This window comes from Podarcis pityusensis, assembly GCF_964106645.2.
Source record: "Podarcis pityusensis genome assembly, chromosome: 2".
Taxonomy (NCBI): Eukaryota; Metazoa; Chordata; class Lepidosauria; order Squamata; family Lacertidae; genus Podarcis; species Podarcis pityusensis.
In genome coordinates, this window is record NC_138029.1 from 79,545,273 (window position 1) to 79,659,706 (window position 114,434).

Sequence of the window (114,434 nt, forward strand, 5' to 3'; positions counted from 1 at the left end):
ACAGTGGCTTGCAGAGGCTGCATGACACCAGCAAATGTAACTGGATCCCAAGTCCCTGAGTGCCAGGAATTGTGGCCTCGACAGCATGCTGCTGCTGAGGGCACCAACTTGAAAGCACTGGGAAAAACAAAAGCATTGACAACCTCCATTTTACATCAAGGCCTAGAGAGAAAGAGATCAGGATCAGAAGAGAGAAAATATCTCTAGATGAAAGAGTGACCTTAGGATTTGCTGGTGGAAGAGAGAAAAAGGGTTCCAGCAGGAGAGCAATCCATGTATGCTGAGTATTGGAACTTGCACACACTTTTATTTGTTGCTATAATTTTAATGTGGTTACTTTCCTTTACTTCTCTTTTAAATCTTGGAATTTTGATATGGTATTCCACTGATTTTATGTAAACCACCTTGGAATGTATACACCTTAAAAGGCAAACTAGAAATGGGTTTATTTTACCAGACCAGCAGGAATGAAGTTGCAGAAAAAGGACTCTGCAAGTCTCCTAATCATGGCATCTTTAGAAGATGGGGGTGACACAGAGGCTGTGAGGTTGCCAGAGCTTCACATCCATCAACTGCCTGAAAGGACAATGGAATAAAGCAGTTTGGAGGATACATAGCAGGGTGGGGAGTCTATTTAACCCCAAGGGTCACATTTCCTTCTGGACAACCTTCCAAGGGCCACATGCAAATTTTATAATTGGAAATTTTACCTTGATTCAGTAGGCTAGCTTCTAGGAATAGTCACATGCCCCTTTCTGTTCTCCATCCAGGCAAGCAAAAGCCATGCTCAGAGTTCAAGGGCACTTTCCAGCTAGTCAAAAACATCCAGAGTGCAAAGCAGGGGCAAGGATGGGTGTGGCCTGCAGTTCTGAGGGCCAGACAGGCCTGGAAGAGGGCTGCATTTGGCCCTCAGAACCTGAGGTTCCTCATCCCTGGCAAGGCAGTTAAAAGCAATTCAAGGTTGCTTTTTCATTATCACTAGTTCAGGGCAGCAATGATCAGATGAACAGAGAGATACCAGGATGTAGGACTTGCAGCGGACCAGAGCAAGTCTGACTGCATCCATGTGGTATGCTGAGATCAATTGTGCAGATATAAGGCAACATTGCTACCCAATCTGGCACAGAAAGAACTCCAAAATCAAACCAGAATACCTTGAAAAGCATTTTAACATTCATCTGGTAGCATAACAAAACAGGTGTATATACATTTTAATAAGCATGGTGCCAGCTAGTAATTCATCTTAGACATAGTTCTCCTGGATAGGTATAGTGGGCAGTAGCTCACTGTTGCAGTTTCTCCTACCTGAGGAAATGTAGCTGATGCAAACATAGCTGGAGATGTGTCTTTCCACCTTATCAATGGCCATGAACAAAAGAGGTCTGCCAGGTAGTGCCAAATTTAGGGGCAAGGTCAAATTCTGTTCACCCAGCAACACTCATCAGGAGATCATGGTAGAAAGAGTTCCACCAAATCTTAAAGCACCACTGACAGGAAAGGCTGTGGTCTGTGATTTCCTATGGATTCTGTGATCTTTCGATTCCTCCGGTCCTACTCCATCATTTCCTTTTCTTGTGGTGACCTATGCTCTTGGCAAACAGGTCATCTGAACTACTCACCAAAAGCAAAACCAGGCATTTTGCTCACCACCACAAACCTTCCAGATGTGAACAGGCCAAGCACACCAGTGGGTGACCCAACCTTGTGTATTCTGCTTGTGGTGAGTGATTCAGATGACCACAAGCAGAAGAAAAGAAGAAGCAGATGGTGTGAATTGGCCCTAATTCTTTGGGAGTTAAGCAAACCCTTCTTTAAATGTTTTGGCTGACATTATCTCTTTTCCGCCAAATGCAATCCCATTTAGAAGCCAAAGAAGGAAAACAGAAAGGCTGCTTGAGCTTCTGGTGTTATATGTCATCCCGAGCCAGAGACCTATGCACAGAGCTCCCTCATCCAGAATAGCTCCTCATTAATTTCAACGAAAGGAGCCATGCAGAGGGATTAGTCCACATGGATTTCTGGATCAAAATGATAAAGGCTGTATACACACAGAAGACAGAATCAGGATGACTGTAACAGATTGGAGAACTAGGCCCAAGCTAACAAAATGAATTTCAATATGGACAAATGGTTCTACGCTTGGGCAAGGAAGAACCAGCTGCACAAATATAAGAGGCGGAACACATGGCTTGCCAGCAGTACATGTGAAAAGGATCTAGGGATCTTAGTAGTGTGATGCAACAGCAAAAAAAGCTATTGCTACTCTAGGCTGTATCAACAGAACTATAGTGTCCAGATCATGAGAAGTAATAGTACTGCTCTATTCTGCCTTGGTCAGACCACACTTGGAATATTGTGCCCAGTTCTGGGTGCCACAATTTAAGAAGGATATTGACATGCTGGAATGTGCTCAGAGGAGGGCAACCAAGATGACCAAGGGTCTGGAAAACAAGCCTTATGAGAAACAGTTGAGGGAGTCAGGTTTGTTTAGCCTCAAAAAGAGGAGATATGATAGCCATATTCTAATATCTAAAGGGCTTTCACACGGAGGATATAACAAGCTTGTTTTCTCCTGCTCTGGAGGCTAGGGCCTGAACCAAGGCATACAAGTTACAAGAAAGGAGATTCCAACTAAACATCAGGAATAATTTTCTGACAGTAAGAGCTGTTTGACACTGGGACAGAGATTGGATGGCCATCTGTCATGTATGCTTTAGTTGAGATTCCTACATTGCAGGGGGTTGGACCAGATGACCCTGTTGGGATACTGCCAGGGAGATAAAGTCCATCATGGCCCCCAAGCCGGCTGCCAGACAATCCATCAACCTCCCGTAGTCACGCAGTATCAGCAATTAGCTACATGAGCTCCAGAACATTCTAGAGCCGATGCACACTCTTTATCAGCAGATAATGCACAGCAGAAGTCGCACTCAGGAGAGCATTATTTACAAGTTTATTCAGCGTTGATCAGAACACAGAAAAACATGACTGCCTGCTTTAGTGTCTACGACACAGAGAGAGAAAACGAAAGCAACAGAAAACATAAACATCCTGTGAACAGGAAATACGCAGACTCTGTGACTCACAGCCTGCTCCCTTTTAAGGTGGAACGGAAATATCCTAACAGACCCTTGGGGTCCCTTCCAACTATAATGCTATGATTCTATGATCAAGGGAGACCATGCACTTGTTTTTTCTATGTAGTCCATACACAATCTAAATCTATTGCATATTTTTTGCACTTCTTGAGAAACTGGTTTCATTCTGAAAATAAAAGCTCATTGCAGATTGATTCTGCGTTACCCTTAGTTGTGATTCCTGTATTCCAAGGGGCTGGATTAGATGACCCTTGGTGTCCCTTCCAACTCGATGATTCTATGTGTGTGTCCATCTGAAAACAGATGTAGGTGGTCCCAGAAATGGGGGGCAGGGAGGAGTCCACACCTGCCCAATGACATTGTGGGTGGCCGTAGACCAAGACTACAATCACCACTTCCTTCTTAATTCACTTGTGACATGTGCCAGGAGGCAAAAGGCATGGATAACCTCATCAAGGGAAAGGTTTTCAAATGTGTTATCAAGTAACTACACTCACCCTTGTGGATGAATCTATATTGAAAGCAGCATGCTGAGGACAAGCACAAATGATTCCAGACTGAGAAAAACTACATTTTTTGCTACAAATGGGTTAGTGTGTATGCAGCCAAAATATGACTTCTAAAATGAACGATTCATTACACCTCTGCTCATAAATATCACAGTGTGGTAAATTGATGAGTGAAGCGGACACCCACAAAGCCTGTAAACACTGGATATGTAAATATTTATAATTATAGTGAATCTTGCTCACTGGTGTAAACACCAGCTCTACTGCTATATGGCAAAGTACAAGTATGTTTTCTTTAAGGCCCCCATTTCTATGGGCTGTGTTATCTCTTCCAATAAACAGTGCCTTGCAACTAATCTCTGTGAAAGATTGTTTCCCACACTGTCAACTCTCCTACATTTGTAAACAGATGCAAAGTTTTCCCCATAATGACTGTGCTCCTCTGTGGGCAGTGCTAAAAGTAAGAAATGGGAATTAGATGTTTTTAGGTAAAAGTGAAATCATTATTAGGATGACAAGAGTGTTGGCTGGATAGCCTCAGTGAAAAACGCATAGGAAACGTGACCCAGGTTATACCTTTGATTAGGCTGGCTGTGTTGGTAGAAGAGGACAGGGCAGGGCGAGCTTTCACGTTGGAGAGATCTCTCCTATTTTAAAAGCTGTCATCCGAGATGCTTTATCCCTTCTCCGTTTAACGGCTAGACTCGCAGGCTCCAATCTAGATATAGTTTCACATAAATGCAGTCTGAGACAGTGGTTAAGAATGCGTATTCTTATTTATTTATAATATTTGTATTCTGCATTTTCAGGTTCAAGACAGTTTACATAAAAACACAGTAACATTTAGAGCTATCTTTAAAACAATAAGCAATTAGAACATTAGAACAAAATAATCCAGCTCAGTAACTGAAACATAGTAATGCAGAAAACCCCCACTACCAGTCTACAAAAGCCACCTAGAATAACTACAGCCCTTTTCAAAGGTCACAAAGGGCATCTGCACTATACATTGAAACAAGTATCATACCACTTTAAACAGACATGGCTTGCCTCTAAGAACCCTGAGAACTTCTTATTCAGGTTCAGACAGCTTTTTCCAGCAACCAGAGCCTCATGATGTACATGAGCGAGAACTGCTAGGTAAGCTTGAGCATCTCTGTCTGCCTAAATCAGAATGGCTCTCAAGCCACAGCCAACAGGTCTGTTGCATTTTTTCTTGCAGTGTAGTCCAATCCAATGCATGCTTACACAGAAGTCCATTCCACAGAGCTTAGTCATGCAGGGGTCAGCAAACTTTTTCAGCAGGGGACCGGTCCACTGTCCCTCAGACCTTGGTGGGGGGGGCGGACTATATTTTGGGGGGGAAATGTGGAAGACACAAGAGCTACCCACACTGGAGGAATGGCAGATGAAACTGATGGACTATATGGAACTGGCGGAAATGACTGGTAGAATCCGTGACCAGGGAGAAGAGTCGGTGGAAGAAGATTGGAAGAAATTTAAAGATTATCTACAGAAACATTGCAAAATTAAAGAATGTTAGAGTGATGATGGATTGAAATTAAGTGGTTTCTAGCTGCACAGGCGTTAAAGTTATATATAGACTAAGATTAAGGATTAGGCATAAAAAGGTTAAAAGAACGGAAAACTGGCTATTAATAGATAAGAATTTAATGTTATACCATATTAAGATTAAGGATTGGGATTAAAAAAGAGGGAAAGAAATTGCTGGACAAACAAATTGAACTGGAATACAAAAGAGGGAGGTATGAGGAGGTCCAGAAAATAAGTAAATTTAAAAGTGGTGATGAAAAGATGGTATTGTTTTTAACTGTTTTTTCTTCTGTTTTGTTTTTTGTATTTTGTATTGCGTATTTTTGTATTGTGTATTTTTCTTTTTACTTTTAATTATTTTTTATTGATATGTTTTTTTTAGTGGAAACTTTAATAAATATCATTTAAAATATATATATATATATATTTTGGGGGAAATGAACAATTTCCTATGCCCCACAAATAACCCAGAGATGCATTTTAAATAAAAGGACACATTCTGCTCATGTAAAAAAAAATCCTGTCCGTGGGCAGGATTTAGAAGGTGATTGGGCCGGATCCGGCCCCCAGGCCTTAGTTTGCCTACCCATGGCTTAGTGGGTCTGTACTACATTCAAAGGACTACAGCATAGGTCTTATTTTGGACCATGGGCATGTAATTCAGTGTAGCCACTGTGAGCCGTAGGCCGAGAAGCCTTTGGTTCAAATTTTGCTCGGTAGCCTTAAGCAAGCCACACTTTCTCAGTCTGACCTGTCAATTTGTGTTCTATAGAGATAATAATACCGCCCTAAAGGGCTGTTGTAAGGATTTAGGGCAAAGAGCTTTCAGCACTGATAACGCACTAGCTAACTGCTTAGTACGGTCATCTTATTCCAGATGTGGACATCCTTTGGCAGACTATAAGCAGCAAGTAAGGCAGAGGTGCAGATGAGTGTCAAAGAGTAAGGAAACTCAGGGCATCTGCTTTTCCCAACCCGAAGGTTGCCAAAAGAACAAGCACAGAAGCAGCTTTGCTCACATTCCTGGTACTGGGACAATTATATGCAATCCTGCTTTTATCTGTGCCTGCAAAAGTTTTGGGGCACGCACACTGTTTTGTTCCCAATCCATGCATGCGTCATAACTTTCTGCTACAGTTCTGAAACTTTTTATACCACAAATGTTTCAGTTTATTTCTGATCCTGCTTTTGCTGGCCTAAAGGGCTAGAGTGCCCCCAGAAATAAATACTTAATGCAATTACTGTACATTGAGGAAGCGTTGCAGAAAAATAAAGCGGATTGATGTGTGGACAGCGGTATAAATTCACAACTAAGGCATCATTATTGCGTCAGTGACATGTTGCAGAATGCACACATACCTGAACAACAAAAGTGTGTCGGGGCCTCAAGTGTGTTTGCATGTCATGATTAGATCTGCTGTTGGTCCCCATCAGAAACTAAGCCTAATTAAACCTATCCATGTGGGGCAGATCTACATCGGACGTCTAAATCACTCCATGACTTCCCCCAAAGAATCCTGGGAACTATAGTTTCTCCCCAGACCTACAATTCCTAGCACCCTTAGCAAACTATAGTTCCCAAGACTCTTTGCGGGAAGTCATATGTGTGTGGAATGTACTTGAAACATACGGTGTGGATCTGTTGCTTGCATTTTATTTTACTTTGATTTTGATTTGATTTGATTCTGTGAACTGCCCTGAGACCTGCGGGTATAGGGCAGTATAGAAATCCAATAAATAAGTAAATAATAACAATAAATTCACCCACCTCTGTCTCACTCTAAATGTAAATTGCAGGATTCTTGGGGAGGGAACCTTTCCTTTGCTTACGTTACTTATAAAGTGCCATGTATTCAGGTGGCACTTAATCCATTATAATAACAGGTTCCCTCACTAATCAAACCCAACAGATGAGTCAAAAAGGTACTTCTTAAATGTTTTGACAGAATTTATTTCTATATTATTGCTTCTATATGGCTTTTTATGCCAATAGTGGTCCCAAATAATTTTCTAGCCCAATTAAACAATACCAATACTACAGTACATTTTTTGAAAATGTGCTTTTTAAGAATTAAGCACACTTTTAAAAACAGCTTAAATAAAACAGCAGCTGACAACAACACTAAGAACAGAGCTAATTTAACCAGCACCTCCAGTGACCTGGGAGAACAAGAATGTCTTAATTTGGTGAAGGAAGGCCGTCAAGGATGGGGTCATCATTGCCTTCAGGGGAAAGGAGTTGCACAGCCTGAGTGCAATTACCAAGAATTTAGTGGACATTACTGTTCCTGAAGTAAGTACTGTATGGCTTAAGTTGTTTAACATTTGATAGGTCAAAACAAGGACCATGAGTCATGCCCAGAAAACCAGTGCAAATGCTGGAGCATTGCTAGTATGACGTGTTCTTGGTAGCCCATCCTCATCAGGAGGCAGGTTGCTCCATTCTGTCCTCAGTGAAGCTTCTGAGCAACTTGTGTAGAGGCCATTACACTTGTCTGTTTTGAGGTTATAAAAGCATGAATCATTTTGCCAGGTCTGTAATGTCAAAAGAGGCCACAACCTTCTTGCCAGATGAAGTTGATGAAATATACTTCCAGACACCTACGTATCATCACTAAAATATGGGCCTGTGTTACTCCTGAAAGTGGATTTACTAGCTGTTTGCCTTTGGCTCAGCTGCTCTGACGTCATAAAGGGCCCTGCAAGCCTGGAGCCATGCAGTTGCTCACATAGGGTTGATGTGGGAAAACTCAGGTCCATGAGCAGTTTATGTAAAATTAGAATTATTGCTGACATACTATAAGCTTTCCGTTGTGGGTGTGTACATTAGTTGTGTTGTTCTGAGCCTTTTGAGGAATACCAAACAGCACTTTTTGCCTAAGATAAGATGGTTTCTCCTTGGGAAATCTATCATCACAAGCACCGTTGATAATCTGGTGGGACATTTATTGCAGCTTTGTCACTTGCTGACAGGTTTTTGTTTAAATGCCATAGGTACACTTTGTACTTCCTTATATGAAATTACACAACTGAAAGAAAATGAACAGCATCTGCTAAACAATTCCAACTGGTTTGGTGATCAGCAAGAGGATGATATATGCAAAGAGCTGTTTACTACAATAATACCAGGGGTCTACATGCAGCATTCCCATCTATTGACATTCATCTCTTTCGTGATCTTTTCCTGACACTCTCCTTAATCAAAATAAAAAAAAATCCTTCCAGTAGCACCTTTAAGACCAACTAAGTTAGTTCTTGGTATGAGCTTTCGTGTGCAAGCACACTTCTTCAGATAGAAGTGTGCTTGCACACGAAAGCTCATACCAAGAACTAACTTAGTTGGTCTTAAAGGTGCTACTGGAAGGATTTTTTTTATTTTGACTATGGCAGACCAACATGGCTACCTATCTGTCTCCTTAATCAGTGCACTTTCCTTGTTATCCTCCACCCTCTGGCACAGTACAAATTGTCTTCATCCTTCTGCCTCATTGCACAAAGCTAGCATGAGGTAGTTTGCTCATTTCAAACAAGGGACGAGTAGGGTTGGAGTACATCCAGGCACAAAACAAAATGTAAGTGGCAGCCCTGTGAACTCAGTGGAACTTATTTCTCAGTGGGCAAGTTCTAGGACTGAGCTGTAAGGTCAATAGCACAATATTGTTAAGGGCACAATAAAAGAAGATGCAGTGACTAGGAAAAGAGTAGGAATATAGTGCAGGGATGATACGCTCCTTCCCTCAATGTGGACAGTATCCCTTGTGCATGGCTTGTAAATCTTTATGTCACCAATATGGACAGATAACCCACTGATATTTTATCTGCATGGATGCCATGCAACTTTCAATGTGTTGAGATGCTCTAAATCAGGTGTGTGTGGGGACCTGTGGTCCTCCACATGTTAGAATCTAAATCCCACTATCATTGACCATTAGCATTGCTGGCTGGGGCTGACAGAGTCCCACAACATCTGGGGAGCCCTGCTTCAAGTGAAAATGAAACAAGTCTGCCTTGTTTGTTCTTTCTGGGTTTATTGAAAATGAGCAAGGAGAAATTGAATCTACAGTAATCTGATTTACAGACCATGGTACTAAGGGATAAGTGGATGTTTTGCCTTCTAAGTCCAAGTTTAGATTACACCATGAGAATGGTGTAACTGTCTTCCTGAGCTAGAACTAAAGCACTTCAGCATTGCTGTGTGCCTATCAGTAGTAGGGCTGTTATTCAGTTAAAGAAACTGTACGTGACTTACAGAGTAATTCATGTATTAAACTGGCATTATATGCATAAAACCAATAATTTCAATGGGAACATGCTTTCTTTATCTTCAGCCGATTAATCTGTACAATTATTAAAGTTATATTTAAGTATTAAAGGAAACATCAACATACATGTTTTAAAACCGGGAAAAGATTTTCAACGCCCCCTCTTTATGTGTATTTAATATGCGGAAAGGACAACAGACCTACTCAGTCAGAATCACACGCACAGCTCAAAGCCCTTGTCGTATGACCTTTCTTGTGATAGCACTTGGGACTCCTTGAGTCTTCCCTAGCCAGAACTCTCCAGCTCAGCAAGGCAATATTATGAAGAGCGTGGGGTCCCACTGTCCGGGTCTGGGTTGAGAATGTATGCCAGCTGGGCACAGGGCAGAGAGCAAATTTGGCAAGTCAGTGGTGGTATTGGATTTCTCTGCCAAGGTGCATGCATGTCACCGCCAGGAAGAGACAAGAGGACTCTCTTGTTTTAACATGAGTTGAGACACATGCGCAATAGCACTAGGAATATTAGGGGTGGGGGCTATCTCAACATCCCAGTGTTGACATTTGGGAGAGGCTGGGGGGGCGGGTTGGACCTGTGCCTTAGCAAGAGTGATGATGAACAAGCACTAGCAATGAGGAGGGCAAGGGGGCAAGGAGCTGTCTAGGGGTGCTTTTGTCAACAAGCTCTAGGCTCTTGCTGTCAGCTTGAGATGAAGGGCACATGCAACAGTACCAAGAAGAAATGTGGGGGAGGGAGAAATACATATCCTGTTGCACAATAGGATGTATGTGCAATGGTAATAGTAACACTGCATCAAGTGCAGCCCAGCTGTGCTTACTTCCTATCAGAATTTTTTACTCTGGATATCAGAAATACAAGTACAGTAGGAAAATCTGTCACTAGAGATCCACAAGCTATGCATCTCTCAACCAGATCTAATAAGGAGGCGGACCCTCATGATTTTTTACCTCCATGTTGGTGCAAAGCATTGAATCGCAGCATTTTAACAACACAAAGGTATTTAACTGATGAATCAGTCGGATTAATTGACTAACTGTTGTGGCCCTATATCATTTTAGATGATTAAGAAAGGGGGAGGGCAGCATGGATAGCCCAATGGCAGGGGGAGTCTGCCCTGATGAATTTCCTAGGACAACTCTTTAGGGCCACATCTATACCATACATTTTATACCACTTAAACAGTTGACTTCACCCAGATTTCTGGGAAATGTATCAATCCAAAAAGGTGCTAAAAGCCCCAATTAATGTCAAATGTTTACCAATACTTCCACCTCTGCAAGAAAAAAAGCAGCTTAGTTTATCTGATGTGCACCTATGGTTTAGTTAAAGATAGGGAAACTACAATTCCAAGTCATTAGCACCAAGCTGATAGAAGACCTTGAGCAATGACACCAAGCTTACATAATTTATGTTCCCCACTACTTCCTGGTTCCCTCAGTTCCATCCATCAACACATCACTTTTCATCTTTTGCTATTCCTCTCCCTGTGTGCTACATGATACCTCTTCTTCTGTTTGGAAGTGTAATATCTGGAGTCCACATCCTTCCAATTCGAATTCCAATTTCAATTCCTGTTGAAAGTGTTGATTGATTTATTTTTTGCACTATATGGCTATTCATTTGGTGCATAAGGTCCCCCCAGCAGTGATCAATAATTTGAAAAGTTTGCATTGAACTTTGAATTGTTAGCTGAATGAGTCCATCAATGAAAATGACTTTTTTAAAGCTGTTCTGTAGATTAGCTTGCTGATTGTTTTGCTTCCTTGTCACTGCTTAGCTTGCCCATGAGATCCTGATTATACCACACATTCATATGTGGGCTAGACAAAGAGCTAATGCAGTGTGTTGTTTGAAGGCTAAAAAGAGCATCTAGATTGTGAATGGTTTTGCTCAACTCCAAAGATTTTAGGTTTCATTCTCTATATATAGCTTAGAAGCATGTGGCTCTCAGATAATGATAGCAACATAAAGCCCATATTAATTATAGTATATTACATCTGAAACTCCAGGGGATTATGAGGACTGTAAATACCTCTTACACTTAAAAAAACCCACCTTCTACTTTTAACAGTCTTAATGATTTTCTGTAAGTGCCTACGGCTACAGTCTTGCTCACAGCTATGGCATGCAAGAACACTTCATCCACTACAAGCATGTGCTGGCAAAATATTGCTATATGTTTGGTGGGGAGATCTTCCCTAAACCCAAGAAATTAACGAATGTCAGAATCTAACTAATATTTGGGATATGAAGGGGAAATGCAAGCTACAGAATTGTGCCCAACAAGGAATCCCTGAGCTGGCTCATGCAAACGAGCTTTGCCAGGCTAGTTAAGTGCTGAGCCGTTAAGAAACACGTGTTGATGGTGATACACCCACTTTTGGCACGCAGCCCCTGGAGAGTTTTCAAAGGGTACATGCAGCCCTTGCAGGGGAAATGATCAGCTACCCTTGCTATATTGCAGTCATACGTTTCATGTGCATATATTGTCTAGTCTAAACTGACTAGCAGAGTCTCCCCAGAGTTTCAGTAGGAAAGGGCCAGTCCTGTCATTAGATAGAGTGAGGGAATCTCCTCAGACGTCAGATATTTTGAGGAAATGTCTGTGGCTCCTGGCTGTTCCTCCTGAACCTGCCGGCTGTACCAAGGCCTTTTGCATCTGGGCCTAAATATGGCAAATAAATAAATAAATAAATAAATAAATAAATGCTAAGCATGCCTGAGATGTGGATTTGTCTAAGTGCTACCAGTGTGATCAAGACTGATGACTTCCCAGTGCACTGACATTGTTCTATGCCAGTGGTTCCCAAGTGGTGGTACGCGGACTCCGTGGCACCCTTCACATAACAAAATCTATCAAAAATTTCAAAAGTCCATAGCTTGGGCTTTGGAAAAGCAGGGCGTCTACAGTACTTAGCTAATTGGTAACCACTGCACTATTCAGTTCTTGGTTAAAGGTTTCCTAAAGACATATCCCTTATTGTCCCCTGCCTCTCAGCTTTTTGGCAGTATATGTACACCTATGCCAACAAAGTTGTTTTTCACCAAAAAGAGTTTTTTAAATGTAAGACTTCCAGAAATTAATGAAGACCATGGTCTCATCCACACTTACATTTGCTTCACACTTTCTAGGGCCAGGACTGGGCTTTCCAGGTCTGTGTCCAAGCGGTGGTTTTTTTTTGGGGGGGGGGGTCCAGTGCTTTCCCACTAAGACATGGACCTGGAAAGCCCAGACCCATGCCTACAAATGTGGGAGAAAAGGAAGTGTGGGTGGGCCCCATTTCTCAGTATATTTGTTGCCACCTTTTACACATACATATTTGTACTTTGATTTCAGAACTGTATGGAGCATCCCATATTCAGATTCTACACTGGCTTTATTGTACTGCATAATATTAGTTCAATCTTTTCCCCTACCCTCTGAGATCACGCACCCTGGAATGTTATGGTGAAGGCGTGGGGAGAAATAAATACATAAATAGTAATGCTGAATTTGTTCATGGAGAATAATAATAATTAAAAAAAATCAGCTCAGGGCCTAATTTTGCCAAGGCCATGATAGCAACTGATGAGCAGTATGATCTCTGCATTACCAACCCACTCCTGCCTTCATAAAATATACTCATGTGACATCTTCAATCAGGATTCATTACACTAATTATAAGGCAATAAATGTGAACTTGTTATATTTGCTGTGGGTGACTCAAACTATCATTCCTCAAGGCACCATTTTGCTATGAGGTAAATTATTTTCCTCAGTATTTGACCCTGTAGTATTGTGACCCTGAGAAAACACACACTTTCCTTCACGTTCATTGTGAAGGGAAGTACAGTTGCAGAAGTGGTTACAGAAGTAGTTATTCTCTGAAGAGTGTGGGCCTCCCTTCTCTGGCACCGCAATACAGCACACATTTCCTTTGATTATTATTTTAAGCAGTGAATAAGAGCCCTACTCCTTTGCAGCCCTTGGCCTCTCCAGGTAGGGCGGAGAGAGAGGGGCCCCTGGCTGAAACCCTGCAGTCACTGCAGATCAACATGGACAATACTGAGCTAGATGGACCAATGTTTGGCCTCAGTGTGCTGGGCAGCTTCCTACATTCTTAACATTACCCACCCGCTTCTCTGCAGGCATTGTCAGCCCAAACACAACCGTAGCACAAAAAACTGGCCTTTTGGGTCATTAGGAAAGTCCCTAGCTGTAGCTTTTTTCTTTCTTTCTTTTTTTACCTAAAGGGCACTTGGGAAATCCCTCATTTAAATTTCAAGCGTTTGGCAGGTTTCTCATTCCATTATCCATTGTTCAGCACAGTCTCAATTTATCTGACATGGCATTCCAGGGAGGTTAAGTGGATGTCAGTTTTCTTTAAGGGCACAGTCAGGTATTTTAAAAGACAGGGAATTAATTGAGTCAGTGGAGAAAGCTACATGAGGTGATTTGATGGCCCCTTTCCAGAACAAATATAAATGATTCATTGACATTACCTTCCTATTTTCGGCTATTTTCAGAAGGAATCTAAGTTCTTGACGGCAGGTGTCTCTCTCTCTCTCTCTCTCTCTTTCTCTTATGTAACTCAGTATCTGCATACAAAGTAAAACAAGCCAAGCTAGTTTGCATACTCTGCTGCTCCTTTGGCCTGCCTGTAACAGGGCCAAGCGTGCACTGCTGACTCAGTACTGGTGCAGCAGCAGCACTTAAGCTACAATTTACATTTGGTTCCATTTCATATGAACCTCTCTCTTTCTTTCTGGCACCCTGTGCTAATCTGTGTATTTCTCAAACTAGGCAGGCCCTGCAGAAGGAGGACTGAAGAACTCTTGGCTTGCAGCAGATTCAAATCTGTCTGTGGGGAAAATAAAATATGTGTCCACCATTTTCTTCTAGAGCTGCAGCGCTGGAGAGATTTGAAATGTACCTTTCTTTCCTAATAGCAATTAACAATAATGCACTGAGCTGTGCCTGCAAGGAAATGCATTCTACACCCAACCTATCTCATCTCTGATGTCTGGCAAGGGAGCAGCTCATCACCTCAGGGAAAGCCTTCAAAATGTGGTTTGGTTGTATAAAGTAATTTAAACTAGTTGCAACCCCCCTTCCTTTTGAAGTGGTACAGTCCTGTACCATGTCCCTGAGTGATGGAACGAGCTCCTGCTCATTTTGGATGGAGCAAACCATTTTTAAGAAGCTAGATAGTATGCAGAGTAGTCTCTAGATTTAGCAGCAAAACAGGTTAGGGTCTCTAATCTTGCCTCAAGCTCAGCTCAGCAAGCTAATTGTCTAGATTTGAAATTAGGGGAAAGACTTGCTGCAGATAGTAATAACTGATCTTCATATAGTATGTTCTGTCTGGAGCTTTCCGGATGTTAAAGTTATATTACTTTGGCTATATAACACTCAAAGTTACTTCAGTTTTTCATAGGCATTCACTATATCACTTTTTGTGTGTTAAATAAAGCAGTAGCCTTGGGAAATAAGAATTGGTGCTGGGCACCAATGTGGCCTTTCCTTGCAATGCCTGCCTGAAAAAACAACAACAGTGGAATGTAAACTTATTAATTCCAATATGTGCATCTTCTGTTCAAACCTGTTTAGAATATAATGCCCTCCTTCCTTTCCAAAAAAATTTAAACCTAGTTGGCCTCAAGCTAAATTCCCTTCTCCAGAGAGTTTACCGTGTATATTTTGACAGAGGAAAAGGTGGAATGGGCAATTTCAAGACAGAGGGCAGATTTACATTCTTCTTTCTGCAGTAAATCATAGCTACATTGGGCACACACCCGACAAAATCAAGCCTTAGTGAAGTCCCACAGATTTTAAAGACAGACACCTAAAGCAATGGTAGTCCCCACATTCCCCTTGCCTTTTTGCCCATTATACATGGTAAACTCTCTGGAGCAGGGAATCTATTTTTTCCTTTTTGATATTCTGCGCCATTTTGATAATGATTGTTATGTGCTGTCTTAATTATCTTAATGCATAAGGATGATAGGTAATCAAATTGTTTTTGGAATACTCCTTTTGGGGGTTCCACAGCCATCAATTTTGCACCCCCTGAATGGGATCATGCGAAGACCTGAAGCATGTGACTCCCCCGCCAATCCTGGGAATTGTAGTTTGTTAAGGGCGTTAGGTCTGTGAGAGATAAGCTACACTGCCTGGGATTCTTTGGCAGAAGCCATGTGCTTTAAACATTTGGTGCAGATGTGGCTGGATTTCTGGAAGCACATTTTCCCCATTACTTCACAGCTTGCAGAAGGATTCCGGGCACAATTCAAGATGAAAATTCAAAAGATTGCTCACAATAAATATTTTGTATTTATCTGTCTGTCTGAAAAGATAGGGTGTCAATTTATTTTTTGTCTGCTTTCTCTTCATTTCTTTGTACTGCCTTCTCTTATAAATCAAACCTTAGAGATGTCACAAAAACTTAGCACTAGGAAAAAGATTTAAGGTCTATTACTACAACATGTTGCTGGCTCCCTCTTGTGGCCAAAGCACACTCTCAGCTTTTAACGAAAAACTTGTCCAGAAGTTCATGACCTCTTCCTGGCGGGAGGCGGGGAGAATTCTATGCCAGGAAAAATCCCTCAAGGCAGGCTGTTCTCCAGCACCTTTTACTTTGTGATATAGATGGTTCAGCCACTGAAACACTTGTCTGCAAGCACTCTGTGAGGTAGTTTAAGCTAAAAGATAAATGGCATTTGAAAAGCCACTTGGAGACATTAACGGGACAACAGAAGTTTCAAAGGGGAGTCTCCCATGTTCATCCTCACTATTCCCTGTTCCACAGTGACTCTTAGAATAGCACTCACTGAAAAACACATGCCCAAACCAAAGATAGCCTTATGCTTGATTCATCCTAACAGGTCATGAATAAGAGATGTAACACATCCATTCACACTAATAGCATGAGGTCTCTAATATGTGTATGAGTACTAACTGCTCATTCTTTACCCAAAGAAGAAAACTGCATTGATGTAAATGTTTTGGTTTCTATTTCTTACTGTCATGGGGGCCAAACATGTGAGGGGAACATTTATAGTATAGCCTTATGCCTGCCATCTCAGAACCAAGTCCCACTGAGTTCAATGGGTCTTACTCCCGGGTAAACAGACACAGGATTGAAACCTTAATTTCATATGTTTTATCCAATTTTCTCTCCCAGTACTAAAGTGGAAAGCGTCAAGACTGCCCATTATTAGTGGACAGTTCAAGGGTGCTTTAGAACAGATTGTATTAATTCTGAGGCCAATTTTATCCACATAAGCCCCATTTTAAAATACCGAGCAAAGAGGAAATAAGCTTCTAAAACCAGTGATACTTCCCTGCATTTTCCCTGTGGTGCTTATTTTTGCACAGCCCTCCATCAACAATGAGCCTTTCCGCAGACAGTGTATCCAATATTCCTGCAATGCCACCTCAGACATAGCTGGAAAGTAAACCCTTTCCCATTCTCTCACCCTTGCAGCTGGAACATTCTGACATTTTGGAAACATAAAACTGCCCCAGTCAGGAGCGTATTTAGGTTTACACACTTCTTCCCTGGCCCTTCCCTTTCAATTTTGGTGTGTCACACCTGCATCAAGGTGTCACTAGCCTAGGTTTGCAAAGCTGCTTGCACCCATGCCTGCAAACAGGTTTGGTGCCAACTACGTTTAACAAAAATGCTGGTACACTTCAAACAGAACTGTAATTAGCTGCAAAACCAAAAAGGGGAGGATACTATCCTGAGAGGAGAGTGGAGGAAAACCTCAAGCTTTGCACTGCAGGGTGTTCCTGATTACCTAACCATGGTTTGGAGATCAGGCAACAGCATTTACATCTGCACCATGCCTAACCTGCCTCTTCACTTGGAATCTAGTGCAATGGCATCAGGCTTTCCCAGGAAAACTGTCCTAGAATCCAAATTGTGATCAATCTCTTAGACATGGGATGCAGAAAAGGTGGATATAGTAAATCCCTGCTCAGTTACAAAGCTCATTGGGTGACTCTGGCAAGTATTCTCTCTCACTGGATTACTCCATGTACACCACCAAGGGCTTCTTGGAACAAGGATAGGATTCCAGTTTAATAAATATTAATAAACAAACTCATGGTCATTTCTAGGACAATCTCCAGAGTTACTGATACATACCTACAGGCCGCCTGCCACAACTGACTTAGCAGAGACCAATGGCAGTGCAACAGACATGAAGGCCAGAAGCTGAAATAGTATTAACTTGTAATCAGATCTGCAGGAATGCCACCCATCCTATCCCACACGTCAGGGGAAACTTCTAAGGCGGACCTTGTGCATTCTGTATTTCATACTACACTGAGCCACAGTCCCGTCATTCCCATATGGCTCAGCCTTGTAATTGTTCAGATATAGAACAGTGGCAGCTCTGTAAGTGACCGCCCTTGGAAGCACAATGTCCAAAATCATTGCTCATGCCAAAGCATCCAACATTTTTGAACGTAATACAGAAAGCCTGATGCTGTTGAGCAACCAGAATCTCAAAGTAAAGGTGACTATTTTGCTTCATATTTTTTTTTAAAAAGAAATATATGAAAACATTGTACTAGACGCAGAGATTAGAAACTAGCCTAGCTAGACAGTGCTGTCTCTTTATCTTAGGGCTGCTTCTCACATTACTGTTTAATGTCATGTTTTTAAAGCTCCCCTTTCTCTTGAAAGGATATGCAAGGTGTCCTGAAAGAATTAGCTGTGGTATCTGCAAGTGGACTACTGACCTCCAGTTCTATTCAGTCCATGCATCCCATGGGAAGGCAGTCACCTTTGTCATTCTAAGTCATAGATATATATTTATATTTGCCTCAAATATACTACACACACAGACACAGACACAGACACAGACACACACACACACACAAGTGACTCACTGGAGTCAGCTCCTGCTTTTTAAATTGTAACACAAGAAAGCTGCAGTCAGTAGCCTGAGTTAAAGGGCTCATCCACACTGTCATTTAATGTGGATGGCAAGCTTCCCGTACCATCATTAACTCTTAAATTTCCATATGACATTCTCCTCCAAATCATTGCTTTCCCACACTTTCCCCTTCCTCAGTCCAGATTTTCTCGTACCAGGGATACCTCCAACAGGAGGGGTATGAGTAATATGGATTGAGAGAGAAGGAAGTATGAGAAGGCAGTGATTTGGAGGAAACCTGCAGATAATTGAGGTAGAGGTAATTTACTGTTCACATTAACTCAATGCAATGCTTTTTTCTTAAAAAAAAATGTTTAGGAGTACTCTCATTTTGACTCAAGAAAATCACCATTTTATAGTTCAAATCAGGAAAAATAAATACAGTAAATGGACAAAAGTACAAAGATTCACAAAATGTTTAGGGGTATGCGTACCACAGCGTACCCCCCAGAAAAAGGCACTGACTCAATGTATGGCTGAGCCCAAAGTTTATCCTTGGTATTGCAGAGAAACACAACAGCAAAAGGGAATGGGGTATATAAAGCAGAAAATGATGTGTTTCTCTCAGGGCAAGGCATGAGGCAAGGTAAGGCGACCACTTCAGGTGGCAAGATCCACTAGGAGCAGCAGATCCCAATGTTGATGTTTCTTCCCCATTGTTCCTGATGCAGATCAACCCTCTTCCCTGGTGGGGAGGGGGCATGATTTGCGAATCTGCCTCAGGTGTATTGGGCTGACCCTGGTTTCTCTCTTATAACCTTTGCAAAACAATGCAAAGAGAAAGGGGAAATAGCCACTGAGAAGTAGCTGCATGTCTTTCTAAACTAAAGTGTTAATCAATGGTCCTATAGCTTTCTAGGCTTCCAAGCAGAGGGTGTGCATGAAGAATATGACCATGCATTTTAATCAAGAATATTACCATCCATGCTTTGATCTTGAAGTATAAGTGTCGGTTGAAGGAGCACCCTGAAAACCTTTTGTGTAAGCATGCTATTGTGCTTCATTTGCTTGTATGGTAAATGCCTATTCTACTCTTCATCTCACAGAGGCCTGCTCCTTTATGAATTCACATGTACCACCAAACTACACACTAGAAAAGAGGAACTAGGCATTAAAGGTGCAGCTATTGTTTTAAAGCCTTTCCCAGTCCCAGGTTATGGGCTGAGCAAAATGCATCTCATAAGTCCTTATTTAGACACAGCATTGCTATACAAAGCCAAGTTTACAGCTCTATAGCCATGTTTAAGCAAAGGTCAGTCAATTACCGTAATTTCAATGATTATTTCAGGTAAGTGGGCTTAAGACTGCAACAGGACTTGAGTAAACTCAAAGGGATTCTATCTTGCTTCCGGACTGCCTGTTTGATTAGCATTTGGACTGAGTTGTTTGTGGAGAGATTACACGACTGTCATCTATTTAATGAGCATTCATCCTATTTGTTTGTGGGGTGGTGAAACAACCTTCTGCCAAGCATTATCCCACACATTCCAGTGCATTTTCTCATCACTTTCTTTATTGCAAGAAGTCTGATCTTTTAGGGAAGCAGGTTTGTTTTGCAAGAGCTCAGAATCAGCTTCCATTGTGCAGGCTGACTTTGGTGGGATGTGACTGAATAGAGCTTCCTTGGTGGGGGGAGCACCATTCTGTGGTTTGCCACAGAGGCCCTGCCTGCAATTGTTGAATTCCAACTCCATTGGCCCCAGGCAAATGTCCAATGGTCAAGGATTATGGAATTGTAGTCCAACATTGGGAGCGCTATAGGTTCCCTAACCCTGAGGTACAGGGGTGTACCTAGGAGTTGGCTAGGTTGGCCCCTGCCAAGGGCACAGGCTGGTTTGGGGGAGGCGACAAAATCATGCCTCTCCACTCTGGCTTGGAGTGGCTATGAGCCCACCAACTGCGCAAGGTGCACACGCTCCTCTGGTGCCTCGGTGGGGGAATCCTGTCACTGGTGTGGGCTGTCACAAGTAACAGGGGGCACCAATACACCTCCTTGGCAAGTGCACAAGAGAGCCTTGGTATTCCTCTGCTAATGTAAAGGCTGTATTTCTCATTGCAGTTTAAAGGTTACACCCATACCTGAAAGTGTGTTCTGTTGCAGTGTGTGAAGCATAGTATACACAGTTTATATACACTGCCTTCGCAGCAATGGCGCCCTCTCTGTGGAACGCCCTCCCATCAGATGCCAAGGAGATAAAGAATTACACAACTTTTAGAAGACAACCGAAGGCAGTCCTGTATCGGGAAGTTTTTAATGTTTTACTATGTTGTTTATATGTGCTGTAAGGCACCCAGAGTGGCTGGGGAAGCCCAACCAGATGGGTGGGGTATAAATAATAAAATTATTAGTGATCTTGTTGTTATTAATTGTGACAAAAGTCATGCAAATGACAAAGCTCCAGAAAAGGAGGGGCATATGTGAGGCATGCTTGAGAGACACTGAAAGGACAAGTTTGCTGTTACCTGAGACACTGATTTGCTCTGCGTCACTACCCTTTATAAAAAATATGGCAAGTGAGCTACAACGTGCAACAACATGTCCTTTTGAAATGCTGACTACCCTTTGCATTCCACCTGAGATATGTGACATCTTAATTTTATAGCAGATGCTGGCAGATATAGCATGAAGTTCTGTTCTTCCAAGTTGATAAGCTGTTGGGCAGTGTTCAGCTTCAAGGTGGGATGTGCACCCCTTTCCACTCCACTTGTCTGATCCACTGGGAACTTCGAGAGAAAATGCTGAGTAATGTCAATATGATTCAGAGTGGAAGTTACTTTCACATTAAAGTAACGCAGCATTCTGTTTTCACTACAGACTGTTTACATGATTTGCGCTACTTCAAAAAATGCTGGTTCTAAAACTTAATTTATTGTTTGTTTGTAGGGGAGGGGTGAAAGGAAGGAGTCAACATATGTCCATGCTCAGAGGTTTACTAAACCCATTGGATTGGTTGTCTTTAAATGGCTTGCATTAAATATGCTTGGCAGGGTCCCATTTAAGCTGCTAATAGAGGCAGAACTCTGTACTCAAATAGCTTTACATCACACCACACATTCCCTGTAAGACACCCCTTGTGATTCCCGTTGTGCTCTTTTCTATAAGATTTCCTGAGAGTGTACAGCAGGGGAAGGGGGGCAAAGTACACATTGGAAGCTGCATCCATTTAAAGCCCCAACAGCAGCTACTTTTTGTAAAGAATAGCAGTTTGGGAAGTGGAACATTTGGGGTGGAGAAGTGCCAGTAGTGGAAAGTGCTTAATTCTTTCCTTCAAAATGTGTAAACATGCAAGGGTAAACATGCATCAGGAACCTTGGGGGAGGAAGCAATTTTGAGTGGGAAAATGCTTGCAAGAGAAGAATTAAGCATCTACTTCCTCACCCCTTCTTTGCTCAGAATTGCTCCCTCCTAAAGAGCCTATTCCTTAATTATAATAAAAATAAAAGAGGCCATTGTTACTCACAGTTGTGTGATTTGATCCAGTAATGCCCCCAAAGCTCTAGTATAGGGGTGAGAACCTTTCTCAGTCTGAGAGCCACATTCTTACATAAGCAGCGTTCCAGGGGCCACATGCGAGTAGTGGGTGTAGCAAAAGTAACCACTGTCCATCTAGGCAAACAAACTTAATTACACTTCAACCAGACATTTCAGCAAGGTAAAATATTGCAGAAGGGCAGAGAACAGGGGCGTTGAGGGGTGTGGCCTGGGCCATTTTGAGGGCCTATGGACGGAGACCTATGGAGAGCTCCATTTGTCCCGAGCCTGAGGTTTCCCACCCATGCCATATGCTTATCAAGTTTCTACATTTCTACCTTTCATCAGGGCTGACTCAACAAAGCTGATGCCTCCTGGATTATTACTCATGGAGGGTGTGACCCCTAATTCCATAACCCCAACTCTGCATAGCTGGTGACCTACTTATGGAATTGATCTCATAATCCCTGGCTTCCTGACCTTCTATTGACAGCATTCCTTGTAATAATAATTGCTGAGGTCAGACAGTCTGATTCAAGTATCATCTTTTCTGTTTTAAGAACAAGGCAGTGGCTCCTAGCAAGAGAAGTCCCCCTCCCAAGGAGCCCATTTGCCATCACCCACCAGAACAAAAGGGAACAGGTAAGATTTGCTACAGTTGTAGAGTCTTCAATACTTGCTGACTTTCTACCTCTTGGCTTCTGCTTTCTAATCTCATGAGACTTATGGCTAGTTGGTTCCCAAATTACTTTTGCTCACTTGCTCAGAAAGTGAATGCTGGGACCTGAAAAGAAACAGGTCAGGCGGTTCAGTGATAGCAGCTTCTGCAAAATCAACTGATTTTGTTGGAAGAACACATTTCTTCTTGTTCATCCTGACAATCCTGTTTAGACAAAAACAAACCCTTTCCCTTTTTACTGTTTTGCTCTGTGTTGTACAGTGTCTGGCTAGCCCACACCTCTTTATTAACTGACAGTCTGTGAATATGAGTGCCAGGTGGGGAGAAAGGAAATTGGAAGAACTTTTGGCAGAAGTGGATTTAAAAACATACACAATATTATTTGGACAAGCTGGTAGGTATTTTGAACTTTCTGTACTTTGTCACTTTGGGCAAATGTCCAGGTCAGGAATTCAGACATTAAGCAAGAAAGTCACTCAAGAGATCTGTGACAGGTTTATATATATTGTTCTATTTATCAAAATTTATATACCACTTGATTGTTTTAAAACCTCTAAGCAGTTTACAATAAATATTTAAAATATCAATAAAAATTGTTTAAAATAATTAAAAATAACTGAAATGAACAGTAAGAACATTTAAAACACATTGACATGTACATGTCTGGATAGACTTTCCTAAACAAAAATGTTTTAAGCAGCCACCAAAGAAATTAGTCCCCGTGAACAATGCTGGATCAGCACTGGTAGATCTGAACTTACATCTAAATTCTCATTTCTCTTACATCCCTTCCTGCAATTTCACCGCTTTGTCATAAAGAAGCACAGAGGAAAAGTGTCTGTTGCCAGCTTTGTCATAAGGAATGGCTTTAATTGTAGGGTGGAGAAGCTTAAGGTACCTTCCCATGCTTGTGTAATTGGAACAGCTGTATCAGCAGCTGTGTGGCGTATGCAAAGACAGATGCGTACCTTCCCATTTTAGTTTCATTCGATATCTTGTCTTGGACAACTTAGTTGTGATTAATGTCATAAGAGATGAATGCTTAAAGTTTCCCACCCCAAATGCTATTGTTTTATTTTGATGGTTTTTATGTAAATCACTCCCAAGATTTCTAACATATTCTGTGGTACAATTTCATAGGCAGAAAGCATATAATCAAACTGCAGCAGCCTTATTCTCCTATTTTATTTCTTAAAAACTACTTTGTGAGTAGGTGGTTTATAGAGCAGCATAGGAGAAAATGGTTGGGGTGTTTATGGCTTTATCCAATTCTCTACTCTAAATGCCCCAAACTACTTTCCACCCTTTGTTTGCTATCATAAATGTGCTTTTAAAATCCAACAGGAGTAAAAGCAGCAGGCCGGGTTGCAGGCAGGGTTGGAACAAAGAAGCAGTAGTACCTCCCCCTACTTCTTGGCTCAAAATCCACCCTTTTAGAAGTGCTTTTACCTGGGAAAATACAAGGACTATGGGATCCTGTGGCCATGGGTCACAAGTGTGTAAGCAGCTCCCAAGCTGTCTGTTGTTTCACCACTTGTCCTTTATTTCAGCCCTTTTATTTTGCACTTAATTTGTACCATCATATGTCGGCAGCCATGCATCTTAATCATTTTTCCAATTGCAGCACAAGCTATGCACCCAACCACACACGACATGTGCTAATTAAGAAAAAATTAAGACAGGCAAACTGGCCTAGTTTAATATTTCAGTGGGCTCCATTCAGTTTCCTCTCGGTAGTTTTTGTTTGTGTACAGATGTACAGGATTCAACATGTTTTCTTTTCTTTTCCTATGGAGCGAACCAGCTTTTCCTGCCTTCTCAACACACGTATTTATCATCTTATTGAATGCTGATCTTAGTCATCTATCTTCTGTCACCAAATCATCAGGCAGGCCCTTTGACTTGTTTATTTTGTAAAGTGTAGCATGAAGTATATTCATTAAACATTGGTTTGTGGCTTTAAAAAGAGAGGGGGGAATACATTTTCAAAGGGTTGCAAAACAACTCCAAAATTGGAGGGAGAGAATGGCTGGTTCTTGTGGCATCACAAACCTATTAAGTCTTGTGCACAGCTGACTTCTGCTGCAAACTGGCAGGACTGGTATTCCCTGAGTTCAGCCATGGGATGGGGAACGTGAATGAACCAAATATGTTTCTTAAGTGGCTCCACTGCTAAAACAATGCATATTAGCATTAATCCTTTGCCTTATTTATTTAATATCAAAGTATTTAGGAACATAGGAAGCTGTCTTACTAGCTGGCAGGCCTCTCTGTTGTTTCAGGGTTTCAGGCAGGGCTCTCTCCCAGTCCTATCTGGATATGACAAGGACTGATCCTGGGACCTTCTACGTACAAAGCAGATGCTCTATCACTGAGCTACAGCCCTTCTGTATTATACCTTTCCTTTTTGACTGGGAAAAAAAATCAAGATCACTAATACAAGGGGCCTTACTGCTTCTCTCTCTCTTGGTGTTGTCTTCAAAGTGGCTAGTCCCTGACAGAGTATATAAACTTTTAGAGCATGCGCCCTTAAGAAACAGTGGACATGCAAACACTTCACACTGACTGAATGTGCCAATGCCATCTAGCATTATTTTTCTCCATACAGTCATGCAAAATGTCTGAGAAACCACAACACACTGGACCTTCTCAGAGAACACTATTCTGACCATAAAGGGCCAAGTATGACTATTTTCCAAAGCACTAGATCCAAAAGCATAAAAACATTTCAAGTGCAAATTGTCCCTCTCAGTTGCTTTCCCCCTCATTGGGGGGAGTAGGGAATACAGGAAGGGAATTCTATCAGAAAAATGGAGTAAAGATACACACAACCCTTTCCCCACTGCTTCTCTGCTACATATCACCCCCTCCTAAAGTTGTCTGTTACACGCACTTATATGCAATGCGTAGTTAAGCCTCCAAAAATAAATATAAACTTGGGTTTGTTAATGGTTTTTTGACAGTTGCTCATACAGCAAACAATGCATCTAACAGCAATACTCCAGCAAACTTCCTGCTCCTCCTCACCCATCAAAACATAACCCACCCTTCTTCCTTAAAGAAACAAAAATAGAAATGGAAAATTAAAAATACTATTAATAATAGCAACAGAAATATTTCTCTGTGTCCCATGCATACAATAATATATATATCTAGAATTATGTAATTGAAGTGGCCATCCTTCTGCATTTTACCAGATGGGACCCTTTTATGAGCAACCAGCTGCAGGAGATCATACTACAATACTTGGTGCCACTCTAAATTTTCAGTGCCTCAAGATTATTCTTTTAGCTAAATAATTCCCTCTGCCAGTCCCCATTTATTTTATACATAGACAGCTATTGCATTTACACCAGTAATTTCTAAAGACGCAGTCAAAACTAAACTTACTGCATTCTAGTTTGAACCACTTTCCAAAAACTGACAAAGTTTTTGTCTGGGCTTTGCCAAAGCAAATGAATTAAATCTGCTTGCTCCAACTCACACCTCCAGCACCTATCATTGGTTTGAATGCCCACATGCTTAGACCATGCCAACATCCAATTAACCTTCTGCAAAACATTTTGCTCCATTAAATTTAGGCAAAGATCCTAAGGAAAACTTTATATTATGTAAAGCTGACCTCCAACATGCTAGCTGAAATTTATTTTTGAGCTCCATATTTCATTTAAATCTATCTGATCTAAATTAGAGATTAACCTGTTGTGCATCACAGAATACAAACTTTTGCTGGATCTCTTAAAGACCACCACTGCATGTGCTTAAACTGCATATGTAACCCACTGCTGTATACTGCATTAAGAAGGCTACACATGTGCAGTGGGAGAGGCCACCATTATGGACTAGTGCATTACCTCAGAACAGTTTGATGCTTGTTGTTTGCTTTTTGTTAAGCTGTGAATTCTTGAAAACAGGTTCCTTGTTTGTTGATGTTCTTTATGTTATGAAGGACTGATAGTTTTAGCTTCTGAGTGCGAACCCCTCCAGCCAGCATTAAGACCAAGCTCAGAAAAAGGGTTTTGTGGTGACACAACCGGAAAGACAGAATTTTGGGAGGGCAGTGCTGAGTTCTATTAATTTCATACCATTTATGTAAATTGTATCATTTATGTAAAATCCTTATTAATGTACTACAGTATTGTTTGATGTTTGAGAGCTTTATGACCAGCTGTCACCCTGTTGCAGACAGTGACCCAGCAGAGGACCTGGTAGAGGCAGTGACTATAAAAGTCCTTCAGGAACCTCTGTACCTTAGCTGCATAGTAACAGGTTCTTTCAGAGGTCATTTATGCTCAGCTTCCTTTGCTTCTGATCTGTTTTGTTGACTCTGGATCCCATCTCCATACTTATTCATCAAGTATGTGGGGTAAAATACTTTCACATGATTGAACATATCATAGTTGTAATATGGAACGACATGTATGCCCCAGATTGATTATAATGCCAAAAGCCCTAGACTCAAGTGGTCCTGCTTTGGCTCCAATCTGGTTGGCACAGAGGCAAAAAAGTTGCTGAGGTTGGAGAGATGGTGGTCACCTGGAAGGGGGACTAAGGGACTGTACAGTACTGCTCTACCGTTCTTGTGAGAAGAGGCTGTCCATGAGGCATTGGGGTCCTGAGCAGGCATAAGACGTTACAGGTCAACTTAACACTTTGAATTGAGCCAGGCGAAAAATTGGCAGCTCTTTCAGTTGTGCCAGAATTTGAATTCTATGTTCAGACTGCCCTGTGCCGGTCAACAATCTGGCTACCAAATTCTGCAGCTGCTGCAGTTTCTAAACCATCTTTGAAGGCAGCTAAGGTATAACAAAGTGCATTAATCCAACCTAGAGGTTACCAGAGCATAGACTGGACTTCTCCACGACCCTTCCCTCTGCAGGGAGGTGGGACTGATTCAGATGATATGCCCCTGCTACTTAATGGACCCAAATGATTTCCAGAGAGTGGTAGGAGATATTTTACCCCATGTTGATGGCCTTTCAGCTGATTCCCTGGTGATCCGCTGGAATGCGGAGTTAACCAGGGCTATCGACTGTCTGGCTCCGAAGCGCCCTCTCCAATTGCATGGAGTCTGGACAGCCCTGTGGTTTTCCCTGGAGCTGAGGGCAGTGAAACAATCGTTGAAATGACTAGAGCGCCGGTAGTTAATTTTATTGTTATTTTTAGATTTTAAAAAATTTATTGACTTTTCCCAGTATGTATTTGAAAAATGGTACATTTTAAAATACAAAAACAAGGTTTGAAATAAATATTATGTAATTAAAGTTCTTCTAACCCAAATTATAGATAATATTCACTTAACTTTTTAATCCACTACTCACTTCTAGAGACCTCTACTTTTTAAAACTCCCAGCTATGCACCCTTTTCTGATTCTGCTACTAACCCTCTGCTTGTGATTTCTCATGCTCCTAAAATGAGACCAGGACTATTTTTAGTATATAAAAGTATGCAAAGCACTACAGCTCCTCAGCTACGCTGATGGAGCTAAATTGTCTTTATATTTTTATTCAAATGTATGTGGAAATTTAGTAACATGAGGTTTAACTAATTTATTTATTGATAATCTATTTGAGTAAATCTTTCTTATAGTGGTATAGTGGTATCATTTGTCTGCCCAAATGTCATCCACCTGACTCACTCCCTAAAACTGCATACTATCCTTATATAGAATTCAACAGATAAGTATAATTGCACTGAAGAGGGCTTTTAAAAAAACAACCAAAAAAACAACCAAACCCCACAACACTATCCTTTACAAAATGCTTTAAATCTTTCTGCACTTTCAGAGAATCACTAGGGCAATAAGGGAACCCTAAAGTGCTGATTAGCTGCTGCTCCTGAGCCACATTTTTGCTTTCCTAAGAATTTGCTGAAACATACACCATGTGTTGTCATCCCCCAAACTTGTGTCCTTTCTGCACTTATCTGCACAGCAAAGCCAGAATCATTGGCAACCCTATTCACATGCAAGGGGTTGTGAAATACATGTACTGTACTTCTGGTTGTGTGCAAGTTTTTGCTGTAGCCAATAGAATTGACAAGCCCTCGCCTCTATCTGAAACCACTCTCAAGTTCAGCTGGTTGATTGGCTGCTGCAAAAATATCCCAAACTCTGCTGGCTGCTCTTAAGATTCTCCCTTATCCATCCACAGGATAGTCTAGGATTGCAGCCTAAAAGTGTTACAAATGTTACTCACTTGTTCCACTCAGTCCACATGCCTTTCCAAAAAAAGGAAATACGAGATGATAAGCTGTAGTGGCAAAGCTAACAAGACATTGCCTAACTGCTGTTTCATATATTATCTGGCAGAAGATCTTGGCTTTGTCAACAAGTGTTCACTGGACGTGGGAGTCTCAGCCAGTTGCCGTTTCTCACTGGTGAAATTAATTTCACGATGCTGTTTGCGAACGCGAGCTGGCGACATTCGCACGTTACACTGTGGAACCCAATCCTTTGCCTTTTCTATATTTTGTTATTAAAAATTGTATACCGCCCGTCAACTACCGATCTAGGGCGGTTCACTAAGGCCCACTAGGCTTCCCTGCCGATAAAATGTGTGCAGGAATGCAGCCTTCAGGCATCCTGAGGGGAAATTTAAAAGTAACGCGGAAAACTATGGATGCCGCTCCTGGTGTATTTTTGTACGCTGCGACATTTTTCAACAACCCCGTGGAACGCCTGCCGCAGCCCTCAGAAGTGCGACGCCGCACTAAGACGGCGAGGCGCCGCCTTTCCCAATTCAGGTGCGACAACAGGGCTGCCGGCGAGCAAGCGAGCAAGCGCCTCCCGCGGAAAAGCCGAAAGGCCGAGAAAGGCAGCGAGCGGGAAAAGCGCCTCTCCTCGCGCTCTCCCCTCCCGCCCACTCCCTTTCTTCGTCCCTCCCCTCGGCTCACGCTAGGAGAATGAACGTAGGAGATTCCGGTAGGCGGACTCCTCCCCCCTTTCCACGGTGCTGATTGGCCCCTTCCAGCCCTGTCGTCGATAGGCCACGCGGAAGAATCGGCGGGCGGCCATTGGCCGGGGTGATCGGAATTAGGGAGCCGTGCGCACATCAGCAGGGAGGGTGCGCGGGGTCGTGTGCAAACCGCGTGTGGCGCAGCCAGCAGGGACTCAACGGCAGCGGGTGGAAGAGAGAGAGAGAGGCCAAGTCAAGTCGCGCGCACGCGGAGCAGCGGAGAGGGGGGGCAGGAGAGCAGGAGCGGGGAGAGTCCATCGCCGCGCGGGGGAGGTCCAGCTTCAACCGACGACAGAACCGAAAATCGAGAGAGAGGTAACCCTCGGCGAGGTAGGCCGACGGGGTTGGCGTAGTTTGAGGTGGGGATTGAGTGAGGAGAAAAGCTCTGGGCGGGGTGAGGGAAGGAGGGCGCTGGCTCGTTCCGGCCTACTGCGCGGGAAAAGAAAAAAAACACCGTACTCGGCCGCGGTTGTTTCTGAGGAAGACGGAAAGAAGGGCTCGCTGAGGGCGCTCTGTGGTCGACCCCCTCGCGGGAGGGCTGAGGCGGTTGCAGGTAGGTGGGCTCCTCATTCCCGCCTTCTGGGCCGGGAAGGAGACGGGGGCCACCTCCCGCGCTCGGGAGGGAGACGGGACGGGCGGGTCCTGCCCGTCACGAGAAGCGCTCGTTTGGTCTGGGCCCTGTTCAGGCCCTGCGCGCCTGCGCGTGAGATTTCAAACGGGCCGCGAGGGTTGGAGTTGGACGCGGACACATCATGAGGCGGAGGGAGAAGAGGCCTTCGCTCAGCACGCGAGGCTGCTCTCTCTTCTCCCCCACCCTCACGGCCGCTCCCCATAACAGTGTCGTCGTGGGAGTGTGTCCTCGTGGGGAGGCTCGGGACCTCAAAGCGAGGCGTTCCGCCTGGGGCCGCCCTCTAGCTAGTTCGGGAAAGGTGCTCGTCTCCGATGGCGTCGCCGCCGCCGCCGCCTTCCCCGCGCGTCCTCCACGTGTTCGGCTGAGTAACTCGCAAGAGGAGCCAGCTAGTTAGCCGATCCATTGTAATTCACGGCCGTGTCTGTGACGCTCGAAGATGGCGTGTGCTGCTGTCCGCCCATTGGTGAGTGTGGCGCGCTCCTCGGTCGGGGAAAGGCGGCGCGCCCGACCCTCAGTTGGGAAACAAGCCCCGCTGGCTCCAGTGGGACTTGATCTCAAGCAAGGCGGGTGTGCTTGCAGCCTTGAGACGTGTGTGAACCGCTGATCATTCTGCGAAAGTGTGATGCACTGCTAGGTGCTTTAAGTAACACGGGCGACAAGCACGGTGCTTGGAGGACTTGACAGTGTAAAATCCAGTGGAGACAGCCAAGGACTTTATTGTAGTATTCTGTATCACTTGAGTACTATTTAAAGGAATAGGCTGAGGAAGAGTTCAAATGAGCCAAGCAGTCTGTGTTCTGATGGAGAGGTCAGTTACTAAGGAACAATCTGGGAGGAAGAAGCCTGAAAAAGCAGGTGACTTAAAAAGTGGCACCAGAGCATTATTAACCAGAACTACTTCTAAAGTACATAGAAATCTTGCACGTTGTTGATTCTGTTGCTACTTTTTGGGCAAATCATAACTAAATACCAAATTCCCAGTTGAATCCTGGCTGAAGCACGATTGTGAATTTTGTGTAACAGATGCTCTTCACTACTTGGTAACTGCAGGTCCTCTGAAAGTAAGGCAGTGGCATACTTGTGTATGTCCTGATCTGGTCGCTTTATAGTGCTCAAGGAAGTTTATATTGATGCAGGTCTCAGTTGCTTATGCTACTATGATTTCATTTGCATTTAAAATGTTCTAGGATTATTAAGTGTTTGTAGCAGGTTCATACTGTTGCCCTTTAGGAATTTAACATATGTTTACTTTGTCATTTAAAGCATTTTTATGCTGCCTCATAGAAAAATTATCTGGGTGACTTAAATTGCTTAAATAAGAGAAAAATTGTATACAAATAAGGCATAGAATCATGAAATCAAAGACAATGTAAATATAACAAGTTATTGCACCCCCAAAACTAAAACAGATATAAAAACAGATGCCCAAGCTACATAATTTATTTAAAAGCCTTGCCTAGTTGGAGTGTCCCTTTGGCTGAACTGTTAAAGCTAACTATTAAATAAATATACTTGTCTGAGCTCCTAAGCCAGTGGTGGCCAAACTTTTTCCAAAGAGGGCCAGATTTGATGAAGTGGAGGGCCAACCAAAGTTGTTGAGCTTTTTTAAGGATTTTACCCCAGGAAATAAACTGCCACAGGGGCCGGATTAAACCGACTGGCGGGCCAGATTAGGTCCCCGAAACAGACTTTGGACATGCGTGTCCTAAGCTGTGCTGGGTCTTGGCCTTTTCAATGGCAGCTATTAACTTACAGAACTGAAAAATCTGGGCAAAGTCTACTGTGATAAATGTGGGACAAAAGGTGGAAAATAATTGCTTCATAGTGACAATAAAGATTTCATCAGAAAGGTATCAAATTGTGTTTATAATCATTTTCTGGTAAATTTCTCTTCATTGCCTTCACACTGCATTTCAGAAGCATTCTGAGTGCCTCTCACCATAGTGCGAGTTGGAAATCTGATCCTATCTATTTCCCATGTTATCCCTGAGTATTAGAGAACTTGAGCATATTCCTATAATGTAGGCGTAGTTCACCTAAAGGCTGCATGGGTGGTTGGTGAACAGTTAAGCCACTTGCCATTGGATATGGCCAAACGCAGTGTAGGGCTGGGCTATTATCATACACTTCACTATTTCTTGATTGTGATGGGGAGAAAGGCATCTTCCATTTCCTACTAGTGCTCTCTGCCATTTACAAGGAGTAGAAGGCACATGAAGATGATGCTTCCCATCACAATTGAGCTTACTCCAAGGCAGCAAAATTTGATGGTGATCAGGAAATGTTGGGGGCAGGTGCCTTGGGCACCTGTGATCATTGTTAGAAACTCAGATGTGTAAGCTATGTGCCAAATGGCTCCTTAAATTATGGTTACAGTCGCCAAAACGGAATTCCTAGTTACCATTTTGGGGCCAGACTGCTCTAAAGTCATATTTTTAAATACAGCATTTGGTTCCTGAAATTCATTCTGATTCTGCAGATAAAATATAACAGATAGAATTCTACAGCATGTGTTGCTGGTGTGTGAAAACAAAGATCCAAGGATCCCCAGGCATGCAACTCCAGATGGTGGAGGTGTCATGCGTCATCCTAGTGCCTGGGCATCTTCACATGGTCGCAAGTGGCTGATAACCAGGTGCAAAATGCGCCTGATGATTTCAAACATTGCCTCTGATGGATCACATTGTAGGTTTGTGAGGGCTGCATGTGGGACATGACTCATGAACTGCCCAAGTGCTATACTGTACTGAGTTATTTCTTATTTAGCAACAGGCAGTAGTTTTACAAGGCACAAAATTTATCTGCTATTAATAGTTCATGGATATAAGCTTTTTCTAACACAGAGATGGGTGTCTATATTATTATACTGTGCACCTGTTTGCCTTCTCTGGAGTCATTGAAATGGTGCAGGAAGGGGAGATTTATCTTGAAAGTAGAGAGAAGAAAAAGTAATAGGATATACTTGGAAGGAAGTGACATAACGCATCAGAGATTTTTACCTCATGTAGTTCCTGGGGGGGAGATTATGTGTTGGAAAAATAGTCATGGGGATGGACTATACCTAAATGGAGCAGAGGGAAGATGAATGAACTAGAATGAATGAAAGGATAAGAAGGTATAGGAAGAGGTTTATGCGAAAGGCCAAATGAGGCAGTATGTGGGAAGAATTGTGGCTTGAGAGGAGAACTGGTGGAAGAGGAACAAAGGAGACAAAAGATAAGTCAGAGCCAGTATAGAGTGGGGAAGAGACACTAGTTGGTGCTGACAGCAGCCTATGTCATATTTCAATACACACTCTCACAGGATGCCTGCTGAAAGATGGACATCTGTACCCCTGAGTTCCAGCAAGAATGTGCCAAATAACTTAATAGAAAGGAGCTGACTCTTAAAATGTGACAGGAAGGGCTTAGGTGCTAGTTTTTTATTCATATGAATTGTATTGGCTATTCAACCCTGTTCACATGCTGCTCACATTGGTAGCAGATAAAGATCTTATTGGGTGGAGAAGAACCAGCTACATCTCCTGAGCTCTTGGGAATAAAGGGAAGGGTGGAGAACTGTTACATTGCTTGGACTCCTTGTATGGAAGATGAGATAATGCCAAAAGAATGATGGTATGTAAATGTAAATAATGAAATTAGTACATGAGCAAAGTCAGATAAAGGAAAGTGAGGTTCACAACAGTAATTTGTAACAGGTAGAGTTGGATGTTATCCTCCATGTTAGGTTTAGAGTATAGCCATTGGACTTAATATGCTGTATTATTAGAAATTTTGGGTTAAGTTGTGTCAATACTGTGAAAAATGAAAGCAGTTTACATTTGAACAGTATTTATAGGTAGTTTACAAGGTGGCATCAAGCACTTCAGCTCTTGTAAATGTTATTATATAAATACATTATTCTAACAACATTTCCCCTCTTTCTTAGGAAACCTAATTGCAGCAATGAGCAGCAACGAGTGCTTCAAATGTGGGCGTACTGGCCATTGGGCTCGGGAGTGCCCTACTGGAATGGGTCGCGGGCGTGGAATGCGAAGCCGTGGCAGAGGTATTTTCCCACCCCCAAAGCATATTGTACAAATTGAAAGTAAACATTAGTTAGTCTCTTTTAACAACTCATTTGGTAGCCTAGCCACAGCTGCTAGGAATTAAATGTAGGTGAATAAGTAGGTATGTGGAGGGAGGGACTGATCACCTAGTCCTTTAGGTTTTGAAAAGAGCCACAGAGGAAGAAAAGTTTTCCTCCAACACAATAGCGGAAATGCAATGGAAGGGGCGAGCAGAGTCATTCCTTCTCTGCCAGTATCTCTGGGAGATGTCATGATTGGTTTGGTTTGGTTTTTTAACTGACTGACTGGTTTTTTTGTGGGCTTATTTACACAGCTGCTTTAATATTGTTCCTATTTACAGTGCAATAGAGTGAGCAAAAATAAATTGGTATGCTCTTTTTTGTCCCATTATGTGGTTTAACTATGGTACATGTAGTACCACTACTGAATTGTTAAATGGCTTTATCTTTCTAAATAGGCTTCCAGTTTATGTCATCATCACTCCCAGACATCTGTTATCGCTGTGGTGAATCTGGTCATCTTGCCAAGGATTGTGATCTTCAGGAGGATGGTAAGTATTTCTAAAGTTTGGATGGGGAGAAACATTGCCAGTTAATTATGGGACGTAACACAATGTTAAGCACATATTCTGCAACTCTCTCCAGGTTTTATAGTCTTGTTTGTCTCCTTTTTCTTATTGTGGAAGCCTGCTATAACTGCGGTAGAGGTGGCCATATTGCTAAGGACTGCAAAGAGCCCAAGAGAGAGAGAGAGCAGTGCTGCTACAACTGTGGCAAACCTGGCCACTTGGCTCGCGACTGTGACCATGCAGATGAGCAGAAGTGCTATTCTTGTGGGGAATTTGGACACATCCAAAAGGACTGCACCAAAGTGAAATGCTATAGGTAAATCAACAAATGTGAATATTAATCCCATTATGCTGACCTTTAGGTCTCTTATAAACAAATTGTGTATTTACAATAAAATATATGGGGTTAGTTAACATTTGGATTATTTTTTTTGCAACGGTTTCTACCGTAATAAAATTTGTTTATTGATTTTCTTTCTGTGTCCCATTAAATTATTTTGTGCTCTTACCATAGAACTCGTGATTTGTAACTTCTCAAGTTGCTAATACCTCATTGCTCACTTGGGTAAACTCCAAAATTTTTAGGGTCAACTAGGTTTCAGTAAGGGTATGACTGTACAAGTGTAGAATGAGTTTATTTTGTGAAGAAGCTGAAAACATGGGACATAGGAATCATGTCTGCAATGTCCCGAATACTATACAGTAGTGTTTCTATGGATGTACTTTGTGTGTGGGACTGAAGTTCTGTCCTGTCTGATTGCAGGTGTGGTGAAACTGGCCATGTAGCCATCAACTGCAGCAAGACTAGCGAAGTCAACTGCTATCGTTGTGGCGAGTCAGGACACCTTGCACGGGAATGCACAATTGAGGCTACAGCTTAACTGTTTTCCTTTGTCGCCCCTCCTTTTTCTGATTGATGGTTGTATTATTTTTCTCTGAATCCTCTTCACTGGCCAAAGGTTGGCAGATAGAGGCTATTCCCAGGCCAGTGAGCTTTACTTGCCGTGTAAAAGGAGGAAAGGGGTGGAAAAATCGACTTTCTGCATTTAACTACAAAAATGTTTATGTTTAGTTTGGTAGAGGTGTTATGTATAATGCTTTGTTAAAGAACCCCCTTTCCGTGCCACTGGTGAATAGGGATGGATGAGTGGAAAGAGTTAAGTCAGACCAGCAAAGCCTCCCTGGGTTCCATGGAAGTGATCATATGCAGGAGGAAAACAAACGAAGTGTCTGAACTTCCACAGTAACTAATTACAATAATGGCCTTGGATTATCTGACCTCAATAACTGTTATAACACCGAGTATCTGTATCAGGCCTTACCTAGAGCGTATAGCTAAGTGGGATAAACAAAACAATGCACATGCCTGTTAATGGCCACGAGAGTGAGGGAGAAATCGAGAACTGAAGTAACAGTAATACAATAAGTGAATGTCTAATATGAGATAACAAGGTAATGGGAAACATTAAATATTTCAAATTAAATCAAACCCAGAACATCAGTGCTTTAGAGCATACACAATTTGGAGCTATTCAGGACTTGCAAAGAAATGCATTTTCACAGAAATCAAGATGTTATTTTTGTATACTATATCACTTAGACAACTGTTGAGTTTCATTTGCTTGTAATCAGTTTTTAAAGTCAGATGGTAAAAGCAATTGAAGTCCTAGAATATAGAAATGTAATTTTAAACTATCAATAAAGCTGGAGGAGGAAGGGGAGTTTGGCTGAAGTTTTTTGTTTGGGGTTTATTTTTCAGATACATAGTACAAATTAACATTACAGAGGCAAATGTGGAAGAATAAAAGCTGAACATTGACTATTGTACCACAACTGTATTATACAAAGTTAATTGCTGTATCATTTAAACTGTAGAATTGTCAAATACATCACTTCAGCAGCAATATTTGCATTCTTTTTTCTCTGCATAGATTGACAAACCGCAGAATGACCAGTCATTAGGAAAATTATTTTATATATAGTATTCCTAAAGATACTGTCCAAGAACACAATTATATATCTTGTGTTAAAATCCTGTAGTCTTTCAAATTTCACATTAGGAAAACTACATTATGGACAAAGTACATTTTGTGGTGGAGAAAGAAGTATGTGAAGAGTACATTTCATTCAAGTAATCACATGGAACTAGCAGTGAAGGGACAAACTTGTAGGTGTGTGCCCCACCCTCGCATTTACCTGTGGTACCAAAGGTGGCTTATATCAAACCAATAAATGCTGTCAGCTGATATTGCAGTCAAACAGGCCTGCATGGAATTTCTAAATACTCCCAACAGCAGCAATTAGTGCTAGAAAGCATGTCTAATAATATGTATTGAGACAATGACATCTAAAATAAGAGGAATAAAATTTCATCATGTGGAAATTTCATCATGTGGAAAACTGCTCCTTGTGTGACCAGCTCTTCCTTGGGAGAAAAATGGAGCAAGAAGGAGCCTATCTTTGGCCATTGTCAGTATGAACTAGGAGGAGAGGGAAGTAAGTATGTGCACCTTCACCCCCTGATTTTGCAGGTACTTGATGCTTTACTGCTGGAAAGTGACCTAGTAGGAAGTTGAAAGGGACCCATGCTCTGGTTAAATGATTTACCAAGCAATTGATGTTTATGTTAAGTCTTTATTCTATCCAATTACCCATCACATTAAAAGTTTCCACTAACTTGGGAGAAAAAAATTATGCAATTCTTCAGCCTTTATATTAGAAAAAATCACTTAACTGGCATGTTATTCAAGACCATGTTACTAGTAAGGGAGACAAGAATGTAGGCTGTAGTTGAGGTTGACTAAAGATAGAAGTAGATTCTCTTCTTGCCTGCTGGGGAGAAGATGCATGGATATTCAAACAGCAAAATATCTGGTAACAAGACTGCTTGATCTATATCCCTTAAAGCTTATTGCTAGAACCAGGTCTCTGCCAATGACAACTTCTTGGAAGTCATTTCAGCTCTGAAACGTCAACTGGATTTCAGCTATGTGGAGGCTAATGAGACTTGGTAAAATTTGGTCAGTGCACCCTAAGAGTTTCCCAGCACTGGGAAAAGGAAGATTCTGCATGGCCAATAGTATTCTGTGACAAATACAAAAAATGGTCTGCTATAAACAAGCAAAGTACCATACGTGTGAGACCCTCTTAACCAACGTCCCATTAATTTTGTTTTTCTTTGGTGCAATACAGTGGAAAGAGCCTAGCAAAGTATTTTTTTTCAGTTCCAATATAACACAATCATTAGGTGAATGAGTAATGCAGGTCTGATGTGTTCTCTGAATACAGATTTCTTTTGCCATAAAAATTGGTTGGTACACACATTTTGATACTGAATGCACAGGTAGGGTAATGCTCAAATGACAAACCTTCAAAAGAAGTTCGTGATTTCAGTCTTACGTAGAATTAATATAGCATACTAATAACCTTAACTGGGTGATAGCCAGTGTTAGACTAGAAACTCGGAAAAGTGAACTTGTCCATTAATTTCAGTGGGTGTACTAAGGGCTGGATTTCATTTGATGTGGCCCCTAGTTTTGAAATGCTGTTGAGCTAGGCCCAGGACATTATTTCACAAAAGCTGGAATTTCTGACAATCCAGTAAAAATATTCAAAAAACCTGGATAACAAAAAGGGATATAGAACGTGTCCCTTCTGTTCACTCACCCAACCTCCCTTCATACTAAGAAGAGAGTTACAACCTTGGTTTTACAGCTCAAGATGCATAGCACTACGTTCAGGTCAAAGTAATTCAGGAGCAAAGATTCACATCGCTGTTGGATGAAGAAAGTTCACATTTACAGCTTGCATGAAGAACTTTGTTACCGGCTTTGTATAGTTCTGTGTACATGCCTGTCATAGAGCTGACATGGGGAACCTTTTTCAGACATTACATCACATTACCATCTGGGGCCAAACGCTCCAATGAAGGGTAGGGCTTGTGCGAGAGGGTATTGAAGGCTTCATTAGGAGAAATTCTCAATACCATCTTCCTCCTGGGTTTTTGGCCAGGCATTGCCTACATCGTTAGTGAATGCGAAGTTTCTAAGGATACTCTTTCTCAGTGTTGTGTTCCTGTGCAATCACAGAAAATACAGCTTTGTATACAACCTTGCTGAACTGTTCATGGTAGGTTAGTATTTCTGTACTACAAATATCCTAAGATTTCTAGTTGGGTAAACATTTGTATGCTTGCTGTAATTCCCTGACACTGGAGCTGCATATTTATGCCTGGAAATAAGTGCCATTGAGCACCATGAGATAACATTGCATAGTAAACAGATTTGGGCTTATGCCTTTTAACGTCAGTAATAATTTTATCCTTGGGAATTACCCTTCAGCCTTAATTCCTTTGTTAGAAAACTTACTTTCCCAAGCAATACAGCTGCCAATTCATTATGCTTGCTGCTATACACTAGCAGCATACTGTTACAGCGGGTTACATTCTCGGTTCTTGTGTAACATTTCTCACAGAAATGTATAGTACGCTAACATGTCTCAAAATGATTTCCCCTCATTTTCAATTACATATACCAGCTTGACTATAAAATGTGAACCTAAGGATGAGTTCACATTGATATGCTCCTAGCACTGTATGCACGACCAATAGTATGGTCTTAATTTACTTACGGAAGTTCTTGAGCAAGTTGGTTCAGGAATTGGTGGGGCCAGGACCCATACCTCACCTAAGGTGGGTCACACATGTGCCACTAAAACCTCATACTTGGGTCCCAGAGGTTGAGGACTACTGCTGTAACATGTCATATCCTCTTATATAACTTGCCCCCTTTCTTAATCCTCCATCCTTCTGCATGTATTGCATGGGCCTATGGAGAATCTACTGCTTCTCATTCTGCAGATAAAACAGGGAGGAATAATTATAGCTTATACCTCACTGTGTGGCAGTGCAAACAGTACATTACTGTTAAAAGCGCCATGTAGAAAGTACTGTGATTGACTTAGTATGCCGTAAACAATGACTTATCCATCATGACACCCATTCAGTGCTTTGAGATACTGTGTTTATTGAATGGTATTTCACAGTGCTTGCAAGTTAAACACTGCTACGAAAGCTAGCATTGTTCTTACGTGGTTTTGCTTCTACTCATTTATGCGTATGGTTATCACTGATGTTAAACTTTTCCTATGATCCATCATAATTTACTTGAAAATTATAATGCATTGGTAGAAAGATTGAATTTGTATGAGGAATTAGCTCCTTCAGAGTAATTTGTGAACAGGAAAAATGATAGAATTAGTAGAGATTTGTTGTTTCCTATGGTTTATTGAACCTTGAGCCATCAGAACCTTTCTGTTCTCCATGAACCTTTAGCATGGAATATCTCCACACAGAACAAGTAGCACTACATTGGCTGCCATTCACATTTATCATCCTTTGGTTTCACAGTGTTTAAGAGGATGGAGAGGGTAATTTATAGGTAGGAAATCACATGTCCAGTCATAAGCTAGCCAGAATCTCAGCTCCAGATACAACATGTTAGACCATCAGAAGCAGTAAAGATTACTGATGCTTACATAGTTGGGGTGTATGGAGTGTTAGGGGAGAGGTAGTACTTCTGGTGGGGGACATGCTGTGCTTCTGGGGTAGTTGTCCACCTTTGGTCCCCACCCTGCACCCAGCTCTCACCTGTGACTCCTAAAAGCTGTTGGTGTGTGACAGCGGTCCAGGAATGGCTTTGACTGGCCGGCTAAATCAGGTGAGGGTAGCCAATGTGTCTTCCCTGCATGCAAAGAGACCAATAGTGGGGCCAACGATTAAGAAAATGGTTTCTGCACATGATGTAGAGGGAAGTGAGGGGCAGATGGAGCTCATCAACCTGGGAAGGTAGACCACCTGGGAGAAGGAAAACTGATCCCAAACCTCCACTGCCTCGCAGGATATTTCGGGGGATTAGAAGACTAAGGAGTAAACCCTACAGAAGGATTTGTCCTCTCCCAGACCTGTAGTTATAGCATGCATCCATCAGATGGCAGAAGTAAATGCTTTTTGAGTTTGTCAATAGCAAAATAACTTCTAGCACCTTTGAAACTTAAAACAATAGTAAATAAGTTCTCTCTGTGGTTTTAGGGGAGGGAGGCAAGAAACACCAGCACCCCCACCCTATTGAGCTTATCATTCTTTGATTAACATTAAATTTCAGTTAACTATACAGCAGTTTGTTTTAGGTGTTCAAAGAACAAATATATTGGTAATTGTTACAATTGTATGACGTCATAGGCCTCTATTCCTACCTCTGTATTGCAGAGGAAGGGGATGCTGATGACTGAATCTGGAAAATGAAGTTATCTCAAGGTCCTCCAGTGAATCCCTAGCTCAATATATATTCTACTTTTGTTCTTTCCGCGACTCCAAGTGTACTGCTGACACTTACATTTGGATTTTATGGACGCGACAACAATCTGAGACTCCTATTTCAATTGTGGATTGAAACTATGTTCCTATTGTTACTGGTGTCTAGGCAATTCAGTCTCAAGCTTAGTACTGGGCTTTATTCAGAGTAAAATATGTTTATAATTAGGCTGATAGTTGAATGTCATTGAAGATATTGCATGTGAAGGTAAAGCTGCAATATTTTATCCAGAGCAGGACAGGCAAAATTTTCACATTTGCCTTTTGTGGGGAGGCTGAAATCTTTAATATCCGCCCATACTTACTGTATATTTGCATAACTTCTAGTGTGATCTCAGACAAACCTACCATAGGAAAGATGCATCCTGATTGCTAGTGAGAGAGGAAGGGCAAACTACATGGATTCCAAAGACTAGAACAAAAGACAGAAGCAGACAAGAGGAAAACAACTCTTTAGGGCCACAGGAATTCCCTGGTGTTCAAAAAAACCACTTACCAATCATCTGACATCATTCATTGGCTAAAAACAGTGACGGGAGCCTGGCGTGCTCTGGTCCATGGGGTCACGAAGAGTTGGACACGACTAAACGAATAAACAACAACAAGTGACGGGAGCAGTCAGGCTGGCTCATTTCATAGAAATCACTTAGGTGGGTACCTGCCAATTTTGCTTCATAACATTGTTTCTAGGGGGGCTTGAGACTGACTTTAAAGAAAGCTCAGAGATTGGGCCCTCTGCCTGGGGGGACTAACTTTGCAAGTGTCATTGTGCTCATAGGCACCAGATTAGCAACGCTTGGACTAGCATATACTGGGCCAGAGAAGGGCTGCTAACTAAGCAGTCTTTTAATATCAATAGAAGAAGGTGCACATTTGACACCTCCCTGTCAGAAGAACGGAATGTTTTCTATGTAGGTGCATGGGCTGGGCAGTAGGTGTGCCTGCTGAATATCTGCTTGTCACATAGGCTTTGGAAACACAGAACCTCTCCTCACCCCCGTTGTGCCAAATAATTATGCCTCAGCGGCTTGGTTTTGCAATTGTGGAGAGCAGCCACGGTGCTTTTCAATGCACTGCAACTAGGACTTTACTCTCTGTGTGCTTTAAAAAAAGAAAGACGTCCAGGCTTCCTCAACCTCGGCCCTCCAGCTGTTTTGAGACTACAATTCCCATCATCCCTGACCACTGGTCCTGCTAGCTAAGGATCATGGGAGTTGTAGGCCAAAAAAACATCTAGAGGTCTGAGGTTGAGGAAGCCTGACGTAGACAAAAGGTCAAATTCAACAAAGCGCCGTTTCTCATCTCTGCATCTCCATCGGCTGAACGTCCTCTGATTACAAGGGGGGCACGTAACAAAAAGTCGCTCCTTTTCAGTGCTCTTCTATGACACACCGAGCAAGCTCGGTCTTCCCTGGCCCGTGTTTTCCCTCGCGAGGGCTGCCTGCGATTGGGGCTCAGGGTCTCCCTGGGTCCGCTGCTGCTAGGAGAGCAAACAGAAGTCAAAATTAAGCAGCATTAAAAGCCCTGCTGCGGGGTGGGGAATCAAGCGCTTTTGCAGCAGAAACTGCAAAAGGCGGTATACAAATTCAATAAGCACTGTGAACTTTCTTGCACCGTTTCCCGCTTAGCTGTTGCCTCATCAATTTCTCCCATCGCTTCTTGCCCCGCATGAAAAGCACCCTGAGACCTAGAGCCGGAAGTTGCTGCGATTGCAGCCGCCCCCGCGCTCGCTTTAAGGCCAGCCTCTTCCGGGGCGGTGTCCCCTGCGCGCGTGCGCCTGCACCGCGTTGCCGCCAAGGAGCCGTTTCCGCCTCGGGCCCCGCGATCGGCGTAGCTTTACGTTTCTGCGGATCTTCCGCCATGGTGAGTGAATGGGCGGGCGCGCTCTCGTGTTTTTATTCGCGCGCGCCCTCCCCCGGCGCCTCAGCCAAGTCGGTGCTTTTCTGGGCATCCTCCGGGGGCTTCATTCCCATTTCCTCTATTTCTCTTTACTTATTTCACAACAGTAGCTTGTCATGTCCCCTTTTTTTGCTGCATTATTTCGGTGTTGTTGTTTTTTTAAAAAAAAAAACTGCTGCAAGCTGGCCTGAGCGCTACAAATACAGTGCAAGGGTGGGATATAAACATTTTCAATAGACAAAAATTGCTGTAAGACCATTTTATAGCCCTGGAAATGATGCTGAACCTGTTGAATTTCTGCCTCTCCTGTGTATTTGCTGTACTGCTTGTTTTGGAATGTTAAAACGGCTAAACACGTTGCATACATAAATAAATGCACGCAGCAGTCTCTTTTATATTTCCCCATAGCTGTCCTCTCTTGGCTCTGGGTAACTTCACACCATCAATTCTGCTTCATTCCTCTCTATAGTGACATTCAAACCCATCATGACCAAACGAGTTCTTCAGAAGCAACAGACAGCAGGGTTGTACTGGTGTGGCTAAAAATTGAGGGTGGTATCTGTACAGTGGTATCTCGGGTTACAGATGCTTCAGGTTACAGACTCCGTAACCCAGAAATAGTAGCTCGGGTTAAGAACTTTGCTTCAGGATGAGAACAGAAATCATGCTCTGGTGGCACGGCAGTAACAGGAGGCCCCATTAGCTAAAGTGGCGCTTCAGGTTAGGAACAGTTTCAGGTTAAGAACTGGCCTCCGGAACGAATTAAGTATGTAACCAGAGGTACCACTGTATTCAACTTGTGAGCAACATGTTTTATAGTGGGAAATGCATAAATGTCCATATTCTTCAACTGCTTAATTAACTTTAATGGTCGAACAATTTCTACCCTGTGTCTCAGCTTCATATATGGTGGAAACATTAATACCTCCTCATTTTTTATATATTCCAAAACAGTTGATTGGCTCTTTTTTTCTTTTTGAAGACCTTGGCTGGGACTTGGTTACTGATGCAAAAAAAGTCCTCACCCTCAAGTGAATGGTAACATGGTCCCATTCACGTCTCACAAGCAAATTCTGGCTATGAGTTGGGATTTGTTGAGAATGAAACCAGCTGTGGTCCCTGGTTCAGATGTAATAAAAAGCCAGAGATGGCAGTTGTTTCTCCCAGTGCAAGTGAGAAGGAGCAAATTATTCCTTTTAGAAACATTCACAGTGATCTATTAGCTATAGTTCATCACAATGTGTGGGCGGCATTATCAAGGGTTGTCTAATTCTGTATAATATATATCAATGTGGCTTAGATGCTGCTGCACTATAAAGTTTATATGTAATAATAAGGCTCTATGAGAAATCTGACCCTTTTACCATCTTGATTGGCCAGGTTTCTATAGTTATCTTTCCATAATATTCTCTAGACTTATGTTTTACTGGTATTCAATTCTCAAATAAAGCCTATTCTCCCACTCTCTCATTTTAGGCTCGAAATGCAGAAAAGGCCATGTAAGTAGTCTGAATATTGATATTTTGTCACTGAGAATATTTTCAGCATATTCTAACAGTTAAACTGCCTTCTGCCTTTGATCCATAACCATTTAAGAAACGTTACTTTGCAATTCTACAGTTTACAATATGTTAATCTTGGTATTCTCTGCCTGTGCTTATTAGTTACATTTTGGAGATGGTGTTTCAGACTGTGACAAAGTATTCCTAAAAGACACAATTTTAATATTTTCTCCATTTCTTTATAAGGCTTATGTTTGGTTCTTCCCATGCTAAATCGTATAAATGTATGACACATAAGTTATGAGTATTATGATTTCATATTTTCTGTTTGACGTGGAACTTTCTTCCTTTTAGGACGGCCTTGGCGAGATTTCGCCAAGCTCAGCTGGAAGAAGGAAAAGTTAAGGTAAGCCAGAAAACCAGTTTGGCTTCTGAGGAGGAAGATTTATGGAGCAGTTTCTAATAATGTAGGGGTAGATCAGAGTTTCTCAGACCACTGAAAGTCATATGCAACCATAGCAGGCAAACTTTTCTAAAACATTGGAACGGATGCATTAATACATGACTGTTGACCTGGTCATATGTTTCTGCTTATCTTTCATTATTCCGCAAAGGAAACTGGAAGTGAGTCTCCAAACTTTTGCCTCCTTGATAATTGTCTTACTAGAGAATCAACTGAGCATTTTGTTCTTGGCGTGATTATGAACTCGAGTCTTCCACATGATACCATGCTGTACCAATGGACAGCCATGTGATGTTTCATTTTAACTTTTACAAATCAATGCCTTTTCTATCTTGTAAAACAATAGAGCTGTTACATTTTGTTTTATGTTTGTGTATTGTTGCACTCACAAGCTGAGGACAGGTTGCGGCATAAAACAAATATAAAAAATAACAACCTGTCCTGCTAAAAGTTACAAAGGGAGTGATGGGGCAAAGGAAGGTTAACTTTAGGAAAGGCAGGAAAACATGAGTGTAATCCTCTACCAAAATCTGTAAGGAAGATTCATTCATCTTCTGTAGCCCTGTTTTTCCCCCTTTAGATTTTAAAACAGTGATTCCCTTCCCTGTCCCATTCTCATTGAGGTGGATCCAGAGTGTCTATTCCATGAATGGAAAGGCTCCTCTCTTCTCCAATAGACATCAAACCAGTTAGAGGAAAGGGGAAGAGGTGATTATTGGTAATTTCCACCCCTCCTTCACCCTGCAAGCTCCCTTTGCCATCTTCCCCCACTGTTCTGGGGAGTCCAATTGTCTGGAGCATTTTGGGGGCAGGGAAGGGTATGGGGAGGAAGGAGAGCTGCCCAGAATTGCTTCTTCCACTTGTACTTGCAGAAGTGTCCAGTTAGCAGAGTTCCACTGCAGGCAAGGCAGTCCAGTTCCACCTAAATATTAAATACTTGTTCAACTGTCAAATGTCCCCAATGGCGTCTGAAGTTTGGTTGTCCAGACAAAAACTACAGGGTAGCAGTGGTGGCACCTTATCTATAAAGCAGCCTTTGGCATCTGTTCTGACAAGAGAAAGTATTAAGGTAATAGCAGCAGTACAAAATTAATGGCTGCCTCTATTGTGACAGAAGGGCAGACATGATTATAGTGGGGAAAGGGGTAAATATTTTTGACCCAAGAACTCACTGTCTGATATTTTGTTAGCCTACATTAAACCTGTAAGCTAGGGATAGTATAAAGTGTTAATCATACTTGTAATAGTTGGATATCACATAGGAAAGGTTTTACTTTATGTTAAAGCTCATAAAACAACTTGTAAAAAAATGTAACTGCCGCTAATGCCAGCAATTTCAAGAATTATGATTTAAAAAAAAACCAAAAACCCATGCAAACTGCTTAGGGAGCAGATTTTTGTGGGAAAGCAGTGTGAAACCGAAAACTTATGTATTTTTTAATTTTCAAAATAACAGCTAGAAAGTCAAGGTGGCTTCCAGAATCTGAGTGTGAGAACATGGAATGATCTGGCCCCCACCCTTGGGGTTGAAAGAGGAGGGAGAGAAGCTTTAATCCCAAGAGAGATATTTGGAATAAGCGCCCCAAAAATGTTGTTGGACCCTAAAGCAGTCTTATTTAAGACTTGCCCTGTATCTAAGAGATATTTGCTACCTTATATTTGGTCAACAGCAGCTTGACCAGAAAAGGGTTTCCAGTATTCCTGAAAGCTTTGACTCGCAAAAGGAAATTAATTTCAGAAATCCAGAGCAGCCACTGGTAGTGCCGCACTGTGTCCAGGTTGGTTGTATGTGGTGCGCAAAAGGAGGATCCAATATTCTAATGGCAGTGTGAGGCAAAGGAAATTAGACTCTTACTTTGTGCATACTTGGAACTATTACAGAGATGTGGAAAGTATCAGGAATGAAATGTTGAGAGTTGCATTGGCTGTATGTGCAGACAGTGAAAATACAGAAAGTACACAAATCTGAAGATACCATAATCATTATATTTCTTTGTTTCAAACAGGAGCGAAGGCCTTTTCTTGCTTCAGAATGTAATGAACTGCCAAAAGCTGAGAAATGGAGGCGGCAGGTATTTGCTGTTGTGGATTCTGAATAACAATCCTCTAAGTATATAAACGAACCTCTGATAACATAGTTCCAACTTCTGTCCATTTATTGAAAGACAGTTGTACCTTGGATCTCAAATGCCTTGGCTCCCGAACAAATCAGCTCCTGAATGATCAAAACCCAGAAGGGAGCGTTCTGGTTTTTGAACGTTCTTTTGGAAGGCGAACGTTCGGGGCTTCTGATTGGCTGCAGGAGCTTCCTGTAGCCAATCAGAAGCTGTGCTTTGCTTTCTGAACGTTTTGGAAGGCGAACGGACTTCCGGAACGGATTCTGTTTGACTTGGAAGGTACGACTGTGCTCATGTATTTCTCTGCTCTGTCACAGATGAGGAGATGGTAAATGAAAAAGATGCAACAGTGGACAGGCCTGCAGGAATTGGTCTGCACATGCTGATAGCAGCAACAGGTGGGTGGGGAGCTGTGGCAAGGAGGAGCATGCTCTGTTCCTCCTCCCAGTCTGCCACCGAAGGCAAGGGGCTCACTTTGGCTAGTGGCAGGGCTAGGCCTATGCACACCATGGCATCATTGTGTTAAACTACAAACCAGCTGCTGTAGTTTAACAAAACAGTTCCAAAGTTTTAAATCTATGAATTGTCAAAATTGGTTGTCTGCGAAACCGTTTCTAGGTCATGGGAGAGAAAATGTTGGAAATGCTCTTTTTGAATAATGATTGCATGATGCAGTACCTTAAACAAAGAGCTTTAAAATTATTATTCATTAAACAAAAACTTTTTAAAGGTATTGCGTCATACAGCCTCTAAAATAGATGCTGCTGATTTGTTTGAGGAAAAAAGTAATTGTCGTATAATGTCTCTTTTTAAACAGATTATTGGTGAAATTTCCAAGAAAGTGGCACAAATTCAAAATGGTAAGTTCCTAATGCAGGGGTGGTGTTAATATTCCTAATGGAGGGGCAGGGTTAATATCCTTATGAGCCTGCAGATTGTACTTTTCACTAGGATTTATTACACTTGAGACTTCTTTTTATCTCTGACCCTGAAGAGCTGCCACTGCTCTGAGGTCTAGGCTTGTGATAGTGAACTGATAAAAGGAGCTACTGCTCTGGAGTCTGCTTTTGTTGGAAAGGATGCTGTGATATCTGAATTGTGAATCTGGTATTCAACAAGCCTATCTAGCCAAGCTAGTCTTGGGTCAACCTTCTTGATCCTGATGTGCTTTGAGTCTTTGGAATAATAACTGGCTCTGGTGCTTTTGATATCCACACATTAAAAATTACTTTAATAAGAAGCCTGCTATAAAAGTTGTCTAAAAGCAGAGGGACTGATGTCTTCATGTGACAGAGAGAAATAAAGCAATATGAATGAGCAGTATTCTACAGCAGTGCTACTCAAAGTGATGGTCCATGGATCGGTGCTGGTTCATGAGCCATCAGCTGTTACTCTGCAGCAACTCCACCTCAATCCAGGTTGGATAGGACACTTCAGGGATCAAATATGGCCCTGCTCCCTGCCTAGCACATTGCGGGGTGGAAAGAAATTGCCAGTCTACCACATCAGATAGTTTGAAAAACACTGTCCTACAGTAGCTGGAAAAATTCAGAATAGAGAATGTATATCAATGACTAAAACAGCTATTTCCCCCCCATTTCCTTTAAAAAAGCTGGCTTAGGTGAATTCAGAATTCGTGACTTGAATGATGAAATTAACAAACTCCTAAGAGAAAAGGGGCACTGGGAAGTCCGGATAAAGGAGCTGGGAGGACCCGATTATGCAGTAAGTATATAAAAATTATTAGATCCATATGTAGGAAAGTGCAAACACAATACAAATTTATCTGTTATAATTTGATAAATAATAACCACTGGCTGGTTCTTATCATTGGGAATCTCAGGTGAGATACCCACACAGTGGCTCTCAATACCATTCACCACACGGAAGCAGAGAAGGGTTCAGATAGTATACTGTTGCAGAAGATAAGGCTCAGTAAAACAGTTCTGGGCATGGATAGATACAGCTTGTGGGCTTTTCCAGATACAGATACCTACAAGTACAAGGTATCTCTGTTGCTTTAAATAAGTTCAGCAATTCAAGACATAACACTGAACAAGTAACTTGACTAACAGACAGACAGACAGATAAACTACAGAGTAACAGACTACTGAGTTGACATATTAATCACAGATATAGTCTGAGCACTGGCCCATTACCATAGCAACTACGTTGGCTGACCTTGTGATTAGCTCATCATCGGGTGATTTACACTCATGAAGGAAATTTACCCAGTTATTCCAAGACTTGTGTAAGTGGATATCCACATAGGTAACTCAATAATTCAAATGTATTGTTGGGTCTTCCATGTTATAAATAGTTTGTGTGAAGTTCTCCAAATTTGACCATGCCAATCTGGGTCTGCCCAAACCACATGAAACTCTGCCTGTACTCACAAGTTCTGTCTAATTAGCCACACAAGAGGAAATACTAAGCATTGTGGCTTTTACCCCTTTCTTCCCCCTCAAGAGAATTGGTCCCAAAATGCTTGATCATGAAGGGAAAGAAGTTCCAGGAAACAGGGGTTACAAATATTTTGGAGCTGCTAAAGATTTGCCTGGGGTCAGAGAGCTTTTCGAAAAAGAACGTAAGTATTTTTGTGCATGTGGCATACGCATTCGAGAAATTAAATCTTTTTATATATACTTTTCAAATTTATACATTTCATTAATTTTACAATCATTTTAACATTTCAAAGTCTGACTTCCTTCCCCCTCTTTCTGTGGTTCCTTAAATTTATTTTTTAATATCTTCTGCATATCCAAATTCATTTAATTTGCTCATTAAATTATCTACTTTAAATATACAGTCATACCTCGGGTTAAATATGCTTTGAGTTGAGCACGTTCAAGTTGCGCTCCTCGGCAACCCGGAAGTAACGGAGCGCGTTACTTCTGGGTTTTACCGCTTGTGCATGCGCAGACGCTCAAAATGACGTCACGCACATGCGCAGAAGTGGCGAAAAGCGACGCGTGCGTGCGCAGATGCGCTGTCGCTAGTTACGTTTACCTCTAGATGCGAACGGGGCTCCGGAACGGATCCTGTTCATATCTAGAGGTACCACTGTATACTCTTATGAAACTGCAGGTTATTACAATAATCCTGCCAATGTTTTTATCTGTTAATATTCAATAAACCATTTCCATTCTTTTATAAAAAGTTTGTTATCTTGATTTCTTACTCTTCTGGTAAGTTTAGCCATTTCTGCATATTCCATAAGTTTTTGTATCCATTCTTCCTTTGCTGGGACTTCTGCTTCTTTCCATTTTGGGGCGAGTAGCATTCTTGCTGCTATAGTCACATACATAAATAAATTTCTATACAATTTAGGTAGTTCTGTCCCTATAATTCCCACAAGAAAAGCTTCTGGGTTGTTGTTTTTTTACAAAGGTTATTTTAAACATCATTTTCAATTCATTATATATTATGAATAGAGAAATTAAATCTAGTATAAAATTTCACAGAGTAGGACACGTTTTCCTGTAAGATGTGTTGGGAGTTATTTTCCTGTAGTTTCCCCTCAGTTTAATGCAAATGGTAAGAGGAGGAGAAAATACATATGCAACTGATTGCCCTGCTCAATTATTGCAGTGCAATTGCTACTGTTTATTTTTTGTTTAAAATTTACTGTATTAATTTAGAAACATTGATGGAATAGGCCCTGGCATCTCCAGGTAGGGCTGGAATTTCCTATTTTTACAGTCATTGCTGGCATGTTTCCTATGGATGTCTTACCCAGTGGTTTGAATATACTGTAGGTGTCCTTGGCTATTTGGTTGAATCTCAATGACTAGCTAGTCATAGCAGGTAAAGCTATGTGCTTCCATTTTCTCTTACTTGGGTGGAGAGTGACTTTGCATTTGTTCCTTCAGCCCTTCCTCCTCCCAGGAAGACACGAGCTGAACTCATGAAGGCTATTGATGCAGAATACTATGGCTACAGAGATGAGGATGATGGTGTCCTGGAACCGTTGGAGCAGGAACATGAAAGGAAAGGTATGCATGGTCAACCTCGGATCAGTTGTTGCTTTGCTTAGTGTCTTTTACAGGAGACCCTACTTCTAGTTACCTGTAAGACAAAGAAGTACAGTGGTACCTTGGTTCTCAAACGCCAAAAACCCAGAAGTGTTCTGGTTTTTTAACGTTTTCCAGAAGCCAAACATCCAATGCGGTTGTCAGCTATCGTTTCCAGGGCACCTTCACCAATCAGAAGCTGCGCCTTGGTTTTTGAACATTTCAGAAAGTCAGTCAGACTTCTGGAACGGATTAAGTTTGGCACTTTTGTTTTTGTGACTGTGTGGAACCCAATCCAGCTACTGACTGACTGACTGACTGATTGATTGATTGATTGATTGTGTGACTGTGGAAATAGATAAATGACTATCATCAGCGCAGGTAAGAATTTTCCCCCCCTAATAATCTTCAATACTGTCTTATTTATTTTATACTACAGTACATTGATTATTGCTTTCATTTTATGGATCAGTGGTCTTGTTAGATGGTAAAATTCACATTAATTTGCTGTTTTAGTGGTTGTTTTTAAAAGTCTGTAACGGATTAATCCATTTTTGCATTACTTTCTATGGGAAAGCGCACCTTGGTTTTGGAACGGACTTCCAGAACAGATTAAGTTTGAGAACCAAGGTACCACTATAAAACAGTTCAGTTCTTTTCAAAGGATCTTATTTCTGCTTCTTATTTAAGAAACGGTCGTGGGCATGTCGTTGAGGACACATCTTCCATTTTGGCATATGCTGTGTATTAAATACTTCAGTAGTGTTGCTTCTGTCTCTCCATGTGGATTCTTACATCACAGGAGTGTGGCTGTTTGTCTGTCTTGCCCTGTACTGACTGCTCTGAATGGCAGGGTCTGAGGCACAGTCTTTTCCATCATGGGCTACTTGATTTCATCCCCTCCCCACCCTTAGAAAAATAATAATTAGATGCCAGGGATCTATGACTGTGTGACCTTCTGCATGTGTTACTAAGGTATGTCCCCTTCCCCAAATTAAGATTCTGTTAATATCTGTTGACTGAATATTTGCAGATCAATTTATAAGCCAGATTTAATCAAGCTTGTGTTTACTTGTTGTTCACGTTACCCACTTTTTTATACTGGATAAAATAACCTGTAGTAAGCTTTTGATATGACCTTTATATTGCCCTAAAGTCAAATGCCAGATGCTATTATTTTACAAATTTTGTCTGACAATTCAACTAATTTTTTTGGCGCTTGCTAACAACATTCCTGTTTAAACAAGCCTGCGCAGGTGCTTAGAAAGCTGAGGTAATTTTAATCTGTTTTACTGTTTTAACTTGTATGTTTTAAAACAGGGTTGTGATTCCTCCCCCCTTGATTTCACAGTTTTATCTTTTGTAAACCGGTTTGAGGGTTTTTGTTTTTTTGCATAAAGCGGTATATAAATTATTAAATAAAAAAATATGAGTTAATCAGTATTGGAGCTTTTCTGCTACAGAACTGCAGTTTTTTTTTCCTCCTAAAAGGCAGTCAGATGTCCGTACTAGTGATATTGGTCTTGTTTTATTCAGAAAATACATCTGAAATTTATCTGTTCCCTCATCTGGATCTGCTTCCTTGGCAATTCACTCCAATAAATAGATCTCCGGTTATGCTGATGATAATCACATGGGGACAGAGGAAATTAATTCAAGTCTTTTGGAAAGAAATCAGCCTCAAGAAAATTAGATGAGCTACTAGAAGGAAATAACTAAGCTGCTGCTGTTGATTATGTCAAAGCATTATAAGTTGACATGAACTATCCCCCAACAGAGTTGCCTTCTTAGCACCATTTTGGTACTTTTAAGTAAGATAAATCTTCTGCTGTTTTGCTTATTGAGTTCAGAAGATTGGTTATTGCCTTCTGAAAAATGAATACGCTAGTAATTTTACTTAGATTGTTTTATCAGAAGCATTTCATTTACATACTACATTACCTGGGGTTTGAGGTTTGAAGGCTGTACATTATGAGACTCTGGCTTGCTATGCTCTGTAGACCTTACTGTGGGGAAGAGCTGTACATCTCTACAGAAATTAGCAGAACTTCTTGAATTACTGCTACATATCTAAGAGTATAAAATTCAACACACCTGTTCAACTAATGACAAACTGGCGTATAAGTAGCACATGGTTCTGAAAGTAGCATTCATCAGTTCTCCACAGTAAGTTCATGCCTTTCCCAAGTGTGCTTTGATCCTGCACCATGGCTGTATCAACCTTCCTTTCATTTCCTGAGACTAAGCCCTAGTGTTCAGCTAAGTATCATTCTCATTTCACAATTTTGAGTCTTGCTGTACTCTTCTCATTTCAGCCTGTTACTGTATCAAATGATGATACAAGCTGTCTGTACTTATGAATATTTACTCGGAAGTAAGTTCCATTGATCCCAATGACACTTACCTCCAAGTTAATTTGCATATGTTTGTGAACTCAATTTGGTATTAGTAAACCCATTGTGTTTTCCAGTAACCTCTTCACTTTTTTTCTAGACGCTTGCATTGTTTGTACAGAAGGCATATAGAACAACAGGTGTGGTTCAAGTGTTTTTTTTAATTACATACATAAATTTTAAGATACCTATATTATTCTATTTCTCCTTTCTAACTATGGTCCCTGGTTTTGAAGTGTCTTTGTATAGTTTGCTTGAAATATTTATTTTGCCAAAGGCAGAAATGATGATCCAGAAAGTATGAACATTTTACTTCAGCTAAAGGAGAGAACAGTGAATTGTGACATGTTTGAACAGGTCTCTTTTAGGCAGTTCTGAAAAGCTAGATTTGGCAGCAAGTTCTGGAACACCCAGTTCTGGAGCTATATAGCAAAGTTTGGCAAGCTGGAAAAGACTCTCTTAAATATGCAGGGGCTGGCTTTTGGTAGCTTGTTTCCACAGCACTGATTTCTAGTTTTTCTCTGCCTTTTACTCTGCCATGGTGCTCCAACAATGGTCTCAAGCTTGCTTGTTGCCTAATTCCTGGCCTACAGTAGATGGTGCTATAAATGCAGGAAGCAGGGAGGTTGAAACTTCCTGCAGCAAAGTATTTTCCATCTTGAACAATCACTCCCTGATAGAATCTCCACTGCTAGAAATAGATCCAGAGCTGCCCCAACCTACTGTGTTACTCTCTCTCAACTGTAAATGTTACAGCAGTACAGAATTGCTTGTTAGGGTTGCTCTAAATTGAGCCCTTGCCTTATCATAGCTATGAGAAAGGGGAAATTAAGAGTGTTAACAGACATCTTCTTTTATAGTCTGCAACACTTTTTCCACTTTAAGAAGTGAAGAAGGGCTCCAAACTCCCATCCTCTAAAGCTGATTTCAAGCAGGGTTGTGTTGCCACAGAAAGGAAACAAAAAGGAGAGGCCAAGCTTCAGACAGGAACATGGCTAGTAAAAAGGGAAATTATAGATACAGTGGTACCTCGGTTTTCGAATGTAATCCGTTCCAGAAGACCATTCAAGTTCTGAAACGTTCAAAAAACGAAAACTCAGTAGCTGACAGCTAGGCCTCAGGATCTTGCACTCAGCGGAAGCCGCGTGGCATGTTTGACTTCTGAGGCGTGTTCGAAAACCAAAGCATTTACTTCTGGGTTTATGGCGTTCGAAAACCAAAATGTTTGTCAACTGAGGCGTTCAAAAACCGAAGTGCCACTATACTTTGAAAACTGCATGAGTTTAAGTCAAGCAATGAACATAACACTTAGAAGTTCTGGACTGCTTGAGGGAACCAGGAAGGTGGAATCAGTAAGACAAGAAGCAGTGCCACAGAAGCTGAAGATGTTCAGCTTTTATGGAGCATTCTCATATACATTCTCTTGAAGTGTAATATTTGGTGAAAAGAATGCTTGTTAGACAAGTTCATCTTCAAATGCAAAGGGCTACAAATGCTAAGCACTTTTGCTCCAGTCCCTGGAGGAGGAAGAGACCCCTGAAGGGAGTCACAATTGGTATTGTTAAGCCTATAGTACCCACCCAGTGAAGTTATGAAATGGGTTGTAGTGATATCCTACAGTGACCTACTTGAGGGCAGACTCAGCAGAGAAAGGGACAGAACATCTCTTGTTGATACCTAGTTCTCAGTTATAATATATACCAGTGCATCCCTAAGGAACCTACATTCCTTAATTTTATTATTCCTTTGAGCAGATCATGGGAAGTAGGCAACCTGACTTCCAATCAGTTTCCTAATTTGAAGGGGTTTTTAATCACCATTGGTGGGACACTGAACCCTGTTTCTCCTACTGTATAAAAGTGTGTCAAGTTTCCAGGCCACTTCATACATTTGATAAAATAGACTGAAACTTATGAAAAGCTCACATCACAGTAAGGCTACATTGTTTTGACCTGGCAGTAAGTCCAACCGACTTCAGCTTTCCAGGGCTTTAGACTGGGAACATTCACAGTTCTATCTGGAGATGCTGGGGATTGAACCTGGAAACTTCTGCTTCCAAGGCAGATGTTTACCAGCTCTGAGGGAGGATGGATTATAGCTCAGTGGAAAGAAACGGCTACATCTCAGCTTCTAAAAGGTTAATTCAAATATAGTGCATCTAACTTATTTATTACATTTCTATACTGCCCTTCATCTGAGGATCACAGAGTGCCTTACAATATAAAAATACAAAAAGACATAACATAGTTACAAACAAACAAAAATACCCCCAGTTTAAAAGGTCATAATTAGCCAAAGGCCTGGGAGCAGAGGAATGTTTTTTCTTGGCACCTAAAGTTATGTAAGGCAGGTGCCAGGCAGGCCTCCCTAGGGAGAGTATCTCACAAGTGGGGAGCCACTGCAGAAAAGGCCCGTATTCAAATTGGCACACTGTGGACCTCTTGCAGAGGAGGCACATGAAGAAGGGCCTCAGATGATGATTACGGGGTCAGGATTGGTTCATATGGGAAGAGGCACTCCTTGAGGTATTGTGGTTCTGAGCCATTTAAGGCTTTGTAGGTCAAAACCAGCACTGTGGGCTTGGGAACTCACTGGCAGCCAGTGCAGGCGTGCCAGGATCAATGTAATATTCTCAGACCACCTTGCCCCAGTGAGCAACCTGGCTGCTGAATTCTGCACTAGCTGATGTTTCCAAACCATCTTCAGAGGCAGTCCCATTGCCGTAATCTACGCTAGAGGTTACTTCATTCCTTAATGAGTTGTTAAAAATAGTATTAAAAACTGAGCACATACAAATGTATGCTAGCGAAGTCAGCCTAGCTTTTGTAAACAGGAGTCACACTTCATAAACTTGAAAGAATTCTTTATGTATGCAGTACAGGAAAGGCAAACCATTTTAAAGTATAGTAAACCATTTTAAAGTATAATAAAGTTCAGGTTTTCTCAGAACTTATCATAGCACTGGGTAAAAGGTAAACAAGGTTTAGAGGGAGACATTGTCAGTTTCTATCTGGATAAAGTTGAGTAATGTGTGCTGCAGACTTGAATCAAAATGGGGGACAGGTGCCGGGCAGGAGGGATGCTTCCCTTACTGTTCAGCTGACAGAAGGCTATCAACTGAGTGACACTTTTGGATACCCTCCACCCCTATTTCTAGCCCAATCTGTTGTAACTATAACATCAGAAAACCCTGCCCATAACTCTTTGTAGGATTACCACAAGTTTCTGCTAATTGTACCCTTCTAAATGCCTTCTCCAATGCTACTGTTCCATTCTCAAGGAAGCAAAGTTCAAACAGTGCAAGTAAAAACTGATAAATACGTTTGTGGATTCACCAAAAGTTGACTCTTATAATTGACTCTGAAATGAAAGAGCTGGTGCTTTTTGAATTTAATTTGGTCAACCTCTTAAAATCCAAATATAAAGTACTACTTTTTTTACTTGCCCAGTTATTGCAGAAGCAGTGGAAAAATGGAAAGCAGAGAGAGAAGCACGGCTTGCAAGAGGTGATAAAGAAGAAGAGGAGGAGGAAATAAACATCTATGCAGTAAATGATGATGAGGTATTGTGCTGGTTTCAGTTCTGCTAATAACAGCATGCCATGAATGTAGAAGAATTCATTAACAGTAAAAGGCAGAGTGGCATAAACGTTAGCAAACTTGGATAGGCCTGCCCGTTTCAGTGTCTGTGCATTTCGGTGTCTTTATGTATGTGATAAGTGCAATTTCTTTTCTATGTGGATAAAATGTGACTGTCAGACGCTGGGGTGTGTTTCTGAATTTGGAATGAAACATCAAGATGAATCAAGTCTTAATTTAGGCTGTACTTCCTGCTGTGTACTGGTTACACACAGAGCATGCATGAAGCCTGCTGTGGACTTATGGCTGTGTGTTTGTGTGGTTTAAAAAAAACACTTTGTCTTTTTATAATAGAACTTGAAAGCTAGTCAGTTTGCATTTGACCGTGAGGAAATGTAATTAACAAAAAAACCTCACCTATTTTCCCCTTTCCAACTTTGGAGAAATCTGACTTTTAAAGCAGCTCAGCCCAATGCGTGTTGTCTGAATTTGTATAAAATGGGTGCAGCAGGAAGATGTAGACTCCCCCCATCCAGCGCTTCTCAAAGTGGGAGTGGGGAATGAAGGGGAGACTTTCTTTAATTTCTTCCATACATGCACTTCACCTTATCACCTCCAGCATCAGGGCTGGAAAGGAGAAATGAGGGGAGGCTTTCAAAGCCCTCTGTGATGTATTCCGTTCTCCTTTGCACCTTGACATTGGAGGTGTAAAGGAGAGCATGGGGAAGATTGCAAAGGGCTTTGTGATCCCTGTGTTGGAGGTGACCTCAAAGAACAGCACAGGGAGCAAGAAGCAGTTCCCACTGAATTGAAACTGCTTCCCTTTCTTTGAGCAAGATGCACTCCTATCTACTGCCCAGCACCTGATATTCTTTCCTACAGGACAGTTGATGCTCATTGGCTTTGTGGCAGGAGTGTGGACAGTCTAGCTAGAACAAAATCAGGTGCCTGGTGTTGACTTTATCTTCACTGGCATGATGCGTGTGGTTGCATAAACTGAATGTTCTAAATGTATTGCAGTCTGATGAAGAAAGCGGAAAGGAAAAAGAAGGAGAGGACAGTCAGCAGAAGTTTATTGCTCATGTCCCAGTGCCATCACAACAAGAGGTAAGGAACAAATAGAAAATGAAAGTTGTACAGGTACATTGAACTTCCAGAGGAATAGCTTCATTGGCCTACTCCAGGAAAAAAAGTTTTGTGGCACCTTTTTGCAGCTACTGTGTTTTCTCTGTCATTCCTGACTTCATTAGTGCATTTTGCAAATTTATGTGATGTAACTTAAGCAAACATATACAGTTTAGCTGAAAAATAAAGCCAGACTAAGGTTCAGAATGTGTTTGTATCTCAGAAGAGAATCATTTTGTACTTTGATAACTATAAAGGGGTTGTTCAGACATAACCGTGCAAAACAACGCTTAAGTATTGCAAGAATGAGCCTTGGGATTCCATTGCTCCTCCCACTCAGTAAATTAGAACTTCTGTTTCTGGGCTGCAGCAAACCATAATGTGCCTGTTGCAATGAAACGGTAAACTCAGCCCCAATTCAGAAGGTTCTGAGCATAATGTGCAATGAAAAGGAAAGTATAGTGCTGCTGCACAAGTGAGAGCTCTTGCCCTGGCTTCCACCAGCACATCCGGTTAGTTGAATGCACCCCTATACCTCAGCATCTTTGCAAAGAGAGTTTGTTTCAGTTCTGGAAAAGTGGTGATACAGCATCCTAAAAGTCACCGGCAACTTAGGTCAAGGAACATCAGACTTTGGCCACAGCAATAATCTTTTGACACCTCTCTTCAAAGCTTTCATTAGGTAGTTCCTTTTCATTGCCAGCATGTACGTATAAGCTATTTTTACTAAATCATTTGCAATCTGTGAAGTTTTAGTACTTTATTTTAAGGCTGAATGTTTTTAATCTGCAGATTGAGGAAGCTCTTGTCCGAAGAAAGAAGATGGAACTTCTTCAGAAGTATGCCAGTGAAGCTCTTATGGCTCAAAGTGAAGAGGCTAAGAGACTTCTAGGACTGTAGCGTGTGTTGAGACAGTTCTGTTTTATAATCCATCCTAAAGCATCCTGGGAGCAGTTGCTTAAAGCATGTTGGTTCTGCAAAAATAATGTACACTTTACAAATGCTGGAAACGAAGGGTGATTTCTTTCCCTAAGCACATTTCACTGCAAGCATTTCACTCTGCCCTATTCTGTACATTTTTTTGTTTTCAGCTTCAGTAGTCAAAACTCAAAATAACTAGCCAGCTTGCCTTTGAGTTGTCCTTTTCTAGCTGCTTTCCTTTTTGCTTAATTTCTGGCATTTTCAGTTGCTCTTAAATTAGAAATTAGCATTCCAATATTGCTTCTCCAGTCTCAGTAAAATACAACAGCATTTAGATAAAGCCATATTTAGCTGCTCACCCTAATTGCCTACAAATTTGGAAGAGAATTGAAGGCAGTTGTTGCAGTGTGGTGTTGTTGTTTTTTAATGTTTGACTTCACAGCAGAACTGAAGCACTCTGCACAACTAATACAGCTTTATGTAGCATGCTCAAAGCTCGATGTGAACACCCACTTGGTTGGATTTCTGAAATGCTGGATATTTCAGCAACTAATATTGTAAATACTGTTTCACCTTTGTAATATCACTCGGATCTTTTCAGTAAAACAATTTTTATGTAGACACGTTTGTTCAGTTTTCACTGTGGCTTGAAAATACGTCTATTTCTTTATGGGAAAGTCATGTGACTAAAGCCTCTTAGCTGCCAGAATCTGCTTTATCACATGAGCGAGGGAGGTTTCAATAAACTGAGAATCAAGAAATGTTAGGACTCCATAAATCAATGCCAATAAGATCATTATCTGAAATGTATGTGCATGGAAACCATCTGAAAGATGTAATATTGCAGGTGAAGCTGGTACACATTTTTATGGGCCATTTCCCCAAAGGAATATTACAGTGCGGTCACTGTGTGTGTTTGTCTTGTATTAGTCCAGTTCACAGGTAAAGCATGGGATTTATCATGACCTACTTTCCTAAAATAGCTTTTACAAACCAAAAAATTATGTAAGCTTGTGTGGCCACTAGTACTCATGTGTCCTTTGTGTGCTTATTGTGGCTGTGAAAGGGAGTTGAACAAGATTTATATTAGGAAAAGTCAACCAAGGAAAAGCATGGGTTGGCTATCCCTGAATTCTACTGATTTGGCAGCTACCAGCACCTAGAAGACCATTTGTATAAAATGAATCCCCAGTGTTATTTTCAGAACTCTTAATTCCAATGTCTTCAGTTTGCTCTATAGGCTTGTGATCTAGAAATCATCAAACTTGCTCAGGGGATTGTTTAGTATAGCTTCATTCCAAAACACAAAGCATACAGTAAGAACAGTAGCATTTGAAATGGAATGAATGGTGTCCCAAACATCTTAGTCACTGCTATAATGCTCCATAACTTTTGGTAGTGAAGTCTCTCTGTTTTCTACATGCATTTATCCTACATGTATTTATCCTATTCTTGGTTGTAATGAATTTAACATTAATCCTACTCATTAAGCCTTATACTGCTTCAGTCCCTTGGGTCACAGTGTTTGATTTGTTACAAGTACAGTGGTACCTCGGGTTACATACACTTCAGGTTACAGACTCCGCTAACCCAGAAATAGTTCCTCGGGTTAAGTACTTTGCTTCAGGATGAGAACAGAAATCGTGCTCCGGCGGTGCGGTGGCAGCGGGAGGCCCCATTAGCTAAAGTGGTGCTTCAGGTTAAGAACAGTTTCAGGTTAACAACGGACCTCTGGAACAAATTAAGTACTTAACCCGAGGTACCACTGTACCAGTTTGGTATGGAAGCTATGCCACCGGTCCCTTTTCATTCAGGCAATTTGTGCTTGCTTACAACATTATAGTAAATACAGTTAAAAAAAGATACACTAAAAATCCTTGAAGGAAATACCAGAAGTTTAGAAAACAGTCGTGTGGGTGTAGAGGAGTAATGTATTCTGTAATCCTATAGGATTACTGCAAGGCTATAATCTTTATACACCTGCCTGGAAACAAATTGTTATTGAACACCGGGTTTTTGTTTTTTAAAAGGAAATACATCGCTGGTCTTCAAGTGGTGGGGCCCGGATCCAAGGTTGGTTGCAACAGGAGGACTACAACCTTGCAGATATAAAGGAAAGGATTAAGAAAAGGGCCCCCAAATGCGTGTTTGGGTTAAATGTGGGCCCTGGGCCTGAATACATTGATGATTCCTGGTATACTGTACATACATAAGATTGGGCTTGAAATGTAGATTTGCATGGTCTTGGACCAGGGAGGTCCTTGCCTTGCTGCTGCAGGTTGCCATTACTCCCATTTCTCCCTCTGCCGTCTGCCTTCCTACTCCTTTGTGTCAACAATGTGCATTAGTGTGGGGAGTGGAGGCAGAGGATAACCAGGCATAATCCATATAAGCCAGTAACCCCCTGCAGCAAAAAAAAAAGGGGGGGGAAGAGCCAGCATGACCTAATGGTTAGAGCGTTAGACTGACCTGGGGGAGACCAGAGTTTCAATCCCCACTGAGTCATGAAGCTCACTGGGTGACCTTGGGCCGCTCACCATCTCTTAGCCTTGCCTCCATCACAGGGTTGTTGGGAGGAGCTATGGAACCCTGTCCACCACCGTGAGCTCCTTGGAAGAAAAAGGTGGTATAGAAATGTAATAAATAAAAAGGAAGAAACGCGGACTGGGGGGAGAAAACACACTGCCTTACACTTGGAACTTTTGCCAAGAGAGGGCGGCGCTGAAGAAGACGCGGCCCGGCTGGCGAAACGCGGAGGCGGCGAGGAAGCCCCGCGGGGCAAGTCGGGGCCGTCGAGCAGGCTCCACCCCGCGGGGCTGCAGCGTAGGCAGGAGGAGGAGGAGCCGGCGGGGAATGAGGCGAAGCCGGTGTCGGCTGTCGCTGCTGCCCGGCGCGGCGCCGGCGCCCGACTGGACACTGGCAGGAGCGAGACCCGACGGAGGGGCCGCCGCCGCCGCCGCCGGGCTGGGAGCTCCGTCTCCGCGAAGGGTCCACCATGAGGGGAATGCTGCTGCTGCTGCCGCCGCTCCTCCGCCGCCCTCTGCCACCTCCGGGGCTGAGAAGGCTTTGCAGCGCCAGCGCCGCCGCCTCGGCTGCTCCTGCCGCCCCGGCCCCGGGGAAGAGCAAGGCGGGCTCGCAGGTACCTCGCTGCACTGAGTGGGGGTCGGGGGCGCAGGGCTGGGGCTGCTCCTGGGCTTCGGGCAGCGGGCATGGGATGGGGCGGCCTCCCTCTCTCAGCTTCTTTTTTGAGCGGTTGATGGAGGGGTTGGACTGTTTCTTAAACAAAAAGGAAAGAAAAACGAAAGGAGCTGATGAGGGAGGGGGAGGGAACCGAGAAGGGGGAAGAGGAAAGGGGTCTCGTTTCCTTCCTTTGAGGCTTCACGGTCTTAGCTTAGTGCTGTATTAACTTTTAACTTGAGCTGCTGCTTTGTTTGTTTTGTGCTCTTAGTCTGCTCCCTCTCCTCCTCCTCCTCTTTCGTAAGTTCCTTGGGAATGCTGATTGGCCACTGAAAGGCACCTTTTATGTGAATTAACGGGCTGGAAATTTTTGTTGTTGTGGGGCAGGACATTTCATTAACCGTTCATTCTTTCCAAGGTACCTGCCTCTTCTTTTTGCCTCTTTCCCCTTCCTGTCTACATCTTTCTTTCTTTCTTTCTTTCTTTCTTTCTTTCTTTCTTTCTTTCATCATAGAATCACAGAGTTGGGAGGGATCCTGGGGTCATCTAGTCCAACCTCCTGCAATGCTGGAATCTCAAAACGCCCATTCGCCATCCAGTTTGAAACCATACTTAACCTTACTTAGCTTTGCAAATGTGATAGCAGCTTTATTGCTGCACCACTGGGATCTCTCTTCACCTTCCCTCCCTCCCAGCATTGCTTCTGTTTCCTTTTTTTCGTATAAGAAAATGTCCATCCTTGAGATGGGATGCTGCTGCTGCTGCTGCTGCTGCTGCACACTTTTGGGTGCAAATCTTCCTTCTAGGGGAGGCAGATTCAACAGAAGTCTTCTGTGCTTCTGTGTTGGGTCTGTCAGACAAGCATGGGCAGCAGCCAGAGGGAGCAGATGGGGGAGCAGAAAGTGTGTGGTGGGGTCCTTGAACCCACCTCTGCTACTTGCTCACCTGGCTTAGCATCAGGGACAAGTACAAAGCCATCTGCCAACTCTACACAATCTTTGGGCAGGCAGTGGTTGGGTTTGAATCCCCCTGTGCTGCTTAGATCTAGCTGGTGAATGGAGGCTGTCCTGGTCATCTTCAACATTGCTTGCTTGCCTACCTGCTGAGAAGCAATCACTTCCATTTGGTAATCGCTGCTGCAATGGTGAGTTCTCACAATGTGCTAGAGCCTTCGTAGTTGCCTAATGGTGCACACCAGCCTACTTTTCCCACTTTTCTGGCTTCTTTTTTTTTAAATTTACTCTTCTCTTCACCTGTGGTGTCAAGACTGGTCTTAACCATGTGAAGGAATGAGGACTCAACCCCCTGGAACATGTTCTTTTTCTTGTTAGTAATTCTCAATTGTGGAATGAGAAAGTGACCTGGTAGAAAAAGGGCTGGTTCCAATTCCTGTCTTGTTGGTAGATTTTCTGTATGAGTCTGTATACTAATAGGTTGCCATAGCAATTAATATGTAACTCTTGGCAGTTACAACACAGTCTTCTTGCTGCGCAGAAGCATAATCCAGACTCTTTGGTCATGGAGCACTTTTGCTTTGCAGAACAAATGGGAAATTAAGAATTTGTGGTTGGTGCGGCCTGCCCTCTACTTAAGGACGCTGAGCATGACCACATACTTAAAAAATAAGTATGTAGAACACCTGCTTAGTAGTAGCTACATAGTATTTAACTTCTGAATAAACAGGCACAGGGCTGTATGTTTCTCAGCCAGTGTTATTGACCTTACTCTGGTATACCAAGAAGCCATGTTCAGCTCAATGCCAGTTTCCCAACATCTGACTATATCTCCATATGGACAGCTGTCAATATAATGGCTAAGAGGTCACCAAACCTAGTTTTGACTACCCACTGACCTGCAGGAGCTTTCCATATTTTCAGGCAGGAGTCTCTTCCAGTCCTATGCGGACATGCAATGGGGCTGAATGTGGGACTTCTGCGTGCAAAGCACATGCTGTGCCACTAAGCTACAGTCATTTCCCAATGGAGTTTCCTTGTCAAATGCATGACAAGGAAATTAAGTGCCCATGCTACTTGGTTGACAGTCTAGATACAACATTAGAATACATGACCTAGATATGTCATTCTAATAATGCTTGACCTCAGTAGTCATACACTGTTTCCTTTAATTTGTTTATTTTACATAGAACAGCAGGCTTTTAACACCCAATGGTTGCTGGAGGGTCCTGGTCTTGGATTTGAGAGGACACAAGTGAAATCTTTAATATGTTTGCATTACATTCAGGTGTTTTTTAAAAGGAAGTTATCTCCTTTTTTAAAAAAAAAATATTATAAATGCTTTAAAAAATAAAGTGATTCCAGTGTAAATAAAACAAAATAATGGTATTTGAGTATGTGCTGCCTTTTCCATCACCAAGAACAGCTATTTTCCCTGTCATGCTGTTTCTCTAGAGTATAGCACAGAATCACAGACTAACATTAATGTCAAAGCAACCCCCAGCAGCTGAAGAGGCTTGCTTATGCAACAGGTTAATTTTAATAATTTAATAATTGTAATAAACATTCCCTTAGCTTGTTTCAGTTTTATTTACATATGCATGGAGTAATCCTGAAGAGAAAAGCAAATTTGGGATATGTTTGCACCTGCAGTGATTGCTTTAGTTTTGTTATGCAAGCTGGGCATTTGAACTGCAGACTCCTGGGATTTTCAAAGGCTCTGGAATAGCGCCGGTTTAAATGCCCAGCTTGAATGGGCTTGGTTGCCAACAGTGTCTGGAGGACCATAGGTTCCCTGCCTCTCTTGTATACCTTGCAAGAACTGATGGCCATATTATTTATAAACTGCATTTCCTACGGATAAATCTTTGTTCAAAGCAGTTCACATAAAAACAGTGTAAATGCAGAAGTTTGATAATGAAACATTATAAAAAGTATAATATCCCTACAACATAACACTGAAAAAATCAACGATTAAAAAGTTCATTTAACATAAATCAACATTATAGCAAATGCACACAGTGCAGCAGCAGTTATTTTTTTCTTTCTTGGCAATAGGAAGTTGAAACATGATGACTGGCTATATGAGATTGAGATGTGTTGTGTGAGTAAATAAGTTTGAGAAAGGATTCTTTGTTTAGGTTAACTGCTTCTCACTCAGACTCTGACCCCAAATTAGCATCACCATTCTACATGTATTGTGGGATGGTTCCTGAAAACCTCTGCTTGGCTGTATATGCAGGGTAAAAGGTAAGGAGGGAGCGGATAGCACTGTGGTCTAAACCACTGAGCCTCTTGAGTTTGCTGATCGAAAGGTTGACAGTTCGAATCCCCACGATGAGGTGAGCTCCCGTTGCACTGTCCCAGTTTCTGCCAACCTAGAAGTTCGAAAGCACACCAGTGCAAGTAGATAAATAGGTACTGCTGCAGTTTCCATCACGGTCTTCTGTTGCACCAGAAGCGGTTTAGTAATGCTGGCCACATAACCAGGAAAGCTGTCTGTGGACAAACACTGGCTGAAAAGCGAGATGAGCGCTGCACCCCAGAGTCACCTTTGACTGGACTTAACTGTCCAGGGGTCCTTTACCTTTTACCTATAAGCAGGGTATGTGGTTGTGAATCAAACATTGCACACTGCACCGGCAACCATCTTCATGATCCCAGAAACTGAAAAAGTGTAACTGTAAACTGCCCTGGGATTAAAAAAAGTACAGTGTAAATCAATGTGGAATAAATATTATGAAGGGTAACATATAAAGAGTTCAAATAAATAAGCAATCTGAATGCTAATTTGTTTGAAGTCTAAGTTCAGATCTAAAGAATTACAGGCAGCAACCATTTCATGCGAGGGCTCTGTTTCTGGCCCCTGTGTGTGTTAGCAGAGTCTTCCACCGCCCTGCCCCACACCGGTTTCTGCCCCCATTCTGCCTTCTTCTGGGTCCAAGAGGACCCACACACCGGTGATCATGTGTCAATTGGACATGCCTAAAATGGTCGCCGCCTGTAAACAAGAAACTTAAGAAATATAAAGTGTGTAGATTGATGGTGTGTTGAGATGTTTCATATGTGAAATTTGTGATAGATGTTGGGCGACAGGGTAGGGTCCTACCTTATTTCATATAAGCCTGTATCATGAATTGCAAAGTAGACACATCAGTGGGTCATAGACTCCCAACGGGAAAGGCATAATGTACTCACACTTCTTGGGATTCTTTCAACTCCTATTTTTATTGAAAGCAAAAAGGTATTTCAATCAAATGACAAATATTCATATCGGGCATTAGCTTTATTTGTTTACATTTGTAGTATTTACCTTCCTTGAGGGTGGATGGGTAACCATTGAAACACTTATAATTTCAAATGTTACTAAAAAAACCCACAGCTACTTAAATTCAGCCACTCTTGTGAACTGAACTCTTGTCTCCTTTGTGCATCTGTGTGGCACAGCCACAAGCACTGTGGCATTAAACTTGAAAAGGGATGGAGCAGACAGATCCTGGAGGAGTTTCCTTTGTTGCTGTGAGTGGCAGATTGCAGTAAGGACACAGCGGTGTTTACAACTGTGAATGCTTCCACCTTCCATAGCTTGATGTTGTAATGTCAGACAGGGACAAAATATTTTTGAGAATATTGTGACAAACTCAGAGCTATTGATGAAGCATTGAAACCTTTGCATGAACAGATGGTAATTTACTGAATTATTCTAGTGGCAGATTCAGGTAGGTAGCCGTATTGGTCTGACGCAGTCAAAATATATTTTAATTTTTTTAAAAAAATGTCCCAGTAGCACCTTTGTTGTTTAGTTGTTTAGTCGCGTCCGACTCTTCATGACCCCATGGACCAGAGCACGCCAGGCACTCCTATCTTCCACTGCCTCCCGCAGTTTGGTCAAACTCATGCTGGTAGCTTCGCGAAAACTCTCCAACCATCTCGTCCTCTGTCGTTCCCTTCTCCTTGTGCCCTCCATCTTTCCCAACATCAGGGTCTTTTCCAGGAAGTCTTCTCTTCTCATGAGGTGGCCAAAGTATTGGAGTCTCAGCTTCAGGATCTGTCCTTCCAGTGAGCACTCAGGGCTGATTTCCTTAAGAATGGAGAGGTTTGATCTTCTTGCAGTCCATGGGACTCTCAAGAGTCTCCTCCAGCACCATAATTCAAAAGCATCAATTCTTCGGCGATCAGCCTTCTTTATGGTCCAGCTCTCACTTCCATACATCACTACTGGGAAAACCATAGCTTTAACTATACGGACCTTAGTAGCACCTTAGAGACCAACTAAGTTCGTTCTTAGTATAAGCTTTCATGTGCATGCACACTTCTTCAGATGCACACATGCATGCACACGAAAGCTTACACCAAGAACAAACTTAGTTGGTCTCTAAGGTGCTACTGGACAATTTTAAAATATATTTATTCTAGCGGCAGTTGGGTCTAATGAAACATGTCTGTCCCTTGTTGTCAGGGAAAGTATCACCTTTAAAAATAACCAGATTTTAATTTGAATACTTCCTTGATCAGATGTTTTAAATAAAGTTTTAATGTGTACACTGTGTTTGTACTTGTCTATTCTAGTTGAAATGTAGTGATTCTCCTTCTAAGCTTTTCGTGACAGAGGAAAATCGGCTTATGCTGCCAGAAAAGTTAAACTTAATTTTCTTTCCATTTTGATTACACTATTCTGAGGAAAGAGAGACTAAATCCGTAAGATCTGCAGATTGTGTTGCTTGCTGACTATATTCCCGGTAGAAGTTAATCCAGCCTAGAATCTCATTAAAAACTGTTCCAAGACTTTATGCATTTACTCCCTTATTAGAAAATGGACAACAAGACACAAGAAGACATTTTCTAGAATCAGATTTGACCATATGGAAGAAATGGAGACCAAAAATTTTACCTTTTGACAGTGGCGGAGTATATGCCTGCGCTGCCCAGGGCGGGCGCGCTCCCAAGGGGGACGGGGCGTGGAGGGTGCCCTCCTGCAACTCCCACGCCTACCGTGAGCCGCCGGGGGAAGGGGGGAGCTGCTTTGCCACTGGTGCAAAGGGGGGTGACATTCAGTGCGCCACCTGCCTGTGACTCAGACTCCCACGCCTACCATGAGCAAAGTGGCAAAACGACACAGCAGTTCCCGCTTCCCCCGACGGCTCGCACCGCTTTGCTCACGGTAGGCGTGGGAGTCCGAGTCATGGGTGGGCGGCACGCCAAATGTCACCCCACCCCTGGGATGACACCTGGGGTGCTGCACACCCACCTTCTTCCACCAGTGCCTTTTGATTCTCCTTTAGTCCCAATAATATAACACTCTTCCTTTCGCATAGCAGTTGAATCATCTCCTCTCCCCGCCCCCCTTCTCCAATCTACTCACAAGCACACAGAATGAATTCTCCTGTGTTTTGGGCTTTCTAGCCTTTTTAAAAAAAAACTTTTTATACCTGTCAAAATCTCAGGATCTCCCCCCCCCCCCCATATCTGCACCTCTTGTCTGTGGGTGATGCCATTTTGGCTTTGTAAGCAACGGCACACTCACCCCCTTAACACTGGAAAAAGGTTGATTTTAAAGATGAGGCCAAGACATGTTTTTATAGAGGGAGAGCATTTCTCACTATCCTAGGAAAACAAAAGTATATTTTTGCAAGGAAACCCCAAAGAGGGGCAATATCACTGAGCTGGTAATTTCCTTCATGCATGTGAGAATACGCAAGCAGCACATGTAATTACGTATTATCCATTTCCAAGGAGCACTCTTCCCAACACCGACTCTGGAGCTGCTTTTTAAACTTGTGCAAGTCCACATACTGTTTGGCCTTCGTAACATCTTAGTGTTTGGTGCTTCCTTAGTCCTGTAAGCCATTAGTGGAAGATTTGCTGACTGACCTAAATAAATATTTTGTTGTTGTTGTTAATTTCTTGCCAACTGTGCCCTTTCTAACATTACAAACTGGTTTAGAAGGAATAATATATTATTTGAATGTAGGTTGAGATGAAGCAGATCACATAATTAATTTAACTGGAAATATTTGTAGCTCATATAGCATTTGGCCTCTGCCATTAACCCCAGTTTAATTGTTCTTTATCTGATACGCATCCGTTTCATTCTTCAAACATGTCTTAAAATGTTGTCTAACAAAATGGCTTTTCATGGCCAAAGAATGTTATTGCTAAACCTTAGAAGTTACACCAATGTGGCATTTACGGTGGTGGTGGTAGGGAGAACCACACATGGAGGAAAGGCAGGAGATATATAACAAACAAATAAATAGTACAGTGGACGCTCGGGTTGCGAACGTGATCCGTGCAGGAGGCACGTCCGCAACCCGCAGCATCTGCAACCTGCAGCGCCGTGCATGCACGGGTTGCGACCCGGCGCTTCTGCACATGTGCAAAGTGCAATTTAGTGTTTCTGCGCGAGCGCCGAAACCCGGAAGTAACCTGTTCTGATACTTCCGGGTTACGGCGCGTCCGTATCCTGAAAACGCACAACCTGAAGCGTCTGTAACCTGAGGTATGACTGTATCATGAATGCAAGCTTTCTTTTATTTCAGCTCAACATACAACCTACCTTTGGCTTTCTGTTTGACATTGATGGAGTATTGGTACGAGGAAAGACACCAATTCCAGGCGCAAGAAAAGCCTTTCAAAAACTACTTAATTCTCAGGGAGAGTTTTCGGTTCCTGTAGTATTTGTCACAAATGCAGGAAACTGCCTTCGTCAGAAGAAAGCAGACCAGTTGTCTCATATTCTTGGAGTGCCAGTGAGTAATTTTAACGCCTTTTGTATGTATGTGTGTGTGTGTTTTTAAATCACATGAATAATGAAGGAATATTTCTGTTTTATAAATTGTCTACTTAGTTCAGGAGTTCTTGTCTTGCCTTCATAAAGACAACAACTTTAAATCTCAGTTCCAAATCTTACAGGTGTCTTTTAAAATAGATGCAATATGTTCCGAATCATTTCAAGGGTTTCTCTTAGGGGATTAAAATGCTTATCAGCTTCGTGCTTTACAGGGCAAATTGTGTGTACTTCTATCCAAGTAACATTAACCTCATGAATTGTAAGCTGTTTTCTCATTATTGTTTTGCTTCAGAATTTGTGTATGGTTTAATTTAAACCTTACCTCTGAAACAAGAATCAGATGCTGGGTGTGGAGAGAGACTGAGGCAAGAACTATTTTAAGCACTGGTTGTGTGCTGTGAAAACAGAAATCTGATCTGAATTAATTTTTCAGTACTATTTTCATGAGCAAAGATGTCACAGGTAAAAGAGAGCATATTAATTAAGGAACTGATCTCCCATTCTTTCTCTCACAGATTTCCCAAGACCAAGTCATGATGTCCCACAGTCCTTTGCGAATGTTCAGACGTTACCATGACAAATGTGTTCTTGTGTCTGGACAAGGGCCTCTTCTTGATATTGCTAAGCAGTATCCTTTGGAAAATGTAGCTTATTCCAGGTTACAGTGGTACCTTGGGTTACATACGCTTCAAGTTACATATGCTTCAGGTTACAGACTCCACTAACCCAGAATTAGTACCTCGGGTTAAGAACTTTGCTTCAGGATGAGAACAGAAATCGTGCAGTGACGGCGCAGTGGCAGCAGTGGGAGGCCCCATTAGCTAAAGTGGTGCTTCAGGTTAAGAACAGTTTCAGGTTAAGAACGGACCTCCAGAACGAATTAAGTACGTAACCAGAGGTACCACTGTATATGGAAAAAGCTTTTGGTTTTTGGTTTTTTCGTACAGTGATTAATAGGTGCATCTTGTAGTTTATGCTGTCCATGAACTCTGATGAAAATGTCAGCTCTTAAGTGTGGTCTTGAAATATATAACGCAGCAAGGGAAATGAAGGGCAGGCAAAGAAGAGGAAACATTTCCTATTTTCTTTATTAACCTTTCTAGCTCCTGGTTGCTGCCTCGGTTCCTCACTCTCTTTGAGCAGGCCGTATCTGGCTTACGCAGAGAGGCTGCCGCTAACAGCTGTCCAGTCACTGTTGTGGTTATGCTGTGTGTTTGTGTGAAAGGGAGACTGCAAGCTTGTTCTGAAGCCATTGTGGGTTCTTGTTTTGGCTGCAGGGAATGAATACAGCAGGGGTAGTTTAGTGGATCCTAAAATAGTAGTAGTAGTAGTAGTAGTAGTAGTAGTAGTAGTAGTAATTCTTGGTTATGTGGCTTGGAAAAAAAGAAGTTACTGCCAAATCAAATTTATTGCTTGTTTCATAAAGCAGAAATGTACATTCCAGAAAAATGTTGCAATAAAATTGTATTGTTATCCATAACCAAATACATTGCTAGTGTTGGATTTTGTCAGCCTGTTACAATCGACAGGCTGCGAGAAAACTTCCCCTTATTGGACATGGTTGACCATGACAGAAGACCTAAAGTTTCAGTAAGTATATTGTTTACTACAAATCATTTCTCTTAATAATTGATTTGAGAGCTTTGTATTGTCCTTAACAAAAATGTCCTACCTAACAGCCTGGTTTGGCCCTTGAAGTCTCTCTGACCGCTGTTCATGTGCTCATAAATTTAGGATGTTCTACTGGCTTAACTCCACAAAATCTATTTTCAAGCAGTTGCTATATAGACAAATGAAAGACAAATTTAATTGCCTGTATATTGTCCACAGCATTTTAAAAGGTTGTACAGTTTGTTCTGAAGGTTACCCAATATTGACTGATCTCACAATAGATTAGGCTGCAATGAAAAGAGCAGAGTAGAAACATGAGGAAATGTTTCCAAGAACTAATGAAAGCATTGCCCAAGTATCGTGTCAGGTTGAAGAGGACAGGAGAGTTGGACTGAACCGGACTAGTTCAGGAGGAAGGGGCTGGGACACTGACCAGCCCTTTAATTACCTGTACTTCCTCGTTTCCTTTGTGGAAAGTAGTCATGTGTAGTCATATGCATTACCTTGTGAAACTTTTTTTTTAGGTCACTCTTTCTTAGGTGAATGTCCTTTCTTCCTTATGCTGGAGTGCGCATTCACAGACATCTAAGTTTGTTTTGGAGGAAGGAAAGGAAGTGGAAGAGGATGATCAAATTTCATGGAGTTTCTATAATAAGTTAATTTGTCTGGCCTGTTTTGAGGATGGTATCACAAGCCTGCAAGGAATAATCAGATGAAAAGTGTCTGTTGTATGCTTGAATCCCATCATGAAAATTGTGAATTTTAACTGTGAAGGGAGTGCAGGATTTTTGTTTCTGTTGACAAAACGAATTTGATTGCTATTAAAATATTTTTTTTTAAATAGAGAAGAGAATGAAATGCACAACGGCATCTTCCCATACCCCAGTGCTATCTCATCCTTACACTTAGGATATTGTGTTGCTGAGTATTGTGCAAAAGATAAAATCCATTTGGGCACAATGGTAATATACAAATGTCCTGAGCATGCAAGGCAATGCTGCACTAGACCCAGAGGAGTGAAGTGTTCATTTTGAGGCAATTTTGCCCCCCTAAAACACATAGCAGGGGTTTGCATTAGTGAGTGAAGGGGCTCAAGCAATTGTTTCAGCTGGTATGGAAGCATGATACAAAGCCAAAGCAACAACCAGCAGCAAGTACTTTTCAACAACAGAGGTGCCGTTTCAGTTCCTTGTTGCTATAGTAGGTATACATTTATTTCTTAGAAATGTAAATGGGCATGCGAAGCATTACATCTGAACAGGACTTGTGTGCCTGTCAGAGTCAAAGAAAAACCCCAGGATGCTTTTCTTAGTAATGATAGCTTGTTTTTTTTTCCCCCTTTGCAGCATCCACCTGAAGTGGAACTTCCCAAGATTGAGGGTCAGTATGTCCTACAGCCCATGATTTCTAAGTGAAGTAGAATGCATAGTGGCTTTCAAAAAACATACTACTTTGAGGGCCTCAGGGGCCGGTTGTGATGAACCTGACTGCATAGCACTTGGCATGTAGAGTTTATATTCCCTTGCTCTTTAACACTAGCTTACCTGTTTGTCTCTTTTCAGTAAGTTCTCTTGTAACACTGCCATTCTAGGCTAAGCCATGATGCTGTCAGTGCTATCTAAGTCTTAGCTTTACAATCCCTGTTCCAAATTAGAACTTGAAAGCAAGGAGGTAGACCCTATGACCTGTGCTGGTTGTGTCACTAGTTGACTAGGCATTAGCTTACTAAATGCCCACCCACTCCCTGGCCAGAAAAAAAGATGGTTACTAAAAACTGCTGTATAAAACAACCTAAATACGTAAACAAATCTTCCAAAACCATATTCCATACTACAGAAATTACCATCGCCATTATTAATTTCATTTATGAAGCACTTGCGATGTCGCATTCTGAAGCAATTGACAAAATCTTAGCTAGGGGGGGTGTTTAAAGGTAAAGGGACCCCTGACCATTAGGTCCAGTCGTGGCCGACTCTGGGGTTGTGGCACTCATCTCGCTTTACTGGCTGAGGGAGCCGGTGTACAGCTTCCAGGTCATGTGGCCAGCATGACTGAGCCGCTTCTGGCAAACCAGAGCAGCACACGGAGACGCTGTTTACCTTCCCGCTGGAGCGGTACCTATTTATCTACTTGCACTTTGACATGCTTTCGAACTGCTAGGTTGGCAGGAGCAGGGACCGAGCAACAGAAGCTCACCCCGTCGCGGGGATTCGAACCGCCGACCTCCGGATCGGCAAGCCCTAGGCTCTGTGGTTTAACCCACAGTGCCACCCGCGTCCCTAGGGGGGTGTTTACTTTACATCAAAGATGTAAATTCTTGCTGCACCTTTGTACAATAGTCTAGCCCTGTTCAGGCATTCAGTACGTGTGGGTACCCAACACATAGATGGGCCTGTGGGAATGCATAGTTCTAGCCCTGTCCCATTGATAATTGACACACCTGTCAGCCATATCTCCAGGAAATATGTGGTTGGTGTCAATCTGAAGGGGGCAGATTCCATGCGCATACAGGGTTGCCATCTTTGTGGAGAAAATCCTGTATGTTGAAACGTGTGTGTGTGTGTGTGTGTGTGTGTGTGTGTGTGTGTAGAAGCAGCCCACTTCAGACAGACACTGATCAAGCATTAGTGAAAGAATGGAATGAAGGTAACAATGGACCCTGGAGTTGTTTCATGAATTTCTGAAGATGAAAGTTGATTGAAGACAATATAGCTGCAAATAAATTACTACTCAGTTGAATTCTGCTCTATTTATTTCGGGCTTTGTACCATCTCATGGAGCGTAACGAGGACAGAATTGTTACACTGTGGTAGCTGTGTAGAACTGTGTACCTAATTTGTGTCCCTGTTGATTGCCTTGTAGCGATTGTTCTATTTGGTGAGCCAGTGAGATGGGAAACGAACCTGCAGTTGATCATAGATGTTCTTTTGACAAGTGGCTATCCTGGGAATCCATATGCTCAGGCAACTCACCCACATATTCCTGTACTGGCTTGCAACATGGATCTAATGTGGATGGCTGAAGCCCAGTCTCCAAGGTAGGGCAAGGGCAGTGAGTATTGGCAGATTTTTCAAGATCTGTACAAACAGCAAGGGAGAACTCTTGGGATCTGAAGAGTTCACTGAGCTTATCAGCATACAACACCGAAAATGTACCATCAATGTCACAAACATTCATAATTCCTTGATTCGAAGAGTGGGCCTCACTGATCCATAATCCTCAACTTACTTATGAGGCAAGCATTATGACTTCTGGGAATACCTCAGTTTGGATTAAAATCTGAGCCAGAGGAGAATTTATCCCATCCCATCTGTCTGTGCACTTACCTGGCTGTTTCTCTGTCAGTGGGAAGTCCAAGACTAATTAAGAACCAAAAACAATCCCTTTCACACTCCTGATGATGCCCGTCAAACACCCAGTGCTTGTGTCCCTGTCATAGGAGCATTGCAGGTTGCAGGGGGTAGGGAGGATGAAATGGAGATTTCTCACTAGCACAGCTACTGTTTCCAGGGAAGGGGGTTTGAGGAGGGTTGTGCTTCTTCATTCCCAGTAATGTTATAGGGAACAGGACCCATTTTGATTTGTAATTGTGCTTGGAATTAACTGAACTACTATTTTCTGCTTTAGGGGTATAGTTTAATTTGCCATGTTCATGGGTGAGGGGGGGTTTCCCATCAATACAAAATATATGCAACTAGTGGATATTCCCAGCGCTGCCTGGGATTCTTTAGAGCAGGGGTCAGCAACCTTTTTCAGCCGTGGGCCGGTCCACCGTCCCTCAGACCATGTAGTGGGCTGGACTATATTTTGGAAGAAAAAAAAATGAACAAATTCCTATGCCCCACAAATAACCCAGAGATGCATTTTAAATAAAAGGACTCATTCTACTCATGTAAAAACATGCTGATTCCAGGACCATCTGCGGGATGGATTGAGAAGGCGATTGGGCCGCATCCGGCCCCCGGGCCTTAGGTTGCCTACCCCTGTTTTAGAGACCAACAAATACTGCTTTTAAAAAATGGATAGTGTAGTGTATGTGTGTTAGCTACTCACCTGCCTATTTATGTAAAACTGGATGGAATTAATTCAGCCTTCACAATCTACCTCAATAGAAGTTGGAAAAATATCTCTTTTTATGTGATATTTTGTTTTTATCCTGGCTAACCATTCATTCTTGCTAAGCTTTATTTTCTGTATATTTTAGGTTTGGGCATGGAACATTCATGGTTTGTTTGGAAAACATTTACAAAAAGATCACTGGCAAAGAGCTGAAATATGAGGCTTTGATGGGAAAGCCTAGTGAACTGACCTATCACTATGCAGAATACCTGATCAGGACACAAGCAACTGCAAAACAATGGAAGAAGCCTATTCAAACCCTCTATGCCATCGGGTAAGATGTTTCTCATCGTAAAATATTCCTGTTGCAAACAGCAACTCATAAAACTTGTTAAAATGAATGAGTCAAAACTCATGATTTGCCAGTCAGTTGAGAAGGGGAATGTTTTAGGTAGGCTATTGTTACGAGTTTAAAAGTGGTTAGGGACTGGAATAAATGTGATTCTCCCCCTGAAAACCTGTTTAAAACTTATCCAGTGACATTGCAGATTGTCAAAACCACCCTTCCTCTTTCAATTTTAGCCAGGCAGTAAATAAGTGAAAGAATCTGCTATATAGTTCTACAATGTCTGGCTCCTGGTGAATCTGAAACCTCCTTTTTCAGATCTTTTCATCAGTGGTCAGTAGCAAATAAAGTCACCTGCTTATGTCTGCTTAAGCAGTTACAGCCTACTTCTCTGCATGTTTTCTCAGAAGAAAGTCTCACTGGGTTCAGTGGGACTTGATCCTAATTATCTGCATAAGCTTGTCTTTTAGTTCACGTGGTGTTGAAAGATCATGGGCCAAATCATGCTGATTTCACCTTGGGAAGACTGCATCACAATCACTTTCGGTTATGCCTTTTTGGTTAATCACTTATGCTGGGATACTTATTCAGATTTGAGGAGGTTTTGAGCTTCATTTTGCTTTCTGTTAATGAAGTCTAATTGCATCCACTCTGTGCTGAGAATATATTGGCTTGCAGTGAAGTGAAAGAAGCCCATCAGAGGAGAACTCTGCTGCTGTAGAGAGCTCTGGAGGACACTGAAGCTCTGCTCTCAGTCACTGTCAGCCTCTCTTTTCCTCACATCCTGCTCATGCTTTTCAGTCTTCACTCCTGTGATAAGTTTTTTTGGTGGGGGGGGAACACCTTAAAAACGTTAAGATTCCGAGATGTCAGCTTCTTGACTTCTGTTGCCATCTGGTAAAATATATGCAGCCTTGGCTATACTGGTTTAGTGTGGGGATGTGTGCGAAAAGTATGAATGGCTTAAATGTGGTAAAATGTGTGAACCTGTAACATGTGCATATTTCACTACTATTATAGTATTTGTTGGTTTTCACATCATTCCTCTTGACTTGTTTGGATGTACAAAAGATTCTATGAACCAGGGTGAAGTTTATTTTCCCAAAGGCAAGGAGAAACCCTCTGAGACACAGTTCATTGGGCTTTAGATCCACAGAGCTGCTAGACCAGGGGTGAGATGTCCAGAAAGGGAGCTTAGATGTGTGCAGTCGTAAAGCCCGTAGACTGCAGTATGCAGAGGAGAGTCTGTGCACTGTAATAATGGAAATAGCAAGCTCTATCAGCAGGTGCATTGCGCATATACCCGAAATATGTTTATGCTGATGTAACTTTCTTGACTCCCTAGGGATAACCTAATGACAGATATTTATGGTGCTAATCTTTACAACCGCTACCTTCAAGAAAAGAACTCGAGACGAGGTTCCAAGGCACTTATCCAGGCCAAAGCTGCTGGGGGCTCAAGATCTGCCACAGTCTCTCAGGAAGAAGAACTCGAAAACACTTGGGAAAGTGAATTAGCATCTGCGACTGCCACAAGCTGTAGGTCTGTCCTTGTTTGCACCGGAGTTTACAACCCTCACACAGAGGTGCCCTCTGACACAAGGGAGTGCATAACTGAGACTGTGTTTCATGGGCACAGGGATTTTAGGTTTGATCCTGCTTTAGTAGAACCAAACCACATTGTTCCAGATGTTGAAGCTGCTGTCGACTTAATCTTCCAGCTAGAGAACTTTGCACCAAATGAAAATTACAGGACTCCTTAATGACTTTCTTAACATTGTATGTTCTGTGTACTTTTTCTTCCTGAAAAACCAAACGGAAGCACTTAGTGGCATATCCTTCCTAACATGTTTATATTTTTATATGTAACACTTCTAATACACTCCTGCTTGTTCTAACAGCACCTTCCTTTGATATCTAACTTTGGTTTCTGTGCTCTGATATCCCTTTGCGTCCAACACCCACTGTGCTTTTTATATGAATTGTTTTCTGCATGCTGGCTTCACTATTTAGCCACAGAGTTAAATCTAATGCTCTGAACCGTGAGGAAGAACATCAGCTGTGTTCAGCAGTCAAGGCAAGTCTGTTTTAGATAGTGTGTAATGAACTCTATGCAGTTCCGAGTTTAAAGCAGGGGTGGCTATCCTCCCAGATCCTGTTGTACTCCAGTTCCCATGAACTCCAGCCAGCACAGCTTATGGTGAGAATTGGTGGGAGTTGTAGTCCAATAATGTTTGAAGAGCCATAGGTTAGCCAACCCTGATTTATATGTTTATTCCTAAGGGATTATAGTGTTCCCCTCCATAACATCTTGCTTTCTTTTGCTACGAATTCTATCCAAAAAAAATCACTGACTCATTGTACTCTTTTCTCTGTTTCCTTTATGGAAAATAGAATCTGCACTTCAGGGGAAACGTTGTGTTCAGTGCTTTTCTTTGGAATTCAGCTCAAGCTCAATTGACTAAAATTATGGCACAAGCCATAAGTTTGTGCAAACACCAATGGGCTGAATGGGATTTCAGCAGTATAATATTTTGCTCAAATCCCGTTCTAAAGAGCTAGAAGTTCCTGGTAGGCTTTATCCCTTATCTGTCTGGATTTATCATTAAACTCTTAAATACACTCAAGTTTTATTATTAATCACGGTGTTTCTCCTGCACTGAACTGCAGAATGCACAATAGCTGTTTGAGCTACTTTCTTAAACCTGAAACTCCAAACCACAGTGGCGATGTTGAACATGCTAGTGAGGTTTCTTCCCTCTGCAAAGTATCATGTATCTGGTCTTTAATGGCCATGTATCTCATGGATGTAAAGTTTTAAATAATAACTTATTGCTTACATTACCAGTTTTATAAAGCATTGTGTTTAACTAAAAAAAAAAACAACCCTGCCCAGTAAAGTATTTTCTATTTAAAACTGCCTACGGATCTTTCTTTCTTTGTGCTTTCTATATGTCATACGTCTGACCCCTTAATTATTGAAGATGGCAGAGAGGGTGATTGTGGAGCTACTGCAGGTATTCCTGGATGAGATTATCTAGATCCACCACAATCTGAGTTCAGATCTGGTATGGGAACTGAATCAGGCTTGATCAACCTTTATTGTGAGAGGGGGCAGGAGTGTGACCCCGTTACTTCTGCTTGATCTCTCCGTGGTTTTCAATACATTGACCATGGTATCCTCCTGGACCGATATAGTGAAATGAGTATTAGAGGCACTGTTTTACAGTGGTTCTGTTTGTATCCTCAGGGTTGTGACTATAGAGTAGCACTGGGTAAGTGTTCCTCAGACCCCCGGCACTTGTCCTGTGGGGTTCTGCAGAGTATTATCCTCTGCCCAGTGCCATTGAACATTTATACAAACAGGGCCGTCTTTACCTGGGGGGGGGGCAAGGGGTGCAGGGCACCCAGGCCTCAAATTCTGGATGGTGCCAGGCGCCCGCCACTGAAGCTCTTAACAACCTGTTATGAAATAATAAATAATTTTGATCAAGCTAGAAAAACAAAATACATATATACCTAGGTATTATCGAAATGTATACCTTCTGTTTCACTAAAGGACTTTTGACTTTGTGCGCTCATTTACCAAAGACGTGCCGTGCCAGTGGTGGCGCTTGTCATTCACAACGGCGGCACTTGTCAGACTTGGGGGCGCTGGGCAGATCTTTGCACTCAGGCAGCACATATGCTAAAGATTCCCCTGTATATGAAGCTTTTGGGAGCAGTCATTAATAACAACAACAACAACAACAACAACAACAACAACAACAACAATATATAGTATTACTTGTACCCCGCCCATCTGGCTGGGTCTCCCCAGCCACTCTGAGCGGCTTCCAACAAAGATTAAAAATACATTAAAAGGTCACACATTAAAAACTCCCCTAAACATTAGGTGTTTAGGTGGGCCAATAAACTGTGCTTCAATCCCAGGAAGAAGGCTCTTGGCGTGGATGTTCCCCACCTTCAGGAGGTAGGTTGGGGAATGGGGTTGCTCTCCCTTGGAAGGATGCTTGGGGTGAGCTTAGCCGTACAAAGAGCTGTTTGGCCAGAGAATGACAGATTGAAAGAAATGGTTGCAGGAATGCTGCAGAGCGTGGGGAGAATAAGGTTGTTTTCCCAAAATATATGTGTGTACACACACACACACACACACACACACACACACACATATATCTATAGATGAAAACTCACTTTCCCCCCTTTAAACTTCACATAGTAGAGCCAAATGTAATGTAATGTAAGCCTGTATAGTGGCAGAGTTACAGGAACAGCTACCCCACCAAGATGGTGATGAAAGAAAGGAGACCATGAGAGCTGTGGTAGAGTTCAGCATCTAAACCACAAAGGTATTTCACTTTGGTCTTTCCCAATTTCCCCCCTATGGGTTGGAACCAGAAGGTGCTTTCTGTGGACTGAAGCATTCATTCTACTTGCATCAGATCCAGTGGAGATTCTCACTGGAGAAACAGACTTTTCCCAATTCCCTTTCCCCACTGCAGCTTCCAGCTTTGCAGGAGGAATCAGCAGAAATCACATTGTCTCCTGTCCATTTTTCCTGTGGAAGCATCCCATGAGCAAAGTTCTGCTGCCAGATTCTGAGTCCAGACCCATTCCATCACAAAGAGTGAATATTCCTTAACTACCACAGAGTTTGAAGCACTTAAAAAGCAGCATTTAATTGAAAGCATTGGAGAATGTGGTGTTCAAAAAGCAAATTGCACAATATTGTTTCCTAATTGTTCCTAATATATTGGCTGAAATTGGAGCAGGAAATTATTTTTGGTACATTGCTGTCAATTCCAAAACAGCCGGAGTTGTTCTCTCCCCCCCCCCCCCATTGGCTTGGTTTGAACACAGGCCTAAGCCTCTGCTTTTTAAAAACAGCACAGGAATGGACCATGATCAGACAAACCATGCCTTGTTTCTGCAAAGTTTGTTTTATTTTTCTAGATGTTCTTATCATATACCTTTGTAGCTCAATAAAATCTGCGTAGGTGTGGCCATGGTTAAAGACAGGTGCTGGGTTTGCTCATAACTCCATGTCATAGTTAAAATAAATCAAGATTTGTAAGCCAACAACAAACCGTGGCTTCAGATTTTTAAGGTACTGGGCAAGGTTAACACATGACCCAAAGGCACGGTCCAACCATGGATTCGCATTAAGTGTGAACCAGCTGTGCCACAACTGAAGAACATTTAAGAGCTTGTGAGTGGAAGAGACAAATTTACTAGTATTCCCTCCATTATCCATTAGAGGGCACTAGAGCAAAACAGCTTGTGTAACAGCTGTTCAAACTACAAGCAAACAGAATTTTATGCAGTATTTAATTAACACTTACTCTTTGGTTCTGCTAGTATAGAGCTGCACTGTATTGCATGTTGCATTTGGCTTTTAGGACATGACAAAATATGAACAACAGCACCGACAGAAGAACATCCAGAACTGATTTATTAACAAGTGTCATTCATATTCAGCTCAGTGAGTGGAAAGTTGAAGCAACAGAAGGGCAATATTGCCCCAGAAGGACTAGGAAGTTTCACAGTCGGCCCAGCAATTGCTGGCAGAAATCAGCCACGTTCTCCAAATCATTCTCCCTTCATTATACTCTGCCCTTCATAGGGTGACACCCAACTGATTCATGGCATCCACTTCTCTCACCAGATGTAAACATCACACAGATTAGAGGTATATTGAATGAAAGATGCAGCTCTTTCCTAATGCCCACATTCTGTTGCATTTATTCCAAATTGAAAGAGTCCAATGCCTGCAAGTTCATGAGAAGCTGGTGGTGGGCTTTTTGTTTCAATGCGTTTTTTGTTGAGTACTTGGGAGTATATATGATTGAATATAGCAGTTTGGGAAATCTTGGGAGCCTTAATCTGGGGTACTGTCATATGATGCCCCTAGCTTAGATGGCTTTAAAATGTGATGAAACACATCATAGAATCAGAGTTGGAAGGGACCTGAGGGTCATCTAGTCCAGCCCCCTGCAATGCAGGCATCTCAACTAAAGCATCCATGACAGATGGTCATCTAACCTCCAAGGAGAGTCTACAACCTCCTGAGGTAGACCGTTTCACTGTTGAACAGCTCTTACTGGCAGAAAGTTCTTCCTAATAGCACACTGAGTTGGGTGTCAACAGGACTGTACCCAAACCGAGAAACAAGGAGACATTGATATGGTCAAGAATTCCAAGGTTTAGAATAGATGTCACCAACATGGTGCCCATGGGCCTTCCCTGGCACCAGAAGGCTTCTGACTCCCCCAAGCTGAACTTTGCCCAATGGTTGCAAGGTGTGTTTTTGTGTTGCCTGTGAGTTTCTCATTTGTAACTATAAGCAGATGCTCCTAAAGGGTAGCAACCCCCGGTTTAGAGAAATACAAATAGCTCAGTGCTGACAGAATGCCAAATCCGTTGAAGGAAATAAAAAAAATGAAGGGGCAGGGAAGAGAATGTGTGTCCTAGAAAAGGGCATAGGTAGCTGGCACTCTGAACAAGGAAATTCCACACTGTAACATTCTGTTTGTGATTAATCACTATTGACAAATGAAACCTGCAAAGACAAGACTGACCTTTCAGATTCAGATGTAGCAGGCCAGTTAAATACCAGTTGCTGAAGGGTGAGAAAGTACTAATACCATCAGGCTGTCTGGGGGAGCTTCTGTTGGAAGCAAAATGCTTGATTGGATGGATTCTTGGTCTGAGGCAGCAGAACTTTCATTATGAGGTTACTAGCAGGGAGTGCCCAGGAATGTCTGGGGATTTTTGGAAATCAAAAAATATGATTTTAAAATGGACAGTGTAATTTGTGAGTCATGTCAAAAATCAGGCGAAGTCACATCTTGAATCAAAAGATGGTCCACCATCTTGAATCAAAATAACATCGGCACCCGAACAATAATGAAGACCTTGAGAACCTTCAAGCCATGTTTAGTGATAATATCTCAGGAGATGGCCAATAAACAGGCATAGCTAACCCCAAGTCACATTTCAGTCTGCCATCTTGATTCAAAATGGTGCCTGGCACCCAACAATCGACATAGATCCCCACACCAGGAACCCTTGCACCAAGTTTGGCAACATTAGCTCATGAGGTAGCCAAACTAATGCTAAAAAATGGGCAAAGTCACACCAAAGTGATGTTTTGGTACACTGTCTTGATTCAAAATGGCATCCAGCATCTAAATTCTGACAAAGGACTGCCATCCCCACCTTGGGAATCCTTGTGTCGAGTTTGGTTATGATATTTCAAGAGGTGTCTGGTTGTATAGAAAACAAACGGACAAACCACTTTCCAAAATATATAGTAGATAATGGAAGTTCCTAGATCTTCTATTCCTTAGCATCTTTTGGATGCTTAATTGCTGTTTTTTTGAACAATGAAATTGAGAGAATCTTGCTGTTGACCAGTTCTGAGTACACTGATAACCATCTGCTTAATCTATGCTTGGAGGTGGCAGCTGACTCTATAAACGTGACAAACGGCTGAGCCATAGTGAAGCCTGCTTCCACTGTAGCTATAGCAATCTAGCTTCAGATGCAGGGACAATTGGACTCTGGGAATCACATTGTTTCCAATAATAATTTCCTGCAGATCTACAAAAATGGGCCCTGCTTGCTCCAAAAAAACCAGCACAAATCAAATGCCAAGCCATGTGAATGTATATCCAACAGTAGGTACACACGTTTAGGTTTCAGCAGCTGTGGACAGGCCAACTTCTCAGATTATAAAAGTTGCTGCTTTAGCATCTCAGGATACTGGCTTCTCAATCTCAACAGTATAACTGCCCCATTTTTTCAAAATTCTACTTGGACCTTGCACGGTTGGTTGGTTGGTTGATTTATAAAAATACAAAACCCACACTTATGACTCTCCTGCTTTTCTAGATTCTTGAGTCCAGCCAACTTTGTAAGGACCAAGTGGACTTTTGAACAGCTATACATACATATGCACATCACTCAGTCACATTCTGACCAACACACTTATTTTATTCACTCCTTTTCCCAATTGCCCTTAAGATCTGATCGACACCTGCTGAAGAATGAGCACTCAGCACTCAGGTTACAATTGTGGGATTTCCCCCTTCCAAAATGTAGCACCTTGAGGAGAAGGCTCTTAAGTCTTAAAAATACGAACAGTTCCTTACAATGAAGTAGCACAGTCCTCTCTACCATCTCATTTCCACTTCTCTGTTACAGATGTAAAATAGGGTTAAGTCGTTGGAATATTCAGCCAAGCAAATGGGAAGAGAACATGTCAGTTCAATGAAGCTTGAACCCTGTGTGCCAAAGAGGTACAGAAGTGTCAGCAGCTGCACTGCGTTTACAAGATCTCCATTTAAGCTCCTTCTGGTGAGCTTAAAGTTGGGGTGAAAATTGAGAAAACTACTTTTCTGGGGGAGGGGGAGCAAATCTGCTCTTTCTGTTCAATACCTATTTTGCTTTAGGTGCTGAGTGAATAGTGACACTGTGGTTATATGCAGTTAATGAAAAAACACACACACACAAATTAGCCAAACGCTCATTTTTATTATACACATTACAATGCATTTGCTACAGACTTTGCTAAAATTTACAAAAAAAGTAGGTTTCATAGTTTTTAAAAATAAACTTCTTTTTCTTATAAATTCATAAATAGGTGACAATAAAACGTCAAAATTGACTATTGTACGCAAGCTTTGTTCCCTTGCCATCTTGCATTCCACCCCACCTGGTAAACACTGTGCTAGGAAAAGCAAGACAGTTGCCGGTGATCAGAAAGATGGGCTCTATGCCTGTTCCCAGAAACCTTGATTATTACAAGCAATAAAACTTATTAAAAAATGCAGAACACTTCAGTTTACACCGGAGTTCTTCAAACCTTTTAAAGTCCTTTTTGGAATGAAGTGAATGAATTCAATATGAATCAGAACTTTCTCCCCACTATGTATGTAAGCCAGACCTTTTTTATGGCTAGTGGAAGCTGCATGTCCCTGGGACATGAGATTTATTTTTTTTAACCACACACCAACATCTGAGGCACTATTACAGAATAGGAAATGCCACTGACAACACAGAGCACATGAGGAACCTCCAAAGACCGTGTCAGTATTCATCACTAAATATTTCCCTAAAAACCACTTTCAAAAGTAGTGCAGGCATGATCTCTGTCACATTCCAGACTGTGCCAACACCACAATTGCAGACTTGCATTTCCATCCCCATCCCCAATACCTGAATTTATAGCCTTGTGCTATCTTTCTACAGATTCTACCATTAGACTATGACCTGATGGTCAGGCTTAGTTGCCAACAGCAACTAAGTGTGATAGACACACGCACACAAGACAAATTTCGCTGCACTTAATAGGTATTGACACACCTCTGTATCTGCCCCCATGGATGGGCAAACAGCTGCAGGAATGGCATGCTTCTGAGCAGAGATGGGAGAAAGAAAAGGTTTAACTTGTCCTTCCCTACTACTGCCCAAATCATTGTAAGTTATTTTAGTCGGTGTATGTAAACTGAACTAGAGATAGTATTTGGATTAACCTGCTCACATCAAAGTACTGATTCTCATAAAGATATGCAATTTCAGTATAGAAGAAGTTGTCCTTAAATTCCATTAACCTCAGCAGGACTTAAAGAGCTGCGGCCCAATACATATCACTTATTTCCCCCGGCTATAAAAAACAATCCCAATCATGTATACTTAGTAGGGTCAATTGATTTCTATGGTACTTACTCCTCAGTACACATGTGTAGGATTGTAATCTTAGGCAGATTGGGGCACTATGTTCTTCTATTACATCTCTTGTATCACTATGGATGGGGACTGGAGAACACACATCACAATGCAGTTGCACAAATAGAGCTAATTTGCACGTGGGTCCCAAGGAAGTAAAACTGTGTATGGAAGGCTGGACATGCATGCATGTCTTTCTTGTGAGATCTAATATTTTGGGAAGGTAGGGAATAGTTCTCTAAAGCTTGAGAATCTCTCAAACGTCCGCTCCCCGCTCCCCGCCCCAGGCAGAGAGCTTAAAAACAAAAGCAAAAACTTCCCTACAGTTTTGTATACCACAGTACAAGCAACCAGATTTCATAAACTGCAAAATTATTAGCATCACAATAAGAGGACTGTGACCAACAGCAATATATTAAGAGCATGCACGTGTCTCACTCATGCACTTTTTATTTTCTCAAAATACAATCAAAGCAGCTAAGATAGTGTATAAGCACCATAGGCAACCATAGTATCAAACCATTCCAGATTGTCTATTTACTATACCCTGTAAATTTATTTCCCAGTTGTACAAATTAGAAGGGATTTGGGATCGCCGTGCAGTGAGGTAGAGAGCTTACACACTGGTCCTAAATACATAGAGGTCCCATTCCATGCTATTTCCTGGTACCCAAATTTGGGACCAAGGGGAAAGTTTTCATCCACTAAATCACACCCATAATACCCCGCATGTTTTCCTTACACTTCTCAAGTTCCAGGTTTTCCACACTTCTGACAGCTCTGCCCATCTGAGCAATTCAAAAGTTGCCGTCACCAAGTCCTTAATTCTGATGCTGCCACCTCCCTGTTTATTTTAAAAGTTGAGAATAAAAGCACAAAGCAGAGCCATGACCTTAACAGGGCCAGAAAAACGTCAGGGAGGAGCAGGAAGAGGGATGGAAAGGAAAGCAAACACAGATGTGAGAGCAAGGCAGAAGGCATTTACTTCTGCTGTCGCTGCCTGGATGATCGGTTTTAAAAGTAGGGAAAGAGGATTCAGAGAAACTGGTGCTTTATCTAGTATGACTCACCGTTTTGTTTTGAAGCAAAGATTGTATTTATTTATACCACCAGGGTGATTTCGCACATTTGAAAAAGAGAACAGAATGGAAGAGAAAGTAGGAACAGCTCTGCCAATTCCTCCACCTCCTCTTTCCATGAGAAATGTGTGCGAGTTCCTCCTTCAACATTACAGAGTTAGTGAAAAGAGCAAAAAGTGTGACGTCTCTTCCTACACTTTTAGGTAATATACGAAGTCACTCTGGCTGGATGATTGATTGTATGTGTGATGTATTACCTACTATGGTGACCAATATTTGCTGCCACGTACATTCTGTTAGCGCACCAGTACAAATGTTTGTCAGCACAAGCATTTCTGCTTGCCCAGTGGAACAATTTCCCCTCTTCTCTCCCCATACACCGTCCTGGAGGTTCTCCCAACCCCCACAGGGCAAACTGAGAGGGCACAGGGAGGAGACAGGGGAAAGCCCTTTTGTGGGCTTCCACTGGTGGGACCAGTTAGTTGAATCTAGACTTTTGCTTTTAAATGTATTGTAAGTCACTTGGAGACTTACATAAAGAATAATCCAATCTCGTACTGGGTCAATGATAAACATAACTAGGTGCAAATATCTATATATATGTCCAACATTACCTAATTTCAGATGTTTTGAAAAAACACAAAAGGAAGGCACTGTACTAAATTCACATATTAGATTAACAAATATTTGCATAGATTATGCATTAAGATGGAAATTGCCAATAGGTTAGTAAGGCGGGCATCTAAAAAAAAAAAGCTATGACATTTGGAAAATATTTTTGTGGACAAGTACTATGCTTATAAAAATGGTGAAATCCATAGTACTTATAAACTTTATTTTCCTTGTTGTATAGCAAAATTTATATTTAATCTTGCAAGCCAGTAAAGGAAGGGGGGGGGAAAGAACAACTACAAATAATAATATTTTAAGGCTGATTGCTATTGCTATAAACAGAAAAGTTTTCAAAACTATGAGCTACTCTTTAAAAGTCTAGATTATGTTCCAACTACCAGGAAACAGTTTTCAAAGATTTAGGCCATAAACTCTCCTCACAGGCTACATAATCACACATTTAATGTACTCCCTTCTAATGAAAGATTTAATGTACTCACTTCTAATGAAAGACTTCCAGGTTAATTTGGACACAGATAGAACTCTATTTTAGTAAGTGTTTGTACTTTATTTTTTAAAAGCTCTGCTACAAAAAGAATCCAATTATAAATGGTAAAAAGCATGTCTGGTGCCATCAATTGTGAAAGGTACATATGTGCTTAACTGGCCAGGCAGGTTTAGTAACAGCATTTTTTGTGCAGAAAATATGCCACAAAACATGCTTTCTATGTAACAAATGTGGCACATCTGAAGCACCCAAACCCTAATTGAGAACTGTCTTTAGTACAAATGATTATCTATTTAGTATCAGCATCAGAATCTTGTGTGTGCTCTTATGTGCTGCTTCTAGCAATATCTGTGAAATCTGCCTATGCATCTACATTCTATGCTAAACTGATTTTGGCAAATGCATTTCCCTCTTCTATTGTTTTGTGTCTTTAGCATGCAAGTGTGTTTTATTCTGATCTAGCAATGTTGAATGATACAAGACAACTTCATTCATCTAAGGAAGTTGTACAATATTTTGAAAGAAAAAACTGGATTTAGGGCAAAGCAATTTGCAACTTATTTTTATATAACCTCTGACTGAACCAGGCAGACTCCACAGATCATCTGCATGGTAGCTGAGGGCCAATGCACATGATCTGGGCCAGCGGCAAAACAACCAGAAGACTGCTCCTCCGCTGCCACTGCTAAAGTAAAATGTGACTTAGCCCTGAGTCTTGAGGGAAAGAAAAGAAATCCTAGGCAGAAAAATGCATTTATTTGTAGCAAAGATTTATTGTTTCCCAGTTTCCAAGATGGGTGATTCTTTCTATATTGTACTGGGAAGCTTCTTTTGAGAGATACATTTTCCATCTGATTAAAAGATTTCCTACACAATAAACTTGTGGGAACCAGCTATTGGTTGTACTAAAAAGACTGAGGAAAAACAAAGTGCTTAGTTTCTTTCCAGTGATAAGAGACTGCTTTGAATGTTTTCTCACCAAGTTCCCCCATTAAAAGACCAGACCCAATAGTCTAGGGTTACAATCCTGAATTCTACCCTGCAGTACATTCTGCCATCTTCCATAGGAGAGATCCCTAGGACAACTAGCACTACATGCCACTTGAGAAAAGACAAGGTCACTGTTGTCTCTGTATATGGATGCATATCTGTTCCCGCCTTCCCAACCACAGATAAGCCTCTATTACACATTCACCAATCCCCAAGTAATCATTGCCACCAACTCCACCATCTCCTGGTAGGGCATCAGGTTTAAGCACTCTAGGAAGGGAGGGATCACACACAAAGAGTAGCTCCTTAGCCACCCCATCGGCTGCAACCTCATTACCACTTTTTCAATAAAACACTTGCAAGCACACACAGATCCACAGTGATACAGGTGGCTTTGGCAGCTGCCAGTTGCTTGCACTATTCTGTTAACAGCGCATGCCCTTTTACTAGGCACTGGCTCCAAAGGGTGTCAGAACACTCTGTAAATACGAGATAGGTTCGTATTACTCTTTAAAGTTAGGTCTCAGATTTACCTATGTTGTAACAAAAGCCAGTTCCTTCACAATGTTTGGTGAGCTACAGTACAGTGCAATCTTATCTGTATGACTGGCCTGGAGAAAGAACTCAACTTGTAGCAAATTCAGGGCTATTCAAGGGCTACAAGAGTAGGCTCATAAGGAACCTAATCTGGGAAAAGAGCCATTGCATTCTGTTCATTCACTCTCAGGTGACATCAGAATACAGAATGTCAAGACAACATTAACAGCTGAGTTCTGTGTATTCTCAGCATACTTGCTATAAAATGTGCATAGATCGGAGGCAGCAGGTCGATTCTGAAACATTTGGTGGTCCCAGAATAATGTCTTGAACTGGGAGCTTGTGACTACAATCTTGTGAACAGAGTCTAACAGGATCCTGTTCACTTAAACCCTGGAAATCTTATATAGATCACACCCAGAATGTAGATTTAAGGATCAATTTCTAAAATCACCACCGTCATCATCATGGGAGCACCATCATGTCAGAATCCATCCAAAGTGATCCTAAAGATGTAATGGCATCATCAAAGAGTTAGCTGGAGAAGACCCTTACAATATTCAGTTGATTTGAGACCTGGCTATGATGTAAACTTTCCTGCGCAACACAGGCACATCAGTTTAGGGCTTGGCCTAAAGGGGATGGATGCAAGCCCACTAGGCACAGTTGCTAATCAGCTTCCGTTCGTTTAAATTATGCAACCGAAGTGCCTGGAGGACTGTACTCACAGTGTAGAAACATTTGTTTGATACCAACAATTAGTTAAGGTAATCACTGGAGTTTTCTGTAACTCCCAAATACAGTGATCAGTTACTGCTGGGCAATCAGTGCTTTTTTAATTTCTGGATGCAGTGGACCTGATGTCTCCTGGTATGAAGTCCTATTTAGAAGCAAAACTTCTTTGTCACACCTCACACTGCATTGCTATGTAAAACGTAGTTGTGAAAACTATCCCTAACAGAAAGTAAGGCCTCTTTATTTATTATATCTAACACACTTGAAATCAAAGCCACTGCTCTCAAAACTACAAGCAAAAACACAACAGAACCCATTTTGGGTCCATCTTTGATCGGAAACAGTGGGATGAGTTTTTTAATTAAACAAATTTTACGTTCAGTTACTTTGTATGACAAAAACCAAAACAGACAGAAGGTGCCATATTTTTTATAGCCATGGGTGGATTTTCTGATAAATCATATCAATTTCTAAAAATGATCCAAGATACCAAACTTATCCAGGTCTTCTCTCTTTAATGCTAATTGAAATAATCATAAATTGATGTTTTTGAATTATAATCTGAATTTACAATATGCATTTTCCTAACACAATCAGGGACTTCCGAGTGTCCAGGTGCAGGGACCTGCTTTTCAGAGACTTTGTCCTTTGCTCTGAATTGAAGGCCTTTTAATAGGTACAATACATTAAGCACTGAAAAGCTGGCTTAACAGCTTGCAGATACTTTGGAGTTGAATCCAAAGAAAAGTGCACCGAAAGTTTACTTTCCACCCCCTCTTTCTTCTGACAGCCCGGGCCCGAGTCCCTGTTGTATGGAGTGGGATGTATCACGGGGGTGGGGGGAGAAAACTGAGAGGAAAGAGGAGATCCCTGAAAATCAGGTGGAGACACCTTCTGCAAGTGGGAAAGTCAGCTTCCTTTAGCCTCCGTTGATGCATTTTTTTCTCTGGTTTCAATCCTTTATTCAACCTATTTTAGTTTTAAGGTGCTAAAAAGAGAAAAAAAATGTGGGCAACATCTGCACATCTTAACTGCAGGCATAATTTTAACCTGAGCCGAACATAAACTCTCCTTATGTTAAATGTGCTGAGCAGAAACAGTCACATAGTTTCATTAATACATTGCAGACCTACCAAAAAAAAGAATATTTTTTTTCTCTTACAGAAACGAGAAGATACCATTTGAAAGAACGTGCTGTGGCACTGACTAATAGTGGCAGGGGCAGGGGGATCCACAAGAGAACAGGCTCAATTATTTAAAAGGGTTATCCTACAACTCACAAAATGTGTCCCACGTTGGGAGCTCCTGAGCCAATTTCTGACATGAGAGCAATTGCTTCATGATTTATAGGGGCTCCATAACATGGGTGGACATTTAAGGAAAATTAGCAGGGATCACCTATACCTGACTGTGCAGTTTACAGACACTTATCAATTTCTCAACAAAACTGGCCCAGACAAACTTCACGAGGAGCTGATTTCATGGCACAAAAAATAAAACAACCTTAAATAATTTATGATTTGCAATTTCCTCCAAAAATTTAATATCTAAAGTTAAATAGGAAGAAGCTCTAGCTGGATGACATCCTATGGAAAAAATACTCCAGCAACAACATTAATGATCAGCATATGTAACTGAAACTAAGCTTCAATAAAAATGATTTGATGCACTGCAGCAATTAAAGAGGCAAATGGTAAAAAAACAAAAACATCATCTTTTCATAGGTACTAAATATGAATTTTAAATGAAATTAATAACACTGAATATTAGAGGTACACCATGTTATCTCCAAGAAGGGGGCTATAAAAATGTGCAAAATAAATGATGAACAAACCTTAATATTGACATTACAATCCTAAGCCTATTTACTTGGAAGTGAGCCTGATGAATTTTCAAATGCATTTATGTTCCAAGAAGGTTCTGTTGAAATCAGTAGGACTTCCATTCAATGAAATGTTTTTAGGATCAAGTCTTCCAAGATGGAAATAAAGAAAATAAATTAGTGACCCATGTGTTCAGTTCAGTTTTGCTCATACTGGTTTCTCTCTTTGCCTGAAAAATGTGAGACAAAAAACTGTCCAGCTAGCTTTGCACCCACAGCATTAATCAACCCTCGCCACATGCTACATTTAATGTCTAGAAAAACCTATCTTCTATGGAGGTTCCTCATATTGAACAAATGTTAGCTGATTTGTCCTATATAGGAAACTTTCTAGTATTTCATACTTGAAACGTCCCTGCAGAGAAATTGAATGACACTGTGTGGTTTCTGATTCTTTGATTCTTGGAATGCTGAGAGTTTAAAAACAGAGGCAGTGTTAAGACTCACTGACATAAAAGCAGAAGTGTCTTCTTCCCATGTACAGGGATTTACAACAGGTAACACAGTAATTTCTTGTTCAGACAATTTCATACAAAGAGATCCCAGTGGCTTCCTTCTGTGCAACTTAACTTTCAAATTGCACAAGTTCCTCTGAAAAGAAGGTGGTAGAAACTGCTACAGAGTAACGGCCGTGGAAGGCTAACTTTTAGATCTACAAAAGAAAGCCCCTTCATATTGAAAATTATCCTGCAAATGTTAATGTCTAACCTACAAAAATATTGGGCTTGCAGGAAAAGGATACTGCTGCTTTGTTATGCAGCACGGTGTGTGTGTGTAATTATAAGGGAAGGGAAGGTACCCTCGTAATTCCAGTAAGAGTTAGAGATAACATAACCTGCATCAGCAACCACACCCCCATCCTTCCACATCCTTGCTGTCAAGTTTGATGCTGTCTGTGTTTTGCTCACTGAACATGGGGCCTCCGTGCCTCATCATTAACTCTGTTGCCATCTTTACAAAAGCCTCCTCCACGTTGCTGGAGTCCTTTGCAGAAGTCTCTATGGCACAGGTGATGTCATAGTGCTCAGCCAGACTCTGAGCTTCCTCTAGCTGAACCTCCCGACGATCACTTAGGTCAGACTTGTTTCCTGGCAGAAGAAAGTGGAATTGTTTACAGATTAATTTTGTAAATGCATCTCCTACGGTCAGGGAAAGTGTTCAGCCATGGGAGGGAGGGGAGAGACACAATAGCAGTGACTTGTGGAAGGGTGCTTGGAAAGCAGCAGAATCGCACAGGTGAAGGAAGTAGGCTGGAGGTGAGATGCCACTTATCTTGGAGATGAGAAAGAGCAAGTGAAAGTAGAAGCTGATAGAAAGTCTGTGGAGGAAGGACGAAGAAATCTGAGCCACTATAGGTTTATAACATTTTGCACTCTGGATTGTGGATTTAAAATTTCACCCTGTTTTGATGCTTAGAAAGCATTCACCTTCAACATAGTTACTTTGTCTAATTAAAGGTTCTGTGCAGCCCACACACTATAAATTCCTATACTAACGTTCATTTTCCTTGTTCTGTATTTCATTGGCGGTGTTTGGACATCACAATAAACCATGGTTTGTCTTGATTGGAATGAGTCTAACCTCCACCCAGGCTCATGCATTCCCCAATCCCCTGTTAGGATTCCTGCTCCGTGTTGGGAATTCCATTCCACCCTTGCTGCAGATATGTGGGATTGTTACATGTCACATGTCTGCAGCAAGGGTGGAATGGAAATCCCAACACCCCCTCCTCTGGCGCAGCCACAAGGATAAGACTGAAAGCTTTCGCTTCCATTTTTTATTAATTGCAGCTTATCATGTCATCCAAAGCCAGCTAACGGTGGTGAGCTTAACTGGAGAAGGTGGAAACAAGCCAGTTTCAAACCATGAAACTGGCTTTTTCAAACAATCTGTAGTTGAGATTCACCACCAAGGATGTAACATTAAACCGTGGTTAAAATACAGCTTTTATCTCTGGAAGTAATATGATTCTGAATGTCTACCTACAGTGCCCGTTCTAGACAAACATTGTATATATAAACTGCAATGAAGAGTAAAATAGATCCGTAACAAAGTACATTTGGCATATTGGACATAAGCTATAGTTGTTTGTGCAATTCAGTTTAAAGCAGGGCTTTCTTTCAGGCAGAACTCAGTTCCAGCACCTCTCAGGTGGGTGCCATTGCCATTATAAGAGAACAAAGGAGGCATTCATGGTGAGTTCCTCTTTTTCTAGAAAAACAGAACTGGCTTAAAGTATGTTGGAGCTTTACCATATATTATAAACTATAAGAGTCAAATCCCAGAGGACTCGAAGGCTCAATAGTGCTTTGCTCAAATAATTCCTAGTATTTTAAAATGTATTTTTGAATCTGAAAAAGAATAAAGGCTATAGAATCCTAAACCAGCTTTTCCCAAGAGCAAACAAAAATGCATGATGTGAAAATGTGAACTGCAGTAGGAACCAAAAGCCAAAGCTTTCCAAACTTTGAAAATATATGTCTCTTCATCTCCAAGATATCCAGGAAATAAAGAAAATGTCTCTGCACTGGCTGCTATTGGTCCTATTAAGTAGAGGCATAGCAATTTGTATTTCTAGCTCATTCCAAAATATACCCCACACTCACCAATCAGCAATTGTACTATGTTGGAACCTGCATATTTCCTGACATCCTCGATCCAGCGAGGAATAGACTGGAAAGAGCCTCTCTTGCTGATGTCATAGGCTAGAATAGCTCCATTGGCACTTCGATAGTAACTCTGGGTGATGGTCCGAAACCGTTCTTGACCAGCTGTGTCCCAAATCTGCAACTAAAAAAATAAAGAAGTTGTTAGGTCTTACAAGATATTGGTTGTATTTCTCAGGCGATATGCCTTATCTCAACTGGGAGGGGGGGGGAGATATTTACTACAGAAGTGTACAGTTTTTTTTGTTTTAATAGAAAATTTAAATAGAGAGAGAAATGGGTTTGGATCCCTTCCAGTCGGGATTCAGGCCTCATCAAGGGACTGAAACTGCCTTGGTCGCACTGGTTGATGATCTCTGGCGGGCTAGGGACAATGGTGAGAGCTGCTTCCTAGTTCCGCTGGATATCTCAGCGGCTTTTGACACCACTGACCATAACATCCTTCTGGACCGTCTAGAGGGGCTGGGAGCTGGGTGAACTGTTATGCAGTGGTTCTGCTCCTTCCTCCTGGACAGTGTTCAGAAAGTGGTGGGGGGGGATGAGTGTTCAGACCCCTGGGCTCTCACTTGTGGGGTGTCTCAGGGTTCTGTCCTCTCCCCTATGCTTTTCAACATCTACATGCAGCTGCTGGGAGAGATCATCAGGGGGTTTGGACTGGGTGTTCTTCAGTATGTGGATGATACCCAGCTCTACCTCTCTTTCAAATCAGAACCAGTGAAGGCCGTGAAGGTCCTGTGTGAGTGTCTGGAGGTGGTTGGAGGATGAATGGTGGCTAACAGATTGAGGTTGAATCCTGACAAGACAGAATTACTTTTTGGGGGGACAGGAGGTGGGCAGGTGTGGAGGACTCCCTGGTCCTGAATGGGGTAACTGTGCCCCTGAAGGACCAGGTGCGCAGCCTGAGAGTCATTTTGGACTCACAGCTGTCCAAGGAGGCGCAGGTCAATTCTGTGTCCAGGGCAGCTGTCTACCAGTTCCATCTGGTACGCAGGCTGAGACCCTACCTGCCCGCAGACTGTCCCGCCACAGTGGTGCATGCTCTAGTTATCTCTCGCTTGGACTACTGCAATGCGCTCTACGTGGGGCTACCTTTGAAGGTGACCAGGAAACTACAACTAATCCAGAATGCGGCAGCTAGACTGGTGATTGGGAGCAGCCGCCGAGACCACATAACACCAGTATTGAAAGACCTACATTGGCTCCCAGTACGTTTCCAAGCACAATTCAAAGTGTTGGTGCTGACCTTTAAAGCCCTAAACAGCCTCGGTCCTGTATACCTGAAGGAGCGTCTCCACCCCCATTGTTCTGCCCAGATACTAAGGTCCAGTGCCGAGGGCCTTCTGGCAGTTCCCTCGCTGCAAGAAGCCAAGTTACAGGGAACAAGGCAGAGGGCTTTCTCGGTAGTGGCACCCGCCCTGTGGAATGCCCTCCCACCAGATATCAAAGAGAAAAATAACTACCAGACTTTTAGAAGACATCTGAAGGCAGCCCTGTTTAGGGAAGCTTTTAATGTTTAATAGACTATTATATTTTAATATGTTGTTGGAAGCCGCCCAGAGTTGCTGGGGAAACCCAGCCAGATGGGCGGGGTATAAATATTAAATATTATTATTATTATTATTATTATTAGTGGACCATGTCCTATATAGGAAACTTTCAAGTATTTCATATGAAATGTCCCTGCAGAGAATTTGTTTTAATAATATTTTTAAACATGAGATGAGAAATGGGTATATGTGGACCATGTCTACCGATCAGAAATCTCATTTCAATCTGCCACTGTGTTTTCAAACTCTGCACACATATGGGCTGTCATTCTATTCAAACAGCTGCAGATTAGAGTTGTAGAGTTGGAAGGGATCCTGGACTTCCGGGTTGGCGCCATCGGTAATGGCGGACTCCCTCTGAGTTTCTGAGGGACCAGCTCCGCGGGATCGGGTCTGACCGCTGCGGCGAAGCGGGGACCCTTTAAAAATCACAGGCGGGTGAAGCCTGTGAACGTGGGGACTCGGCGGGCACCTTTTGCGCCCCCCCAAACTGCGAAGGGACCCTTTTAAGGGCTCCAGAGCGAGACGGGGTGAGCGGCGCGGTGCTGAGAGTCGACTGCTTCTTCCGCGGAGTGAAGCCGCATAGCCGTTATCGGAGAGCGCTGACTTTTTCCTGAGACAATCTGACTTTGAAAGCAACTACCTGTGAGTAGGATTAAATTGGATTTAAAGGGAAAAACAAGTTAATTCGGCACCGAAGCGGGAAGGTATAAACAGGAAGTCTGCCTTCCTTTCTTGTAAATAGATCAAAGCAAAGAGACTGTAAGCGGAAACTCCAAAAGACGTTTGAAAAAAGATTTAAATCTCAACATCAGGAAAGTGATCTCCCCTCCGGATTGCAGAAGAGGAGGGGGGAAAGGTTTGAACTGTATTTATCTGCAAAAAAAGGGGGGGAAAGGAGCTAAAATCCACCGCCTAAAACCTGGGAACGGACTGCCCCGAGATAAGAAATGCCGCTCTGTGGAAAGCCTATCGGTAAGCAGAGGACTTTTGACAGCTAACTCTGCAAAAGAGATACAGTGTTTCTGAACTTCTCCTGGCTTTAAAGTAACTGATTAAGTGCAACTGAAACTCTTGTTTTTATGTGAATTGGGGGACTTATAAGGACTATTTTCTTTTCTTAAAGTTGCAAGCCTTGGCTGTTACTGTGTCCCCCTAGAGGAGGTTTGACATTGCTACAATAACAACTGGGCTAGAGGAATTTTCCATTTCAAAACCAATTCCAGCCGTGGGATCGACCTTGGACTCTCATGAGAGTGTTATGGCAGATGGAAGAGGAAAGTTAGAGTTGACGCAGGAAAAAACTACTAGGTCTGGCAGACCCTATCGGACAGATACTGCGTTGCAGCGAAGGGCTTCAACATCTGGTCCTTCTGGACCATCTGGAATACCAGGGGCTGCACCTCCACAAGTTAAACCAAAAGTTATGTCGTCCGAAGACATTTTGGCTCAGGCACTTGGTAAAATTAATGAATCTTTGGAAAATTTAGCTAAACAAGTAGCTGAAACAAATAAACAAGTAGCCGAAGCATCAGTTAAAATTGACCAAAATACTACAAGCATTAATAATTTGGGACAGAAGGTGAATACCAACAAAGAGTCTATTGAAAAATTACTACAGGAATCTGCTTCGACCCAAAAGACAGCCGAAGAAGCAAAAGATATAGCAACTGCTACTCAAGAGAAGATACCACCGATATATAGGCAACTTGAGGACCACGGTTTGACGTTGTCTATGATTGAATTGAAGGAGAAACAAAGAAATTTAAGAATCAGGGCTGTACCAGAATGTGAAAAAGATAATTTGGCTGATTTTCTTACGCAGGAATTTGCAGATTTCTGGCAACAGGACTTGGGGAAGGAAGAATTTAAGATAGTGAGTGCATTTAGACTCGGAAGAGGAGGAAGGAAGAACAAGGTGAGAGATTGCTTGATCACCCTTCGAACAAAAGAGGAGAGAGACAAAATCTTGAATCTGCATTACCAAAAGACTCTAGAAATTTACGACTCAAGTGTGGAGATATTTAAGGATATTCCAAAACATCTTTTGGATTTAAGGCTTAATTACGGAGATCTGGTTGCCCTGTTGAGAAGTAACAGAATTATCTTTAGGTGGGAATTTCCTCAAGGCCTGTCCTTTAAATAAAAAGGAAGAAAGATAAAAATAAGATCAGTCAATGACAAGGATAGGTTTTTGAAGGATCATGGAGAAGATCTACAGAAAGAAGTGGAATCTGGAGAAGAGCCAAAAGCACTGGAAAAAGGAATACTAGATATAGCAAACCTATCTTTTGGATTGCATGGTCCAGAGGAAGTGACACGACTGACAGAACAAGAACAGACACTTGGCGCAGTTGGGGGTAAAGCGAAGTAACCCCATCATGGCTTTGCAACTGTTAAGTTGGAACTGTAATGGTCTAAATTCTCCTCGGAAGAGAAAAAGTGTTTTTCATTTACTAAAAAAGGAACAATTGGACTTGATTTGTCTACAAGAAACACATGTAACAAGGTTACACAGGAAACTACTGATTAACAAGAGATTGGGACAGGAGTTTATTTCATATGACAAAGTTAAAAAAAGAGGAGTTGTGATTTATGCAAAGGAGAGACTATCACCGAAATTTATTTTTAAAGACGACCAAGGAAGATTTCTGGCAATTGAAATTCAAGTTCAAGGAGAGAAATTTTTGATAGTAGGAATTTATGCACCGAATGAGGGGAAATCTGAATTCTTTAAAAAGTTGCATGAGACCTTAATGGACTATTTGGATTACAATCTGATTTTGATGGGGGATATGAATGGAGTAGTATCTACAAACATGGATAAGGCACAAAGACAGGTAGTTACCAAGGATGGTAGACTACCGAAAACATTCTTCGAGATGACAGATAATTTGGACTTAGTTGATACTTGGAGAACAAAGAACCCTTGGGAAGAGAGGGAACCTTCTTTTCTGAAGCCAAGATGACATGGACTAGAATTGACCAAATATGGGTAACTAGAGGAATGGCACCAAAGATAAAGAAAGTGGAAATCTGCCCAAAAACCTGCTCCAACCATAATGCTGTAAGGATGGAGTTGAAACTAATATCAACTGGCTCCTTCAGATGGAGGATGAATGACACCTTATTCAGAGATGAAGAAGTGTATAAAAAGGCCCAAAAAATCTTGAGAGACTATTTTGAAATAAATATGAATACTAATGTAGAAAAAAGAGTAATCTGGGACGCAAGCAAAGCTGTCATGAGAGGGTTTCCGATACAACAGAATGCAATAAAGAAGAGAAGTCAAAATGAGAAGAAAGATAAAATTTTGGGGAAAATAAAAGAAAGTGAAAAGAAATTGAGAGCAAAACCAAAGTCGCAGGAGATTTTGAGAGAAATAAAGTTATATCAAGTACAATATATGGAAATGATGAACCAGGAAATAGAATGGAAAATCAAACAAATGAGACAAAAAACATTTGAATCTGCTAACAAATGTGGGAAATTGCTGGCCTGGCAAATGAAAAAAAGACAAAAATTAAACACTATTACAAATTTAGAAGTGGAAGGAAAGAATATACACAACCCAACTGAGATTAGAAACTGTTTCCAGAGGTATTTTAAACAACTATATACACAAGGGCCACAGAAAGAAATGGACATAGACCGATTTCTGAAGACAAATGGATTACAAAAAATCTCCCAAGAAAGTAAACTAATGTTGAACTATAAAATATCTGAACAGGAAGTAGAAGGTGCCATTCAAAACATGCAATTAGGCAAATCTCCAGGACCGGATGGGCTGACTTCTAGATATTATAGATCTTTGAAAGAGTGGTTATTACAACCTTTAAAGGAAGTCTGCAATGAAATATTGGAAGGGAAAAGGGCACCAGAGTCGTGGAAAGAGGCGCACATTACACTTATACCGAAGACAGAGACTGAAAAGACTCAGCTTAAGAACTACCGCCCCATATCGTTACTTAATGTGGATTACAAAATTTTTGCAGACATTTTGGCCAAGAGATTGAAAAAAGTATTGATGGAAGAGATTCATAAAGACCAAGCGGGCTTTCTCCCGGGAAGACACTTGTCCGATAATTTGAGGAATATAATTGATATTTTGGAAAAACTAGAAGTGAACATAAATACTAAAGCAGTTTTGATATTTGTGGACGCGGAGAAAGCTTTTGATAATATCTCTTGGAGTTTTATGAAGAAGAACCTACAGGGGATGGGGGTAGGCCAAGGTTTTGAAAACGGTATAAGTGCAATTTATTCAGAACAAAAGGCTAAACTAATAGTAAATAATGTGGTGACGGAAGAATTTAGGATAGAAAAAGGGACAAAACAAGGTTGCCCAATTTCCCCATTGCTTTTTATATCGGTCCTGGAGGTTCTGCTGAATATGATTAGAAGGGACCGGTTGGTTAAAGGTATACAGGTCGGAGCCAAACAGTACAAATTGAGAGCATTTGCAGATGACTTAGTATTGACGTTACAGGAGCCAGAATCTAGTACTAAAAGAGTTTTAGAACTGATTCAAGAATTTGGTCAAGTTGCAGGATTTAAATTGAATAAGTTAAAGACCAAGGTTTTAGAGAAAAATTTAACACCAATGGAGAGAGAGAGGTTTCAGAATGAGACAGGTTTAACAGTGGTTAAGAAAGTTAAATACTTGGGGATTAACATGACAGCAAAAAATGGGAATTTATTTAAAGACAACTATGAAAAATGCTGGGCTGAAGTGATAAAAGATTTAGAAATTTGGTCAAATTTGAAGCTTTCACTGCTGGGCCGTATTGCTGCGGTAAAAATGAATGTATTGCCTAGAATGTTGTTTTTGTTTCAAACATTGCAAATTGTGGACAAAATGGACTGTTTCAAGAGAGATATTTCTAGATTTGTCTGGCAGGGCAAGAAGCCTAGAATAAAATTTAAAATATTAACAGATGCAAAGGAAAGAGGTGGATTTGCCCTGCCAGACTTTAAACTTTACTATGAATCAGCAGCTTTTTGCTGGTTGAAAGAATGGTTGCTTCTTGAAAACACTGACATTTTGGATCTAGAAGGTTTTAACAATGTATTTGGATGGCATGCATATCTGTGGTATGATAAGGTCAAAGCACATAAAGCATTTAAAAACCATATTGTCAGGAAAGCATTGTTTAATGTCTGGATAAGATACAAGGACTTATTGGAAAATAAAACCCCAAGGTGGTTGTCACCGATGGAAGCAAAAGCTCTGAAAAAGCTCAATATGGAGGCCAAATGGCCGAAATATTGGGAAATTTTGGAAGAAGACGGAGATAGACTGAAATTGCAGAGTTTTGAGAAATTAAAAAACAAAGTGCGAGACTGGCTTCATTATTATCAGATAATGGAGGCATATAATTTGGACAAGAAAATTGGTTTCCAGGTGGAAAAATCAAAATTAGAAACAGAACTGTTAGAACCCAAAACTAAGATTTTGTCAAAGATGTATAACTTGTTGTTGAAATGGAATACTCAGGATGAAACGGTGAAATCTGCTATGATTAAATGGGCACAAGATGTTGGACATAACATAATGATGGCTGACTGGGAACAGTTATGGACCACAGGTATGAAGTTTACGGCATGTAATGCCTTAAGAGAGAATATTATGAAAATGATATACAGGTGGTACATGACCCCTGTCAAGCTTGCAAAAATTTATCATTTGCCCGACAATAAATGCTGGAAATGTAAAGAAACTGAAGGTACATTCTTTCACCTTTGGGGGACGTGCCCAAGGATTAACGCTTTCTGGGAGATGATATATAATGAATTGAAAAAGGTATTTAAATATACCTTCTTGAAGAAACCAGAGGCCTTTCTCCTAGGCATAGTCGGCCAATTGGTGCCAAAGAAGGACAGAACTTTTTTTATGTATGCCACAACAGCAGCAAGAATACTCATTGCAAAGTATTGGAAGACACAAGATCTACCCACTCTGGAAGAATGGCAGATGAAGCTGATGGACTATATGGAACTGGCAGAAATGACTGGCAGAATCCGAGACCAGGGAGAAGAGTCGGTGGAAGAAGATTGGAAGAAATTCAAAGACTATCTACAGAAATATTGTAAAATTAATGAATGTTAGAATGATGTTGGATAGAAATTAAGTGGTTTCCAGCTGTAATGCTTTAAGGGAATATGAAAAATGGGTTGTTAAATGGTAAAAATCTAACGTTACTATTTTAAGACCAAAGATTAGGATAAACAAAGAGGGTAAGGATTTGCTGAACCAACAAATTGAACTGGAATACAAAAAAGGGAGCTTGAGGAGGTCCGGGAAACAAGCTAAAGAAAAATAAGTAATGGAAAAATTGAGTGGTTTTTAATCATTTTTATTTTGTATTTTTTCTTTTTTTCTTTTTTTCTTGTTTTTTCTTTTTTTCATTTTTATATTCTAACATTTGGAAAATCTCAATAAATATCTTATTAAAAAAAAAGAGTTGGAAGGGATCCTCAGGGTCATCTAGTCCAACTCCCCTGCAATACAGGAATCTCAACTAACACATCCATGACAGATGCCCATCCAACATCTGCTTAAAATCGTCCAATAAAGGAGAGTCCGCCGCCTCCTGAGCAAATCCATTGCACTGTCAAACAGCTCTTACTGTCAAAATCTTATTCCTGAAGTCTAGTTGGAATCTCCTTTCTTGTAACAGTATTTTAGGTAACCTGCTTACAAGCTATATGGGTTTTTGTAACCAGTACTAGTACCTTGAACTTAGGCTGGTAGCTAATTGCAAGCTAATGCAATTTGTTTAAGAGTAGAGCAATAGGATGGGAATATTCTGTCCCAGTGAGCAGTGAAGTTGTCTCACTTTGCACAAGCTGCAGCTTCTTGGCAAGCCTTGAGGGCAGCCCCATATAGAGCACATTGCAGTAATCCAATCTGGAGGTTGCCAGCAAATGAATGACAGTGGTCAAGGTACCCTGGTTCTGAAACGGATGTAGCTGTCTTACCAACTGAAGCTGGTAAAAGGTACTCCTAGCCACTGAGGGACTGGGCCTCTAGTGACACAGATAGATTGCATCCCCAGCTGCAAAACTGCTGCTTCGGGGGGACTACAACCCTATCCAAATAAGACAATACCCACAGTGTCTCCATCTTACTATTAAACAGTCAATTAATAGTATCAATTACTATCAATATTGGCCCTCCTCCAGCCCACCACTTGGTCCAGCCACTGGTCCTGGGCTTGCATAGTTTCTCCTGATTCAAATGTTACAGAGAAGTAGAGATGGGTATCATCAGTGAACTGATGACACCGCACCCCAAATCTCCCAATGACCACTGCCAACAGCTTCATTTAGACATTAAACAGCATTAGGGACACTACAAAAGATTAGATTTAACAAAACAAATTATCAGATAGCCCTACAGAAGGTTCATTTAATAAAATAATTAAGAAATCAATGTCCTTACAAAATATTTGCATAAGCGACACATGGGATTTTTCAAAATTCCTTGTTGTAAAATCAAGTGCTGAGCAAAGGTGAGCAAGTTACTAAAGTACACACTAATTTGAAAAGTATTCAATTTCTTCCCAATTAATATAGCTAATTTGTGGTAGATTTATGAACAGACATCTCTTCAGGGTCAAGTAACAAAAACTAAAGATGCCCCAAGCTCACACTTGACTTTGATGGGCAAATCATGTATAGCATCTGGGATTGTACTAGCAGCCCCTGTAGTTTGCTTTCGTAGACCTACTACAGCAGGCATAGGCAAACTCGGCCCTCCAACTGTTTTGGGACTACAACTCCCACCATCCCTCGCTAACAGGACCAGTGGTCAGGGATGATGGGAATTGTAGTCTCAAAACATCTGGAGGGCCGAGTTTGCCTATGCCTGTACTACAGCATGATTTGCTGTTCATAAGAACACAGCTTTCCAGTGTCAAGCCACAAACTAACCAACCTTCTCAGGGTATTGCTTCAGGCATTTGCATGGGTAGAACAAAAAGACCTATCTTAGCATTCAAGATCAGGAAATCCTGCCAGATGCATGTGAAATAGAATGAGAGTTAAGTGTCAACATGGAGCAATCTGATAACTAGCTGCAATGATCCGCAAATGCTATCTCTTCCTTGACCTTCCTACCACAGTAACAGCTTTTTGCAGTTATCTGTTGATAAAACAAAGATTTAGAGGATGCAGAGAAGTCCTGTACAGTATTCTCTCAACTTGCCTCAAGGAAGTACTTCTCATGATGACACTGCACTTTCCCAGTTCAAAGCACAAAGTTACTGCTGTAAAGATGCAGGTCTTTCCACAGCTAGTAGGCCACAGTAATTTGGTTTGCTGCCTAGAACATGATAATATAAGTGCCAGCCACACTTCTGGATAATGACTGTAACATTGCTGAGCAAGCAATATAAATCCTTCTTCCCGCATGCCCAAACCATATCCTGAACCTAACCACTAGCACTCAACGTCCGAAAAGGAAACTAAAATGGGAACCAAAACTGACCAGTCTCCAGACAAAAGGTGGATAAATCCCTTGTCAGTTCTTTTGTTTCATACACAAACTCAGTCTTGAGACATTAGCTGGATGATCCAACACAGCTAATAGAAGTTGGCAAGTCAGAATTCCAAAGTGACTCACAGGAGAGAGGCACTTCAGGCTCTTGCCCACCAAAGCAATTATGGGGTGGGAGAAGACAACAGAAATGACTCCCATCCTGATTAATACTATATGAGGTGGGAAGTTAACCTGCCCTTCCCATGCAGTAACCCCAAAGCTTAAACATACTAGTGACAACAGCCGTGGGAAGGAGGAAGGCAGGGAGGTTTCAGGGGTAGTTGCAAAGCAAATAGGGGCACTGCTCATCACTGTGATGCCTGGGAGAACAGGGATGTGGATGGATTGCTCCTTGTTATTTTCTTTACTCTACAAACTATTTTGCCAATTCCCTCTCTCACATTCAGTTCCCACCCTCATTCTGTTCTGGAAGGTTGGGGGATGCTATATGTGTCATGTATTCAGTGAGACTGAAATGCATTGTGGTTAATTAACACATCAACTATCCCTACAGTCTTCTGCAATTAAAAACACTGTCCTGATTTACCTCTTAAAATAAATACCTTTAGTTTTTACTGAACAAAATAAAACTATGGTACCCCTGTAATCAAGAAGAATGCAAATGCAGCGTGCAGTATTTTTCTCAGAACACAAATTCAAGCTTATGGAAGGTTTTCAAACTTGTAAAAAACTGCCCATTTGACAATGGTTTTATGAGAGGAGCAGTCACACAGATAAGACATTGGTCCCATTTTATCTTCCTGCAACATGAGGGTCAAAGCTCCACATATGGGAAAGCTCATTTAAACCAAGCCAAGTACTGAACTAAGGAAGTCTGAAATGTCATTTGAATTTCTCAAATGTAAGACTATCCAAAATTAGTTCAAAATACCAAAAAAAACCTGTGTACCATCTACTAGTGGGATCTAAAAGCAGACTATGTGTATCTAGTTTCTTCTACAGTAATGTGTAACTGCCAATCACAAGAAATTTATTTTTATTTTATGCCACATGTAAGAAGCCTTCTTTAGCTTTTCAGTTGGCACTGCTCTACTCCAAGAGCCCTTCAGAGAGACACCTGGTACTAGGTGGAGTCCCAGGAAGGAAAATATTTGCAATTCATGTGTGTGTTTGGCATATAAACTTGACCAAGCTTCAGTCTCAGAGGAAAAATGTCTCAACAGCCTTTTTGCTGGGGAAAAAGGAAAAAAGAGACTAAAAATATAAATGTATATTTAGATAAAAATAAAAATAAACCTTGGGGGTGTTAATTAATGGAATCCTCTTCCAACACATAAGGTAAAGTAAAACTACCATGTTTATTAACATTTTTCATTCACCCCCACCCCAGCAGCTTACATAGCCTATATTTAAAAGTAGATACATCTACCACACAGGAAATCATGTAGGTCTCTCTCTCACACATACTACAGCACAGAAGGGAAGCTTTGGCCCTCGAAATGTTGGTGGGTTCCACTTCCCATAATCCCTGACTACTGATCACGCTGGCTGGGGTTGAAAGGAATTGGAGTCAAGTAACATCTAAAGGGCGACAGCTTCCCCATCCCTGCGCTATAGCCTGACAATGTTAGTTAATATTCCAAGGTTGTATCTGATGAAGTTGTACTGAGAGTGCAAAGAGTGTCTTGAGTTCTAATCCTGATACAGACGCACTCTGCACTGCACAGTCATAGTGATGTTTATGGTAATGAGCATTTGCCCTTGGGAAAACAGTATCGCTCTGCTATTTGTTTCGAAACCAAGATGGCATCTGGAAAAGCATTCTATTTACTTTGCTAGTACTTTGGACAGTTTTCTAAGCCACTTTAGAAAGATGAGTCATATGATAAAGCAGTTGCGCGACAAGTCTGTTGACATTTGTTGCAAGCCTATTCTTAAACCTGTTTAGCACCGTCTGAAGCACTTTTCCAAACCAGCTTAGAAAATCCTGGTGTGATGCTGAAGAAAAGGATACAGTCATAACACCAAACATATTTGAGGCTCTCTCCTATTACTTATATGCACTGTGCATTCTAGGTACTGTACATGTCACATTGTGGACAGGGTTTTTAGTGTGATCCTTTAGCTTCCATTTCTCAGTCAAAAAGGGGAAAATGGCATTTGCTGTGAGGTCTAACAACGTAAGAGGCACAAATAGCCTAAAGATATGTCAATTTTTTAGAAAGGTACTGTGTTAGCATGATTTTAAAAGGACATTAGACAGGCAAAAACAAAACCTTAGGGTTGCATGAGGCTGAAATCACGCTTAAACTGACTTGCCAGTCCCTGTGTGTGCAGCATTAGTACGTAAACACAGCAAACACATAGGCTATGGATCCTAAGTCTGTGTGTAGCAACAGAAAAAAAGAAAGAAAAGAAAAAGCTTACAGTATTACAGCACAAGCCTTTGTAGTTAGCAGGACTCAACAGATGTGTGACGTGGACTGTTGGGAGCTTTATGGCTTAAAACCAAGTTAACTAGGTGATAACAAAACACACCCTGACAATTAGAGCACTGTGTACCATATCCTGTACATTTTATTATCGCCACTGATGTGATGGTGATTTTGAACAGTTTATGTAACATCCTTTTGAAGTTTCCTTTAGGTATGCTCCAACTGAGGTTATCCTGGAGCTTCCTCATAAATAACCTTGGAAGTATTTCCAATTCACAAGCAATTGCAGAAAGGTATATAACATTCCCAAAGGGATTTCCATACAAGGTTATGTATACAAATAAGGTTTGAAATGCACAGGGAACTTTTTTTGCAGAGCACTTTTGTACATAGCACTTTTCAATTGTATATCCCTTTTTACAATATTATATGCCCACTCAATTGCTTCACCCTGAGGAACTGGCACTGTTACAAGTGCCACATAATCCTTGTTCAACACTTGTAAGAAGTTGATCTTTCATTGTGGTAGCCACCCACACTTGGAGCTCCCTGCCTACTCACACGAGGCAGGTGCCTTCACTATACTCTTTCCGGGGCTTCTTACAAACATTTTTATATAGGCAAGCCAATACAGACATAAGAAGGTTGACATGTGTTTTAATATCTTATTGTTGATTTTTTAAAAAAAGTTTTAAATACTTGTTTTTAACTGATTTTTACTGATGGTTTTATTGTTGTTGTAAACTGCTCTAAGGATTTAGTACAATCAACTGATCTATAAATATTTTGAAATAATCATACTTTGCACAAAACAGGAGTTACTATCTGTACTAGCAGCACATCCAGATAGGCAGTTTCCCAAGTGGTGTGCATCAATGTTCTCTACATCCCTCTGCCACAATAGGAAGTGGCCTAAGAAAATTCACTATATATACATGACAGAAGGAAGCACCTGAGAAGCGCATCCTTGACACAAAATGGATTAAAACCATTCCTGCAGTATGCTCTTTTGATCAACCAGCAGTGTGGGCCGGAAGTGTCCTGCTTTTCAAACATTTTTCGGAAGCCGAACGTCCGATGCAGTTGTCAGTTTTTGTTTCCGGGGCGCCTGCACCAATCAGAAGGTTTTTGAAAATTTCAGAAGTCAAATGGACTTCTGGAACGGATTAAGTTCAAGAACCAAGGTACCACTGTATGTGTGTTATCGCACGAAGTGCACACGGTCCAAACTTTCTCAGCTACCACACCTGATGCCCTTACCTGTTGGTCTGGGGGGGGGGCAAAGTTTGTTTGTTTGAAATTAGTATAGTGTGTTTAGGGTAAAGTTCTAGCACAAACCCTTCAGCAAAGTCTGTTGGCAATGAATTCAGTGCACCTCTGTGGATGTCAGGAGGAGGACAGAGAGGTCTGGTGCCACCTAAGCCCGCCTTCCCCCACACCTGTTACCTGCCTGGCTAGTGGGGGTGGAAGGAGCAAGCCCCTTCCCTTGCAAACTGGGGCGGGGGGGGGTCGTGGCGAGAGGCAGGCCAGCCAGCCCCCCTCTTGCTTGTCACCCTCCCTCCTCTCACACTCGGTCCAACCCCCACCTTGACCCGCTTGCCCTGGATCTCCAGGCTCTTCATGGTGAAGTCCACGCCGATGGTGCTGCCCTGCCTCTCGGCGAAGGCCCCGGTCTTGAAGCGCTGCACCAGGCACGTCTTGCCCACGCTGGCGTCGCCGATCAGCACCAGCTTGAAGAGGAAGTCGTAGCGCTCCTCCGGGTCCGGCCCGGGGGGCGCTCCTGCCACGGGGGGACCCGGCATGGCGGCAGCGGCGGAGGCGGCGGCGCTGGCGCTGGGGCACCTCTTGCCGCTGCTTCCTTTGGTCTCCTCAGCTCCACAGCGGCGGGGAGCTCCGCGGCGCCGGGCCCGGCCTAGCGCTGAGCTCGCCGCCCCTTGAGCGCCTGTCTGGGCCGCGACTGCGACCGCCTCAGCATCGTCCCCGGCCCCGCCAGACCGGGTGACTGGGCATGCGCAGTGGGAGCCGCAAGCTCTTCCTCATGCATTTGCCAGGAAGGGCGGGCGAGAAGGAGGGAAGCGTCGCCTCAGGTGGCGGCAGGCGGGACGAGGGGCGGGGAAACTCCGACCTGCCTTCACACTTCGCGCTGAGGGCAGGCGCAGGCAGTGCAGGGATATCCCAGCCCGAAGCCAGGGGAAGCAGCCGCCCGAGAGGGGTCGCGCCTCAAATTTTAGGAAAAGGAAAACGCTTCCCTTATATTGAGAGCGGGCGGGAGGATCTGCCTACCACGTGTACGGAACCTTAAGAACACGTGTATGTGCTTAGCAGAGCCGCCCAGCCATTGGGCAGGGTGAGGCTGCTGCCTTAGGCGGTACTCCGTGAATTTTGGCCGAAATTGTGTAAGGTCTTGCAATGCCTGCAAGCAGAACACTGGAGGAAGAGATCCCAGTGGAACGAATGGGCTCTACCAGGTTCTTTTTTAAATTAAAAACAAACAAGCCCAGATCCACCTTCCTTGTGCTTTGCTTCCTTTGCTTTGCAGCCTCATTAGTCCTTTGGATAGCCACGTGTGAACAAGCTCTTTTAAAAAGTTTCCCCCCATAAGGCAGTCCTGTTGATGTTTCCTCTGAAGACCCACTGATTATTCCCAGGTACAAGTATACATAGCCTATGTTACATAGGGATGCAGATTTAGGCTGAAATCCAATAATTTGCTTAGAGGTTAAGTCCCATTGGTATAGGTTTGCACTGTTGATCTCAGAAATAATTGGTTGTAGAAAACAACACGAGGCCAATTTCCATCTTCCTCATCGCTGGCCTTGTCAAAACAGAGAAGGAAAGGCAGGAGGGAATCAACTATGATAGCTGGAGACGGTCTCTTGACTTGCCATGTACGCAGAATGGTAGAATATTTTGTGAGGGCTATTTAGGTAAGTATGCCTTCCTTCTGATGTTAAGTAGTCCCATTTGAGGGGGGGGGGCACCACATCTTTTCCACTGTAAAGTTCAGTGAAGTCATAGGGTGACTGTACATTGCTTTTGAGAAAAGAAGTTAGCCCTTTCTATGGCAGTAAGAATTGTGCCCTGGTATATATCCCATGTTTGTGGAGTGGGTTCATTTTCCCTGCTTTAATCATTCTTGTGCTGGAGAATAAACTGTATAAAATACCACCCAAATATGCTACCTTAGGCTGTATCTTTTCCCCTCATAATAAAATCACTACTTGTACTGTTATAGCCTAAGGCAACCCATAGTTTGTGGCAACCTAATACTATTCCACGTCATCCAGCTTCATTTAGTATTCCTGAACACTCAAAAGAGTATGCCATGCTACTCCTCACCAGCCCCAGATGCTGGTGTGTACACATGATATTTTATTATGGAATCAGTGGAAACAGTACTTGTTTTTTTTCTATGCAGTCCACACAAGTGCATATTTTTTGCTCCTGAAAAGCACTTTATGAGAAACTGGTTTCATTCAGAAAATAAAAGCTCATTGAGATTGATTCTGCATTCTTCTGCAGTATGTCCATTTGAAAACAGGTGTAGGCAGTGCTATTTTTCTAGAAAAAGTGCCAGAACTCACCATGAATGCCTATTTCTTTTTCTTAGAATGGCAATGGCACCCACCCGAGAGGTGTTGGAACTCATCTGAGAGATTCTGGAACCCACCTGAGGTGCCAGACTGAGTTCTGGTGAGTTCCCTCTGAGAATAAGTTCTGGGTGTAGGTGTTGTTCCTAGCAATGGAGGGGTGTAACTGTATCTGCCCAGTTACATATGTTTGTACATATACCAAGGTTGCAATCACTACTTCCTTCTTCATTCACCTGGGGCATGGGCATGGAGAAAAAGGCATGGATAACCTAATGAAGGTGTTTCAAATAACCACACCTATCTTTGTGGATGGTGGCATCTAAAATAAATCTAAAGCATGTTGAGAGCAAGCATGAATGATTCTGGATTAAGGAAAGGTACATTTTTGTGATAAAACTGCATACAGATGATACATTTAATTTACATAACTTCCCTCCCAAAAAATCCTGGAAACTGTAATTTACGTCTCACAGAGCTACAATTCCCAACACCCTTAACAAACTACAATGCAGGATTCTTTGGTGAAAGGTATATGGTTTCATGTTGTTTAAATTCCCTGTGTTATAGGTCCTGTTCCCAATATATGTCTACTTTATCCAGCAGATCTTCAAGCTTGGTTAAAAAGCCAGCTACTGGTGAGTCAAGAAAATAAGTTTGTTAATGAGGAATTAAAATACTAATAGTGGTATGCAGTAAATTGTGCTGTTAGTTTGCATTTTGCTGATAAAATGATCAATGTCCTAACCTATGATACAATGCTACTAGGGCTGCCAATCTTTTTCTTTTAGGTAACAACATGATGTAGTTCATTGGAAAACTAAATAGATTGCTTTAATGTCAGTGATTTTAGAACTATGGACTGCATTAATCACTACTTGTGGATCAAAACAAAGGTTTGCAGCTTTCGCCTACCATTAACAGCTTCTGCTGTTGTTCATAATAAATGTGCTGCAGTTTCCTCTGAAAGTAAACACAGCTAAGGTACAGCAATATGTGCTAATATAGTGCTAATACAGAATGCAATCATCAGATTTTGATTTACTCCTTAGCAATTATCTGCAGGATTACAAACATTGTCAAAAATGTCCTTGGGCTGTACCCAGCCAAGTAGTTCCATTTAGCACAAGGACCTAAGGCTGCAAAAGGGGACTTGCCCTTCCCTTTTCTCTTCCTACCTCACCCAATCTGTTCTTGGGGTTACCCCAACCCTCTGGTGCAGATCTGGGGAGGGCAGGAGCGGGGATGGAGGAGAGGAGAGGAATGAAAAGTTCTGTTGCATAAATACAACACTCTGTGCTAACAAAACTACTTTGTTGGATACTGCCCCTTATTTCCCAAGCATGAATTCAGTTTCATGTTAGCATCTGCCTAAGTAGCTGATATTGTTATTTGTAGGTGAGCAGTGGGGATTTTGTTATTACTTGTTCTTTGAAAGCAGTTCACCACCATAACATATAATGATGTTTTTTAAAATTCCCCTCTGTTTCAAACTCATTTGGGTGGTCCACTGTGAAACAGTGACATATAAGAGACAGTGTGGTATTGTGGTTAGAGGGTTGGACTGGAACATGGGAAACCAGGGTTCAAATTTCCACTCAGATAAGGCATATTAAAACAATAGTTGTCTTGATCCAGATGCACAAGCAGAAAGAGGTAAATGCACACAAATCTCTCCTATTTTACTTCGATTAGTATGACTCATCATGTAAGCACAGAGGTAAGGGGGAGGCAGCAGATATCAGAGTGAGTTCAATTTCCTCTCTCCTGAGCTTCTGACTGGGGATTGGAATTAGCAAGGCTAGCATTTTCTTAGCTAAGAGATGGACAATTCCTGCCTTACTCTTGTTGTTCTCAGCAATGGTATTGCAGAATCTTGAGTTCTGATAGCATACTATTCCAAATACTCACTTTTAAGATTATTCAGTCCCAATGATTTTCCATATTTCAAACCATATTTACTTACAACAGTGACTGGAGCTGGCTCTGGTTACTCAGTGATGGGAATATGTTCAGCACATGCTAAGATGGCCTTCTCATAACCTGTGTATTCTTTGTTTCATAAAGAAATAGGTTGTGAAGCTGAGCCTTGGCACAAATTAAATTCTGCAGCTGGTCAAATGACACTGAAGCATGCCAATGTAAAATTGTAGTTTTAGCACAGAGATCACCCACAATTCGTTAGTTCTGAAAAATGCTATAAATAAAAGAATTTATCTGTAATTTTGGGATCTGCTGTGAATCAAAGTTCTTTGGTTTAAAAATTTTCACTGTTGCTATGGTGTTTAGATAATACCACATGGCATATATTAATAACAGATTTCTTGAAAATAACATTTGCAGTTAATTTTCTATGCCTTCTCTCAATTGTTCTATTTCAGTGAGTGACGTAATAAGATCCCCCACACCCCTGCTCTAAAAGCGTACAGAGTGTATCTCTACAATATACATTCAGCGAGCAGCTGCTTTAGAATGTGTTAGAACTGACAACTTTGCCATAGTTTCATTCAAAGTGGTGTTGCCAGCTGGGAGGTATCAAAAACAAAGTTTTTGATAAGTAAGCATCGCTGTGGATTTGTGTATCTGTTTTCGTGGTTTATGTTTTTTTCTGTGTTTGTGTACCTCTGATTTGCACGTGCAAGAAAGCTATGTAAGCAGCTATATAGCTTTGTAAGAAACTAGCTTGAGCACAAAGCTATGATTTGTATGTACCATAAAGGTAAAGGGACCCCTGACCATTAGGTCCAGTCGTGACTGACTCTGGGGTTGCGGCGCTCATCTCGCTTTATCGGCCAAAGGAGCCGTACCATACTCAGGGCTTTTTTTCAGCCAAAACTCGCTAAAACTCAGTTCCGGCACCTCTCAAGTAAGCACCATTGCTATGTTTAGAGAATGAGGGAGGTGATCATGGCAAGATCCAGGACCTCTTTTTCCAGAACAATAGCACCACTGACCATACTATATATGCAAAGCTAAAAGTGCTATTGTGTTTAAGCAAGTGAAAAACGGAGTGTGAGCCTTTTGACAAATGGATAGCTACTAGGAGAAGCATATTTTTTTTTAAAAAAAAAATCTTTCTGGCCAGGTTTGTTTGATGCCTTCCCTGTGTATTTTTTTTGCCCAATATAATAATACGCTTTTCTTAGCCATGGGGTATAGGTATTTTGAATCAATGAAGAAATACTCATAAATCTTAGGAGGCTCAAACAGATGTTTTAGAGACGTTATTATAGTTAGGTTTATTCAACTGACACATTATATGAACCTTGAAACACCCCTTATTACTACCGGTATTTTTATGTAGATTTATTCATCATAATGAAATATCAGTAGTAACTCTTAAGTGTACATATGCCTACTGCAAACATTCATCCCAAGAAAAGTATTCCCTTACCAAATTTTACCTCTTAAAAAGTGTGACTGTTCCATGTCCTTGTCTCTTTTCTTACTAATTAAGGCAGAAGCCTTATTCTCAGTTAACTTGATATGGACAGGGCTAAAAATCCCAGAGGAGTTTAAGGGACAAACAAGATGAGATGCCACTAGCAGTTATGGTAA

General features: G+C 41.8%; 4 protein-coding genes and 3 long non-coding RNA genes across 11 annotated transcripts; 4 read left to right on the forward strand and 3 right to left on the reverse strand.

The window, feature by feature from the left end:
* Nucleotides 1-8,578: 8,578 nt before the first annotated feature.
* LOC308471294 lies at nt 8,579-29,463 on the reverse strand. Its single transcript, XR_013982881.1, has 6 exons — nt 28,720-29,463; nt 22,467-22,626; nt 21,832-21,977; nt 14,845-14,959; nt 13,925-14,020; nt 8,579-11,013 (listed from the first exon to the last, which is right to left on the reverse strand). It is a non-coding gene; the product is annotated as an uncharacterized lncRNA (long non-coding RNA).
* Nucleotides 29,464-29,625: 162 nt separating this feature from the next.
* On the forward strand, nt 29,626-36,650 carry CNBP (CCHC-type zinc finger nucleic acid binding protein). Of its 5 annotated transcripts, none has more exons than XM_080995181.1 (5): nt 29,626-29,808; nt 34,037-34,156; nt 34,636-34,728; nt 34,823-35,062; nt 35,510-36,650. In XM_080995181.1, the coding sequence occupies exons 2-4, from the start codon at nt 34,054-34,056 to the stop codon at nt 35,050-35,052; spliced, it is 426 nt and encodes a 141-aa protein (XP_080851307.1). In that variant the 5' UTR covers nt 29,626-29,808; nt 34,037-34,053; the 3' UTR covers nt 35,053-35,062; nt 35,510-36,650. The 5 variants fall into 5 exon arrangements, with proteins under 5 accessions (XP_080851307.1, XP_080851304.1, XP_080851306.1 ...); XM_080995178.1 differs by having other exon boundaries at nt 29,630-29,793; nt 34,636-34,727; nt 34,860-35,062; XM_080995180.1 differs by having other exon boundaries at nt 29,633-29,808; nt 34,864-35,062.
* Nucleotides 36,465-42,639, reverse strand: LOC308471295. The gene is made up of 4 exons (XR_013982882.1): nt 41,720-42,639; nt 40,999-41,636; nt 40,394-40,487; nt 36,465-39,598 (listed from the first exon to the last, which is right to left on the reverse strand). It is a non-coding gene; the product is annotated as an uncharacterized lncRNA (long non-coding RNA).
* Nucleotides 42,640-42,769: 130 nt separating this feature from the next.
* ISY1 (ISY1 splicing factor homolog) lies at nt 42,770-59,748 on the forward strand. Its single transcript, XM_080995177.1, has 11 exons — nt 42,770-42,979; nt 44,492-44,514; nt 44,872-44,923; nt 46,987-47,052; nt 47,915-47,957; nt 48,710-48,822; nt 49,567-49,684; nt 50,970-51,092; nt 56,953-57,065; nt 58,102-58,188; nt 58,999-59,748. Exons 1-11 carry the CDS (start codon nt 42,785-42,787, stop codon nt 59,104-59,106), a joined length of 1,041 nt encoding a protein of 346 aa, XP_080851303.1. The 5' UTR covers nt 42,770-42,784; the 3' UTR covers nt 59,107-59,748.
* A 2,263-nt stretch (nt 59,749-62,011) lies between these two features.
* On the forward strand, nt 62,012-78,980 carry LOC308472175 (haloacid dehalogenase-like hydrolase domain-containing 5). Its single transcript, XM_080996816.1, has 8 exons — nt 62,012-62,266; nt 69,797-70,006; nt 70,563-70,675; nt 71,544-71,637; nt 73,005-73,038; nt 74,521-74,695; nt 75,863-76,051; nt 77,409-78,980. Exons 1-8 carry the CDS (start codon nt 62,123-62,125, stop codon nt 77,824-77,826), a joined length of 1,377 nt encoding a protein of 458 aa, XP_080852942.1. The 5' UTR covers nt 62,012-62,122; the 3' UTR covers nt 77,827-78,980.
* Nucleotides 78,981-84,578: 5,598 nt separating this feature from the next.
* RAB43 (RAB43, member RAS oncogene family) lies at nt 84,579-109,239 on the reverse strand. The gene is made up of 3 exons (XM_080995462.1): nt 108,873-109,239; nt 94,742-94,925; nt 84,579-93,223 (listed from the first exon to the last, which is right to left on the reverse strand). Exons 1-3 carry the CDS (start codon nt 109,086-109,088, stop codon nt 92,976-92,978), a joined length of 648 nt encoding a protein of 215 aa, XP_080851588.1. The 5' UTR covers nt 109,089-109,239; the 3' UTR covers nt 84,579-92,975.
* An 829-nt stretch (nt 109,240-110,068) lies between these two features.
* Nucleotides 110,069-111,640, forward strand: LOC308471467. The gene is made up of 3 exons (XR_013982977.1): nt 110,069-110,213; nt 110,897-110,979; nt 111,447-111,640. It is a non-coding gene; the product is annotated as an uncharacterized lncRNA (long non-coding RNA).
* The last annotated feature ends 2,794 nt before the right edge of the window (nt 111,641-114,434 follow it).

What these genes read in the sequence shown, in the direction of transcription:
- CNBP (XM_080995178.1), top strand. Translation starts at nt 34,054, where the DNA reads ATGAGCAGCAACGAGTGCTTCAAATGTGGGCGTACTGGCCATTGGGCT. An exon ending in ATTGTGATCTTCAGGAGGAT is followed by an intron (nt 34,728 to 34,859) that starts GGTAAGTATTTC and finishes TTTCTTATTGTG; the next exon opens with GAAGCCTGCTATAACTGCGG. An exon ending in ACCAAAGTGAAATGCTATAG is followed by an intron (nt 35,063 to 35,509) that starts GTAAATCAACAA and finishes GTCTGATTGCAG; the next exon opens with GTGTGGTGAAACTGGCCATG.
- ISY1 (XM_080995177.1), top strand. Translation starts at nt 42,785, where the DNA reads ATGAAAAGCACCCTGAGACCTAGAGCCGGAAGTTGCTGCGATTGCAGC. An exon ending in AGAGCTTTTCGAAAAAGAAC is followed by an intron (nt 49,685 to 50,969) that starts GTAAGTATTTTT and finishes TTGTTCCTTCAG; the next exon opens with CCCTTCCTCCTCCCAGGAAG. An exon ending in CAGTGCCATCACAACAAGAG is followed by an intron (nt 58,189 to 58,998) that starts GTAAGGAACAAA and finishes TTTAATCTGCAG; the next exon opens with ATTGAGGAAGCTCTTGTCCG.
- LOC308472175 (XM_080996816.1), top strand. Translation starts at nt 62,123, where the DNA reads ATGAGGGGAATGCTGCTGCTGCTGCCGCCGCTCCTCCGCCGCCCTCTG. An exon ending in CTCATATTCTTGGAGTGCCA is followed by an intron (nt 70,007 to 70,562) that starts GTGAGTAATTTT and finishes TTTCTCTCACAG; the next exon opens with ATTTCCCAAGACCAAGTCAT. An exon ending in CTTCTTGATATTGCTAAGCA is followed by an intron (nt 70,676 to 71,543) that starts GTATCCTTTGGA and finishes ATACATTGCTAG; the next exon opens with TGTTGGATTTTGTCAGCCTG.
- RAB43 (XM_080995462.1), bottom strand. Translation starts at nt 109,088, where the DNA reads ATGCCGGGTCCCCCCGTGGCAGGAGCGCCCCCCGGGCCGGACCCGGAG. An exon ending in TCCAGGGCAAGCGGGTCAAG is followed by an intron (nt 94,926 to 108,872) that starts GTGGGGGTTGGA and finishes TTATTTTTTTAG; the next exon opens with TTGCAGATTTGGGACACAGC. An exon ending in CATAGTACAATTGCTGATTG is followed by an intron (nt 93,224 to 94,741) that starts GTGAGTGTGGGG and finishes TTCTTCTGCCAG; the next exon opens with GAAACAAGTCTGACCTAAGT.